At 39.9% G+C, this 144179-nt stretch overlaps 2 protein-coding genes across 5 annotated transcripts; one reads left to right on the top strand and one right to left on the bottom strand.

The window, feature by feature from the left end:
* Positions 1 to 632: 632 nt before the first annotated feature.
* Positions 633 to 54499, top strand: CUL1 (cullin 1). Of its 2 annotated transcripts, none has more exons than XM_068396516.1 (22): positions 633 to 689; positions 18474 to 18766; positions 30306 to 30480; positions 31186 to 31353; positions 32139 to 32189; positions 32569 to 32659; positions 33369 to 33532; positions 37374 to 37536; positions 41365 to 41495; positions 43676 to 43783; positions 43873 to 43979; positions 45142 to 45190; positions 45426 to 45557; positions 46109 to 46226; positions 47166 to 47242; positions 47927 to 48058; positions 49439 to 49531; positions 50382 to 50429; positions 50567 to 50649; positions 52377 to 52482; positions 52942 to 53055; positions 53943 to 54499. In XM_068396516.1, the coding sequence occupies exons 2-22, from the start codon at positions 18627 to 18629 to the stop codon at positions 54021 to 54023; spliced, it is 2331 nt and encodes a 776-aa protein (XP_068252617.1). In that variant the 5' UTR covers positions 633 to 689; positions 18474 to 18626; the 3' UTR covers positions 54024 to 54499. The 2 variants fall into 2 exon arrangements, with proteins under 2 accessions (XP_068252617.1, XP_068252618.1); XM_068396517.1 differs by lacking the exon at positions 633 to 689 and adding an exon at positions 4676 to 4746.
* A 2494-nt stretch (positions 54500 to 56993) lies between these two features.
* EZH2 (enhancer of zeste 2 polycomb repressive complex 2 subunit) lies at positions 56994 to 107869 on the bottom strand. 3 transcript variants are annotated; one of them, XM_068395948.1, is made up of 21 exons: positions 107814 to 107869; positions 106154 to 106219; positions 85518 to 85641; positions 84892 to 84993; positions 81876 to 81992; positions 80768 to 80888; positions 78593 to 78736; positions 77934 to 78036; positions 77211 to 77374; positions 70936 to 71027; positions 69740 to 69980; positions 69201 to 69370; positions 68727 to 68821; positions 62415 to 62455; positions 61177 to 61302; positions 60068 to 60246; positions 59538 to 59633; positions 58852 to 58933; positions 57915 to 57995; positions 57715 to 57799; positions 56994 to 57338 (listed from the first exon to the last, which is right to left on the bottom strand). In XM_068395948.1, the coding sequence occupies exons 2-21, from the start codon at positions 106189 to 106191 to the stop codon at positions 57278 to 57280; spliced, it is 2262 nt and encodes a 753-aa protein (XP_068252049.1). In that variant the 5' UTR covers positions 106192 to 106219; positions 107814 to 107869; the 3' UTR covers positions 56994 to 57277. The 3 variants fall into 3 exon arrangements, with proteins under 3 accessions (XP_068252049.1, XP_068252048.1, XP_068252047.1); XM_068395947.1 differs by having other exon boundaries at positions 78605 to 78736; positions 84865 to 84993; XM_068395946.1 differs by having other exon boundaries at positions 84865 to 84993.
* Positions 107870 to 144179: the final 36310 nt, after the last annotated feature.

The following is a 144179-nucleotide window of genomic DNA, read 5'->3' on the forward strand; positions in this document are numbered from 1 at the left end:
AGAAACCCACGTTTTTCATAAATACAAAAGCGGCTGCTTAGTTATGGTTGGATGAAAGTCTGATCACGTCTAATGGTGTCATCCCAAAACACATCAGACAGCTCTTCTGGCACTAGACTAACTTTGGGGGGATCGGTGCGATGACCCCTGGGGCAGGGCAGGGGCCATGGCAGTCGGCTGGCCACCGCCCGCGCCACTGTCCTCCGGGCCCCGGCGGGCTCATGCCGGCGGGCAGGCCCTGCGAAGGGGCCCGCTAACCTCTGCCGGGAGCCGGCGGCCAGGGTAGCCCCAGCGCGGCTGACGGCTGGGCCAGGCCCCGGCCTGCCCCAGCTCTTCTCCTGAGGGGCGAGGGATGGAGCGGCCGAGAAGGCGGCCGGGCTCAGGTCACCCCGAGCTCTGCCGGCCCCCTCCCTCGCAGCGACCCCAGCCCGCCTTCACCGGAGAGGAGGGAGCGGCCGGTACCTCCCGGCGCTGTCAGCCGCAGCCCTCAGCTCCTCCCCGCCGGTGGCAGGGCCACCCCGCCCCGTGGGCCAGGGCGGGCCGAGACGGGCCGGGGCGGGGCGGGCGGCGAGGGGCGGCGCCTCCGCGCTCTCGGGGCCGCGCTGGGGGGAGGCGGCGGCAGATCCGGGCCTGGCGGAGGCGGAAGGGGCGGGCGGACGCGGCCTGACTCTGCGGGACGCGCGATGCTGGTGAGTGCGCGGAGGCCGCGGCGTTGTGTCGCAGCGAGGCCGGGCCGGGCCCGTGCCGGGAGGAGGCGGCCGCCCCGCTAGGCCGAGGCGGCGCGGGCCTGGCGGAGCGGGGCCCGGCACTGAGTCACGCCGCGGGGAGCGGGAGCGGGGGAAGGGGAGGCCGGGCCCGGCCTGCCCGGCCTGCGCGCCCGCCCGCCCGCCTTTCTTCTCCGGGGCGCGCACCTGCTCCGGAGCGACGGAGGTGGCGGGAGCTGTTGTCCGGCCCGCTCGCAGCTCCGGCCCCAGGAGCCGCGGGCCGGGCCGGGGCGGGGAGGCCGCTAACTGCGCACTCCGAATGCATCGCCCCCGTTGGGACGCCGGAGCCCGCCCCGCCGGCTGCCGCGGCCCCGCTGGATCTGTCGCTGCCGGCCTGCCCGCGCCCTCCCTCCCCGCGCAGACCCGGCCGGGCCCGGCACTCCCTTCCGCCTCCCTGCCCTCCCTCCGTGACCGCGGCCCCGTTGCGGCCGGGGTCGTCTCGGTGGCTGCCCCTCTCTTTCCTCCCTCCTTCCCCGCGGGCTCTTAGACCTCGGGCCTGTCCTCCCGCAGCCCCGTGCCCTCGCTCTGCTCCCCGGTCTGCCCACCCCAGCCATCCCAGTCCCTGCTCGTCCCAGGCCTCTGCTCTCTTCTCATGAGCTTTTCGCCCATAACCTCCTCACTGGGCACTGGTTTGGGATGTTCATCTGCGTTCCGTCCTCCCTGCCCTTCTCTGTGCCATTTTCTTGCACCCTCTCGTATCCCAGCCATCCCCTGAGCCTAGTGACACTGAGGTCTATCTAGGAGCTGTGTGGTTATACCTAGAGAAATTCTCCTGTGTCCCCAGCACCGTCGTGGCTGCTGGGGGATATTTTCTGCTCCTCCTTGTCACCTTCTCCACGTTTCTCTCGCTGGCAAGGACTGTGCACGAGGCTTCCCCTTGTTGCCACCTACTGTTGCGGCCTTACCAGAGAAGGTGCCCCCTGTAACCTTTTATCTGTCTGTTCGTGCATTTATTGCCTCAATCCAGATGACTAGTCCTGTAGTTTTTTGTCGTTGCAAATAATCACCTCGTTTGTTTCCCCAGTAACTTTGCCACTGAAAGCTAACGGTGTCCTTACTGGGATCCTTTTCCCATCCTTCTTATTTCCTCTTCAAGTTATACTGCATCACCATCGTTATCCCCCCAATTACCTTTCTCCTTTCAGTTTTCTTCCTCACAATAATTATTTCCTTCACCATGTTTTTTTGCCCTTTTGATCTTATTTTCCTGTCGTTAAAACCTTCCTTGTGATCTCACCTAATACTCTTTCCTTTCCACATACTCTTTTCCTTTGTAGACTCACATGGTGTCTCCCCCACTTGGTATTTAAATCCTCCAGCTGTGCCTTCGAGGAGAAGGAAATTTAACCCTAGGTTATCTGTGTACTTGTCAGTCAGCACTAAGAGGACACAAATTATTTACTTGTTTTACCTTATTTAGTTTTCATTTGTTTTGTTACTGACTTCCTCAACAACCTTTCCCCCAATATACGTGTTCATATATAATCATATACCTCTCCCTTAATACACGCACATACCCTGATGCTAGTCTGGGAAGAAAAAGTCTGTCTTGGAAATCCTTCTGGCAGGAGTAGGAGGAATGGTCTGTGGGGACCAGAAATACCTAGTGGCCATGTAACTGAAATTAGGCCAAGTATTGTTTGTAATACCATATTGTGAGTTGGTTGATATGGAGTGTGTTTGGGATGCATCCTCTTTGGGGAAGTAGTAAGATACTTCATAGGTACTATGGTGCATAGCTTTTACTCCAGAGATGCTCACAGTGAATGCTGTAATGTTGTGTCTTGATGGTTGTCTGTGTTGTACTGACACTTCATGTCTCAGCTGGTGACTCTACTAGAAAGAAGCCTTTTCCCTCTGCTTTGTGACTCTTGTTTCTCAGTATTTGTTGCCCAGCTTCTTATTTTACCTGTTTCTTAGTTGCTTTGGTTCTTAAGATTGGTTACATTTCACAGTCATATCATCACTATATATTTGAGGTGCAATTGAAACACTGGACGTAGTTGTCCCATGGAGGCACGGGGAGCACATTTGATCTCAGCAGTAATTCATACACCTAACTCTAGAATCTAGGTTCGATGCCTGGCATTAACAGCTTCTTATTTTCTCAGCTGGGTACACACAGATCCTAGTAATTCCACAGCAGCTCAGAGCAACTGAACTAGGCTCCTGATCTGAATTACCCCTCTGGAGGAACCTATCCAGGTATCATGTAGAGGACAGTTTCTTAGTTTAGGCACCTAAATCAGGCATCTGCACCTCACTCCTTGGCTGACAGAACAGTTGTGCTGGCTTAACTCAATGATTCTTCTTCCACCTTAGTCCTTTTTACACTGGTTTGAACTTGCCTTATGACTTGGGCCTGTTACTTAGACTGTCAGCATGAGAAAATCACATTGCTTTAATTTAAATAATTTAAATTAATTGAAACTAAATTTATGCACACCCTTGTTTGGATATGGATTTGGGGGTGGCTTTTTTGAATTTCTCTTAGTCTTGGTGTAAGGTTTTACATTCTAGTTGTATTGTTATAAGAACAATACTGAGTCCTTTGAGAAAGTTATCTCAGATATTCAGCTTAAAAAGTGTTTTCTTACAACTGGTATGTTAAGATCTCAGAGTACTGCTTTTCATCTGTTGAGTTTCTCAACTAGCGTCTAGTTTTGTGTAGTCACAATTATTTCAGGAGGGCCTAGCTTAACGATGAGTCACATCCTGGGTGTCAGTGGTTGTGTGAGTTGGATATACCTGGAATCTTCTCTCTTGGCATTGAGGTTTGGTTTTTTTTTTAAAAAAAAAACCCAACCTCGTGGATGAAACAGCTTTAAAGATGTCCCACTTGCGCTTACACCGCTTATACCATTTGTATCGTGAATGTGAAGTGAGGGGCTTGTTCTAACAAGAGCTTGTTGGTGTGTTGCAGGTGGATACCGATGTCATGCATACTACGCTTTTCAACCAGGATTTTCTGACTTGCTGAGGGCAGAATCAGATTAAAGTGTAGGGTGGCTGGATGAGTGCTGCTTTGCGACAACATGGCTGTGCTGTTGTCCTTGCCATGCTGGCCGATAGGGTCTGTCTGGGTGCATCAGGAGGAAAACAGGGTGGGTGTCCCACTTGGATGGTCGTGCCAGGAGGCTGTATGCAGGCAGTGCCAGCAGCCTGCAGGTCGATACAGTCTTTCTGCTGCACAGAGCCAGAAGAGTGGAAAATTTGGTCTTGGAAGTTCTGCATGTGCTTTAGGAATGCATGAACTTGCTTTAAACCAACTACTTAGGTGCTAGCATTGTTTTTTGTGGCAAGAGTAAACTAATAACTTTTTAATTACTGTATTTTTCAAGATAATCTCCATGTAAAGGAACAGTTGTTGGAACCAACGTGTAGAGGCCTGGGTAAAAGTTGTAACCTGTACAGCATGCAAACTTAAACTACCATTTTTTTAAAAAAATTGTCACAGAGACCATTGGGTTTCTCTTGTTAAGGGAGAATTTTCAGTAAGGAAAAGGCAAGAAAACGGCTGGAAAATTAGAGCGAGCTGTTGAGCTTGTCTACATAAGTAACTAGCTATTTTATTATAGGAGTTGTAGGCTTTTCAATGGAAGAACTACTACAGGTTGACTATTGATGTTTCTACAACACTGCTGTTCAGACCTGTTACAGACATGACTAAATGACTTGGTAATAAAATTGTCCTGAGCTGATGTGCCCTGCTGTAATGCTACAACTTGTAGTTAACGTAACTACAGAGATGGAATCTTGTCAGATCTGAACACTTGTTGCATTATCCGACATGAGTAAGTTACATGAGGTTAAATCAGGGAACGGTTGCAGTACAGCTACTGGGAAAAGCACTGGTTTAGGAGATAATGTGTGTCCCAGTGGGTAATTTTCTGACAGTTTTCTTTTTACCCACAGAACCTCTGACGCCACAACAGTGAACTGCTTCATGTTGCTACCTCACCTCTTCTTATAAATGATACAGGTCAAAATCAAATATATTTTTTTTAAATAAACCAAACACACATTACATTCCACTTTATTTAATGTAACATTTTTCAAATACCTCTTCATCTGTGAGCCTTGAAAAAAATGAATGAAAGCTACTGTGAAAATAGGAAAATATTGATTCCTTTTTGCACTTCAGGAAACTGGTATAGAGTGAATGTAAATTTTTTGCCACAGTTGGGATCTCCTGTACTTTATCCTCAAGACTGCCCGACCTTCTTTGCCAATTGTATCCTGGACAACCAGCAGGTTGAGGGAGGTGATTCTCACCCTCTGTTCTGCTCTCATGAGACCCCATCTGGAGTACTGCATCCAGCTCTGGGGCCTGTAGCACAAGACAGACGTGGACCTGTTAGAGCAGGTCCAGAGGAGGGCCACAAAAATGATCAGAGGGCTGGAACACCTCACCTATGGAGAGAGTTGGGGTTGTTCAGCCTGGAGAAGAGAAGGCTTCAGGGAGACCTTATTGAGGCCTTTCAGTACTTGAAGGGGGCTTATAAGAAAGATGGTGAGAGACTTTTTAGCAGGTGACAGGACAAGGGGAAAAGGTTTTAAACTGAAAGAGGGTAGATTTAGATTGGACATAAGACCTTCTTTACTATGAGGGTGATGAGACACTAGACCAGGTTGCCCAGAGAAGTTGTGGATGCCCCCTCCCTGGAAGTGTTTAAGGCCAGGTTGGATGGGGCTTGGAGCAACCTGGTCTAGTGAAAGATGTCCCTACCTGTGGTGGGGGGTTGGAACTAGATGATATTTAATGGTCACTTGCAACCCAAACCATTCTGTGATTCCTGAATAAACAGTATAACTTTGATGTGATGTTCTTCCAAAAACTCGTGAAAAATTAATGTTACTTCCTTTTCTTCCTCTTTTGATTGTTCTGGTCTTGGAGTCAGAAGGTTCCCTGCTGTAGCTTGGTCTAGTAGGTACGAGGCATTGCTTGACATCAGTACTAAGAATAAAGGATCAAATACATTTTCTCTGAATCCAGTTATGTGCTAGATTCGAATATCAGTTCAATACCATCGACTTCTGTTTTTCTTTAAATTAGAAGTACATAAAGGTGATATAAAATGTTCCTTGTCTTTGGATTTCATTAGATTTGCTCTAGTTAATGTTGCTATGTGTCTCAAACTTGGTGTTACTGTGAAGGAGGAATGGAAACTTTTTCTTCACACATGGGATGGTGAGGATCATGATGATCAAAAGTTTTTGCAGTGTGAGCAGCTTCTCACTCTGCTCTGGTAATGTGCTGATCTTTTGAAGACACGCACATGCTTCTCTTCTCCCATTTTTATGGAGATACTGGTGGTTTTGCTACTGGGACCCAGATGTATTTGATTCATTAATATACAAGGTAGACAAAAGTTAATTTTTTAAATTCAAAGCAGAGAGCTACAAGAATTTGGGTTATTAGGAATGCAATTTCATCCATAGCTGAACTCAGAAACTTCTTGTTTATATTTTTAATTTGCATCTGATGTAACTTGGCTTTTTGTTGCTTTGTGTGTTTAAGGTTGGACAATATCTTAATGTGGATTAGAGTTCAGAAGTAAGGCTGCTGGGGTGACCTTAGTTCACCCTGTTTTGCTCTGTAATTTAAACTTAATTTCATATTTAAATTTGCAAGCTCCTCTAGTCTCACAGCAGTGGAGACTGTCATCTGGAAGTTTTATCTAAAGTTTGGAGGACTGAATTGAGGGGAAAAAAGAGGGTTATAGAAATAGCTCTTGTTTTGTTAGCTACTAGTCTTTCCATCTTGCTTTTCCTGGTAATAATGTCATGGGCAAAGTTCTGCTTGCTTCTGCGTAGCCAAAGGAGAAAATTTTCACTGCAAAATTGAAAACACTTTTTAAAAATTTCTACATTTTCTTAAGAAAACAGACCATTCTTACTGTGCTTTTTTGAAAGATAACTTGGGAAGTTTTGTTATTGCTAAAGTGTGCCTTTGCTAGAGTGCCATCACTAATAGGAGTAGTATAAAATCAAAACGTGTATGATTAAATAATTAAATTGATTTTGTAAGGTTCTAATGCAGGCTTAGCTTTAAAACTTAATGGTGCAAGCTAAAGCAACAAGAAGCAGGATTTAAGGGTGGCAGGTAGGGACGTGCATCAGTTTTCACTTTTACAACGTTAAGTTAAACTTCTGTACCAGACTTGCCTGTTGCAGTCATTGGAGGTCAAAACTGGTTTAAAAACTGCTGAAAATGATAATGAATTTGTGCGGAACTAACTTTTTGTGAGATGTAAATTCTTTGCTATGAGTTAAGGCTGTTATAGTTCAGATTTCGCAGTTGAACGAGAAAAATAATGTATGAATCCCTTTCTAGACTTTAATGAGAAAGTTCTCGTTCTTGCTGGCTGTGGAAGTAAGTGTGTCTTGTCAATATTTAGGCATCTGGATGAAATATGTAGGAGCTGTACTGTTGATTGCTAATGGTGTTTGCAGCATTATACCATAGCAGGGATCTGGATTGCTAGCAGATATGTCTGTGCACTCAATGTAGACCTGATTTAAAAAAAAAAGGTAGAAGGGGGCAGCTTTGGCAGGGTAGTGATTTTGTCACACGCAGGAAATGAATGTGAGTAACTGCAACAGACAGAATCACAGAATCAACCAGGTTGGAAGAGCCCTCTGGGATCATCGAGTCCAACCGTTCCCCTGACACCACCATGTCAACTAGACCAGGGCACTAAGTGCCATGTCCAGTCTTTTCTTAAACACATCCAGAGACGGTGACTCCACCACCTCCCTGGGCAGCCCGTTCCAATGGCTAATGACCCTTTCTGAGAAGAAATTCTTCCTCATGTCCAACCTGAACCTCCCCTGGCCAAGCTTGAGGCTGTGTCCTCTTGTCCTATCGCTAGTTGCCCAGGAGAAGAGGCTGACTCCCACTTCACTACAACCTCCCTTCAGGTAGTTGTAGACTGCACTAAGGTCACCTCTGAGCCTCCTCTTCTCCAGGCTAAACAACCCCAGCTCCCTCAACTGTTTCTTGTAGGTCAGACCCTTCACCAGCTTGGTCGCCCTCCTCTGGACTCGCTCCAACACCTCAACATCTTTCCTGAAGTGCGGGGCCCAGAACTGGACACAGGATTCAAGGTGCGGCCTCACCAGTGCCGAGTAGAGAGGGATGATCACTTCCCTAGCCCGGCTGGCTACACTATTCCTAATAGGGGCCAGGATGCCACTGGCCTTCTTGGCCACCTGGGCACACTGCTGGCTCATGTTTAGCCAGCTGTCGATCAGCACCCCCAGGTCTCTTTCCACCGGGCCGCTTTCTAACCACTCTTCCCCCAGCCTGTTGCACTGCAGGGGGTTGTTGTGGCCGAAAACACCTTGATTTGTAGACTGTTTTTACTATATGATGGTTGCAATTGTCCTTGCTTCTGAATGAAACATTAGCATGAAGGTGATTATAGGAGGAAGCTCTTCAGAATTTAAGCCATGCTCTTGTGGTATATTTGAACATCTGAAAATGTCAGACTGTTTGCAAGACGAATCGGTGTGACCGTAATCTTTATTTATAAATTGAAGTGGCAAACTGCATTGCCTTGGTCAGTTGAGCTCTTGCAAAAGTAGCAAGATGGAAGATGCTGTAAAATTAGCAAGCTGCTGGGAAGAGATTCCAGCCAGGATTGTTTTACGCTTGTTAACGTTAGTACTTTTTAAAGTTACTGATAAGAATTGCCACCTTCCAAGGGCATGAGAAAACCTTGTACGGAAACATGAAACAGGTGAAAACTCCTGGTTGTGTCTAACAGGTCAGTATAAAAGTGTATGTTGTGGTGCACTAAGTGCTGTTATAGTGGAGGGGGATTTGTGTCAGGGTTCAGAGGCTTGCCCTGCAGATTCTGGTGGAGATCGTAGAATCCTAGAATGGTTTGGGTTGGAAGGGACCTTAAAGATCATCTAGTTCCAACCCCCCTGCCACAGGCAGGGACACCTTCCACTAGACCAGGTTGCTCAAAGCCTCATCCAGCCTGGCCTTGAACACTGCCAGGGAGGGGGCAGCCACAACTTCTCTGGGCAACCTGTGCCAGTGTCTCACCACCCTCACAGTAAGGAATTTCTTCCTGAGATCTAATCTAAATCTACCCTATTTCAGTTTAAAACCATTCCCCCTCGTCCTGTTACTACTTATCCTTGTAAAAAGCCCCTCTCCTGCTTTCCTGTAGGCCCCCTTCAGGTACTGGAAGGCTGCTGTGAGGTCTCCCCGGAGCCTTCTCTTCTCCATCATACTGTGTCTGAAGTGGACTGTAAGACCATACCAAGATTTTCTTGGTGGAGATCAGTAGGATCGCGGTGTTTTAGCTTATTAAGTTGGTTTTAGTTAAAGTTTTGATGGCTGGTAAGAGCTTTTAGGAAAACAGTTATGTGTAAGAATTGTCCTTGCAAGATCATTGGGGTCTCTAAACTCACCTAAGATATTTCAGAGTTTCCAGAGTCTTCTGTGTTTGTTCTTGCTAAATTGCATTTGATACGACTCCCCACTGCTGCCTTTATTTTCCTTTTTTTTTTTTTCATTCTAAGAAAAACAAGGTGTATTGTTCTATCTTCTGCTTGGCATGTTGAGTATCTAGCATCATGTTTCCATGACTTGTCCTCCCTCATTTTCCTTTTCTGCATCTTCCTGGCCGATTCAAGAACTCAGTCTTCATGCACGTTGTCCTTCAAGGCTTGTGTATATTTGGTTTTTGTTGTTGGGTTTTGTTGTTGTTGGGGTTTATTTGATTGTTCTTGTTTTTTAATGCAGGTTATATCTATATATGATTTAAGCCAGAGAGAGTGATAACGCTCAAGGCCCTTTGTCTTGAGTATACTGAAGAGGAGGAAGAAAGGTTTACACATGTCGTAGCTTGATTCTCTCTGCACAGAGCGTTGCTCTTTGCCTAGTCTGCAGTCTTCCTTTTTCCAAGATATAAGAGCTGAGCATAGTCAGTGTTTTAAGAAGTGGTGAAAGTTATCACTGCAGGCTCAGTTAAAAAACACTGTAGGGTCTGCATCCTGTTTGTAGCAGAGGAAAACCTGAGCCTTCAGGTTAGAAAGGACATGTTCATTTTAGTTTTGCTTTATTTTTTTCAGCTGGCAACTGTATCCCTGGCACATGAAGTAATGTAGGGGTGTATTCCTTATAGTGCTTTAGATATCATTGATCAGAGCTGTAACACATAGAGGGGAGGGGATGTGGGAAGAACACTGAAGTCCTGAATGAAGACATTGTCATGGAGGTAAAGTAGCAACTGCTCAAACTTTACACCAAGTTTACACAACTTGGTATTAAACTAAACTGCTTTTTTAAAAAAAAATGCTGCACAGTATGCTTTTACCACCCAAAGTCAGCTTTTGGAAGGGAGGAGTGTATGCATGTGTGTATCTATCTGCCTTTTTCTCATAATGAATGAACTGAATTAAACTCTCTTGAAAATAAGGTGAGCTAAAGCTTTTCAGACCTCGTATACTCAATATTTTGTAATAATACAGAGGAACTGAACATTGTAATTTGCATAATTTGTCCCTTAAATATCTTTGATATTGAAAAGGGAGAAAAGATTCTAATATTTCTTTTCTGGTACTGATATGATTTCTGGAGTAACAGTTTTTTACAGTAATTGTGGCTTCATTTTGCTGGGGCACAGTGGAAGTGTCTGCTCTAGACAGATTCTCCAGATTTTGATAAATTGCACGTTTGTAGCATTTAAAGTGCTAAGGACATTATGCTTGCTCCTAGTCTTGCTTTAAGGATTGGGTCACTTTACATGCATAAACTGCCTGCCTAGTTTATAGTCTTTATATTTAGTGACCTAAAATACCTCTGGACAGAAATATCAGTGCTATAAAATGTTGCATGCAGGACCATGACTCAACTAAGCTATGTTACATTATACTTTTGAGCTCATAATGGTAACCTCAACTGCAGTGAAGTAAACACAAAATAATTAATTTGCAGGTACATGGATTAACAAGTGTCTTTGAAATCATAAATTGTGAGTGTAAGTGTTTATAGGGACAAAATAGAATTGTTACTCTTGTCTCTTTCCACTCCATCAAACATAAATGTGTGCAAGAATGGAGGTCTTGTCCTTTAGAATTCAAGAGACATTTTTTAGTCTGAAAAAAAAATTCCAAGGAATAGCTGATAAATTGTAAAGGCAAAGAAGTAAAAAGTAAAAGCAAAGACAGTTTTTAAGTGTCTCCCCACCGTGCCCCAGTGCTTATATCTGATTAATCATGTAGATTGTATCTTCCAGGCTAACCAGCACTGGAGGGAGGTATGTTCTCAGCTCTGTACTTTGCATTTACAAGCCTTTTGAAAAGGTGTGTGTTTGCATGACTTCAAGTGGAATCTTGAGCCTGGTTTGTAGGATGGTTGGTTTGTAGGTTTGCAGCATCCTATTTGTGAAACTGTCCATGTTTGGTAAGAGAGGATATATGAATAATAAATTGACTTCTTTGGTTGAGAAGGGTTTGGTTTGTTTTTTTGGTATGTTTTGTATGACACCTAACACTGAAAACAATACATGTGCCTTTGGATGCTTATTGTAAGGCAAAAACTTGCCAAACATTTTGATCTGACCTACGAGGAACGGCTGAGGGAGCTGGGGTTGTTTAGCCTGGAGAAGAGGAGGCTCAGAGGTGACCTTATTGCAGTCTACAACTACCTGAAGGGAGGTTGTAGTGAAGTGGGAGTCGGCCTCTTCTCCCAGGCAACCAGCGATAGGACAAGAGGACACAGCCCCAAGCTTCGCCAGGGGAGGTTCAGGTTGGACATTAGGAAGAATTTCTTTTCAGAAAGGGTCATTAGACATTGGAAGGGGCTGCCCAGGGAGGTGGTGGAGTCCCCATCTCTGGATGTGTTTAAGAAAAGACTGGACATGGCACTTAGTGCCATGGTCTAGTTGACAGGGTGGTGTCAGGGCAATGGTTGGACTCGATGATCCCAAAGGTCTCTTCCAACCTGGTTGATTCTGTGATTCTGATATGGTAATACTTTAGCGTGACTTCAACTGTAGCAATTTTGAAATTTATGTGAGCTAGAGTATAAACCAGCATCCAATATCTTAAGTTGTTTTTAAAATAAGAACAAGCAAACCATTTGTGTTAGAATAAAGGTAGTGTTGGATGTGCTTCTGTTTTAGTTTTTTGAAAATACTTTTTGTCTGCTTGTGTCATATGGCGTTGGTTCAATCAGTGTTGCGTATCTTGGGTAAATAACCTAGTTGCCTTGGCTCAGGGTGGAGGTAGCAGAGACTTTGAGGGAGTACAACTGGTTGGGAACCTTTTTGAGTGTTGCTGTTTGCTGAATACAAGAGCACCTGTGAAATTTCTGTATCAGACTTGCTGAAATACAGCATCAGGAGAGCAGGATCGAGTAAGTTAGAGGAGTCAAGCTGGAAAAATGGAGAGGAAAGAGTTTGGCAAGAGGAATTTCATATTTTATTTTTAAGTGTGTGGCTGTATTAAACTTACTCTTATCCTTGGCTTCAAAAAGACAAGAAATAAATGTTTATTATGCTTTATCCTTTCAGCACAGAGAGCTGATATTTTGCTTTGAGTGAACATGGTCACTGCACCAATTTTTACAAAAGATGTCAAACTGTAGCCGGCGTCCAAATGAACTTGTACTTTTGTTACTGGGAAACTTGGATTCAGTTTTAGAAAATGGATTTGAGGCAGTGTACAGAGGTGAAATTCTGACTTTTAATACACGTGTAAAGTTTAAAAACCTCATAACACTAAAGGTCTTTGAACTTGTTTTTAATGGCATTCATTCTGCCGTAGCTTATTAGTGAAACTTGCTTCTCTTCCGTAATGTGTTTCATTTTAGTATGATTAAATCTGGTCACCTTAGCTCATGGTATTGGGCATGACAAGAATGTTCTCGTGTTTGAAATTAGACAAGGGATAAAATACTTAGAAATTACTAAGTCTAGGTCCTGTGCCTCTCTGCTATGTCTTTAAAAAAGTGCTGTCTGGGCTCTTGGGTCAGCTGGAAGACCTGGCTCTGGACCTGTAAGTTCTTACTGGGCCAAGAAGCTGACAACTTCAGTTTCCATCTGTAATTATTGAAGTAAGCGATCTTGCAATCTGTAGTTTAGAAATAAGCAATTGTGGGAGAAAAGCAGGTGATGCATAGGCCTTGTAGCTGTGAAGCTGAAAGTTATGTTGCATTGGGACGTAAAAATGAGGTAGTCGCTTGAGCAGATGGCTTGAGATGCTGTAAATGCTTCGCTAGGGGAGGTTCAGGTTGGACATTAGGAAGACTTTCTTCTCAGAAAGGGTCATTAGCCATTGGAAGGGGCTGCCCAGGGAGGTGGTGGAGTCACAATCTCTGGAGGTGTTTAAGAAAAGCCTGGAGATGGCACTTAGTGCCATGGTCTAGTTGACAGGGTGGTGTCAGGGCAACGGTTGGACTCGATGATCCCAGAGGTCTCTTCCAACCTGGTTGATTCTGTGATTCTGTGAAATCTGGTGTTTTTTATTATGTGTTTTAGAAAAAAGTAGGGTTGACTTTCAGATTTTCTTACAGGCATCATTCGGCATAAACGTCATTTTCATCAGATGAGATATCTAAAAAATACTGTATATTATTAGACGATCAGTAAAAACAAACCCACTGTTTTCCAGTGTGATGTGTTTCCTTGCATATAAGATGTGTCTTGTCCCCCAGTAATGAAAAGGAGGGAATAGCATTTCCTTCTGTCCTTCAAGGAGGCTGTTCTAAAGTTTTGGCAGAAATATTACGTCCTTTTGACAATCGGCATGGGCAGAAATGACAGTTTTGTTTGACAGTGTTTTAATTGCAGTGCTTGAATGCAGGATTGAAAGATAGAATGGCTTTGGACACTCATAGTGCTGCATCAGATTGTGTATATATTAGCTGGAAGCTGCAGGGGTAATTTTTTTTCATGTCAGTATAGCTGGTCCTGAAGATATAATGAAGTCTGGGTTCTCTGGTCCGGAGGTACAGAGCGGGTGTTGCAACTCGGGCAGGTGGTCCTGTCCATGAAGCCGGTCACAAGTAAGTTTGATCTGTTTGGGTTAGAAACCACGGTGATGGTCAGTTCAAGACTGAGTTGTGCATAGTCCTGCCAGCAGCGCTTTGGAAGGTGAGAGATCTCACTGATGTGAAGGTTATGACTTAATGTTGAGGTTTTAATTCACCTGTAGCAATTCATGGTTCTTGGGAGGGCACCTTGCTCTCGCAGTTGCACACAGCCTGGGAACTGAGGAATGACAGACTTCTAAACTCCCTTTCCTCCCTCTTTATAAGCTTAAAAATTGGGACGTTGGGTAAAGAGGTGCAGTGTAACTACTGTGGACCAGATTTGACCTTCCAGAAAAGTTTGCCTAGCAAAGTTTTTCTGTGTGTGAATCACAACTATAATTTTGAAAACTACACTTACACTTTTCGTGTGAAATAGAACTTCGTATTTTCACTGGGTGTGTGTAACAACTCTGCTGAGTAACAAAGGCTCGTTTTACCCCTCCTCTCTCTATACATGTAACACCATAGCTTAGTTTAACCACTAAGTACAAATGGTTGCTTTCCTAAAGACGCTTCTGTAGTTGAAGTATCCTTATGTAGTGAAGCTTTACTCCTGTTAAGGTAATATATTAATAATTACCTTCCTGGTTTTCTGCACGTGAATGAATCTGCAAAAAAATTAGTTTATAGCATTATTCATCTATTGCTTTATTTCCTGTGTTAACTAGTAACTAACTAGTAGTAGTAGTAAATCATTTGAGTCTAGGAAGTTAGTGACATGATGCTATCATTCTGTATTCATGTCTTTAATTGTGAAATTCAAATTGGAAGCCAGTCAAGGGATGGTGAGGTAATGTTGTCAAATGCAGTGGAATTTATTGCTTGTAAAGAAAAGATATTTACATGTAACGGACTCCACGAGAAAATAAAAATCAAAATTAAGTTCTTTCTCATGGCATTGTTTTTAGTGGCTACATCCTGACTTAAATACAGAGGGTTACTTTGGGGAGAGAGGAGTGAAAATTAGTACAGTGTGAAGGAGGAACACTTTGACTTTAAAAGGTTGTGGGAGAAGGTAGTATTTGTAGGTGCACCAGGGTACATAAAAACTAGGACATGCTTAGAGAAGGAAGTTAAATATTTCCATCGTCATAGAGGGGAAACTCTGCATCCACTGGGCAGCTGGATGGAATGGAAGAGTGGCTGCCTGCCTCGTATCGGCACCTGCGGAGATGTGTGGGTAAGAGCCCCAGCTGTTGCTCCTCTCTGCGGGCTGCCTGGAAGGGACCTTGGCCCAGTTGTGGACTGGTGTAACGGTTATTATGCTTTCTGCTGGCTAGTAAGGGGTTGGCCTTTTGTTATGAACTTTTAGAGTGAAGTGTTTTATATTAGTTACACCAAAACTACCTGAAGGGAGATTGTAGTGAAGTGGGAGTCGGCTTCTTCTCCCAGGCAACTAGCGATCACAGAATGTTAGGGATTGGAAGGGACCTCGAAAGATCATCTAGTCCAATCCCCCTGCCGGGGCAGGATTACCTAGACCATATCACACAGGAATGCTTCCAGGCGGGTTTTGAATGTCTCCAGAGAAGGAGACTCCACAACCTCTCTGGGCAGCCTGTGCCAGTGTTCGGTCACCCTCACCGTAAAGAAGTTTTTCCTCATATTTATGTGGAACCTCCTGTGTTCCAGCTTGCACCCATTGCCCCTTGTCCTGTCAAGGGATGTCACTGAGAAGAGCCTGGCTCCATCCTCATGACACTTGCCCTTTACATATTTATAAACATTAATGAGGTCACCCCTCAGTCTCCTCTCCTCCAAGCTAAAGAGACCCAGCTGCCTCAGCCTCTCCTCATAAGGGAGATGTTCCACTCCCTTAAGGGAGATGTTCCACTCCTATCTCTTGTCCTAGCGATAGGACAAGAGGACACAGCCTCAAGCTTCGACAAGGGAGGTTCAGGTTGGACATTAGGAAGCATTTCTTCTCAGCAAGGGTCATTAGCCATTGGAAGGGGCTGCCCAGGGAGGTGGTGGAGTCACCATCTCTGGAGGTGTTTAAGAAAAGCCTGGAGATGGCACTTAGTGCCATGGTCTAGTTGACAGGGTGGTGTCAGGGCAATGGTTGGACTCGATGATCCCAGAGGTCTCTTCCAACCTGGTTGATTCTGTGAAAATATTTTTACTAAAATGCACTCTAATTCTAGGCTACTTGCTTTTTGCAGATTAATAAGAGGGTAATGGTCAGTTACTTTGTACACATATTGCAGTCGTAGTAGAGTTGTAGATTCATAACCATGACTTCTCTTGCTTGTGTCGAGAGTTCAAACAGTACCTAGTTTAAGGAACCAAAAAGTTTCTTCTCTCCTGGATTGTAAACATCGAATTAATTTTCTTGCTTCGTATTGTGATACTGACTTAGGATCATAGTCCAAGGTCATGGGTGTGTAATGTGCACAGAGTGTTTCCCACAGCAGAGGCAAATGGCCACTCGTGGACCTTTGCTCTTTCTGGCTTTCATTGCTCAGTCGTGACAGTCCCTTGTTACTAGTACTGCAGCAGGTTTGATTTCCAGAAATTAAAGAAGTTAAATACAAGCAAGGTATGATTTGTATTACACTTCAGCATGATGACGCGTTATTCCCATGTGTCTTTAATAACCAGTTTGCTGTAATTATAGGAACAGAAGGGCAAGGTTAGATTTTAAGTGTATGGTTTATAAGATATATATTGATTAAATTCTTGGGTTTCCATCTAATCGAAGATTAATTGTTGCTCGTGTAAAAAGAAAAATTAGCTACAGAAGCAGTTTATGTCTGACTGAAATGAGACAGTACTTGTTGCTCAGGTTGACATAATGAAAATACTACCCTGTTTTTTCCTTAGAGCTTGAGATTAAAATACTTAGGGGTGATGGATAGTAAAGGACTATGAGGAGTGACAACTTCTGCGTTACTGCAGTAAGACACAGTAATTGACTAAAAATGGAAGAAACGTCTCAATCTTAACTGGTCTTTTTAGAGTCAAGGAGAAAAGGCTGAAGAGAAGTCCTACAAATAATCGGGCAGGGTTCAGGGAGGGTGTAACAGAATACTTAGTCTTTGAAACAGTGTGAAACCTGGAGTAGAACATGCAGTAGCCTAGAAGTGGCTGTGACAAAGCACCTATGACATACTGTAGATCCTGAGGAATATCGTTATTTTCTGCTGCTCAAAGGTCAAAAACAAATAATAGGATTTATCAGCTCTCGGCCTATACTATCCTTGAAATTATGGAAGGGTTCATATGAGCCTTGTCCGGCAGGCTCCATTACAGGAGAAGTTTGTCATAAAGCTGTATTATTGACTATAGAAGTTCATGTGTTTTACTGTGTTTTGAGTATTTTGGTGAATGGGCTCTAGGGTACGGAATCACAGAATGATTTGGGCTGGAGGGGACCTTTAAAGATCATCTAGTCCAGCCTCCCTGCCTTGTGTAGGGACACCTTCCACTAAACCAGGTTGCTCAAAGCCCCATCCAACCTGGCCTTGAACACTGCCAGGGAGGGGGCAGCCACAGCTTCTCTGGGCAACCTGTTCCAGTGACTCAGCACCCTCATGGAACAAAATTTCTTCTTATATCCAGTCTAAATCTACCCTCTTTCAATTTAAAACCATTGACCCTTGTCCTGTCACCACAGTCCCTGGTAAAAATACCTTTCTCCATCTTTCTTATAAGCCTGCTTTTTATATTGAAAGGCTGCCGTAAGAGTAAGTTGGTTCTCACTTATTACAACTGTTATTTGTGGTTTATTTTTTTAAAATTGTGTTACCTCCTTTGTCATTTTCGGATATCTTCTTAATCTTTTTAAGGACTTGTGTAAAAATGGATCTTCTCTGCTTGATATTCTCAGTAGTCCTTTCTAGGTGTCTGTTTTACGAGTCTGATGAACTGATAACAATCTTTTTACTACCTCCCAAACTTTTGTGCACTTAAGCACTCATGAGACTAGTGCATTTTCTTAGTTTCTTATGCTTTCATTCACAATTCATGCGATCTTTATTTTGTGCACCCCGTTAGTTGTTTTTTCTTCCCACCATTATTGGCTGCATATTCTCTTGCTGGTAAGATGACATTGATAGAAGTGGTGTTCATTTACTTATCAAGGAAATTAATGTAAGCATGTGTTTACCAGATTAAAAAAATGCTCTGCTCCCAAAATACCTTGGACTTACAGGTTACCTGTAATAGAATCTCAAAGTCTGGAAGAGTTACTGAGAACCAGAGAAAAATAGTTACTTTTAGTATGTTCTGGATAATCTTGGATATCCATCAGGATTCTTGTTAAACAATGAGTTACCACAGAGCCCTGAGTTGTTTGGAAATACTGGGGTTTTGCTGTTGTATAGGGAGGAAACATTTAGTAGGGTAGTGTCTGCTGCTTGTAAAGATTTTTACTGTTACTTTTTCTTATTAGCATTAGGGTTTTGTTGTCAGCAGCACTGACCTAAGTCCATACAGGTTTTGGACAGATCGGGGCACTAGCAGTCACGTTTTGTAGTGGATTGCTGAATTGCAAAAGATGTTCCTTGGTTCTGCTACTTCAGATCCCATCGTGGATTTCTCATCTGTGTAAATGAAAACGTTTCAATGAAATCATTAATTTTGTATCTTTTTGTTTAGTGTGAATGAATTTGGACTTGGTATAATGTGTGTATTTTCTTTTTCTTTTGCAGATTATCTTCCTGGGAAACATCACTCTTTGTATATAAAGAATATCTCACTGAGCTGCTGCAACTGGGTTTAGAATGTTACTTGACTTGTGATTCTGATGGAGGAATAACCAGATCTCAGGCTGCTGCACTGGAAGACTTTACAGGAATTACAAAATGTCGTCTAATAGGAGTCAGAACCCGCATGGACTTAAACAGATCGGTCTTGACCAGATATGGGATGACCTAAGAGCTGGAATTCAACAGGTTTACACCAGACAAAGTATGGCAAAATCCAGATACATGGAACTCTACACGTATCCTAATGCCTAAGCCAGTTAGTACTTTTACTGTTAGTAGATTGGAGATAGCTTTTTACTTTTCTAAACTCAAAATTGCTTCATAACTAGTTGACTTAGTGGCTTTTAAGAATATATTTTTATTTTGAAGATTAGCCTTTTCTATTTAATCTTACTGGCAAATAAGCAGGAACATTCTGTTGTCTGGAAAACTGCCTTCAGAATTATGGCTACCTCTGAATTTCAGGTTTGATTACTATTATCTTTGACAGAGCAGACATTTAAAGTGATTTTATTAATAGGTCTAATTTTGAGTCCACAATACACCAAAAGAAAACAGAAATTTTTTCCTTTATATGTTAGTCTCTGGCATTATGCTGCAGGTCTTACTGGTAATAATGTCTGGCTACCTGGAAAATTTTTATCCTGTCAACCTCAGAGTAGTACTTTACTCTTGAATTGGTTTTACAATTTTCCAGCTGGAGTGAGAACACACCCAGTGGATTTCTCTTGAATTCCTGCCTTGCATCAGAGAGCTATTGAAATTTTCCAGCATCTCCCCATTCTGTGGGATGTTATAAGGTGCTAAAACAGTGTTGTGCTCATCCTTGTATGTGTGTGCTGTGGTACTATTTGGAAGATTGTAGCAAACTTGTTTCTGTCAGGTAGTGCGTAAGTATCTTTTATAACTAATTTGAGGGAGAGATGTGCCTCTTGCTTTGGAAGGTGAGAAATCCTTCTTTTATGTTCCACCTATAAAGTGGCATGTAAATGGGTTTGATGAGGAGCCACCTCTGTTTTGCACCTGTGTTCAATCTTGTAACCTTGTATTGCTCAGTAGAGTAAGCACTGCTTAAGAAGATGGTGGTACAGCAGTGTAGACATATGATAGAAGAAATGACGACTGAATACATTTCCTATCTTTAAGTAGTTCTATTTTCCTTATCAATTTTTAGAGTTTTTTTTATAAAGGTTATTGTTCTGATACATAAATTAACGTCTAAAGCTGCTGTTGGCACTGATTTGGAATTGCATGTCAAATTTTAGTCTGTGTTATTTTTTTTGAAAGGACGGAGCTTTTATAAAAGAAAGAGGAGCTTGAAGGCTGTAAAGAAATTAATTCTACAATTCTCCTGACTTTCTAAGGAGATGGAAAAGTTTGGTTTCTTTACATCTAATCTCAGAGTCGATGTGTGATCTTACCTGTGCCTGCAGAATCCATGCTCCTAGGGGTGTGGGAAAAACCCTGAGCAGTCTGCTGAGTGTTTCTAGGATACTACTTTAATAGTGATGGGAAAATGAAATGACATTTGGTTTAGGGTCAGAACTTTTTCTAAGACTTAGTGACTGATTTCTTGCAGCGCTAGGTTCAGTATAGTTCTTCATTGAATGAAACAAGTCTGCAAAAGTTAAATCTCTGATAAAAATCTGATATGTAGTAGAACCTCTGAGAAAGTTTTTTCTTCTGAGTACCTTTAATGTATTCCTGTTTGTGAGTTCTGTCAAGCAGGGCAGCTGAAGACTAAATACTTTTTATAATGGTAATGTTAAAATACTTGCTTTTTTCCCCCTCTCCTTCTGATGTTCTTGAATGTTCTTGGGATGAAGCTGTGAAAGGGGTATGTTGTCTATTAACTACTCATTTCCTTCATGTTGCTGCTTCAAGGAGTTGTTGGGTCCGAAACTAAGGACGGTTTTTGTTACTTTCACAAGTGAATTCATTTAGTGGATAATTTTGGTGGTTGACTTTCATTTGTGGATTAATTTAATAGTCTGATAACTCAGAATATTTCACACTGGTTAGGCTAAGAGCTTTTAATCTACCGTGAAGCCAGCAATGCGCTTTGCATCCTATAACAAGTGCACATGTTCAAAAGTTGTGCTTAAAAGATTACTCCCCTTTCAGATGCAGCATCTGTAACACATTTGCTCAGTCTTTGCATACAGCAGGTCTGGTAGATTGATGGGCTTTTGTTTTGGGAGGCTCAGCCTATCAAACAGCTTGGTTTGGAAAGCAAAACAGACACAGATGGATTTCAGCTGCAGCTGTAATTGGTCTGAAGATCAGCCCTACGTACAAGGTTGCTGGGTATGACAGTAGTTTGGAAATCTGGTGCAGTGGGCAGTTTAGTCATTTACTCATCCTCTTTTGTCCTTTTTTTTTCCCCTCTTTCTTTTTTTTTCTTTTTGTTTTCTTTTTTGTCAGGGTATTGCTCCTGAAGTGGATTCCATTTAATTCCTCTAATTTATGAGAGGAGGAGGAGAACCATACATACAAGCAAAACTGCCTTTACTGTATCAAATTTTCAGTCAGAATTGATTGGAGATGTGGAAGTTTTTGTTGTGCCTTGTTCAAGTTAATCAGGGACAGAACTGGAACAGTTACACAGCTCAGATTGTTTGGACCTCCATCCTACCTCCGCTCATTTTCTTTGCTTGGAGTGTCTTTTTGTGAGACACTAGATTCAGTCTCTGAGTACAGGCCAGAGCTTGTACTTAAGGTGGGTTTTTTTTCTTCATTCTGAGAATGCTGAAGAGATGAACCAAGACATCTTGTTTCTGAATGGTGGTTCTCAGGATCTTCATACTTACTTTTCCTAATTTAGATTGATTTGTGCTTCTGATTGCAGGGTGTATTTTTTGTCAGATCAGATGATCACCGTGTGTTTTTCAGTACTGTGTGTGCTTTTGTGATTCCTTTTGCCCTGCCCATGCCAAAGCACCTAACCAGAAGAGCAGTCCTTTATAGAAATTGTGATATTTTTATTTACCACACACAGAATCACAGAATCAATCAGGTTGGAAGAGACCTCAGGGATCATCGAGTCCAACCGTTGCCCTGACACCATTATGTCAACTAGACCATGGCACTAAGTGCCATGTCCAGTCTTTTCTTAAACACCTCCAGAGATGGTGACTCCACCACCTCCCTGGGCAGCCCATTCCAATGTCTAATAACCCTTTCTGAAAAGAAATTCTTCCTAATGTCCAACCTGAACCTCCCCTGGCGAAGCTTGAGGCTGTGTCCTCTTGTCCTATCACTAGTTGCCCAGGAGAAGAGGCCGACTCCCACTCCACTACAACCTCCCTTCAGGTAGTTGTAGACGGCAATAAGGTCACCTCTGAGCCTCCTCTTCTCCAGGCTAAACAGCCCCAGCTCCCTCAGCTGTTCCTATAGGTCAGACCCTCCAGACCTTTCACCAGCTTGGTCGCCCTCCTCTGCACTCGCTCCAACACCTCAACATCTTTCTTGAAGTGCAGGGCCCAGAACTGGACACAGGATTCAAGGTGCGGCCTCACCAGTGCCAAGTAGAGAGGGACGATCACTTCCCCAGACCGGCTGGCTACACTATTCCTAATAGAGGCCAGGATGTGATTATGCAGATAATGTACTTTAATTACTTTCTGACATATGTTCTTTGTATTTCCTATTGAGAATTTACAACTTCCGTATAGAAACAGAATTCCTTTAGAATGGTGCTTGCTGGGGAAGGTGAGACTTTTTTTGTTGTGTGGTTTGGCTTGGGGTTTTTTTCCCATGTGTGTGATGTAATGAAATTGTAGTATCAATGTATAAAGAATATCTCTCTGTGGCATTTAGTCTATTTGAAGGAAACTGCCAGTTAGTCTGTCCAAGAGAAAGCTGTGCTTGGGTGTAGCAAGGTGCGAGCTTCTGTTTTGAATTGTTAGTGGGAGACCTATTACTTTGTTTACTAGAGTTATTCCTACTCAGCTTACTCGTATTTATGTTGCTATAAGTCACTTGTCTTTATGGCCACCTCTTCTTAACCTCCATTTGGCAATGATAAAATATTCATACATCTTGTGCTAGTTTTCTTTTCTTTTTTTGGCAGAAGGTGATGCCTGTTTTTTAAACTAATCATATGGTGAGTCTGCAGTTTATTTTTCTCAGGCCTCATGGTGTGAGAGCATGAATGGGATTTACATACATTTGAATTTAAACTCTACAATGGAGAGAACGAAAGGATTTTGTTACTCTTGTTTTATTTCTGTTGGGTTTTTTGGTTCTTCTTGGGTTTTTTGCTTCTCTCTTTTTTTTTTTTTCCCTTTACTCTTGCTTGTCTTAAGCAGATTCTCAGACCAGGTATTAAACTATCAGAAACTTTCCTGCACTATATTAAACCAGCATAAATTTTCATAGTGGCTTGCACAAAAAGCTGAATAACTTTCTGAGAGTCATATTTTCTTCCTTCTAGCACACATCAACTTCTCAATTCCAGATATGATTGAACGGAAAGCTTAGTGGTGGGCTTTTATTTAGTATGTGCATATTTTTTATTTGAAATGTCAAAATGGCTTTTTTTGGCATAAACTCATGCTTTCACTGTCTTGATTTACAAAATATAATCTGAGAAGCATCTTTAAGGAAATCTTTAGACATTGTAGTTAATTTATGCCCATAAGGAACAGAGGAACCGTTTTGTCCAGTTTCAATATTTAAAGAAAATCCAATTGGGAAAAATAAGACTGTTTAAAGATTCCAAGTACCATTAATTTGTAACAAATAAGGTTTTTATCTACATTAAGATATCTTAAAATCTTTTCATTGATAAGAAGAATATACAGTACTATGGAAGGTGGTGGTGTTGTAATAAAAAAGTAAATCTGCAATGTCCAGATTTGGTTTCAGAGTCTCTTACGGGAAACTTTGAAATAAAATGGCTGAATTTGCTATGACTTAAAATTTGCTCATATTACACCCGTAAATTGGATTTTACAGATGTGTTTTATATTATTGTTCCATTATTAGTCACAGTAACTCTTTTCAAAAGTAATTGCTTTAAATATTTTAAAGTAAGGTTAGGTAAAGGTTAGGTGCTGTCACATTTCATTATTTTATGAAAAATCTTTTCCTTGTTTCTGAATTTACTTATTGTGATTCAATTTTGTTAACTTTTTTAAAAGCAGTGGTAGTTACCCATGATCCATTGAACTAAATGTAAGTAATTGTACTGACAAAAGGTTACTCTTAATCTGTTTTATAAGCTGGGAATTTTTTTTTCTCAGATATTAGCAAGTAGTAAAGGAAAAGATTGTGTTAAATATTAAATACTTTAGTGTAGTATGCTTACATTTTAAATATACCAGATGTCTCAGGATAATTTGTCTGTTCATAAAATAGAAGGTATAAATACATTTAAATTTTTTTTTCCCATTGGATAGTTTCAGCACCAGTAGTACATGTTGCCCAAGCTAAACCATGAAGCCCTTCTCTTGCCATCCATTTGCCAAGGTCTTTTGTGGTTGCTTCTATTGCAATCCTCCTTCTAGTGGCTTTCACTGGAATTCCTGTATTTTAGTAGGATTTTAGATCAGCATGATGTATATTAGAACTGTGTGAATATTTTATTTTCTGATCACATGAATCTGTTGTTACCAGGCAGCACAGTGTGCTGTTTTTTTTTCCTGAACAGATTATGCTTTTTCTGTACAGAAAAGATCCAGGGTGTTAGGGCATGCACTTTTTAAACCTCAGGAGCTGTTCCACTTTCTCTTGAGATTCTCTCACTCTAAGCTATCCTTTCATTTAAATGTCAGATTGTTTAAGATTGCTCTGGATACCTCAAAGAAGCCTCTGATGTCTGCTAGTATTAATCCCGCTTATATTCAATATGATATTTCATAGCATTTCTCATGTACCAGTTAGTGCTTGTGTGGAATGTGAAGGTAGAACTAAATGTATTTATTTATGTATTCAAAGGGTACATAATTGTGTGGAAAGGTAGGTATGATTGCATCATTTTGTGTATATTTATAAAAATTGCTGCTTCAGTTTGAAAGAAGCGGAGAATATGTTTATATTAGTGTGATCAATTCTTTTTTTTATGTTGTTCTCCATAACGATCTCTTCCTGTTGTACTTGATATTTATAGTAACCAGGAATATTCTGTACAAACTTCTGTCAATGCAAAGAACTTTAAACTTAAAAGCAACCTCAGTTATGGTGGTTCTTAAACTTCCTGGCATAAAACTGTACGCTTTATGTGTGCATTTGGCTTTGAAAATTTGTGTTTTCCTTGTAACTCGGTGCTTCTGTGATTCTTTTGAGTTTATGCCATGAAGAGGGAAACAAGTGGTTATCTGTTAGTCTTCAGATGGCTTTTGCTAGAAGTTTCTCACATCTCAGGCTTGCAGAAACTTGTCTGAGCTTGGTTATGCCTGGATTTTCATAGCAGCTGCGTGGCTGATGCCGTAATAGCTCCTTCAGTCTCTGCCTCAGTCCTTCCCTGACTAAAATGGGGATGGTTTAACAGTGCGGTGGTATCTGATCTAAAGACTGAAATGTGTAATTGATCTTAGGATCAAGTGTATCGAAACACAAAAGGAGAATTTGTGGGACTGGGAGAAAGGGCTTGATATTTTTTTTTTATTTGTTTGTTTTCTTTGAACTGCTTTGTGGGGTTATCTGTAACCCTTCCTTACTGGATGACAAACAGAACATACTTAAAATAGGCTCTTGCTGATACCTCCCTGAAAAGAATGACTGTTTCTGATTTGTTTTTTTTTGTTTTACTGCTGCTCCTCACAAAGCCGAAGTGGGTGTTTAAAGCACTTGTTCTGAAAAGTGATTGATTTTTGGCAACCTCATTGTTTCAAAAACTTGTGCAAAATTCCTTCATCTGTTTGGCTTATGAAATGTTAAACTCACTTAGGCATGTCCACTTCTCTTAGCAGCTTTACTTATGCACGAGGTGGTTTCGTGAGGTTTGCACAGCGTGATCTTCTGGACACACAGGATCTAGGAAAATACAAATTTTTGACAAAAGCAAAACTAATCTGAATTTATTTCTGTAGGCCAGCTGTTGAGATGACAAAGGACTCAGCATACTTACTGCTTTAGGTCTGTGAAGTAGCAAATTTATGCCTAAAATTGATCTTTATTATAAAGAGACTAGAAGTAATGAGACAGAAATTCTGGTTAGGGAGTTGTTCAGCTTTAGTTATTGTTGTTTTATGCTTCCTCCTTTTCAAAAAGCTTTGTTGTTGTTTCTTTCTGCCCTGTAGTTTTATGCTGCGTTGTGTTAATTCTGCTTCCCTTTCTGTTCCTTTTAATTTTACATATCTGTTCCTCAAGCAGACTTATTCCAGTTATGTTAATTTTTCATAGCAAAATGGAAAAAACTCTGGAGACCTGGCTGTGCTGCTGAAAGAGGAATCGGTTATTACCTCAGCAGAACTGTTTTCTTCATAAAAAAATTAAGATTAGGGACTTGTGCAAAACTGAGGAATTTGCACCCATCAGTTTAAAATCTGAGTGTTTGAATTACAAAACTGAGACTTGTCTCACATGATTTCTGTTTGCATTTACTCCTGGAGGAAAAAAATGCTGTATGGAATATTTTGATATTTTTCTGAGTGGAGGGTAGATTACAGGTGACCGTGGCATGCTCAACCTCGTGTTTTCATGGCATACTTGCTCAAAAACTGTGTGCACTGCTACTGCAAGAGTCTGTCTCACTTCCCCTGTGTGGACACAGCAGTTCAGATCTGCTCAGCAGAGGATCTGGGAACAGGGACAGCAGTTAGTTGTAGCAGCTTTCACTTCCCCAGTCCAAATCACTGGTTGCCTGCTACTTGCCTACTCCTGCTACTGGAAAAGCAGGTGGCAAGTAAGCCCTCCAGGTGGGTTGTGTGTCAGGATCATGTCCTTTAATGGGAATGATCTCCTACAAGGCCATAAATTCATTGTGACTTGGCAGCATGGGATTTTTTTTTTTTCCTTTGCACTGCCCAGCTTTAGAAACTGATTCAAGGCAGTGTAAATTATATTGAAGACAAAGGTGGTACAATTAATTTGTCTTTGGCTGCTTCTTGTATGCCATTTTGAAGACTTTCAGAAAAGAATAAAGCTCTGAGCAAGATTTTTGATCTTAAACAGCACAATGCTGAATCGCTTTATAAACTTCTTCGCAGTCTTCTACCTCAAATTTTAATTTAGATAAATAATTTCTCCTTCGTTGTAAGGAAGGTGTAGAAGTTAGAGGAGATGCATCTTGATCTGTTCCTCCTGTAGATGGTTTGTCTGTTTGCTGGGCCAAATCTGAGGATCAGCAGCCAGAAGCTTGGGGAGCAGTGCAGCTTCACTGCGGTGCAAACTATTCTATTGATGAATCGACTTCTCCGCTTGTTGTAGTATGGAAATTGCTATGCAGAATTGTGCAAAAACCCACAGAAATGTTTCCTAGTGGCTGCTTGGATTTGTACGTGGCTTCCAGCGTATGAAGCAGTTGAGGGGATTAGTTTGCCTTCTCCAACCAAGGATTCTTTTCATAGCGTTCCCCTTGTGATTCTCAGATGGGCTGTCATGGACTTCGTTGTAAGCAGCACATGTCTGATTTTGTTTTGAACATGTCAGTCTTTCTATCAGTGGTTGGCTTTAGCAGATGGGGACACAGATTGTAAACAAAGTGTGAGAGAGCATTCTTTTACGTATGATATGTCAAAGTTATTTACCCTTACAGACTGCACAGGCAAGCCAACTTCAGTTTGACTTGCATAGAACAACTAAATGAGAGCTTTTCAAAAGTGCTGTCTTGGAAGACTTTGGCTAGCAAGGCTCAAGCCAGAATAATAAGTAAGGATGGGCATTACTGGTGTATTTTTACTCCAGCTCTGAGGTGATTACTGTCAGACAGGGACAAAAGGTCTCAGTCTCTCTCAGTGTTTACAAGGAAACCTGGTTTCAATAGTAAAATGTATGGGGTTAGAAAAAGGCTTATGTCTTCTAACCTTGGTCTTTTATTTTTCTGAAGGCTGTTGTGATTATTCTTGGAGAAGTACAGAAAGAATATTTTTATCAGGCAGTATTCACAAAAGCTGCAAGAATCACCTGTCATCTGGACAATCCTCATATTTTTAGGCTTGCTCAAAGCCACTTGGGTTAGGAGATTTAGGGGAAGAAGGAGGCAAGACTGCCAACTGGGTATTTATGAATCAGCCCTAAATTCCTTGTATCATGATGGAGAGACCTCCCATACACAATTCAGAGGACCTTATATTAACTATTTTAAAGTTAAACTGTGAGGTAAGCCCTTTTCTTGTTTGTGAAAAGAAAGTTAATTTTGTATCTAGACAAAAAATTGTTATGCTGTGGCGTTCATCACTTCAACAGGTAATTCTGAAATCTAAGTGTAGATGGTAAAAGTAGCAGCAGTGCCAGGAAAGTTGAACAAATACATGACTAGGAGCTGGAAGAAATTATTAATGTCCGGGAAATTAGTGGCTGATAGAGAGAAGAGGCTGATAAAGCCTTCATTTATACTTAGGAACTGAACTCTTATGTTACTGGTTGATATCATGGGAAATCTCATTATTTGGCACCTGGATGAAGCAACAGGTAAGAAATAAATGTATGCTGTATGTTTTCAAAAGGGTTAATCTTAGCAAAGAGCATTTTGGACAGAATGCGATGACTTTCTGAACAAGTACATGAGTATAGGCCGAGAACAGGCTTTCCTTTCAGTTTGACACAAAGACCATGAGCCTTGTTCCTGGTGTCGTGCAGGATACTGTAATCCTTAAACCCAGTGTAAGGATATGATTTGTCTGTGGAGCTTTTTTTTAGAAGTAATTGCAAGGGAGTTAACTGGATATTTTAAGGGATTTTTGAGCTTGAGCTTTACTGTTTAAATACTACAAGTAAGTTTGTTCATAGTAACTGTAATACATCATATATTTGGGGTTTATAATTCCCTTGGTATTTGATTGTTCTGATGTCTTCTATTATATTGTGCTGGTCACAGAATCACAGAATCAACCAGGTTGGAAGAGCCCTCTGGGATCATCAAGTCCAACTGTTGCCCTGACACCACCATGTCAACTAGACCAGGGCACTAAGTGCCATGTCCAGTCTTTCCTTAAACACATCCAGAGATGGTGACTCCACCACCTCCCTGGGCAGCCCCTTCCAATGTCTAATGACCCTTTCTGAGAAGAAACTCTTCCTAATGTCCAACCTGAACCTTCCCTGGCGAAGCTTGAGGCTGTGTCCTCTTGTCCTATCGCTAGTTGCCTGGGAGAAGAGGCCGACTCCCACTTCACTACAACCTCCCTTCAGGTAGTTGTAGACTGCACTAAGGTCACCTCTGAGCCTCCTCTTCTCCAGCCTAAACACCCCCAGCTCCCTCAGCCGTTCCTTGTAGGTCAGACCCTCCAGACCCTTCACCAGCTTGGTCGCCCTCCTCTGGACTCGCTCCAACACCTCAACATCTTTCTTGAAGTGCGGGGCCCAGAACTGGACACAGGATTCAAGGTGCGGCCTCACCAGTGCCGAGTACAGAGGGACAATCACTCCTCTAGACTGGCTGGCTACACTATTCCTAATAGAGGCCAGGATGCCATTGGCCTTCTTGGCCACCTGGGCACACTGCTGGCTCATGTTCAGCCGGCTGGGAAAGATAAAAGGCAAATCTCGGCAACGTGTTAATTTTCTGATATGTGGCGTACTGTGGAGGAAGCGTGTCTAGTGGTTAAAGCTTGGCCCATTAGTTAAAACACAAGTTAAAACCAAATTAGACCTTCTGGACTGCTTAATAAGGTGTTCTCTAACAAGGATGTGACTCAAAAGCCTGCCCTCAGACTGTCAGTAGAAGCGTGAGTGCTCAGTAGCTTCATTCCTGTTGGCTAATCCTTTGCTGAGTGAGTCATTAGGGTAATTTTTGTCATCAGATCTGAGTCCTCATCAAGTTCAATTTGAGTGCTACCAAGCTAGTTTATTTTCCTGATTTGTGGAGTGTAATTTCTTTCAGCATGCTTTCTTGTTAGCAGTGTTTTGAGCAATGTGACTTCCACTTACTACTTTGGGAGAATTCTGAAAATTTGCATGTTTCAGATCAGAAAACAGAATGTTTTCTTAGAATGGTAACAGATACAGCAAGTCTTCGAGGCTGTATTAGTATGAGAGGAAAAATTATTGCTACTACATACTTAAATGCTGGGATTGTACTTGTAGCCTAAAATTGGATTTCAGTGAATCTCATCTTACAATGTGTATTTGAGTGTGTGTGTCTCACCATTACTGCTTTCTGGATTTGTCCCCTGTCTGCCAGTGTTAAAAATCTTTTATAAAGGATTGTGTTTGAAAGGAGGCAAAAATATTATCCTCTGTTTTCAACTACTGAATGTTTCTTGAGGCTAGTGTTGAAATTTCTTCCTGTTCAAATGATAGCTTATGTATTTGTAGAAGGCCAATATAATACATCAAATAAATCCTATTTAAACCTTGAAAATAATTTTGTTGGAAAACTCCACTGCTTCTGTTTTCTTGATGGTCGTGTTAAATAAGTAAAGTTAATGTTGATGTCAGTATTTGCAGTGCACTCGGCAGCCTACACATCTCTGCTGCAGATAATTCTGCTGAAAATTACTTAATTTCTTAGCTTTGGTTTGATTTTATGCAGGCTAATGCATCTTGTAATGTGTTATGGTTAAGTTATTTACAGTCATATAAAAATAGCTTATTGAAATTAACATTGTTTTTCATTGTATTGTTAATATCTCATGCTGGCACATATGTATTCCTTAACTTTCCTGTCAGTCACGTTTATAACTACTGTACTAGCGTACACCAGTCTAATCAAGCACGGGGAGCTGGAGTACCTCCTTCGAAATCAAAAAAGGGGCAGACATCTGGAGGTGCTCAGTTTGTTGGCTTGGAATTGTACAAACGGCTAAAAGAATTTCTGAAGAACTACTTGACAAATCTCCTGAAGGTAAGATGGGACATCAGATCAGCCTGCATCTGTAGGAGTAATATGGGCTGGGTTGAGGAAAGCTTGTGTAAACAAACCTAGAGGTGTGTGCAGCCACCTGAAGTAAATTGAATGTAGCCATTAATGTAGTTTAATAAATAAACTACTAATACAGCTGAATGTTGGGCTGCTTTGTAAGAGAATGGTTCCTAGTTATTTTTGGAAAGGAACCATGCTTTTAACTTTGGGGATTTTAGTTTTCAGCAATAATAAAAGAATTCTTGGTGTCCTGTCAAGTCTACTGTGTAATTAATTTATGAAGCTGCATAAAGGTGTCTGAGGTCTTATCTAGAACGCACTCCTGGTTTTATTCCCTTGTCCATTCAAGCTGTAGTGGTCCAGTTTGGAAAGATACTTGAATTTCCGTGTGTTACAAATTTATCTTCTTTTTTTTCTGTTCCAAGAACAAATACGATGCCATGCCCAATTCCAAGAATACAGGGCTCCATTTACTAGCTGACAGGGTCCTAGAGAAGACCCCATCCATGCTCACTTGTTTCAGCTCTTGTGCTTTATTAATGTAGAAGTAAATGTATTAGGACTGTGTTTCCTGTAAATACATTCCATGGTGGATTTATTACACAGTCAATTTGTACACCCTTATATATCTTGTACACCCTGTAACCTTAAAATTACACAACAGTACTGGCAAACTTGTGATTTCAGGATGGTGAAGATTTGATGGATGAGAGCGTGCTGAAATTCTACACTCAACAGTGGGAAGATTATAGGTTTTCAAGCAAAGTATTGAATGGGATATGTGCCTACCTCAATCGACATTGGGTTCGTCGTGAGTGCGATGAAGGTCGTAAAGGAATATATGAAATTTATTCAGTAAGTAGCTTTTCATAGGGAGTGATTTATCCATTCCATCTGTCATGTTTGCATTATTGTCCTGCAGGTGGCTCCTTGAAACTTGTAGGAAGTTCATGATCTTGGTAATTTTTTTATAATGTAAATGATATAAACAAGGGAAGAACATAGAATTTCTGTATCTCAGATAACTAAAAGTACCTTTTTTTTTTTTTAATAAAGGATAATTCTTGTCCTTGCTGGTGAAGCGTTAGGAAAGTGATGTGTTACTTTACTGCTTCACTAAAATAACTTTGCATATGGTAGAAAAACAGTTGGTATCCTTACTTTCCTCCCTCTTAACTTCACTAGCCTAATGCTAAGGGACTGTGTCAGCCCAAAAATCGCCAACAAAAAAAGCTGTATGTTGTCAGAGTGACTTGCAGGGTATGTTATTTTTCAGAGTTGGCAGTGGATCACTGCCAGAAAAGGAGACATCTTAGTTAGAGTTAATAATAAAGAAAATGGTAATTTTATTGTGAAACAGTTTTGTTGCATGAGAAATGTGTGCCAAAATACAGTAACTTTAAAAGTTCTGATTATTTAGCATACTATATCAGCTTTCCTTGAGGAGTTATCCTGCAGGTATATGTGTGTATATACATATATAAAAATATATATGTCTATAAAAATATATATTATAATATATATAATATATAATAATAATATATAAATATATATAATAATATATGTCTAAAAATATATATATGTCTATATAAAAAATATTTTCTTTATTCCATCTTTCATCTCCCTTCCTTTGCTTCTAGCTTGCCTTGGTGACCTGGAGAGACTGCTTATTCAGGCCATTAAATAAGCAGGTATATATATATGTTATAACTCTAGTGTTATATAAAAATAACCCCATAAAATATTGTTAGTAACTGTTCCAAGGAGAATTTGGAGGGGCGAGGGGGAAACCCAGGAAATAAAAGGGAGCCTCTGCCTTCCCCTTTGTGATGTTAAAAAGGAATATTTGGGGGGAATGTGCCTTTCTCTGTGTGTGTGGTTGAACCTTGATACCAAGACTGTTCTGGTACCTCTTTGCTGAGAGGACCCTTGGCTTTTCTTTTTAAAAATATTGTTCTCAAGGGGCTTGACTTGCCTTGAGTATAGGAATACCCTCCTGATTAAATACTGTGCTTGAACTATCAGCTGCTTTCTCTGTGCTTGACTTACTTTTAATCCCTCTTTTCTAAGGTAACAAATGCTGTGTTGAAATTGATTGAAAAGGAAAGAAATGGTGAAACTATCAATACAAGGCTGATCAGTGGAGTTGTACAATCTTACGGTAAATGAAATTTAAGGTTTTATTACTCTCCTAAAAATAAATAAATATATATCCCCTATCAGAGCCCAGAAGTAGCATCCCACCTCCTTGGATGTCCAGTAAAGATTTTTACAGTAAACTGAGGACACTTCTATATTGTTTAACTTCATGTTTGTAGAGACACTTGACACAATTACAGTTGATTATACTATATTTGTAAAGCTTGAAAGCACAACTGATAGACAAGAGTGTTCATTGTTTATGAATTAGTTATTTAGGAGCTAAATCTGGAAGGGGGGAAGCACAGTAGTTTACAAAGCAGAGTGGGATTATTTTTTCTTATTTGCATGAAATTGAGAGTTTTACCATGCAGACTAATGACCAGTTTCATTAATAAAAAAATATACGCATATAATCTGGAACTCAAGAGGGAAAAATGGAAGGGGAATTTGAACTAGCTTTTGAGATAGTGAAGTTTCCAAATCCTATCATCAATTTAGTACTGCATCAAAAAGTGCAGTTTGCATGAGTAATCTCTTGTGCTGCCTGTTTTTTAAGTGCAAAATAAATGTATCCTTAAAAGAGTTTTTAAAAGTGGTGCTGATACTGTCCCAATTTATTACCTTCATTAAAGTTAGAAAGGGAGGATACCTGTTTATTTGCAAGAGACCACTTCATAAAAGACATTTTTGTCATTACTTGCTCTTTTTTTTTCTTTTTTTTTTTGTAGTGGAGCTGGGGCTGAATGAAGATGATGCATTTGCAAAAGGACCCACACTAACTGTCTATAAAGAATCCTTTGAATCTCAGTTTCTTGCTGACACGGAGAGATTTTATACACGAGAAAGTACTGAATTCTTGCAACAGAACCCAGTCACAGAGTACATGAAGAAGGTAAGTTATTTAATAAACTTTGTGATTATTTTCTGGATACAGATATTTTTTAGGATTAAAGTAATATAAATTCTTGGATTTTATGATCAGTTTCTTAAAATGCTGATTATTTTATGGAAACAATTAGCTCTTTTTCCCTGTTGGGATTTGCTTCTATGTTTATCTGGTCTGAAGTTTGTCTCCTTAGTGTATTTCAGTAAGTACAATGAAAGTTTGAAACTTTCTTGATGGGCAAAATGGAAGAGAATGTTAAAATCAATTAAGATTTTGTATAGACTTCCAGACACCAAAAGAGTCATTCTGCTTTAGATCTACAAGTTTACTGTTCCTATATAAGGAACTGTGTGTTGGCATGTTTATTGAAATCCCTGCCTGAGCAAGCAGGGCAAGGAGGTAGATCATTAATTAGCTTTAATTCTCTTTGAATATTTTAATGTAATGAACCCTACACAATACTCTGATCAACAGAGGCCAGATTTAAATTCTTACATAGTCTCTGGATTGGGGAGATCCCAGAAAGAGCAATTAAGAGCAAGCTGGGTAAACATTGACTATTTCTAGCCTGATTATTGGGTCAGTCTTACTGAATGTGAAATAGGTCATCTTCCATCTTGGACAAGTGCTGCTTTATATATTTTTCTCAGCACCTTTCCTCACTTTATGAATTGCTGCTTGTTTTTTCCCTTTCAGTTTAATTTAAAAAAGAGAGCTTTTTGAGTGTGTAATATGCAGATACACTTCGGTATCTTCGTGTTTCTTTTGTGTAACTCTTTTTGCCACAGAACATATCCTGAGTCCTGGCATTAAAGTCAATGATTTACCCCCCAAAAAAAGGGCGGGGAGGGGTGGGGGGAAGTACTAGAAATAACAAAATAACACAGTAAAATGAGTCCTTCTTTTAGTGCACTGGGATAGTGGCCCGTAGTTCTCAGACCTACCTATGTTTGCTTTTCTGTTGTTGAATTCACAGTTTTTGCTACTTACCTTTCAATTTCTTGTCTTTACTTTCCTCCTAAAATATATATAAAAACAGAGTAAGGGCACTGCCGTCATTCATAACTTGAATGACTGCCTCATACAGGCTCCCTTGGTACAGGACAGTAGAAAGCTGTCTGAAGGTCATTGCTATTTCAAGAACTAGAGATTAGTGGCAAGTAGAAAGAACTTATTAGTACCCCAAACAATCTTCAAGACTTCAAAAATCCACAGGAGAGTAACTTGCTTTGCTTGAAGCTAATGTTGAAGCTGAAAACACATACAAAGCTAGCAGAAGGCAGGGGAAATCTTCAGCAAGAAAGTGTGTAGCCTTAAGTTTCTGCTCATATAGTAGAAATGTATACAAGCTATTTGGGCTGTCTTGGCATCTCCTTACAGATAACGTGCCTAGACTGAAATCAAACTGAACAAGAAACTTTTAATTACTCATTTCCTGGGATTTAACTGATGACACTGAAGAAGATGTGTATTAGACTCTCCAGTAAATATGATCAGAGCTTGCAAAATGATGCTAACTAAGGGATGTGACCTAATGGAAAGGGGAAGCTAAAATCTAGTTCACTGGAACAAATTGTCTGATCTCTGTGATTTGCATTCTCTGCTTGAGAGATCAAGAGTGGTCGTGCAAGTTTTCAGAACTATTAATTTAAAATTCAGATAGGTTTTTCCTTCAGTTTTATCTTACTTCATTATGCATAAGGAATTCTTAACATTTTTTAATTAAACATGACAAGGCAGTTTTGTAAACTTAATTTTTTTTTTTCAGTTTGGATATTGTAGTCTTGCATGCCACTTACATGCCTGGAACAGAGCAGTACTTGATTATTACTCAGGTATTGCTAGAAGTAGGGTTCTTTTCTCTTATGAAACACCTTAAATGAGACTGATGTGAAAAGCTGCAAGTTGTCACACGGCACACTAGTGGTAAGAAGGTCTTAAAAGTCATCTGTTGGAAGTACGACCTACGAATGAAGTAGTAGACTGTTAGTATGCTTACTTGACTTTCTCACTGGAGCACTGTACATTGAGTTCTACTTGGGCATAAATAGCATTGCAAAATAAAACCAAAAAGAAACCTGTTGGAGCACCTTAGTGCACACCAGCATAAGACCAATGTTACCATGATATAGTACAATTCTGTTTGTTTCTTGTAGAATACTCACTGAAATCGTAATTAGAATTAGGATATGTGTATGCAGTTATACAGGCAGACTTCCTGAGTTTAGAAGGATTGTGAATTTTTCTTCTCAGGCCAGAACTCATGAGTAAAGCTGGCATGGCCTGATGTGCTGTAGGGAAAAAGGTCAGTATTTCTTCAGACTGTCCCTTGAAATAAAGTCTCAAACTGAACTTTTGATCTTTATAGTTAAAACAGCTAAAGATACTGTTGTGTGAACTAATTATTTTTCCCTTGTTTCTGAAATATGACTTTAAAAGGAAAATGGAGTTGTAAGAACACAAAAAGTAAGAGAGTATAAGCAAATATGAAGTCAGAGTGAAGGTTTGTTTTCATAAAGGAGCTCAAAGTGAGAGTTGACTATTAACATTAAAAGTGAAGGTCTAAGGGTGTTTTAAGAAGAGGCATTTGAAGTGGCGGAATTTCCTGAACTACAGAAATACAGAATTGGTTAAACGTAAGATAAACAGTCCTACCAGTCTGATCCCAGTTTCCAGCATTCATCAGAAAGATTTGCTGCTATTTGCTGTCATTAAGGAAGTCAATTGTTATTACTTACTGGTGAGAAACTGGCAAGTACTTTGAAGCATGAGCTTATATCTTTTCCCAAAGTGTTGATTTTGTTTCCCATATTTTAATCTGTGCTGGTTTAACTCTAGGAGACAGTAATGCCAGACCGTTCCACAAGAGCTAAGTGCAAAATTATTATAGAAGTGAGTGAAGCTCACAGTGACAGAGATTATTTAAAGCCATCTGTGTATAACGCAGTGTACTTGAAGTGAAATTGCTCTTTTGGGGGTTTTTTGGTCCATAATATGATCTTGCATGCTTAGTCAATATTCTGAAATACTAGGAAAATGCATTAATTTAACTTGTTCTTTTGATGACATTATTAATTTAAATAATTTGGACTGGTAAGGGGATATATGCACTTTATCCCTAATCACGTGCTGCAATTACAGATGGCTTGTAAAGCGAATCTTTAACACTTTTGCAAACAAAAATAGAGGTAATTGTTACAACTTCAGTTTTACATTTTGGTGTAAGTACTGTTCCTCGAGTGACATTTAGAATTTTGGTTTGCTGGGAAGATACACATATGTAGCATTTCATATGCCAAATTAAATGCTAGTATAATTTAAATGACTGTAGATTATTGGGAAGGTTTTCTGTGTAAGAATGGAGATGAGAACATTCAAATAAATCTGTCATGGGCATACTGTTAAATTGTAGTTTTCTACCTTTTAGTTTTGTGGGGCATGAAATATATTCATGTTTGTCTTAAACAAAACTACCTCTGTAGCTTGAAAGTTCGCTGATGCTAAAACTGCCAGCATCTCATGTCAGCAGCTTTCTCTTTTCCTGACAGGAGATTTCCATCTGCAAACTTCTTATTCAGAAGCAATGGGAAAACAACCTTGCTGTGATTTTTCCCCCCCATTTAAACAGTATATAATATTATCATTAACGTAGACATCAATTCCATGTGTCTATTATGATTCCCAGAAAAGTAACTGCTTAAGTAGGCAGACCATAACACCACATTAGTGAGAGGTTTGATTTTTTGTTGTTTTCTAGATGAATTTACTAAATAGTCATCTGTTTTCTGCTGCTGGATTTCTGTTCTGCCTTCCACACAGGTTTCATGATTCTCTCTCTGTTCTGTAGGCTGAAGCTCGCCTTCTTGAGGAACAGCGTAGAGTTCAGGTATATCTCCATGAGAGCACACAAGATGAGTTAGCACGAAAATGTGAGCAAGTACTTATTGAAAAACACCTGGAGATATTTCATACAGAGTTTCAGAATTTGTTGGATGCTGACAAAAATGAAGGTAAAGAGATTCAAACATTGGTTTTAGGCTTAGAGCTCCTCCCTGATGATTTGTGAATAATGTAAATTCTGCTAAGTGTGATTTGTTCAGGAATTAGATTGACAGAAGATAAACACTGAACTGATTGACAAGCAGCTTTTGATTAAATTAGGATGGCTGAAGATATTGCCTAAAGAACCCTATTCCGATCCCAAATATTAAGGCAAAACAGCACTAATTTTGATTTCTGGAAGAGCTTCGAGAGCCCTTGAGCCATCCTTCCAGCAGTAGCTGAAGGTTGCATGAGAGAGATGTGAGATGAAGAACAGACCAGTGGTCTTACCAGCTGTTTCAGTTTAATCCATGGATCTTTGAGTCAGCAGAGAGAATTTTAAAACCCAGAACAGTAAATAAGGAGCTTCTAAAATATACTATATAAAATATATAAAACTGCATATAGAGCACAAGGGAAGGGTGGAAATTATTAATTGGTGAGATAATTTTAGCTGTGAAGATGGGTCTTAAGTGCCACTAATGGATCAAGTTTATACCCTCATAGAGAACACATAGAATAAAGACTTCTTCAGCTGTTCCTCTAAAATAAGTAAAGATTATCAAAGAGTTTAGGTATCTTTAAGGAATTGTAAGTTCTGTTGGGTTTTATGAGTTTCTTCAGGAGTTAGTGCTTAGCAGAAAATAACAATACTAGGGCCAAATAATTCCTGTGCATCATGCAGACGATAAGGATAAATGGTGTTTCTGATTTTTCCAGTTGGGGAATTAATTAAATCTCTATAGGAAGTCAAGGTAAGTCTCTATAGCTGAAATACTGCTTTTCAGAAAGTGACAGAATTTAAGAGATACCATCATTAAGTTGCTATTGATGATACTGTTTGGGAGTTGTGAATCGCAACCATGACTCTGTCTCTTTAGATATCAACCTTAAAAGAGGTTATTATTCATATCAACTATGAGTAATTATTCATATCAACTATGAATAATTACTATAATCATTTTGATAACTAAGAGATGCTTCAAAACAGAAAAGGGCAATTCAGCATGACTAGTAGGTCAGAAGTTACCTGTTTCAAATTTAAATAGAAGATTTTTATCCTGTACTAGTATTAAGAGTCAGATGTTTATGTTTGTAAATAAATGTATTTACTCTGTAATTGGAAGAGATTTTTATACAGATGGGTGTTGACTAGTAAAATGACTTTATAAATGACTTCTGACAATAGAAATAGTAACAGCACAAACAAGAAATTTTTTCTGGACTCGGGAGACCCTCCAGGCTTTTCTTTTTTTCACTTTATCAAGCTTATGGGTTATGTGAGTCTTTAATACAGTCAATCACTATATTTAATATAGTGATGCAATTCCCTAAGTTTGTCTGGGTAAAAGGAAAAGAATTACCTTGTGTCTTGGGCACCATCTTGTTATATGTCTTTGGTTTTACTTTCATTTGGGTTATTTCTAAGATTAATTAGACATTTTAAAATGCCTGTTTCTTTCTTCTTTTTCCAAATATTTTCTTTTTTTCTTATCAGGCTTGTACAAATTACAGTAGTTCCCTGGCCCTTTTTAAGTTTCATGATTAGAAACATTTATTTTGAAAGATTCTTTGAGATTTCATTCTTTAATCACTATAATCAGTTCACTGTCAAATTTGGAATATACTAAAATAGCCTATTGTAGACTGTCCTAAACTTACAATAAAATCTTGCTCTCGATTAAAATCTTTATTGCTTTGCACTTGAAATTACACCGGTTTTGAGGTCCTCCCATGTGAAGTATGTGAAGCGTATCTTATTACAGGCCACTCCTGTTGGTGTTCTGTAACTTTTTAATCACATTGTGCAACTAGCTATAAAGGGTAGGGCACATTTGTCATGTGTTACCCATCCACATCAGTATGATACACCTATAGGAAATAATTATGTTTATTGGGAGTAATGATTTAGCTGGAGTTATCGTGTAAGTCTTCCTTGAGGCTTTGTAGCATCACACAGAATCAATGAGGTTGGAAGAGACCTCTGGGATCATCGAGTCCAACTGTTGCCCTGACACCACCCTGTCAACTAGACCATGGCACTAAGTGCCATGTCCAGTCTTTTCTTAAACACATCCAGAGATGGTGACTCCACCACCTCCCTGGGCAGCCCCTTCCAATGTCTAATGACCCTTGCTGAGAAGAAATGCTTCCTAATGTCCAACCTGAACCTCCCCTGGCGAAGCTTGAGGCTGTGTCCTCTTGTCCTATCGCTAGTTGCCCGGGAGAAGAGGCCGATCTCTTCCATATTTCACCAAATACAGGCGTTGTGATAGACCAACCCGTGAGCCCTTATTTGTGGGTAGGTCTAGCGGCAGCTTATGATGTCTATGCATGGCATTATTTTCCTACCTTTTTTTCTAAAATTCTGTAGGTAAAAAACCCAGCATTCTTACGTTGTCATAAAAGTTTAACATCAGGTTGCAAATGTGGTTTTCAGAGAGAAAAAAAGTTTGCTTTTCAAATCCAAAACTTTAAGCTTGTGGAAGTTCTAAGGAATGGAAACAGGTCTGAACAGAGGTGTCACTGCTTCAGTATTAAAGGCATCAAGTCCTTTGTGTTGTATTTCAGCATTAGGTAGTGATGCAGCTGCTTGATTGCTCTGTTTTATTTAATCTGATAATCCTCAGATGGTAATAAATTGCTCATAAGCCCTTCGGAGAAGTCCTTTGGAAGGACTTCCACTTTAAAAGTGCTAGATGCAGCTGACAGCCTTAAGATGGATTCAGCAAGGTGAAATATCCTCGTTAGTTAACGGTAACTAACTTGGTTATTTGCTGTTTCACTTGAGTGCCTGTTCAGTGAGGGCAAGATTACAAGAGGTAACTAGTGGGTTTGTGTACCTGGTTTGTGACCATATTAACGTGTGCTTTTCTTTAAAAAAATTAAAAAAAAAGAGTTCTGCACTCAGAAAGTACGAAGCATCTGCCCTGTTGAAAATGAATAATAAAACCAAAACCCTCTTCAATATTAGACTTTCCAAAGTTACTAACTGATTTTGAAAAGTCTTGGCTGAAAAATGCTGAGATTTTAATATGAAGCTTTAACATACGTGAAATGACGTCCAATTTATTTTTACCTTTGTTAGTTTTGTTCCTTGGTAATGCTTTTCAGAACCTTTTCTTTCCTTGAGATGCAATTATCTCTACTGGTAATCAGTTACTTAAAAAAAATGCTTAAGTGATGGCTTTATTGATGGTGCTTTATTGGAGGACACCTGGTTTATAATGTTTCATTTTTATTTACTAAGGTCATATCAGTACATCACATTTTGCCTTGGATTTCCAACCATTACCACTGATGCTGCCCCAAGAAGTGTTAATAAACAAAAGGCTACAGGTGGTGTTAGATCTCTGACAACTGTCCTGCTCAGAGTAAGTTCTAAAGGACAGTGGTCAGTGGAGAATATCGTACTCTTAGCACAGCTGGCAGGAACACTAATGACAGTCCTAATCATGATAACACTTCAACTTTAAATTTACAAAAACTAGAGATTGTAAGTAAATACATTTTATAATTTAAGTCATTTTTTTTTTCTTCCTGAGATTTATGTAGCATTGTGCAGGTAAAACAGATCTTAATATTTAACAGACTGTTTTCTATGTAACTATTTGCTATGCTGTTTATTTTTTTTCTGTAGTTTTTTCTGGCTTGTTACAGGAGCAATTGCACGTATATTTTTTGTTGATGATCGACGTTTAACTCCTATTGGCAACGTGTAAATGAGAAATTGGAGTCATAGCTAGTACAAATGGGAGGTGTTGGCTTTCCTCTTTTTTTTTTTTTTCCCCCCCCAGACTTGGGACGCATGTATAACCTTGTATCTCGAATCCAGGATGGCCTTGGAGAGCTGAAAAAACTTTTGGAAACCCACATTCATAATCAGGGGCTAGCTGCAATTGAGAAATGTGGAGAAGCTGCTCTAAATGCAAGTATCTCATCAAAATAAGTCTGCGTGTGGTTTCTGTCAATTTTACATTAGAGGAGGGTGAATGCTTCCTGCTATAATTCCCAGTTTGCTTATGTTTTCCCTCACTGATTTAATTTGTGAGGACTAGGCAATTCTCAATTTTATTTAAAATGGGATTTAACTTTGATTTTTCAGAGAGTTCATCTTAACCTGTTACTGGCCTCACATATTCTTGAAACAGCTTCATACTAGTGATCATTAAAGCAGTAATCTGTAATGACTGCATGGAGAACAGTAAAAACTTTAGTTTTTAGCATGGTTTAAAGTGGTTTACATGTGTAGCGTCTTTTGTTCTCTTCTATAGTTTTAAGTGTTGATCTTTTATGAATCTTGAAGTAAGTTCAGGAATCTTACTTTGCAGTCACCTTAAATTTTGAAATCAGATGTGCTCCATGGCTGCCACATCCCCCTACTGGTCATCACTCTTGAGTGTCTTTGTTCTTAGGCCTTGAAGAATTTCCCAGAAAAAGAAAAGCTCTTTCCCAGGAATTAGCTCATCTTTGAGAGAGGGGAAGCCTGAGATTTGTGTGTGTTAGTTCTTTTGACTCCAGCCATTTACAAAACTCTTCCTGCTCATGACACTTCTTCTTGTTTCTTCATCTTTCTCTTTCATTCCTTTTCTTTTTCCACACACTTGTTCTTCATTTTCATAACAATATCTCTGTCTGTCTCCGTCTTGCCTCTTCTTCCACTATCCTTCACACCAGTGTATTGCTGTTCATCACAGCCCTCTATCACAGGATTGATTCTACCTAACTTCATTTATCTGTACATGTCTAAACAGATAATCAGCTGAGCAAATGCTTCTCGGTTTATCCGTAGTCAGTGGAGAGAAATAGTCATATAGCTTGACTCATCTGACCTATTGTAGATTTGTACTGCAGAATGAGTTGTGCTCTAGACTCCATTAACTGTATTAAAAAGACTGCTCTTCAGTCAGAAGATTACTGCTTTTTGTGCCTTTGGGTAATTTTTTTGGAGTCCTTGTAATCAGTAAACACCTTTCTGAATGTCCTTCAAGTCCATTTAAATTTCTTGTCTGGGAGGTTCTCAGTAATCTCAGTTCTTCACCTTAAGCACAGCGTTAGATGGGTGGTCCATGTAGTCTGTGTCTGTCTTCAGTGGCAACGGGAAATGTTTTTCAAGATCTGGATAGACCCTGTCCATCTTTTCCATTTGTTGCCAGCATCCAGAGCTCTTACCATAGGAATGTTACAGGAGTACCTCCACGCCCAGTCCTTTTAGTTTTTATTTACACAGAATCAACCAGGTTGGAAGAGACCTCTGGGATCATCGAGTCCAACCGTGGCCCCGACACCACCATGTCAACTAGACTATTTATGGACCTGTTGTCCATGAGTTTGTCTAATGTGTTCTTGAACCTGCTGATATTACCTACTTCCAACAACATCCTGTGGCAGCAAGTTCTGGAAGTCCACTACCTTATATGTGAAGACCTTCTTTATCTGTCTTAAACTTGTTTCCTATCACTTTCATCAAGTGTCTGATAGTCATAAAATATGTTTATTTTTAACATGTTTTAGTTGCCCGTCGCTGTTCCTACTCCAACTCTGCTCCATCTTTGTTGAGATGCAGAGATCACATAGGGCTCAGTCTGAGTGCCATGAACTTGATGTTTATTGGCATTTGGCTGCCACTGGGTGTTGAGCAGATAATTTTTAAGAACTCTCAACAATGACTGAGGTCTCTGCCCTAAGCTGGACCTACTGGGGATACACCTGTTACATTCTTACTACAGAGATTTATGTCAAGGGTTTTCTTCTCTAGCAAGTGCCATTTTATGATTGTCCACCTCTCTCGAGTCTTAATTCGAATTAAGTTTGTCTTTGGAAATGTCCTTTTTGGAAATGTTCGCAATAGTTGAGTAAGTGGGTTTGTCTTCTGTACTATAGGTTGTAGTACATTCTGCACTCTGGTTGCTATAAACAAAAGCTTGTGCTAATGTAAGTCAGTCCTAGGACCTAAACTAGCTTGGATACTGTTTTACCTTTAAAATATTTCTAATACTTTGTAGACTTTCCCAATAAAAATTTGCTTAGGCCAGGGAGTAGCTCCATTTGGAGGAAGCAGAAAGCAGAAAGTCAACAGGTTACAAAAAACAAATCTCTTTATTGCAGGATCCAAAAATGTATGTACAGACAGTGTTGGATGTCCATAAGAAATATAATGCTTTAGTCATGTCTGCATTCAACAACGATGCTGGCTTTGTGGCTGCACTAGACAAAGTAAGTACATGTAGTGGCGTAAAGTGAACATTTTTTTTTCTTTTCAGTGTTTTGTCTCCCAAAATTTCACTGTCTTTTATGATTTATAGGCTTGTGGTCGATTTATAAATAATAATGCAGTGACAAAAATGGCTCAATCATCCAGTAAATCCCCAGAGCTACTGGCACGATACTGTGACTCTTTACTAAAGAAAAGGTACGTCTTCAAAGACAAATTGTTATTTCAGGTTGGCTTTTGTTTTAGAAGGTTTAAGCATATGAAGTTTTATATTGTGTCTTCAGAAACAGAACTTGGCATTTCAAGAAAAAGTAATTATACCAAATTCTGAATACAAAAAAATCAATAGGACTGTTCCTAAAGATTATATGGAGTTTACTTTTCTTTTTTAAAGAAGAGGGGGGAAATAATAAGAGATCTAAGACCTTTGTTTCCTTGTGGGAAACTAAGTTCTATTTTTTTAATAAAACAGAAGATGTTTTTTAGGGTTTTTTTCCCCCCCCCAAGTTTGAGTTGTGTTATATGTTGTAAAGAAGAGATGCACATTCCCTTTTTCCATTACAACTGTTGCTTTCGTCCTGTTGTTCTCTCCGTGTCTTCTTCCATCTGGGCAGAAATTAAAGAGGACAAAAACTGCTTTCTGACCTCTCGTGTTTCATAGTTTAATTAAGGTATTTGGCTTCAAATGATTCAGCAGCTCATACATTGAGTTGGTATCAGTTCAGTTCGTACTGGATTGGTGTCAGTTTTGTCACTGGCATCTTCTCTAGCTGTTTTGGGAGAGGAAAAAAACCACCACCAAACAACACAAAACCAGAAGAACTTGCTCACTTTTCCCTTCCCCATTCCCTCCTTCCTTCAGCAAAGGATTTATTCTCCCCTTTTTAAATACTAGTTTACTGCAGGGTTCATTTGGGGTATGCCTGATGGATAAGCACGATATGGAGGAAAACAATGTGGTGCCACCTGAGCTCTCACCCAGTCAAGACCCAGCTCTCTGAGCTGTTTCCTTTTCACTGTACTAAGATAAGAAATGAAGATAGCATTTAGCAGCAGAAAAAAGGCAGGAAGAGAGAGATCCATGTTTAAGCCCATAAATCCTGAGAAGTATCAGGCTATCAGGAAGTCCCGAGCAATTCATGGTCCCAGGACTTCAACCTGTTTAAGAATCCCTCACTTCAGAATTGCTTACGTGTGGAGTAGTGAAGTGTTCTTTTCACTACAGTTTCCTCTCTAAAGAGTCTTTGATACCAGAACTACTCAATCTGCGTTCCTTTATTTATGAAATTTCCATATACGTCCATATGTTGTTTTTAATTCAGCAGTTTTGGGACTCATTAAAAATGTACTTCATTTGCAGCTCCAAGAATCCAGAAGAAGCAGAACTGGAAGATACACTCAATCAAGTGGTAAGGTGTCTATAGACACAGCTCTCTTCGGTGTAAACGTTTGACAAGTTGGTGATACTCGATTGTCACACAAGTTAGATGAGAGGAAACCCTTTATTTTATATGTTATTTATATTTTATTTTATTTTACCCTACCCTTAAAAATGTATGGGCAAATGAAGCAGCTACTGCTACAGCTTTTTCGAGACGAATGCTTAAATATGTGTTTTCTTACCAATGATCTTGGCTTTTCCAGATGGTTGTCTTCAAGTACATTGAGGATAAAGATGTGTTTCAAAAATTCTATGCTAAAATGCTGGCAAAAAGACTTGTACATCAAAACAGTGCTAGTGATGATGCTGAGGCAAGCATGATCTCGAAACTAAAAGTGAGTATTCTGTGACTGTCCCATGATCTACCATATTGTGGGTCTTCAGGCTGCCTTGGAAAGCAGTGATGTACGTCCTTTCATTTCATTATTTTATGTACAATATTAAAATATACAGCCTAGGGCTTTTCCTTTTTCTTTTTTTATTTACCTCCTAGGAGCTTGTAGTGCCTGTCTGCCTGATGGAGTTAAGGTGGAGTTAAGCTTAATTATTCTTATCCAAATGAATGACATGGATATAATTATCCAAGGGAATGACTGCTGAAAAGTTGCTTAATTCCATTAACCCTTGTTAATTCAGGTCAAGCAAAATATGATCTAATACCCTTTGAGTAGTCTGTTTCATTGTGTGTTTTGCTTCATTTTTAAACAAAAATTTGTCAGTTTTTGATGCCAGTTAAAGAGAATGTTTAGTTGGGATCAGTACCTTTGAGTAAGGGAAATACTGAATTTGTACATCTTTTAAGAAAATAGGCTCCAATATTTTCTTCTTCTCATTCTCCAATGTCAAAACTGTGTCTTGATGACATATCTGTGCTTTTAAACTACAGCAAGCTTGTGGTTTTGAGTACACCTCCAAGCTGCAGCGGATGTTCCAAGATATTGGTGTAAGCAAGGACTTGAATGAGCAATTCAAAAAGCACCTGACCAATTCAGAACCGTTAGATTGTAAGTAATACATTTACCTAAGTTACTGTTGAGTAGTTTAGCTTCCTATTATTTCTATAGAGCTAACTATATGAGGGAAATACTTGATTTAGACATCATACCCCCAGAAGTTAGAGTTAGTATTATTTTGACCAAGATAGCTAGGATTTTTAAATTAATCTTTTAGGTCTATACTTTGTCTTCTAGTAGCACTTTATGGGTAGCCTCCTCTTGATTTTGCAGCTCGTGTTTAGGTATGTAATTAAATTAAGTTGAATTGTGTCTTTTTTATTATTATTATTGGAAAGGTGGTTTTCTTTAAAAAGTTTTGGTTTTGAGCATGACATACTTGTGTAAAAGTATTAAGGAAAAAAGGATGTTGCATTTTAGGTTGTTACAGCCCTATCACTTTTTTATAAAGAAATTTTTTTTTTCATTGAAGCACGTTGAAACAATTTCTTTAAAGAATTGGTAATTATTTGTTGGATTACATTTAGAGTTGTGCATTGTCAGGTTTAAATTTTGTATTATTCTTACTGACTTGCCCAAAATGCCTTACAAGTATAAATGTGAAATGTTTATGCTTGCAGTTGTGTGCTGTGGAGTGATGAGTTGTAGTTACACATAAAAACGAACGCTTACAGTTTTTACACTTGTATGTTAAAAGAGAATTCTGTTATGGGGATAGAAACAGGACAATAACTTCTACAAATGAGAGAAAATTGAGTGACTGTCACAGTAAATCTAAAGCTCTCCAACTGCAGCAACATCTTACTGAATTCCTTTGCTTTTATGGTCTGAATAAAAAAAAAAAACATATTGCTTCATGATTTTTCACCACGTTAGTTTGAGCAAAAGGTAGAATAGTTTCTTTTTTGTGTTAGAACTGGGACTGCATGTTTGAAGAGGGGGTGGGAGCAAGGGGGATAACGCAGCTCAGCCTCTTCACCTCTCTTCCAGTGGATTTCAGCATCCAGGTGCTGAGTTCTGGGTCGTGGCCGTTCCAGCAGTCCTGCACCTTTGCTCTGCCCTCTGAGGTGAGAGAAATTTGGTGTCTCCTGTTTTGTTGTGTGTCAGAGAGGTCTGGAAGTGTCTCTGGCGTTTGGCTGGAGGATATTTGCAACAAGATAAGTAAGGTAGTAGGAGGGAACTGTGAAATATATAACTTTTCTCCTGTGGAAGGACCCTGGTTAGTGAATCTTTCTTCAAAACGTTCAGCAGTAACTGAAGCAAATCTTTGTTAGTGTGTTTTTCTCTGTATACCTTTATTTAAGGAACTTTTTCTTGCCTTGCTTTGGCTCTGTCCAGTGAAATCTTTAGATACTATAATCATTAGTTTTCTGTTGAGTGCTTATCCAGAATAGACATGAATACTTAACATGAGAAGTAAGTTTAACTGCTGTTACCTGGAGGTCAAAGGTGATTAAAAGAAATCGCCTTTCTAGCCTTGCTTAATATATCATAAAAGGAAGAATGGACCTTAAATGCTTGTTGAGGTTTGTATTGTTAATGACACTTTAAAGGAGAAACTCGTAACAAAGGGAAATTTCCATCCAGTCTGAAGAATTTGAATACTTTGGGTTTCTGTTTGTCTTATTCAGACAACATGGCAGTGGAGGGTGATGAGATTTGATTCTCCTTTGGTTCCAGAGCATGTTCTAGTAATGGTAAATGAAGGTAAATAATATAATTTATGTATTTGTTGTTGTGTTTTTATACAGTTAGAGCGGAGCTATCAAAGATTTACTGCATTTTATGCCAGTCGCCATAGTGGAAGAAAATTAACGTGGTTGTATCAGCTGTCCAAAGGGGAACTGGTTACCAACTGCTTCAAAAATAGGTACACATTACAGGTAAGGGTGACATCATGCCAGTAGAAACACTTGGTGGTGATTGCATCCAGAGGACTGGATGCAGCTGATCATTTAAAAGACACACGTTCACACTCTGCTCCACTGCTCTGGTGTTATCTGGATGAGCTGCTCAGCCTCTTTACTCCTCATATGGACATAATTGCTTTTTCTTACTTTAAAGGACCTTACTTTAAAGGAACACAGATAAATGTGTTTAAAACAGTGAAGTGTGTAGATGTTGAAGGAGCGGAGTTCATGTGAATGCCTGTGCCTGCACACAAACTGATTTTAATAGATAACACGGTGAATTGAGCTGTGTGTTATTTGAATGTCAGAATATTCATTAACAGTATGTAATGATGTATCACAATTAAGTATTTTAAATCATTCAGTTCCTTAATTGGGGGGGTGTGTGTGTACATGTTGTATGTATACATACACATATATGTTTAGCTACTATTTACTACGCTCACATGCATTCATTAGCTTTATTCCTGTGAATAATGCTGCTGTCTTTAAATTAAGCAAAGCACAGATGCAAGACCTGATGGCTACGGGTCTGTGTGTTACTGAAGTGAACGTAAATATTAGCCCTCCCCGGATGGTTGTTGGGGTTGTGATTAATAGAACCATTATTATACGTTTGATTTATTTCCTGTACTGATAATTAAGATCTATGTTTAAAAGTAAATAGGCTTAGAACAGGGAATCATTACTTGTGATTTAAACAGGTGTTGAACTGTGTGTGACAACTGCAATCTCTTTGCATAAGATCTCATGTTTCTTACACTTTCCTGTCTGCTTTCTCTCAAAAAGTAGAGGAGGGGAGTTCACAACTGTGAGAAGAAACAAGATAGTCTTAGACTTTGAACTTGTCATCAACATATATTAACTCTGTGGTGATAGATGTGATGAAGCCACTGATAGCTGCCTTGTTTATAAACGTGGTTTCACTATTCTGCTGGAGTTGGGAGGGTTGTGAGGATGAATTCAGTAGTCTGTGTTGGTTTTAATGAAGATTAAATGGGGAAGAGTCAGGGAGTGACAGAGGAATATAATTTTAAATTATATTAGCAAGTAGAAAGATAAGACTCTGACACCATAATAGAAGACTTGATGAAGTGTCTGCAGGTAGTTAAATGATCATAATTGTAGGGTTTGTGTGTAGGTAATGCTGGAAGGTAGAGTTCTGGCTGTATAAGTAACATCAGATTTTCCAGTATTGTGTAATGATTAGCACTAGTTGGCTGTTCTCTGTTGCCCAAATAGGTGTTTAACTGATGAATTTCAGGCTGTTCAAATTCAGAAAGTATGTTTGTTCATTCTCAATTTTCTCATTTTCCCCCTCTACCCTTCATTCTCTTTTTTTGGATCTGTTAGGCATCCACATTCCAGATGGCAATTTTACTGCAGTACAACACAGAAGATGCCTACACCGTGCAGCAGCTGACAGACAGCACTCAAATCAAAATGGTAGTGACTTTGCACATTTTACCACACTCTTGTGAACAAGTCTTTTGGTCTTCAGGGCTCTTCCTGCTATCGTAAGAAACTGGGATTAGACATGCTTGAAAACAGAGTCAGTTTTTGTCCTGCAGGAGACAGACTGTTCTGTTCTTGGTCAACTTACTTTCCTGTAATCGTAACTGCCTAGTCTTCTGATGAATTTTGAGTGTGTTTATACTCCTGCTATGACTAGAGTGAATTGTTTAGCTTCCTGCTGAGCTCTGGTAGTAAGTTTTCAGTGTTTCACTACATACGTTTTAATATTAAAAGAACATTCTCGTAAAAAGAAGATTTCCACTCTGGTAAAATAGCAGCTTTGCAAGCCTGCACAGGACATGGACAGTAGTGTAGCCATCTGGGTGACCCACCAGTGACAGGAACCAGACCAGATCCCTGGTGGATGCAAGGAAAGGAAAATACATTAATCAGCAAGCAGAGGGTGCTTGCTTTCTGAGGTTTAAGCTTGCCATGGTACCTATATTTGCATGGTTTGGGAAGAATTATTTCTTACACTTAGAAATCTGCTTGCAAAATAGCTCCTAAAACAGCATCTGGAAAGATCTGTTGTTTGGAATTAGTCTTTCTAAAGAATTCGATGTTAAAGAACAGACTGCAAGGGGAATATATCCTTACACCCAAAAAGGGCCTTATTACACTTTAATTGTGAACTACAATTCTACTGCTTTTTTTCCCCCCACTCATTTTGAAGTGTTCTGCACTCAGTAGTTCTTAGCCTAAATGTGTATTTTTCGAAGTATTTTAAGTTAGAGAAAGGTGCTGTCTGTCTGCGCTGATAATATTTTCTCTGATTTTGTAGGATATCTTGGCACAAGTTCTGCAGATACTGTTGAAATCAAAATTGCTTGTGAGTACTCTTGCTTTTTTATGACCTGCTTAACAGGTAATAAATATTATATGTATTAATGTATTAATATGTATTAATGTATTATTCATGTATTAATGAATATTTATTTATTTGTTTATTTTACTTCTTTCTTGCAGGTTTTGGAAGATGAAAATGCGAATGTCGATGAGGTGGAGTTAAAACCAGATACCTTAATAAAACTGTATCTTGGTTACAAAAAGTAAGGAAAAGCTTCAGCAGCATACATCACTTGTGTGTAATGGGTAGCATCCTCCTCCTCTGCTTTCAAAATTTGGGTAAAACCTAATGTATCTGGGGTGAAAGCTCCAGGTTTCAAGTGCCAATTCAAATATAGATCCAGCATGTAGCAGCTTTAGAGGAGAGGGATGGCTAGTAGGGGCGTGGGTAAGATTTTTAGCTATCTGACTATGTCATAAAGTCTGTCAAGGCCTGGACATGTTTTCATGTCCTTTTTCTTCCTTGATTCTTGTCTAATTCTTGTATAATTTATTTCTGGTAAAAAATTGCGCTGGTTTTTACTGACTTGCATGCACTTATCAAAATATATTCTATTTGGTAAGGTTACAGCAGTGTACAGTGACCAGCAAAGGTCCGCTAGAGAGAACAGGAGATCAGCAGGCTCATTTTAGAACTTCAGAGTGTACAGGGATTTAAAAACTTAATCAACACGGTTTTCAGTAGTTTTTATTACCTGTTTTAATCAGTGTTGCTTTCAACATGCATATTCAACATGAGGTGTTGGAGCGAGTCCAGAGGAGGGTGACCAAGCTGGTGAAGGGTCTGGAGGGTCTGACCTACGAGGAACGGCTGAGGGAGCTGGGGGTGTTTAGCCTGGAGAAGAGGAGGCTCAGAGGTGACCTTAGTGCAGTCTACAACTACCTGAAGGGAGGTTGTAGTGAAGTGGGAGTCGGCCTCTTCTCCCAGGCAACTAGCGATAGGACAAGAGGACACAGCCTCAAGCTTCACCAGGGGAGGTTCAGGTTGGACATTAGGAAGAATTTCTTTTCAGAAAGGGTTATTAGCCATTGGAAGGGGCTGCCCAGGGAGGTGGTGGAGTCACCATCTCTGGATGTGTTTAAGAAAAGCCTGGACATGGCACTTAGTGCCATGGTCTAGTTGCCATGGTGGTGTCAGGGCAACGGTTGGACTCGATGATCCCTGAGGTCTCTTCCAACCTGGTTGATTCTGTGATTCTGTATATTTTAAGCTGTTCTCAGTACTGTGGTGACTTCTTATCGTGCTTACCAGAGCATAGATGTAACCACACATAAATTCAATGAGTTCAGTACTTCCCGAAGATAAGATCTCAAGTGAAAGAAACACTTTAAAACCTTTCCTCATACCTCACTCTTTATCTGCTTTCTTTCCTCCTTGACCAATAATTAAAGGTTTGAGAATTCATGGTCAGTTACGTTAATGCAGTGATGGAAACAGTGGTAGTGGGCTCATCCCAGCACAGCCGCAGGCACTGGGGAGCGTGTGGAAGGCAGGCAGAGGTCAGTTTGACAGAACAAACGGATATCTCTGCGTTACGGTCAGAATCCCATCTGTAAATCAAAAAGGTGATTCTGGTTCTGCTGACTTTGTCCCATTCCCTGACTGGGAGCTTCTTACTAAACGTAGGAATGTTTCAGATATAGTGTAATTGTACAGCGCTGATTTGACCTAACGGATCACTAGGTTGGATTCAGTAAGTCATGAAGTACCAACAACCACCAAAAAGGTATTTTAGTTTTTTGGTTGGTTGCAGTTTTCTGGGGTTTAATTTTTTGAGTAAAATTTTCAGAAGTGCCCAAGTCCCCTTTTGTTGTAATTGTGGTGGTGGGGCTTGTTTTGGAGTTGGGTTTGGTTTGGGGTCTTGGGCGGGGGCGTGTGTGTGCTTGGTTTTTAAACAGGCTGATTGTTAACTTCTGTTTTTCTTTACAGCAAAAAATTAAGGGTAAATATCAATGTGCCAATGAAGACTGAACAGAAGCAGGAGCAAGAAACGACACACAAAAACATAGAGGAAGATAGGAAACTACTGATTCAGGTGAGTTGTACTGCAGAATGCTGCCATGCTCTGAACTTAGAATTACAGCTGTGTAACCCTTTAATGAAGCTTACTGTGGGGTTTTCTTAATTAAAAGACAACAGGCCATTGCAGTGCACTGTGGTGGAGCTAAAAATGGATTTACAATACTCTTAAAGGCGATTGGAGTCTGTTGTAGAGAAATGTAGAAAGGTGTGATAGGACACTGTTCTTCATGTTCGTTGTACCATCATGTTGATGAGTGTGTGGGTTCCATCAAAACCACTTCTGATGACTGTATGCTGTGGAGAAGTAGCCTCAAGCTTTGCCAGGGGAGGTTCAGGTTGGACATTTGGTGCTCAAGTTTGCTGTGGTGATGCTTCTGGGCTAGCAGACATGATGGGCTAGGGAAGTAGAAGGGCTTTATCCAGAAGGACAATAGCTTGCTCCTAAGTGCACCTTTCCAACTTTACTGTGCAGGCTGCTATCGTGAGAATCATGAAAATGAGGAAGGTTCTAAAGCACCAGCAACTGCTAGGAGAAGTGCTAACACAGCTGTCCTCGAGGTTCAAGCCACGAGTTCCAGTAATTAAGGTATGTGAGAACCACATCTCTGAACCTGTATTCCAGGAGGTGAGGAGGATATATCCAGACAAAATACATGCTTCTGAATTAAAAAGGGAAGCTGAGGAGATGGGGTGGGTAAGGACAGATTTTCGCAGTTGTAAATAAGTAGGAAATATTTTAACCAGAAATACTATATTCCCCTTATGGTAATGTGTGTGTTTCATTTTGTTGGTAGTGGTAAAATAGCATGATTGTGTCATCAGTTCCAGCTTAGAGCAGCCCCTGCTCCAGACTTACCTCTTGTTCCTGCTCTCCCAGTTGTGGGAGAACCACTGCTGGTGGGCTGGCTCAATAGGACAGTTTCCTGATCTCTTCTAGAGTAAAAATGTTGGGGAGGGGGGCACTGTATTTAATTATAGTCTCTTCATCAGTTTGTTTCGTGGTCCCACCGATGGTGGGACACAAGGACCACAACCATGGGGATAGGTGGGGCAAAAACCAGGCAGCGGAGAGCAGTTGCATCAACTGGCACCAGCACTGGAAGATGCACCCAGTCCAGTTGTGAAACAGGCAGCTGGTGCCTGCAGCTGCTATCTTTAGTAACATTGCAGTAAGCACTCCCCTTCTTGGTTTAACTCTTTAGTTGCTGTCTTACTATGAAGTTGCTCAGTGTACTGATGATCAGTTGATCTCCCTGGAATGGCATCAAGTAAGCGTAGTTCAGTTTAGTGGATTAGGGAAGTCTTCTGCTGGATGTGGTCAGGAATGGGCGAGTGAATCGCCACGGTTTGTGCCCTTTGCCTGTGCCCCTCCTCTGCTTGGCATGAGACTCAGTGGCCAAACCGAAGTTAGTAGCAACCACAGAGAGGGCTTTTCTGCCAGCGTCCCACCGCTCGTGTTGGTTTCTCCCACAGAAATGCATTGACATTCTGATTGAGAAGGAGTACTTGGAACGCGTAGACGGTGAGAAGGACACCTACAGTTACTTGGCTTAACGTTTTTATTAGCAATTACTTGACTGTGTGACACTCGGCGAATAATTATGTGATGGAAAGAATGAAAGCAACGGAACTTCATAGCAGCCACCCTGCTGCCATTTGGACCTCCCTTTTTAATGACTGAGACCAGGACTCCCATCAGCCAGTCTCAGATTTACATCAGAACTGCTCAGGATTGATACATTTCAAGTATGTAAATATGGACACCAATGCCATTTAACCTAATTTAAGAAGAGAAAGGAATCAAACCCTTCTCCTTTAAGGGTTGCATGCTACTGCATTTAAATCAATACATTGGCTAGATGATCAACAGCTGCCATTGCAGGCAGCACTTATAAATGTTGGCAGCACTTTGAGAGCGAGTCTGAATGGACCCATGTGTAATCTGCTATGAAAACCCATTTGTATAGTGTGTTTCATTTTTTAATGTGTGATAAATAAAAAAAAAAAAAAATTAAAAGATTTCTGTACAAGTTGCATTTGGTTTTATTGTTTTAAGTTTCATGACTTATCTTTCTAAATGTAAATAAAAGGTATAATGGTTATGAAAGCTATAGAAATTCGTTTTGCTTTTCCTCCTTTTCTGGTGATTTAAGCACATTTTGTTCTCTGAAGAAATTGTCATCTGTCATCAAATGTGCATGTTATTTCTTTTTTTCATGTTATTTCTTTTTTAAGAGGAAATGTCTGTGCTTTGAAAAGAAGTTGTGATGATTTCACAAGAGATGCAGAATAGAAAATACTTAGAATATATGTGGCAATACTTGGTCATCTGAAATTGGAGCTGGTTTTAATATTGTTCAGTAAAATGCATCACAGTGGCCTAAATGCTGCCCTGAATAACTAAGGTTTAGGCTACCCATTTCTCTGACTAGAACAGAAAATTGAATGTGTTCCTAAAGATTAATTCCCATTAAATGCAACCTTTGATGGGAATTAATTTGAGTGTTACTACATATATATTGATTGACCAGGCTCCATCCCATTCTTCTCACAATGTTTTGTGCTCATTATATACATGTGAAATGAGTATTAGCTTTCCTCATTACAAGCAAAACGCTGCCATCCTCACAGGTCTGTTGTGGTGATTTATATTTTTTATTCTTGATGGTGAAAAGAACATAACTTCTGTAGCCAAACCCTTTTTTCCCCCCTTAGAATTTGTGATTTGTTCAGTGTTTGTTCTGGCATGAAGAGAAGGGAGCCAAGTTTTGTGTTGATACTGTTTTTCTCCGAGGGAAACCAATTTTTCATTGTTACAATTGAGCTCTGACCTACAAAAATGTCAGGGTTTAAAAAAAAATTAACCAAACTTACAGAGCTGTATTAGATGTGATCCAAACTGGTTTGGAAAATGGGGGAAAAGTCTCATCCTCACTTGAGATTTTGCCTGGTTGTTGTTGCTATTCTGAAAGAACTTGAGTTGCACTAAAGCCAGCGTGGGTCAGAGAAGCATCTTGCTGTTCAATTTTCAAATTGCATTTTGAAATGTAGAACGGAGCCTGCCCTATTCTGTGGTTTGTTTTTTTTAAGATGCTGTTTTCTGTTTTGTTCTTGTAAAACCTTCTTGCAAGAAGTTTGCTGCTAGCAGCTTGTTGTAGCGGGATGTACGAGTGGTGCAGTGACAGAGAAGCGGGCTGAGCGATGTTCGTAGGCAGAGGGCTAGAAATAACGTGCTCAGAGCCCAGCCTTAACGCAGGGCTGGTTAAAGCAGCGCTGCTTTGTCTCCTTTGTCTGCTGCCTCTTGCAGAGCTCTATTTTTAAAACCCATCTGCTGTCGTTCCAGCTTCAGACAAGAGCCATGCAGGGAGAAAATAAGTTTTGACTTTTTTTTTTCCCCCTCATCTTACTCATGAATTCTTAGTTCTTACTCAGGCCACCACAGCGCAAGAGGGCATCTGCCAGCTGACTGCTGTACTTGAGCCTGAACAGAGCCAGGGAGTTGGAGCCTCCTCAGAAGGTACAGTGTCATTGACAGGACTTCCTGAGGTTGGTTTTGCAGGAGTGTGTCCCTGTGCCTGCCCACCCACCCCAGCTCTTTGGACTAGAGCATCATGTTCTACTGAGCAGTAGGATGCAGAGTTTATGCTCAGCTGGCAAATGAGAAATAAATGGGGTAGCCCTGTACAAGATGCAGAGGACTAGCTGCAATCTAAACAATTCTGGATAAAAACATGTATATAAAAAATTTGTAGTAAGAGACACTTAACTGTACCAATAAGCAAAATCATGGTTGCTTACGGATGAGATGCAGAAGAGAAATGTATGTGTAATTACTGTCCCAATAATTATTCAGTTTGTGGCTTCAGAGAAGCCATAGTTGAGGGTTCCAGGTTAGTGGAGTGCCACTGCTGGTTCCCATATCAAATGATGGAGATGTGTCCTCACTGGTGTTATTTCCACACCAAGTGAAGAGATTCATGGCACCTGCTTGGGCAGCTGGGTTGCCATTAAGCTAATAGAATGTGTACACCACACATTTGTCTTGAAAGGAGGGTTTGTCCTAGAAATCACAGCTCTTCTGTGGGTTTTTTTTGAGGGAGACTCCTTCCCCCTCCCATTAAATGCACCTACTGCTACTAGACAAAGCCCTTGTTAGGGGTAAAGACTGATGAGACTTAGCAGAAGTAGAGAAAAACTTTAAAAATAAATTAAGTGCAGTATTACTGTGACAATTAAGAGTTTCTAAATTGCAACCATCACTTTAGAGAACATGAGTGTAGCTTCATGCCAAGGGTGCATGAAGACTGCAAGGCCACGACTATTTTACTTAGGTTCCTAGATGCTGAAGCTCCACAATCAGCCTGATTGATGTCTCCTACCGTGTTTACATCTTCACATTAATCTTAACTGTGACCTGAAGTAACAGAAGCAGACACATATGGAGTTGCCTTTGCTCCAAAGTTGAAAGTAAGTATTCCCCTTGCATCCTCAACTGGCTGACACAAAATTCCAACACAGTTGCAGTAAAAATGAAGAAGTTCAAGTATCCTTTATTCAAGGTTGAAAAATGTACCACGCCACATTATTGCAAAAGTTCATAGGTACAAAACACTTTGCAGCTGGTGAGAAGGCAATAAAAAGTTGTTTGTTTTTTTTTTTTCAATTTGTTACTATAAATTACTGTTACAGTACTTTGCAAATACAGAATTTCAAATTGCATCTTTTTTTTATTTTTCTAAAATTGCCCACAGTACTAGAGATTCCTGAAGATAAGGCAGCTGTTTGTTTAAAAGAAGAGGTAGCTGGTGTCAAGGGATTTCCATTTCTCTTTCAATGCCCACATACTTAAGGGCATCAGCTTGGCTATATCTGAAATTTAAAAATAAAACCAAAAATAAAAACCAGTAACACTGAACATTCCAGCTTCATTGTTCTGACATAACAGCAGAAATGAGAATAGTCTCATACTTTGTTTCCTCACCAGCTGGGGCCTTTATTCCTTGTGTGAATTTGCAGATGCACAACAATGCTGACAACTCCAGAAAGTGCATTTAGAGTTTGACCAAAAGGAAACAAAACGCTAAAATTCCACTTTTTCACCTTGAATCTCACAATGCTAAAGTTCATTTTAGCTAGTGGAAAGCAACTGCATTTCTGAAGGTTCCCTTGCACAGTATCATCACAGAAATACTGACAGCTAATCCAGTCTAGGACAGAAAGAAATGACAAAAATCTGTCTACCAACCTGTAGTCAAAGAACAGTTCTTCACCAGTCTGAATGGCTCGTTTAGCAAATATTCCTATTCTGTGATCACCATTAACCATCATAACTGTGCAAAAGAAATTTAAACTTCTATTAGCACAAATACAGACAAAATGTGCATTCTCAATAAGTATCCCACCAAATTTCACACGTTGCTAAAAGCGAGTAAATTTAACACTTACCTTTTGCATAGCAGTTAGGATTTACTGAATGGTTTGCAAATCTAATTTTGTTGCCCTTGCGTGTTGCATCAACCACAAAATCTAGGAGGGGAAAAAAACCAAAACCCACAAATGATGGATAGGTCACCTACAAACAAATTTGTGTGTTTAATACCTGGTGTGCTTGGATTTTTAGCAGCTGGGAAAGACAACCAACTGCTCAGCTGGCCACATGGAAGAGCTGGCACATCACCCTACGATAGCTTTATTGTTCTGCAAGACTCCCAAATATTCCTGCTGCCCCACACTGTGCTTTCCATTGATCTCCTGCCACAGTGGCACTACCTTAAGTTCCTCATTTGAAGCTTCTCTACCTTTATTCCCCAAGAACAAGCTCCATAAATATGCTAAATCAACATGATGTAAAGCAGCTTTTTTTTTTTCCTCCTTTCAAGTATTTTCTACTATTTCATGCTTGACACAGTGCAGTCTGTACTTTTGTCTTCACATGCCACTTCTCTGTGTGGCTTTTTTCCCCCAGACACAAAATTACCATCATAACTTACTGCTAATTTAAGTCACAGTAACATTATTTCAGACAATACCTAGCAAGCCTTTTAAATTCTTTAGGCTACTTAATGCTTGCACGTAATTTTACTCCATGAAATTCTACTTCTACTCAACTCATCTTGTACAGTTGGCTTGTGTAATAGGCTCCATTGCTATTATCTAATCTAGTTGAAAACAAACACACACTAGCTCTCAATATTATCAATATATATCAATATTATCAATATATATCAATGTTATCAATATCAAAATCCACACATTGCTAGGAAATGATGTGTGGAAGAAAAAAATTTCTCACTGTTACCTGCTGCCTGCAAAAGAACAGGGCTGAACAAGATGGTGAGCACATGTATTTATGCTGCAAGGGTTGTGGCTAGTAGGTACGTACCGTTATTCAAGTTAAACAGAAAGCTGCACATGTATTTGTCATATACTTTTCCTCTTCTGTCTGCCTCATCCTGAGAAATAATCTGAAAGAAATAGTACTTGTAAGAGACCACCTCTTCTGTGTAACCATAGCAGCTTAAGGGCAGAAACCCCAGACATTCTGAAAGAAAGGTGGGGTGTTTTATTCCCTGGGGCTGAAAATATTCCCAAACATAGAATACTGTTTTCAGCGAGCGTTCTGCGCTTATCCAACAACCATGGTTTGCTCTTAGCACAAATAAGTTCTTTTAGAGCAGAAGGAAAGCAAGAATTGCTTCTCATCTCAAAATCCAGACTGCATACCTGATTCCGGGGTTTATTACTGTCAAATATAGTTTAGTGAAAGCACCTACTGAGTTTTAGTACTATACTAAATGATTTTGCACAAAATTTCAGGCATGTCCGAATTGAAATTACATCGAAGATAAAATGACATTCCAGCCTCTCATTCTCCCAAGAACCTATGTCAATTTTTTTGGTGCTATTTCAACTGTCTAGCTCCTGGGTTTGGGGCCTCTGACAGCAGTAGCTGTATACTTCGTTAACCACATTTCTCTGTCTAAACACAATACCAAGTTAGAGACAATCTCTTGGTCCCCAGCCAACACACAATTAAGCTCACACATAACCAGTGTTCTCCATCCTTACCTCACCACAGTATTCAGAGATGAATTCATTCTTCTGGACAGGATCTTTGATGAAAATTCCCCAGCCTGCCACGTCTGAAGGTGCCAATAGCAAGTGCTATGGGAGAGAAAAACCAACAAGTTTAGACATGCCTGGCTTGGATTTGGTTTTTGGTTTGGTTTTGTTTTGTTTTTAATTGTATCACTTAATGAAATGTATGTTGGGACTCCAGGAGAGAAGACAAACACGGATTCTTCTAATTATCAAATGCACACTAAAATTACAGCTTGTGGATGAGTTGCATGTGAAAGAAAAACCAGGTGAAGTACTTGAAAACCAAGAAAAAATTTAGTTTAACCTTGAAATGAGGTTGTTTGTTACATAAAAACATACACCGAGGACTTCAAACTAGAAAGGTCTGCAGACAGGAGCCCACCACTGATTAGCTCAGCATTCGACCAAACTAGTTTGTGAGATGTTCTACTCTCTAGCATGAAAATATTAACACCTCAAAACCAAGGCAATAGCCATGCAGTTGTGTAACTACCTACTTTTTTGGATCCTCTCTGAATGCTGCAGTTCTTGCAAGAAACATTTTTGCTGTCCCAGTGGTCGGCGGCTCCGCACGTTAAGCAGAGGTCAGGATCGCATTCGCGTACGGCGAGGTAACACGGACACTGCTTAGTGTTGCATTGTGCTTTACAGCGACAGCCAGGAAACCTGTTTTGGCCTACAAAGGAATAGATGGAGAACAAAAAGAGTGAGTATGAAAAAAAGTACGTTGTAAAATTAAGACAGTGCAGATTATAGCATAGCATTTTGGCACTGGTGAGGCCACACCTCGAGTACTGTGTCCAGTTCTGGGCCCCGCACTTCAAGAAAGACATTGAGGTGCTGGAGCGAGTCCAGAGGAGGGCAACGCAGGTGGTGAAGGGTCTAGAGGGTATGTGCTATGAGGAGTGGCTGGGGGAACTGGGATTGTTTAGCCTGGAGAAAAGGAGGCTGAGGGGAGACCTTATCACTCTCTACAACTACCTGAAGGGAGGTTGTAGTGAGGTGGGAGTCGGCCTCTTCTCCCAGGCAACTAGCGACAGGACAAGAGGACACAGCCTCAAGCTTCGCCAGGGGAGGTTCAGGTTGGACATTAGGAAGCATTTCTTCACAGAAAAGGTTATTAGGCATTGGAATGGGCTACCCAGGGACGTGGTGGAGTCACCATCTCTGGAGGTGTTTAAGAAAAGACTGGACATGGCACTTAGTGCCCTGGTCTAATTGACATGGTGGTGTCAGGGCAACGGTTGGACTCGACGATCCCAGAGGGCTCTTCCAACCTGGTTGATTCTGTGATCAGAATATTAAAAAAAAAAACCAACATAGCCACTGATGTCTGTAGAGGACATTTGGAAGTACAGTAAATTCTTTCCACCCCTGATTTCACTTTAGTCTTCCCTAATTTTAAGTCCAAAGACTGTTTCTGACTTCATTCAATGGCTAATTAAGAGGGCCAAATTAAACGGAACACGTGCTACCTTCTCACACCATATGACACCGTTTGCTGTTCCTGCAAACACTGTCTGCAGCACGAACAGCCTGCTAGGACAGAGTTAGATGTTGGGACAGTCAAAGAAATTTATAGATGGCTTTTAAATGTTGTACTTACATTCTGAGCTGCACTGACAAAACTTCTCACAGAAGTTTTGAGCAATTACACACGGGCATGAGCTATCACAAGGCTGCCGTGGATGATCACATGGCTGATAGTTGTAAACATGATTCGATGACCCATCTGAATAAAAATAGCAACATTTTGTAAAGGTGAAAGGTGCAAACCAACAACATGCACTTCACTTCGCTCTTTTAAGCAGAAAAATCCCTTTTTAGGCTTTTAACTAAGAAAACCCCCCAAAATGAACAAAAAACCCAAACTGATGATGAGTGGGGTTAAAAAACCAAAAGACACCAAACCAGAACTGTAATTAGTTAGGTGTTTGTCACCATTAGTTGCCTGCTTCCTAGGGCACTTCATGCTTCCCGTCACCCAGCTACTTTGAGTATTCAGAGCTGAAAACTGTTTATTGTGGAAAACTGAAAAATAAAACTACAATGGTATAATTTCCTGTGTGAGCATGTTCTAGAGTAACACTGATATTATTCAGCAAAGTAAATTTGCTCAAATACCCAAAGTAATTTTTACTCTGGAGCAACAGACAACTTGCAGATACACGGGCAAAATAATACCTGGTCATTATACCACTGTGCTTTCCCAAGTCAATTTTCCAGTACAGACAACGGTAACATCTTACAGGCAAGGAGGGACTATCAGGGACAAGTCTAGAACTTGACTTAGAGAGCAGCTAGGAGAATTTGGTGCTGTATAAATTATATTTGCTGTTAATACTCCTGAGCTTGTGTTGGGTTTATGTGTATTCATAAAAATGCTCAAGTTCACAATCAGAAACCAAAAAGGAGAGAGACACAAACTGATCAATTATGCTGCTACAAGTCCCAACCACTCTCAAGAAATTTTCAGGTAACTATTTCTAAAATAAGTTGGTTTTTTTTTAAAAAAAATGCCACTTTTTACTGCAGCTCCTATTATTAATACCCTTTTTATCTGTACTTCAGTGAGGCCGTACTAAAAAGACTGTAAATTCAGCCTCCTCCCCTTTTTATTGAATTATACAGAGCTCTTCCAGTTACATAAACCAAATGGTACCTTTTGTCCCTACATCATCTGTAATGAGAGCTTTTATTCCCCCTATTATCTCTTGCTCCCCATGGAATGTATATAATGGCCTAACATTAAGGAAAAACCCCAAAACCCCCAAAAACAAGACCAAAAAAGCAATAGCAAAATCTTAAAAGTTCAGGACATAAATTGAATGGAAAGATGCTAACCCTTTTTCAGCTGTATCTTTCTGCAATGAGCAGCCCACAACCTGCAAAAACACAAAACAAACACAAGAAGGTTGACAGGAACTCCTCCTGCAGCGGGCTGGGAAAGGTAGCTGCATCTTGCACCCACACTTGACTTAAAATGGGAAAGTTTCAGGTAACGTGAACATCTGCTAACTGCACCCAAGTCAGAGGTGGTTGCAGCAGAACCACCCTGTCCCAGTCTCTTGGAGCTGCCACGATCAATGCTCTGTAGGCTGCTCCCTCCCCCTCCCAGCACCATTCCTCTAGTCCCAGGGTTGTACAGACAAGCAGCCCCCACTCAGCCCAGGCTGGAGAGATGCTTAAATTCAGATGGTCTTGAAGGAAAACCTGCAAAGAGGAGGCTGCTGGAGCTGCTGCTAGCAGACAGAAGCAGCAGCAGAAGGAAGGATACAGAACTGCAGATACGGAGGGACATGTCTAAATAGGGGAGTGAAGGTCTGTCAGCTGTTTGCTTCACTGGACTTGGCCCCAGCACCACACTGGTAGTCTCCTACAGATCACAGCCACTTATTCCCCTTCATGCTGATCTCCCAGGATACGACAGCAGGAGATCACATCTGTCTGGCACAGCCACACTGATGTGACCTCAGCATTTCTTGTGGTCGGACAGACTTTGCCCCAGTTTGTTCTGACTGGTGGTGCTGTGCTAAGCCTTTTGCCTTCTACTTCAAACTCTAGACACCTTTCTCTTACATCCTTACAGTTTTCCTTCAGTGTCCTCTTTCTCCATTAGCTTAGCTAAGCATTCCCTTTGGAAGAAGTGGTGGGTTTGGTTTGTGGGTTTTTTTGGGTTTTTTTGTTTCTTTTGTTGTTGGTGGTTTTTTTTTCCCCAAGAATAACATGCTTTTGGTTATCATAACATAGCTCACTACACTTTAACAAGTTACAATTACCCATTTTATTTTGTATCCATTTCAGATTGCAAGCTCCTTGAGCAGTAAATATCTAGTAGTCCATGAACAGCTGTGTCAGACACCATTGAGCAAACACACCTGTCTGGACCTTAGGCACCAAAAGGAAAACCAGACTTAAATTTCAACAGCCTTAAAATTCAAGGAGAAATCAATGTTTTTAGTTTTCTTTCAATTCTATGCATTTTAGTTTGTACTTGAATTTCAGTGAACAAACATAATGAAAAATTTAGATTAAGGATTTTCAAAGTTTAGACTTCTTGGACTTTCTTAGTAGGTCATATAGCAACGTTAAGAGTATATGGGAGAAGCCTTGTACTTTAACCAAAGGTGTGCTGGCCCCCCGCCACACACAACAGCTTTAGACAAACAACATTCTCTACGCAATTGCCCTTTCAAGGCTTTACCATGAGACTTAACATTAAATCCTCGACAGCCAACTGTCTTACAAGCATTTGAATGAACCCATACAAGTTAGAAACCCACAGAGGGAGACTTGTCCAAGTAACTGAGGTTGAGGGGAAGGAACAAACCCAAAGGCTATCAGTATTACAGAGCACTATAATAAATAGATGATATTCCTATTAAGAGTGACTCACTCTAGAAAAAAAGGCTACTAACAATATATTTATGAATTATGAGACGCTGATTCTTTGTAAGAAGATAGTTCCCATATATAATTGAAAGAAGGAGAGCAATTTTGGCTTAAATTACTCTAATGCACATCAAACTACTTTTCTTTTTTGTCTGGCTGGTATAATATATACTGTATTTTTGAACAATTCCTTCACAGAAGCTTGTCTCTCAGCCCAAGATAATAAGGACCTACTAGCATACCAAACCCTTAAAAGTTTTCTGTGGATAGACTTCTTAAAACACCATTTCATTACTAACACGTTAAAAGTAAAATGCCACTTGTTGACTAGTTGCCACCTGAGACTTTTGGGTTTCTATGGGAAAGTGTAGACTGTATGGACAGGGTCACCTGAATATGACAAAGGTTGCCACCATCAACAAAGCATTAATACTAACAACTCAAAATGGATAGAAAATTAAATACGTCAATCACAATGGCAACAGCATCAGCTCTCGTAACAGAGTGGTGTCACAGGAGGTGTCAGAGGTGACCTTATTGCAGTCTACAACTACCTGAAGGGAGGTTGTAGTGAAGTGGGAGTCGGCCTCTTCTCCCAGGCAACTAGCGATAGGACAAGAGGACACAGCCTCAAGCTTCGCCAGGGGAGGTTCAGGTTGGACATCAGGAAGAATTTCTTTTCAGAAAGGGTCATTAGCCATTGGAAGGGGCTGCCCAGGGAGGTGGTGGAGTCACCATCTCTGGAGGGGCTTAAGAAAAGACTGGACATGGCACTTAGTGCCATGGTCTAGTTGCCATGGTGGTGTCAGGGCAATGGTTGGACTCGATGATCCCAGAGGTCTCTTCCAACCTGGTTGATTCTGTGATTCTGTGGGAGGAAGAGAGCCTAGCAAGAAAGGAGCTGGAGACATACAGTGTGAGCGTGAATCATGGGGAATGACAGAAGACAACATTAAGTAAGGTGCCAACACTGACCAATTCGACAGGAGGTTTGATTAGCACGATCAAACAGTACATCCATTGGCTTGTAACTTCCAAAAACTGCGAGGAAGCACTGCAAGTTCCCCTGGTGAGTGCACAAAGCTGAAGGCCGAATGAGTACTGTACTAAAGGTGGACTAATTTATCTATCTGCCCTATAATCTGCTCTCTCGACCAGAAACAAAGGGCAAGATCTGGTCCATCGCACCAGGAAGCAAAGGCAAGGAAAAGACAGAGGTTGAGAAAGCACTCACGACTTAAAGCTTCGTAAAAAAAGGCAAATTGGAAACTCAGTGGCAGATTTCCAAGCAAGCAGGTGGATTGGTACCTCTGGTTGCCGACACCTGCAGGATAGCCAGCTTAGAAAACAAGTGTTTCCAGAAGCGTTATGACAGAAGCTGTCAAAAATATTGTTCTCTGCTAACAACCTACTAGATTTTTGCCAGTGGTTTTAGCAGGCTCTGGTACCAGCTAATCAGGCAATAGAAACGCATAAGAATATCTGTGCCAATATAACACTGAGACTTTAAATCCCTATAAAAAGGCACCCTGAACACCACATAAGCTGTTCAAACCTCTGCAGTGAACGGCAGTCCAGCAGAAGGTAGGGACAGAAGGAGGAAAAGGAGAAAATGGGAAAAAAGAAAATACTTTCAAACAAAGTTTATTAAGTAAACTTGCATTGGCACAGGGGATGAGGGAGGGGAGAAAACCAAAAATAATCAAGCAGCAGCATTACATGGCCCTACAATCAATACTCATCCAGAGGAAGGAGTGCTGATTAGTTAAAGCAAATACAATGCAGCTCCCAGCAATGGAAAAAAACGTACACGTAAGAGAATGAACAGTACTCAAGTACTCTCCCTCCAGCACACACTCATGCTTTTCTGAATTCCTTCTTCATTCAGGTTTTCTGTTGGCTGCTACACAAAGTAATTCCGTCTCCAGCAAAGCGGAGTTTTCACAAACCGCCAGGTTAATCTCTGATATAGAGGCCAGGCTCTGACACTGGCTCTCCAAAAAATAACTATATAAAAGTGCCGGGTCTTACACTTGGGCCACAACAACCCCCTGCAGCGCTATAGGCTGGGGGAAGAGTGGTTAGAGAGCGGCCCGGCGGAAAGAGCCCTGGGGGTGCTGATAGACAGCCGGCTAAACATGAGCCAGCAGTGTGCCCAGGTGGCCAAGAAGGCCAATGGCATCCTGGCCTCTATTAGGAATAGTGTAGCCAGCCGGTCTGGGGAAGTGATCGTCCCTCTGTACTCGGCACTGGTGAGGCCGCACCTTGAATCCTGTGTCCAGTTCTGGGCCCCGCACTTCAAGAAAGATGTTGAGGTGTTGGAGCGAGTCCAGAGGAGGGCGACCAAGCTGGTGAAGGGTCTGGAGAGTCTGACCTCCGAGGAACGGCTGAGGGAGCTGGGGGTGTTTAGCCTGGAGAAGAGGAGGCTCAGAGGTGACCTTAGTGCAGTCTACAGCTACCTGAAGGGAGGTTGTAGTGGAGTGGAGGCAACTAGCGATAGGACAAGAGGACACAGCCTCAAGCTTCACCAGGGGAGCTTCAGGTTGGACATCAGGAAGAACTTCTCAGAAAGGGTTATTAGACATTGGAAGGGGCTGCCCAGGGAGGTGGTGGAGTCACCATCTCTGGATGTGTTTAAGAAAAGACTGGACATGGCACTTAGTGCCATGGTCTAGTTGACAGGGTGGTGTCAGGGCAATGGTTGGACTCGATGGTCCCAGAGGGCTCTTCCAACCTGATCGATTCTGTGATTCTGTGAAAAAGCCTTCTCCTCTCATTGATCAGCCTTATTATCACTATCTAACAAAAATGGCACTGGAAGGAGGGAGAGAATATCTTTTACTATCCGTGAGGGGTGTAGTCTTGCCAACTATTTGCTCAGTATGCCCATACGGGCACCAAGATCACATGGGAAATAGGTGAGTCTTGTAAGAAAATCTGCCATCAAATCAGTCACAAGAGACCATCGAAAGCAGCCTTCTGCTGCTGCCTCTCTCTTTGGTGAAGGCTGCTTTTGCTCAAAGGCTGTCCACCACACGTACACGTGGAAAACCTGCAGACCAGCAAGTCCCTTGCAATGGAAAAGTACAAACAGGACAGAAGGGCCTTCCTGGCTCTACAACTGGATTTACTCTAGGAGTGAGTAAACTCAAAGAAACATGAGAAACAGAAAGACTTCCAGATGGTTTCCCCAATTGCTAGTTGTGCGACATCTTTAGAGAGTGCTCAGATTACAGTAGTATGTAAGCAGGCTAAAAGGTTTTCCTTTTTAAAAAGACTACTGCACACAGAAGAATGGAGACAGCTTGATTGCCACATGTTCTGTGAAATTAAATAAAAAAAATTATCTCCTTCCTTCAATGATAGTTAAAAGAATTAAAAGGCATTTCAAAACTAAATTGCTAGCATAAAAGCTTTGATATTGGCAACTAATAAGAACAAATAGCATCAAGAAAACCCACATAATGGTATGTGCTTTTATGTATTTGGAAAAAAAAAACCCCAACCAAAAAAAGCCTCAAAACTCCTCTAAAACAATGTCAACCTGGTACCCATACAATCCATTTCAGCTTCAAAATACATTTGAGCCTTTTAGTTGCTCTTTTCAAATCGATGCAGTGGCATTTTTTTATAGCAATTTGTGTAAATCTGAAAGCAAGCTAATTCCCAGCTGCATATTCCAAACTTGCACTACGGCTAATAACTCCAGATTTAAACAGCCAAGCCCACCAAATGCCCAAAACCTTGAAAACTGTGCCAAAAGCATTAAATTAATAGTTTATGCTGAGAACAGAATCTCTTCCAGATGCTCACTGAATCTTTTCCTAGCTCACATCAGCTGCCTCTATGCTACAAAGCAGAAACATTCTGCTCCACGTCAACAGCACCTTTGAGCCAGTATCAGGCGTTTCTCTAAGTCTGAAAATAATAAATATACTTAGACAAGCTAAGACAGAAGAAGAAGAACTGATGGGAGAAAAACTGGAAAAACAAACTTGGGGGAAAACAAGAAAAGTTAAAGGGAGAAATAGGAAACTTTATGGAAGAAAGTGTACTTATTGCTTGCAGAAAGAAACCTTTTGCTAATTTTCAGTCAGCTTTTTATCTCCTATGTTCTTATCCCTGGGAATAATCAACGCAGTTGCATTTTTCAAACCTCAGGATTCACTGACAGACAGTAGCCACCAAGTTTACAACTTCAACAGAAATTGTTTCAGATGGTCTTTGTGGCTCCAGCAAAGAGCTTGATTTTGTTCTTCATTGCAGCTTCACTTCAAATAGTTACTTGTTAACCTGGTTCTTTAATTGAAGTTCTAGTTGATAACGAAACTGGGGTGCTACAAAGGAATAGTCTCTCAAGAAAAAAAAAGTCAATCCTACTAGTTTGCTACAAAATTTTTGCTTACTGATCATCTGAGTCTTAATTGAATACAGTTCATCATAAAAAACAATTAATTTACAAAATACCATATAATCATTATTGAATTCCATTATAATACTTATAAATTTAATATTTATTGCTGCAAACAAAATTATACCACAATATCTTGAATGTTATAACAAGCTGCGTAGAGTATTTCTAATCTAAAGGTAGTTTGACTACTTGCAGCAATACACCTACAAGAATTGTTTCATTGCTGCAAATTTTGTTTTGGGGAGCAAAACGAGCAGAGTTGCATGACTTTTCCTCCAAAATACTTTCTGTTCTGATCCCCTGTATCTCCAATTTATTGTTATGCTAAGGTTATTTAGTAACAGATTTACCTGTGTTTCCTTTTCTTCTTTCTGGGAGGAGTATCAACATCTTCAGCAGGGACTGGAGCAATAATACTAGATTCCTTTACTCTAAACTCATACACCTAACAAGAGATACCATAATACATCCACGATAAATCTCTCACTAGTAGAAAGTTGCTCATTTTCTAAGTTACTATGATTTCCTCCAACCAACAACTTACAGATTATATCCAGTCATAGTCTCTTTTCAATACATTTAAAGTTGATTATTTTTCTCATTTAAGAACAGACAGTCTAATTTAAACCTCCTGTAAATTTAATTTAAAAACAGTTTTAAAACTAACTTTTATATATTTGTGGCATGAACTCTGGATCATAGCATTCTTGGGAAAACCAAGAAAATTAATTAATTTTCTCATTTAGTAATCAATACTAGTATTTCTATACTTCAGTTTTAAAAGTAAAATGATAACATCCTTAGTAAGCAGCTTCCCTTCTTACCTGCCTGCATGTTTTGGTCCCAATCAGTCTGGCAATTGCACAGAAGTTGTCATAGTAGGTGCCAATAAGAACTCTAAACATGGAGGCTTCTGCACCACTCCATTCCACATTCTCTGGAGGCTCAATATTTGGCTTCATCTTTATCGGCGTTTGACACCTAGAATTTGCTTCTGTAATAAATAATTGAGAGTAGAGGTGAAGGTATGTTTCAAAATTTTACACAGCCCTTAAAAATGCCAAATTATTAACTGTAGTTAAAAATATCTCAGCTTTTTGTTGTTATTGTTTCCTGATCTAAGTGCCACAACAAAACAGCACTTTTCACATTCCTCTTAAAGAAGTTAAAAATTAGGTACCAGTAGCTATTGAAATTACAGGATCTCATCTCTACACATAAATCGAGACAATCAGGAAACTTTCTTACAGGGTTCCATTTGATTCAACTCATTATTACTCTGTCTTTTCACTCAGTTCCATACATTCCAAATACATGGTTTCCAGGATCATGTGGCTCAACTTGGGGTTTTTTTTGTCCTTACCAGAGGAACTGGATGTTTCATCTTTCTTTTCTTCTTCTTCTTTATCATTGTTTTCTCCTCCAGTTTCAGTTCCAGCTTCTCTGTCACTATCTGTGTCTTTTGATTCCAATACATTTATTGTCGGCGTGCTGGGTCTGCTGGTGTTGTTTGGAAGTCTTCCCCTTCGGCGGCCACCCGGGCGCTTTGGTGGTGTCTTTATACGTTCAGCAGTCAAGGCAGCTGCAAACTCCTTTGCACCTTCCTAAACACCAAATGTTGCCATTTTCAGTAAAAGAATTAATAAGTGTTTTCACCTGTGGTCAGGGATTGGGGGAGAACACATTCTGCTTGCCCTTTACATGTTTATAAACATTAATGAGGTCACCCCTCAGTCTCCTCTTCTCTAAGCTAAAGAGACCCAGCTCCCTCAGGCTCTCCTCATAAGGGAGATGTTCCACTCCCTTAATCATCTTTGTGGCTCTGCGCTGGACTCTCTCTAGCAGTTCCCTGTCCTTCTTGAACTGAGGGGCCCACAACTGGACACAATATTCCAGATGCAGCCTCACCAGGGCAGAGTAGAAGGGGGAGGAGAACCTCTCTTGACCTACTAACCTGATGCTATCCTGAAAAAAAATCTACATTTACAAAGTACTTATGTCAGTATTTCAGTTCCACTTTCATTTTGGCTGGCAAGTGAAAAATAATTCAGTAGTAAATTTCTATTTTCCTAGAAATTTCCCACAGAGAACACCCTTCAAAATACAACAACTCTTCTTGCACATGGCACTTACACAATATGCATTCTGCATTTTTTAAAATGCAAACACTGGTAATTTGTTTTCTAGTGGAAAGGGGTATGGCAATGCACAGCAAGTTTTTAGATTGGAAAATTACATGGTTTCTCATAGTAAAAAATTTAGGGGAAGTATGAGAGAGATTTGAAATTATATTACTAGGGATTTTGCCTTTGATTTTGACTACATTGGACAAAATAGCAGCAACACATTATTAGGATGTCATAATCTTTCTTCCCTATAAATATCTCAGGCTACATCTAAGAGAGCTAAAAATTATTCCTACTTAGACTTTCATTTGATGAAAGTACCCACAAGTACATGCACTATCATAGATCCAGCATGTCCTTACACTAAGTGTAGCTTGCTCTACTACAGCTAGCACTAGCACTTAGTGAATTCTAACATATGAAATTATCTTACCAGATGTTGGTAACAGTGCGGTCCACAAGGCTTATTATCTAATGCTGTTTCTGTGTTCTTTCGTTTATAAGTATTAGGAGTTGCGTGGAATGCTGTTGAATCAAAACATCACATTGGTAAGTTTTAATATAAAAAAATACATTAAATATCTAACCTCAAACTGTAGCCAAAGCACGAGGTTTACCAAGACTTTACTAAAACCAGAATAAAAATTGATAACAAATGGAAAAAAAAACAAACCACAAAATAAACCCCATCTAGTGACATTTGACTTACCAGTTAAACACAGAGACAGCACGTGGGTAAGTTTTGCATATGCCCGTTTCACAGAATCAACCAGGTTGGAAGAGACCTCTGGGATCATCGAGTCCAACCGTTGCCCTGACACCACCATGGCAACTAGACCATGGCACTAAGTGCCATGTCCAGGCTTTTCTTAAACCCCTCCAGAGATGGTGACTCCACCACCTCCCTGGGCAGCCCCTTCCAATGGCTAATGACCCTTGCTGAGACGCAATGCTTCCTAATGTCCAACCTGAACCTCCCCTGGCGAAGCTTGAGGCTGTGTCCTCTTGTCCTATCGCTAGTTGCCCGGGAGAAGAAGCCAACTCCCACTTCAGCAGAGAAGTGTCTGCTCACATATCTGACAGACTCTGCATAGCTCTGTGTAAGCTGCAGAAAAGTGACTCGGAATGGAGCAGAACTGGGTACGTTAGAGGTGCAACATGAGCACCTTTGTAACGGGATGGCAGAGTTTCTTACCCATTCCCTTTGCCAGAGCTCATCTCTACCAGCTCTCCCCCCATGCAAGATGTTTTCAGAGAGACTGACTACCCTGGTTTTGCTGGAAGTCTTGGGAACTCTTCCATATCCCTTACTTAACTGAAGCCTGGAAAACCTGCAGCTAGACTCTCACCAGAACTCATATACTCATGTTCCCAGATTATATTAGGAGCTTTTTGAAATACCATCCTTAGTTTTCTGCAATTCTCTCTTTTTAAAAAATTCCTCCCTGCTCAAGGAACAGATTCTTTGGGTTTTACAAATATATATATAGATACCACGAAATACATTTTCCCCTTAAACGTGCTAACAGTGGCATACACAACTGTGAGGAACAAAAATGGAGAATGCACTCAAGTTAAAAAAAGACTCCTCGGTGCTAGCTGTCTGCTTTGTAACGCTCCAAGAGGGCCTACAAAAGCCACCCCTCTGAAAATGCACTGTAAAAGCACTTATGCTGCAGTTTTCCCACAGTTGCAGTTAGGCAACTCTAACTTACAGTGAAGTTTTTCAACACTCAGTGAATAAAAAGCGCTAATATTCAAACTGAAAGAAGAATCCCCTCCCCTCTTACCCATATTAATCCATAATACAACACCACACACATCCTTCTCCTTCAATAAGCCACCACCACAGGCTTTCCAACTCATCTTATTCCTAGATTGTGCATGAGGCTTCTCTTTATAACAGTCCTCTATGCTTTCAAGATTGAGCTTTTAAAATGCAGTTCCTTCCCTTTTAAAGAATGTAGCCAGAGCTCATATATGTCTTCACAGACAAAGGTTTTAAAAGCAAATCTCATTTCAGTGATCTGGTTTGCAGCGTGGCTCCACAAGCACTTCTTTTGGCACCAGTGGGGAGGGTGACCAGTGGTGGAGAGCACTTCTTAAGAGAGCTTCTCTGATGAAACCACTCCATCTTGTAACCATCACCTCATGCTCCCCTCCCATAAGGGAAGGTGTGCTGGAAATCAAATCATAAATTCTATAATGTTATGCCTGTATTAATGACAGCAGCACATGGGAACCTCAGGGAAGCAATGTATTCTTCCAAGGCTTTCTTAATAAGGTATAAACAACATAAAAGTATCACTAATTAAATATTGCATCACTTTCTCCAGAGAAATATATTACATTTTATAACTCTGGAAACACAAAAAAGCTTCAATTTTCCACATACTGACATATATAAATATGTAAAAATTATTTACAAGCAAGTATAGGAATGTAATTTATGCATATTGTTGCTCTTAGCACTCTTTCTTCCCCCAGATTCCAGTTAAAAGCTTTTGTGGTACGACACTTCTCATGTTTCACATATCCTTCATACAGTCTGTAAGTAAAATATGTTAAATAACACAGAAACCTTGCAAATTAATGCCAAGTTATTCCACATTTTTCCAGCTTTTAAGAAACAATGAGATGGTGGGAGCCCCACACCCAAACATGGAGGAGAAAACCCCCACATTTTTCAACCCTGCATCTTTAAATTTGCACAGTACACATTTCATTCCTTCAGGGGTTGGTTTTTTTTTTTACATAACCATTTTACTCTCTTCATTCCACAAGGAAAATTGTTTTGCAACAACGCAAAAGAACAGTAAAACATTTGCAAGTCGTGATCCATATCAGACTGCTGCAATGTGCAGAAATCAAAACTATTCTTTTTACATGCCACTTGCAGGTGCAAACATTTCTCTCACAAGTTCATTTGTGCAGGTCCTAAAATGAGTGTTTATTTTTAAAAACATTGTTTTCCTTTAGACAATGAAGAAATGTTTAGTTTGTAATGCAGTGAAACAAATCAATGTTTGACTTTTTAAACCAGCGAGACCTCAAAAATAATCTATATCTGATGCTTAATATTAGAATCCTATCTTGTATTCCACTATTTCAAACACACCCAACATGTACTGACAACTACAGCCAGAATCTACCACCGCTGTTGCGAGGTATTGTTTTGGAGGCTTGTCACAAAGAAAGGACCCAGGACAAGAATAAAACTGTTTGTACAGCTGTATTATGAATCTTGCAAATATCAGTAGTCATTTTTTTTTTCCAAAATCAAAGACGACTCCGCAGAATTTCCTAAATAACTAAATTCCATATTTCTTTAATAATTTCCTTATGGGAGTCACTCTAAAACTGCTTCACTAAGCATGCTTTCTGTCTTTGAGATTTATTACCTGTCTCAATTCTCGTGTTTTTCATAATGTGAAAGTACACAGGCAACAGTTTAGCCTGAAATGTACATTTGCTTCACAGTCAAGCTATTTGGGAAATTCTCCCTACCTGATATTTTTTCCTTCTTCTAAATTCTTTCTTAGTCCAGACATTTAGGCATAATTCCTTGCTGTCAGCAAATGAAGTCGGTACACAAGTTTTTTCAGTAATGTCATCACCTGCATATAAAGGGATCGCCAGGTCGTCAAGGGGACTTGACACGTTAAAAATCTAATGATAATTTTTCCAATATTTAACTCAAATGTTCTAGAACAAAGATTTGAAACTCCATAAAATAAGGCTGATCTTAACAAAAACGGAATCTAAGAGGGGGAATTACAAATATCAAAACCAGACCCAATAGAATTCCTGTATTTTTTTTCAATTCTCTATGCCTTCTCCAGAGATTTGCACCTTTCAGAGTACAAATCTGATCACTGTAGCCCACCACGTTACCAAAGTAATTCATCAAAAATGTCACCTGCAGAAGTCAGGGCATCATCCTGTAGTGCTTGGCAATTGTATGAAGTAGAACATAGGGGCAACTGATTAGGGTGCTAGTAGAAATGTTATCAACTCTTTAAAAAAGTTAGATTGTTGCAGAGACACTAAAAATTGCTGATGCAGCCTTCCAATAACCAGAGTAGTCTTTTTTTTTTAATGAGTTACTTATTCCCAGCAATTAATCTGGTGGATTGTGACCAACAGTCTTAAAATTTCACAAAAAGCAAAGAGGTCACACAACTGACTCAGTTTTTAACAGATAAATTCCCAGGTCTAGACAGACACACAGACAGACAGAAAACAATCCTCTTTCTTTGATGTTACTACAGACAAAAGCAGAAGGAAGCAATGCATCCAAAGCAGTGACTAGTCATTGTAGAGGTGGGATTTGGGTATGTCTTCAGGGGATGGTGACTGAAGCATCAGTTTACTACGTTCAGTGTCCAGTGTGGAGGTTACATAGTGAATGTGTAAATCAAGCTTCAGGAGATCTCTTTGCAATGATCAAGTATCAAATATATTTTAATCAGTGACAATGTGTGTGCTGCATAAACTGTCACATTACCATAACCAGTAATTTCACACTCCATCTTGACACAAAGGTACATCCTGAATGCCTCCACAGTGGAAGTGTTAATCTTCCCTCCTTCTACTGTGGCCCTGAAAACCTGAAAAGATGACTTAAAGTTCAGGCCTTTTAAAGTATGTTGCATGTTTTAAAATGAAGCTTTGGAAACAGACCACTTCTGACTTGTTTAAGGGACCTATCAAAAATCACCAGCAACAAGAACTGAGGCAATCTTTTAGCATAAGCACTTTGTCTTCCATCTGAAGGTTATGAACACAGAGAAAGGAGGCACAACGCTTTTGGCTTAAAGGATGCTGCTAGTGTGAGAACTGAGGTCCTTCAGCCTATCAGTGACATGACTCTGGACTTTGTCATTGACTTAAGAACATGTCAAAATGGACAACACTATGAACTCATCCTTCACAGCACTAAAAGAAAAGAAGCCTCAGAGCTGGTGCCTCAAAACCGTGGACTGGTAATACCAGGCTTCCCAGAGTAGTAAGGTACCAAAATGTGGTCTGTGGATCCTTTCAGTTCTATTTCTAACAATCTGCAAAAACGACTATGAAAGGCAATCTATATAAACCATATAAGTAATCAAATATATGTGTATTTTAGAGGAGCCCATATCTTCACTGGAAAACTCCTACAAGTTTATGTAAAAACAGCCTAAAACCACTGCTGCAGAAGGACCTAAAATCTTCTGGGGTGCTACTGGAAAAAGTTTGTTCTCACTATGTCTGGACAATGCTTTCTTGTTGACTTTAAAACCAAAACCCTCTTGAAGAAGTAAAACTAGACTGGCACTCAATCCCCTGCTAGACTATTGAGAGTGTCAAGAACTCATAAAACCACTGCCAGACAAATGGGTTTGCCAAGAGGTAGCACACAGCTTCACTTCCCTGTCCTACAGACTAAGGCTGCACACAGCACTTCTTGGAATGAGTCACCCAGGCAACTAAGATACTTTTAACCGAAACCTAAAGCTTCACAGAACACACCGTGTGAAGCTGGCTGGACAAGGCAGCAGCTATACCTCCAGAAACCTATTGTTCTCCAACATCATTCAGAGGTAAGAGCTTCTCTCTTTGTGTTTTCAAGCAAGGCCTGCGAACAGAATGCAAGGAGAAAGTGAAACTAACAGACCTAACTCCAAAAGCCACAAATACTAAAGAAACCAGGCACAGGAAAAGCTTCCCCCACCTCCACCGTCTGAGAACAACTCCAGTTCCTCCTCAAGCTGAAAGGCAACTAAGGGATACTAAAAAGCAGCAGCACTGTGTAAAGCCTTCCGTGTGAAGTGTAAATACAGGCAGTTTGCACGCGTGCTGGATGGGGAGCTGCTGACAAAGCACAAAGATTTCCAAATGAACATGCATGCACACTCACAGTGGAACAATGTGCAAATGAACAGTCAAGTCAAAAGAGAAAATTAATTTGAAATAGGGCATCATAGTATTCAACTACAAGTTGAAAGCACTTTGTATTTGACTGTTAGGTTCCCCTTTACATTTGACTCTGTTCTCAGAGAAAGAATTGTCTCAAGTAGCACTTCAGATTCTCTCTTATTTAAAAGGAAACTAACATCATTGCTAACGGCCTTGTTAAATCCTTCCCCCAAAAGAACGGGGCAACATGAATGCAATCCAGTGGAAAGGATATCACAGTGTCTAAAACTCAACTGTCTGAAACAATTCTTCTTCAAATCACCAAGTACAAGTGGCTAGAAAGTAACCTGAGAGAATAAAAGACAAAACTGTTCATGCATATTCATTCTCCCTGCTGGAAAATGAAGCAAGTCTGAGGAATAACCAGGTATTTTTATGGAGAAATATATTCCATTCTCCATGCACAAACTGAGAAAGTGTAACAGAAACAGTAGTAGAAAACAATGTTGTTTTCTTGAAGACTATAAAAAGAGAAGTAACATTACAGGTTGGTCCAAGCCAGGAATTCTATATGAACTCCTAAATGCAAAAAGGACAACAAACTACCCCAAACAGGTGTATTCAATTTTTTGAAGTATAGTTTTCACTGCAAAATGATGTCAACATGGACAAGTTGGTTTCGTAAACTTTAGCAATATTAGTGTCTTTACATTTTCTTCTCTGTCCTTCCTTCTGTATTGCATCTTACAGTAGTTTTAAGTTCCCTCATTTGCAAAAAATAATATACAAGCGCACTCTAATTGTACTTACGATGTAAGAAGCAATCATATTTAAAACAGCGTCTACAGAAGAGTGTGTGAAAAGAGTGCAGGCTTTGCTCCCTTTGAACAGATTTAGCATTTGGTCCATCTATGTTTGGTGTGCATTCAGGAGGAAGAGCGCCGGGAAGCTGCTGCTCAGTAAGTTCTTTGTATCTTAAAGAAAAGAAATAGGAGTTATTTCTTTAGTATAATTTAAAAAAAAAGTAATTTTTGATTCCAGTACCACTCTGCATTTTCAGTGACAAATTAAAAAAAAAAATAAATTAAAGAAATATGTGCCAGCTAGAAAGGTCAATCTATCAGGGATGTGACAAGTTATTAATTCCATACTCATTAACACAAATATAAAATTGGCTAGGAAAGAATGCATTTATTTTCTGGACCATCAACTCCTCATATATTACTCGGTATTACTCACTAACTCCAAAAAGACGACTTGTTTTTTAACAGAAGCTTTTATTTTACCACTGCAAAAAGTAATATAGATTATTAAACACATGCAAGCACCCACTTTTCAATAGTTTGAAAGGAAGGCTCATAAACACCTCTGGTGGGAACAGCCAATTCCCTTCAAGTATCACTTGCAGAAATTACACAACTGCCACAGAACATAGCTGCAAGGGGGACCATTCCTAATCAACGAATATTTAACAAAGTTAAGGAATCTTTATTTCATAAAGCAACACAGCAATATGTCCTAAGAAATTCTTACTTCTCTTTCAATTCTTCTGCTGTACCCTTGTCCGGAAACATTGAGGAAATGGCTTCAAATATCTTGTCAGAAGGAAATCTTCGAGGTGGGTGGCTTTCTTTCTCTGTCAAAGAAGCAAAAAATTTGGAAAACAAAAAAGTTATATTTCTGCTCCTTTGCTGCTTCAACGAGGTGTTCAGAGAAGGGGGGACTTTGCCAAAATCCTAATTAAAAAAAAGAAGCAAAGGTTTTTATTTCTAAATTACAGACAACTTAAACTGCATTAAGTGATCTTTCCTGCTGAGAGAACTCTACTAATAACATTTGGAGAAATCATTATTTCACCAGCAGATGGAGATGGCAATTCAGAACTCTGCCTACTTTAGAAAAAAAATGATATTTCATTTTCTGAGGGGTGTCAAAGCATTTATTAGACAGATATTTGACTGATTTTTCGTGCATTTGACTGTCTCAGCATGCAGATAAACAAAAATCAGCAAAAGTGCCTTCCGTAGCAGTCTCTGTACAACTCTTGAACTGAATGGCAAAGGAAATGATGAAGAAAATGATGCTACTTTAGACATGAATACTATCAAGTAAAAGGGTTTGAACAAATTTACCAAGTGATTAAAGAACAGAGGTTTTTGGTTTTAATTTTTGAAGTCTGCAGACAGACATACCCATCCTGTTACCTTCCCGATCTTTTTGCTTGTCATCTCTTTCGTCAGGATTGTCATCTCCATCATCATCATCTTCATCATCACTATATTGACCAAGTGCATTGACCAGCTCAACAAATATTTCATCATTGATAAATCCACATTCTGAAATTCAGCAAAATTGGGAGTGAACAGAAAAGCACAAGGTGTATGTGAAGTATTTTTAATCCTCCCTACACTTGAATTAAATGCTGTAATTTACAAAAAATAATTTTGTATTTTTTCCCCTCTTAGCTTCAATGGATGAACTGAGAAGAGTTAAAAATATTCAGTATTTATTTCTTAGACTGACAACTGGGAAGGGGAGAAGGCAACTTGTTGAAACTTTTCTTTTCCCAACTCCCTGTGCTTCACACCAATACACATAAATAAATCTCTCTTCCTTGGAAGACAAAAAATGTACTTACTAGCTAGACTATTTAAGAGATTTTATGCCAGAATCCCAATTCTGGTTGGCTTAAGCCAGCCTGGAAATGCATGCAAACAGCCTATGAAGCCATTCTTGGACAGCTGGGGAATCTCCAGAGAGATTTTTTGTTGGTAGTTCCATAGTATTCACTTCCCCACTATAGACCCCACTGGCAAAGTGATAAAATAATAGTTATATACAAAAAATTCAAGAGAAAACTGAAGGATACAATGCTGCATATATCTGCTTATTAGCTTATATTCTGCTGGGAAATTCAGAGGGCAGCACAGATAAACAATAATGCATTTCTGCAGAGAGGAAAATTGTAGTTAGTGTTGACAGAGACTGCTGTTATTTTTCAAAAAATAACCGTGAACTGTGTGGGAACTGTAGTGCTTGTCACCATCTTTTTGAACCTGGACTGGGGTTAAATGTCAAACTATAACTTGAAGGAAACTAAGTTTTAATCCTATGTAGACAAACAGGCAGGTACTTTGGGTGTTTTAAACAGAACTCTTAAAATACACACACAGGTTAGTATGAATTTCTCTCCCAAAAGTGCAATTACAGAGTTAGTTTACAATTCTGACTCCTACATGGGAATGTCTCTGGATTGCAGGTTCCCACAGCATTGACATTTAATTACAGTCACACAAGAATACTAGTTATTGGGAGACTAAAAAACCATCTTTCTACTTTCAATATATAGTTTTGAAGGACCCATAATAAGAGTAATTGCCATCATAAACTTGAGACTCAAGAGGGTGAAACGAGATTAATTTTAAAGCTAGACTCGTTTAATAATAAATTAAATCAATAATAGAAGACATTTACTAGTAATGTCACCATTTTGACATAATCAGTTCTCTGACAAGGATGTCAGCTATCAGTAAATCTGTAAAAATATCCAAAGGCAAAATGCCATGAAACATTTCATGTTCCTCATGAAATATAAAGGCACCAGCTATCCTGAGGATATAACAAGACTGGTGTAGGACTGAGTAGCATTTATTATTGAATTGCAGGCTTAACCTTCATGAGTGGCACACAATGTACTCAAAAATGTACAGTCACTCCAGCATTAACAGGAATATAATCAATTTTAAGAAACAATACCCCATTTGGAGGGTGGGGTGGGTAATGTTTCTGTGAAGGGGGAAGCAGAGTTGTCAGAGAAACCTTTACAACTGTAAAGTTCAGGCTTGTATAAGCCAGTTCTGAGTGGGCACATAGAGCAAGTAAAAGGTTGCTACTCCACTGAGACTTTAGCAAATTAAGAGAGAGATGACATCGCTCCCACACAGAATAAGAGGTAAACTACACCTAAGAATACATGTGTATAGTGTACCAACAGAAGGATACAACTTTGCTCTACAAGCTGACTTGAAGAAAGGAGGTTCTTAAATAGCTAACAATTTTCTTAAAGGAAAAAAAAAACCCACATAGGGACATTACACTACTACATTCCAAAGCTCTGAGCACAAAATTTAAGACCGAGAACTTCTCCAGGTTGCACCTAGGCATTATGATGAATCACTGTATGGTCTAGGGAGAAAGTCAGTGTGTTTAATTTCTCCGTACTACTACTGTTATATCCAACGTTTACACAATGTAGGGATTCTAGAGATACTACTGTAACAATCAAGCATCAGGATTTAACAAGCAACACTGACAGGAATTATTTATGTAGGAAGGAGGGATTAGTATACCTGAGTGTTTGGGCTCACCTCTGTCTCCATGCACTTTCCCATCATAGTTCTTGATCAGTTCTTCAATAAAGGTACCATCCTGGTCAAGCACTTCATCTCCCATGTATGGAATGTTATGTAAAACAGTTTCATCCTCTACCTAGTAACAACAGTTATACGCAAACAATTTAAAATTGCCTTTTCAATTGATCATTTCTGCATTGCTATCTTCACAACCTACAAGTGTTTAGCTATCACAGTTAACTAACTGGCTTCACTGCTTCAGTACATTTACCATTAACTAGATAAATAAACCAAACCCCTCATCCTTGTTCAACAATTTTTTGCACAAGTTCATTCTCCCTTCTTTGGCTCTCTTCCACAGTAATGTGCAATGGAAACCACCCCTTCATTGCTTTGCCAGAGATAAGAAAATATGATACAAAAAGACTCTAAATTCAAGTTGTCTGAACAGCAAACACAGCAACATGTCTCACAATTTAATCTGAACTCCACTGTTATTTTTTTTTGTCTGTGTATAGACTAAATGCATTACTATGCCCATGTTTTATCAGTAGAACTTACAGACCCTGATACTCAGCTGTATCTTCCAATACTACAGAAGAACCTTCTATTGTTAAGAAAATAAACGTAAACTTTCCTGCTGATCATGATTCTGCAGCAGTGCAAAATATCCAAACACTGATGAATTGAAAGCAAGTAGAAAAATGTGTGGAAGAACTCTGCACATATACTGATAAAACTGGTTATTTAAATCACTTTGCTACGATTATTATCATAATAACCAGTCAGCAAAGGTGATCATATACAAAATGATGTGACAAAGATTGGTAATAATTTGTTAAATGCCATATAAGACAATTAGTCACCTGAATTAAATTAACTTAGGGTCTCTTTATAGCAAGGTTTTAGAGATACTGAGATTCACTGAGGATTAGTTTGCAATCAAAGTTACTCTTTTTTTTCATTTTATTTGGGGGAGCCTATTTCTGATTATTACTGCCTTATTACCAATACCAAAAAGACAGGGAGGGTAACTGGCAACAGATTTTTGCTGGTTTATTTCTAAAATTAACCCCTCCCTTTCCTCCATACATTTCTCTTCCTAGCACTTTTTTAAACTTACCATAAAATTCTGTTGAAGGGGAGACCAAGAATACATTATAGGCACAGAAGCAACAGCATTTAGAGTCTTCAGTGGGATGACTTGTTTTGGAAAATCTATGTCACTGGTAACAGAGCACTGAAATAAGAGGTTGAAATTACACTTATATAGCAACATCAGAAACAAAAAGAAAAAAAAAATCATAGAACATTCTACAATGTACAAAATTCAAAGTGTTTGTCAAAATTAGCCGTATCAGTCTTTGAAAAATGCATCAGATTTTTAGGGCATAATGGTAGGAATGGGTTTAGCAGGAAAAAAGACGCAAGAATTATTTCTATGTCAATACCTTTGCTAATAGATGGGTTTTTTCCACTTCATATAAGTGGCTGTGATAGTATTTTACTCAGACAATTCAATCTACAATACAAATTATGTTTGGTGTCTCAAAACAGATTTAGTACCTGTTGCTGCTACACTGAAATTAGAGTGTTTACTCAAGCCATCAGAGAGGCAACTGAATTTCCCTGGCTTCAGATCAATGCGCTGCAGAAATCATGCATTATTTATATTTAAAAACCCAAAACTTTAATGCCAGCAAGACATCTTATGGAAATAAATCCTCCATATGTCTTGTTAATTCATGCCCTGTTTCCCCGTTATTGTCTGTGTATCTTTATCCTATCCTCAAGCCTTTGATTGTGTTACTGTTTACAACAGAAAAATGAAAATTAACTCTTAATATGCAACTCTGAACATGTCAATGAGTTTTTCATCTACAGGACTTTTCTTTTTTTGAGATTCAGAGGTTTATGTAGCCTTCAAAAGATAAACATGCCATAGAAATACAGACAACCTCTAGGTTATTCTTGCATCTATTCCACAGTTAACAGACACAGATCAACTTTTCTCAAATACTTGGACAGTAGTTTGAAGACCTCTGAAAAAAAAAGTTACAAACAAAAGCTGACAGGAACATAAAAAGCTAGGGAAAGTACAACAAAGAGGAGTTGGAGGTAGGGAAACAAAGTTTAGAACAGCTATCATAGCTACCTGAAAGGAAAAAAGGAAGTGGAGACAAAAGATCTTTCTCCTTTCCAGAAGGGAAAGATGAACAGAGCTTCACATTTCTAAAGAAATACACAAAGTAATGTAACAAACAGCATACAGAGACAGTACCCCGTCAGAATGACACAAGCCAGATTTATTTATTTTCTTTTTAATCTGCAGCAAATGAAATTAGATTTCTGCTGTGTATATCAATACTCAAGACACCATCCTATGCTAGTGCTTTATTCCCATTTCAGGTTAATGTTTAATATTCTAGCTAGCAGCCACCTAGCGTATTTTTCGTGTGTTTTTAAAGAAAAATACAAAAGTAAAAAAATAATTACTTTTATCTTTAGAACTGGAAGTCTCAAGCTGACAAATGAGCTATGTCAAAATGACTCACTCTTTGCTACCAGGTCTCAGCTATGTTGCCACACTGTTTTGGCACAGAACTCAGCTTAATGTTTATTAGGTTAGCCTAGGACATGTCCTGGTCTCTGGTTGATGCTGGCTGGACTAGCCATTGGAGAATGTCACCAGCCATGCCCTGCAGTCTTCACCAAACACAAGAAGGCTCTCACAACCTTTCCATCATGTCACTAAACTTCTAGCCAGTGTCCTATGCATCTCTGAAGAAATTCAGCTTATTAAGAAAAAAAGACTCTAGAGTGATCTTTTAAAGCCCCCACCATTTCTTTGTCTTGCTTCTCTCACTATAAATTATGGCAATCTTAAATCAAGCATTAGAGTTCTGATTCATGAGACAGAGACTGGATTTGAATGCAGTAATTAGCGTGCTCTATCAATTCAGGCAGGAAATCAATTCAGGCAGGAAATTAACATAAAAGAATAGTGAATCAAGCTAAAAAAAAAAAAGGAAGAAAAAAGAAAGAGGAATGGTGAGGAATGATCTTTTACTAACAAAAATAAAAGTGAAAATTGGAAGTGTACCTATGTCAATTATTATCAGAAGTTCTGATCCTACAGTGCCATAGAATACGTACAGAGCAATTGCATATTCAATCATGTTTAAAAGAAAACACCCAGGCAAAGGTCCTTGCCTGTTTGCATTTGAACATGCATGCACACAAATGCACTTCTGTGACACACATGCTCCCAGTTCCCCATTAAAATTTTAGGAAAAGGAAAATCTGACAAATTTCCTTGAAGAGAAAGTGTGTTTGGTTTTTTTTAACCTATTCACAGGGAAGTCTTTTCATTCTCATCCTACTGAAAAGAGTTAGCTTTTCAGATTAATACACATGAAACATATTCAAACTGGCTTAGTTTGGAGAAGTGCCTAAAGAGCAACGGAGAAAGAAGATAAATTAATCTGGGCTGAATACAGAAAGTTGGAGTAGGCTTAAACCATTCGAGCTACCAACACGAAAGCCAGTTTAGATGCTCAAATTGCATCACAGTCATGGAAGTGTTTTCACAAATTTAGCATCCAGTCTGCTTGTGCAACACTGGCGCATCAACTCAAGTAACTCCTTTTAGAACCTCTGTGGTTAAATTACTTTAATTAATATAAAGAAGGCTTTGTCAAGTTTTGTTTGTTCACAGCTTTCACGTGCTTTAACTTGGTAAGAACCAAACTACTCATTTGTATCACTGGGGGTAAACTCCAATAGGAGCAAGATTAAACTCCCAGTATCAGTGAGACAAAACTGTCTGATTAAAGGATGCTGAGGTGTGATCCAGGTATTATTAGAAATAAAGAAGTTTCACTTTTGTGTGTCATTCAAAGCTAGGTCGCCTGCTACGTATTTATTGCTTTCCAGAAGTCATATGATCAAAGTAAACAATAAATAAATTCAAGAGACTCGTACGAAAAATATTTAGTTGCCAGTCATGTCATGCTGGAAAAAAAAATAAAGAACAGCCAACTTTCCAGGAATAAAACAAAAATGTGGTAACAACCTTGTAAGTGGAATTACCACAACACATGTTAACCAACCTCCCTGGTCCCGCGCAATGAGCTCACAGAAGTCATGATGTGAACAGGCTGTATCCTACGTTGTTTCCACTCTTGGTTTAAGATTTCAGTTCTTTCCAGTATCTTCTGACGATTAGAATTAAACATACTCTAAAAATTAATCACAATTGTAAACATCACAAATAAATCAAAGGCTCTAAATTCACCTGCTAGCATCTTATGGCATTATAATATTTAATAAAAAAAAAATTTAAAAAAACAGACAGGATTAATAAAAAGTGCTCAAAACTCAACCCCCCAAATCTTGTTTAAATGTCAGTGAGGCTCAATATGGTTCATTACCCCTTTCCTTGACTCAAACCATGTTCTCATGTTTAGAGACTCAGAGGTTTAGCATGGAATTAAATTCTAAATGGAATTAGAATGAGTATGTGGCCAAAGAAGCTGCCATACTTGCTCTCCACAGTCTCTTCTGATACTTAGCATGCCTGATTGAATCATATATAAACGTATCATACCTGTTTATAAGATCACAGTGTCAAGGCAAGTTTTCAGTATGTTAACAAAGTATTTAATGAAATTGTTATTGCAGGTCTTAACTGCAGTACAACTCATACTTCAGAAAATAAATTTTTATATCATTTTTTAAGCAATAGAACCAAAAGATGACATACCTTTACTTCATCTGCACGGCGGAACCTCTTGAGCTGCCTCAGTCTCATATATTCTGATTTCACACGTTTTCGCCAACAAATTGGTCCCTTCTCAGACTTTTTTCCGGTTTGACCCATGATTATCCTACAAGAGACAATGTCACGTTAATACCACCAAAGCTGACACTGCTGCTTACAGAGGAAGTTAGAGTGAAGTCAGGTAGGACAGAGACATTCCTTTAACACCTTTCATATCTAATTCCTTTAATTCCTTTCAATCAGACACTCAATACCATCCCATTCCAACAAGAAAAAAAAAGAAAATATACTTAAGTGGTAGACACCAGAAAACAGTAATTTTAATTACAAATCAGTGGGACCATTCACATTTGCTTTAAGCACTTTTAATGCCTCTATAGAGAAAGGTACCTAATGGATTTAAAGGGGTGAAAGGGAAAAAAAAAAATCACAATTCTCACTGCAAAGATACACATTGAAATCCTTGCAAGCAGTCTTGTAAATTAACTTCTGGACAGCTATGTTCATGGCAGACAAACCCTTCCCTCCTCAGGAGTGCTCCTCTTCAGTAAGATACCAACTATTAGAATAGGCTTCTGGAGTTGATTTCAAGTGTAGAGAGGTACCCCAAGCACAGTCCTCCTACCCAGCCACTCAGGTGTCAAAAAGTTCTAGAAATTCAGACATAAAGAGCTTTGAAACAGCCCGAATAAGAGACCGTGCTCTTTTCTCAAGTATTCTACAGAAAGCCAAACTGTCCAGCTGACTGCGAACAGGACACTAATTCCACTTTTACTGATCACCCTCCTAGTATCAAGTGCTTCTTTTTTATGTTACAGGACTGCTGGCAATGAAGTTGTATTGCAAGAATATGCCCATCTGCTCAGCATTTTTCAAAACCAAGGACTGTACGCTGTGACTATGCTGGCAACGACTATTTTGACGGCATCCTGAAACAAAACCACTACGCTGAAGACTGGCTTCCTCTCAAGAGTTGTGTTGTAACAGTCTACAGTGTTTCACTGAATAGCTCAAAACAGCAGTCACAATAGCCATCACGGACTGAAAGGCTGAAATGCCCAGTTGCCCAAGGTTAGCACATTCTCAAAAAAGCATAATCAATTTGAATGGAAACAATTCACAGAATCAATCAGGTTGGAAGAGACCTCTGGAATCATCGAGTCCAACCACTGCCCTGACACCACCATGTCAACTAGACCGTGGCACTAAGTGCCATGTCCAGGATTTTCTTAAACACATCCAGAGATGGTGACTCCACCACCTCCCTGGGCAGCCACTTCCAATGTCTAATGACCCTTTCTGAGAAGAAATGCTTCCTAATGTCCAACCTGAACTTCCCCTGGCGAAGCTTGAGGCTGTGTCCTCTTGTCCTAACACTAGTTGCCTGGGAGAAGAGGCCGACTCCCACTTCACTACAACCTCCCTTCAGGTAGTTGTAGACTGCACTAAGGTCACCTCTGAGCCTCCTCTTGTCCAGGCTAAACACCCCCAGCTCCCTCAGCCATTCCTCATAGGTCAGACCCTCCAGACCCTTCACCAGCTTGGTCGCCCTCCTCTGGACTCGCTCCAACACCTCAACCACACCTCAACCCCCACACCACAGTCCTCCTTACAGTTATTGAAAGGTCTTTGCTGCTGTAGGGTCAGCTCTATTTTCAGCAGGTTTGTACAGGCTGGACTTGAGTTCTGTCATACTTTATGATATCAGGAGGAGGAATCAATATAGAACCTATTTATTCTCAATACTACACCTTCATTTACACTGAATACATTTACACTGAACAAAAGGTAATAGTTTATGAGAGTCTGACACTCATTTTTATGCAAGACATTAAATCATATTTTGTAAGAAAAATTATTGGGTTTTTAGATTTAGAATGAAAACGAATCAACACAGCAGAATTTTCAACCCAAATCATGGGAAGAATCCTTTGAAGAAAAAAAGGTAAAGCGTATAAATAAGTTTCACATAATGCCCGAAGCACTGACTAGACAGAGGGGGAGGACAGAGAGCAGGGGGAGGTAAATCTAGAGGAAAGCATCACAGTTGCTCTGCTTCCATGCCTCAAGGCAGCAAGTAGAATCCACCTGTGTCTCATGTGCCACAACACCAGTGGTTACAAGAGAAAGAGATGAAAAATGAAATAATTTTTTAAAAATCCTGGACCATTCATGTTACAGCATCAGTGATTCAAAGAGCACCACGATACTGATTAGAGGACAGCATAAAAGCATTATGAAGTACAGAAAATGCACTGTATTATATGCTAAACTAAGCAAAGCAAAAGCATGGAAAAACATCCCATTAACTGGAAATAAATTAGACCTAGAATAAGTATCATTAAACAACAGAAAGAGAATCTCAATTTGTAAGTAATACAGAACAACAAACCACCTCAGTTAAGGTTCAGTCAAAAGACATGGAAAAAGTACCAATGAATTCAAAAGATAAATGAAAGCTCAGTTGACAATACTGAAGTAGTACATCCCATAAAAATAAAACACAGATTATGTTTACTTACTCTAACACTGCGTCAACCACAGCCCTTCTTATTCTAGTTTCCTGGAGAATAACAAATTACTCAGGCTTAAAAAAAGCTTTCTTAACTAAAATTAAATTGCCAGATAAGCCCTGCTCATCAAAAGCAGATCTATATGGAAATCATATATAATTAGATTAAAAACAACAATAACACAAAAAAAAACACCAAAAAACCCAAAATTCCCATCTTTCTTTCATACAACTGAAATACAGCCCCCAGAAGACACCACAAACAAGGATATAAGACCTGAGAGAAATATATACCCATTGAATAAACAAATCCAATCTCTTCAATTTGTCAATATTGACCATCATTGTTACCTGTTGGATTAAAATGGTCAGAAAAATAATACTTCACAAGATGAATACTTCTTTTTAAAACAGCATAACTTAAGCACACTCAGGTCATTAAGCTGCAAACAAATGGGACTTAGAAGAACACTCTCCTCTTGCACTAGTTTCAAGCTCCTATCTGGGGCACAACATAGATGACAATTTAATGTTCAAGGCACCAAATAACAAATAGAAAATTAAAAAATGCACGTTTGCTTATGTCAAATTATAGCAAGAAGTAGTTCTTCTAGTAATAATGTGCAACAGTCAGTGGGATACACATAGTGCATCAAGTCAAATATGTATAAATAAATTAGAAACAGCCTCTTAAATGGCAAGTCCATATTCAGATAAAATTGGAAAGGAAGCATATGCATGCATAGTTTATAGAAAAATTACAGCTAAGAAAAAAGCAAAGTGTCCTGGACATGTTTCTAAAAACATTAATTTTGAAAATCCCTAGAAATTCATTAATGAATTCTGATTTTGAACAGCAGTTTTTCAATGAAGTGAACTATATTTGTATGTTTCTGGGCAGCTGGACATCACTGAAGTAGAATTACAGCGTCGTTAACACATGTACTGTGGTAAGATGTAATCATTTTTCTGTCCCTAATCTCAGAAGAAAGTATAGGGGAAAAAAATACAAGGCACAGGGAGAGAAGAGCGTATTCATAGCAGACAGAATTAATTCTTACAGTGCAATTGATCCATCATCTTCACATTAGGACTATAGCCAAATGCCACTGACAATTTCTAATGTCAATTTAAAGGTTGCTCAAAAAAACTATACATTTAAGAAACTAAACCTGAGGAACTGGGATAAGAAGTTTCACAGACAACGACAGCCCATGCTGGGTCAGGGCTGAGGGAGCAAAAAAATGAGACAGAAAGATGAACTCTTATAGAAGGTGCTGGACACTACTTCCATCCCTGAAAGGAAAATTAATTTGGAGAAGTACAAGACTTCAGGGAAACATCAACATAAACTCAATCTCTGGGGCAAATTCAGCATTGTAGATGCTGTCTCAGGCCTACTACTGGTCCACTTGCACCTATGTGTAAGAAAAACCTTTTCCAAATCACTTTATTCCATCATTTCTGCTGTTCACATTCATAAGTACTCTGAGGTGTAACAAACTACACAGTTTTCACTCTGCTAGATAAGAAAAAAGCCTATGCATTTTCATTAAATTATGTTGTATGGGATTTGCAGCTAGGATTGCAGAGCAGAAAAGCCACTGAATTTTAAGATCAATTTGTCAGAACTAGTGAACTTTTCAGCTAAAGTTGCACAATATTCCCCACAGTAGCACAAGTGGCACAAGCTAAATCCCATCTAAGAATAGTTAAGCCTGTCTTCAGAAGACAGCATAATGTTAAACAGTTTCCATTTAATAAATCAAAACATGATACTGGATTGTCTGAGTGCAATGGTCTGATTCCGAGAGCCCCCAGGCTACGTCCCTCTTCTTTGTCCCCTTTTCCCCTTCTGAATCCTGCGAGCTGCTTCTATTGTTTGAAAATCTTTTCCTTTCCCATTTTTTCATCCTCTTCCTATGGAAACCATCTATTAAAGATCCTGAGAACTTTTATAAAAAATAAAGAAACTATGTAGCAGTCAACTCAGTTGTTTAATCTTAGCTCCAAAATTGATACAAAAAAGCAAGCGTAACTCTAAAGCAGTTACACTGTTTCTAGAGAAAACTCATCTGCCAAAGCGCAGAATGACTTCCATGCAGAACCTGACCTACCCGTGCCAGATCCTACCTGGCATCACACTAAGGAGAGAAACCTTGCCATAACTCCCTGAACCCTCTTTGCGGGAGAGGGAACACCGGGAAATGTGGTGAGACATCCCATGGGATTCTAGTGTCAGCCTGGTACAGCCACGGACAGTCTCATTGCCACACTTATCATAGAATCATAGAATGGTTTGGGTTGGAAGGGACCTTAAAGATCATCTAGTTCCAACCCCCTGCCATGGGCAGGGAGACCTTCCACTAGACCAGGTTGCTCAGAGCCTCATCCAACCTGGCCTTGAACACTGCCAGGGAGGGGGCAGCCACAGCTTCTCTGGGCAACCTGGGCCAGTGTCTCACCACCCTCACAGGAAAGAATTTCTTCCTAAAATCTAATCTAAATCTCCCCTCTCTCAGTTTAAAACCATTCCCCCTTGTCCTGTCACTACTTGCCCTTGTAAAAAGTCCCTCTCCTGCTTTCCTGTAGGTCCCCTTCAGGTACTGGAAGGCTGCTAGAAGGTCTCCCTGGAGCCTTCTCTTCTCCAGGCTGAACAGCCCCAACTCTCTCAGCCTGTGTTCATAGCAGAGGTGCTCCAGCCCTCTGAGCATCTTCGTGGCCCTCCTCTGGACTCGCTCCAACAGCTCCATGTCCTTCTTATGTTGGGGGCCACAGAGCTGGACATAATACTCCAGATGGGGTCTCACCAGAGCAGAGTAGAGGGGCAGAATCACCTCCCTCAACCCGCTGGCCACGCTGCTGGGGATGCAGCCCAGGATACGGTTGGCCTTCTGGGCTGCAAGCTCGCACTGCCGGCTCATGTTGAGCTTCTTGTCAACCATCACCCCCAAGTCCTTCTCCTCAGGGCTGCTCTCAATCCACTCTCCACCCAGCCTGTATTTGTATATACAAATACAGCTGAGCGTTCCTACACTCCACTCACCACCTCTCGTACCACCCGTGTTTTTTCCATTACTTGCAATATTACAGCTAATTCCCCGAGCTGTAGAGATTTCACAATGTACCTAAGTGCACGGGCAGAACTGGACATTAGATTTATATTGGTCCTTTCATTAGTGTAATTATCTAAACTGACCACCATCAAATAGAAGAAAAATAACAGAACTAATGCCTCTCTCTGACCAATAAGGACTTTGAACGATGGTATTAGGAGTGAGGCATACTGAACCCACCTAAACACTGATTTTTAGAAAAACCCCACAAGAAAACAAAAAACAAACCTATAGCTTTCAGCTTCTACTCACGCTTGTGTAGCTGAAAATTAAAAACAACAAAAAATGATGCTGTCCTGGAGCATGTACACTTGCATTTAATTAAATTCTGCTAAACATTTCATAACGAAGTTATATACAAGATCTGCGTTCTTTACAATAATTTTTAAAGAAACTTCATGCCTATAAGCTTAAATCAGCCAATACTTACTTTCAGCTACCAAAGGGTGTACAATACATCTAGCATTCACGAGAGACAATAAGGTGTAGAAAAATTTCAGCTCAAATTGCTCCTGTTTTGCCTAGAGAACCTAGAAATAGCCTTATTTAAAGCAAACATCCTATTTTTCTTCGATCATTTTGGCAATATCCATCAGTGACAGACAAGCACACAGATAATTCTCTAAATTAGGCAGTCTATTCAAGCAGTCATACTGCTGTTAAAGACTATATTTAAGTTTCTCTGGCTACCCTGCCAAATTTCAGGAAAAAAAATTATGCAAATTTTTGAAGTGGAAAGCATGGGAGAGCAAATGAGGGGGTTTGTCCTTTTAAAAGAATGTTATTAGTTTGTAATTGTGCTTAATATTGCACAATATTTAAAAATGTAACAATATTGCATTATCTTCCCTCTAGTCAGGATTTCTGTTTGGAGATATTTATGAATTAAAACTTCTCAGTTCTTTTTTGTGAATTAATCTACACTCAAAAGGTTACTCCTATACTTTAAATATATGCATACACTGATACAATACTGCACTTAAGAGTGCCCTTAATTATCAATGTGAGGTGGGGGGGGCGGGGAGGGTGAGGATGGGGGAGAATATAAAACCCAACAGAGAAACTCCATATGCAAGTTGATGAGAACTGAACAATAAGTCATCATGGTTTTTGTTGCCTAGGTTAATGAAAGAGTAATGAAGGAATAAAATAATTCAGATGGGGCAGGGACAGGTAGGGGGGAAGTACTACTTCTACCTCCTGTAAAGCCAAATGCAAATGCTTTCACACTTGTTTCTCAGAACCTTGAGATCTGAAGGAATGTATTTAACTCCACAGCCCTGCTCCACGAACTACACCACACTGCTGCTCAACCTCTTCTTCTACCTCACTGCTACAATGCCCACAGCCCTGTCAACAGTGACGTACTTCCACTAAGTTCTCTGGACTGGATGCGCTTGTAAGCTCAAAGCATGCATCTGAGCTGGCTTCACAAATTGTCGCTCCAGATACCATAAACTTACTAATTTAGATTCAATACTGCATAATGAAGGTACTCAGCCAAGTAATTTCTTCAGCAGCAATGGCATCTTACAATCATCCCACCCTTCCCAACTCTTTATTCTCACCCCAATACTGCTCACTGAGCTGCAGCCACTCTTCTCTGGAGGTGTTTAAGAAAAGACTGGACATGGCACTTAGTGTTATGGTCTAGTTGACATGGTGGTGTCAGGGCAACGGTTGGACTCGATGATCCCAGAGGTCTCTTCCAACCTGGTTGAGAAGAGGAGGCTCAGAGGTGACCTTATTGCAGTCTACAACTACCTGAAGGGAGGCTGTAGTAAAGTGGGAGTCGGCCTCTTCTCCTGGACAGCTAGCAATAGGACAAGAGGACACAGCCTCAAGCTTCACCAGGGGAGGTTCAGGTTGGACATTAAGAAGAATTTCTTTTCAGAAAGGGTCATTAGCCATTGGAAGGGGCTGCCCAGGGAGGTGGTGGAGTCACCATCTCTGGAGGTGTTTAAGAAAAGACTGGACATGGCACTTAGTGCCATGGTCTAGTTGACAGGGTGGTGTCAGGGCAATAGTTGGACTCCATGATCCCAGAGGTCTCTTCCAACCTGGTTGATTCTGTGATTCTCGAAGGGATGTATGGTAAACTGGATTAAACTGACCAACAATAAATAAAAGCTCACTTTTGTGATCACTTGGTTTTCTGAAACACAGATCAGTTTGATGATCCCATGCACAACTGTGGCTTCCTGTGCACAACTATAGAGCAGGAAAGAATTGTTAAGAACCCAGAGGAATAACTAGTGCAGGCAATTAGACCACAAACAGCCACTGGTTTTATCCATGTTTGCTCTGGAGTGGCAGGCACGCTCTTTAACTGTAGGCTGTTATCAGATCCAGACAGCATACAGGTCTCTCAGCCTCAGCACACTCAATCTTTCTAATGGAGAAATTATTATATATTAAACCCTATCTGAAGTCATCACTGAACTTCAAGCATCTACAATACCTGGGGTTTAGTTAAAAAAAAAAAAAACAAAACAAAACCAAAAAAACGCCAAACACACCCCACCACACCCTTCTATGCTTTTCCTCAAGCTAAAAAAATTTTTGCTCTGGCAGCAGAATTTAGGACAGCTTTCATGTTCAACTCAAAAAGCAGAATTTTAGCAACAGAAGGGATTAACAAGATTTTTCCAAAAGCCTGAAAAAAAATGCAGTACTTGCTAGAAAACAAACAAAAGATAATACATTGAGTATCAAAAATCAATGCATTAAGCTTAGAACTAAAGTTGTTAACTTTTCAAAACCACCTCATAAAAAACCCCTCAAATAATCTTTTATGTTATAGGGCTCTACACAGCACAATACAATGAAATGATTGTTCAACTGCAGCTAAGTATTTTTCAGTGACGTTAAACTAAACTTTATTACTTAGAAACTCTTGGAAATTTACTTCTAGTATTTTACTTCATACACCCTAAATGCAAAACAAGGCAATACTCTCTATGAACCTATCCTAAACCTTTCCAGACTAAGCAGTAAGTAACTCTTACTACAACTATCAAGCACCTGAAAATAAACTATCAATAAAACACATACATATTGCCAGACTTCAAAAAAACTGACTTGAAAGTTAATTATAAATTAATGCTGTAATCTTCCACATCTGTCTCCTTCATTTATATCAAACTTCTGTTAACAGCACAGAGATATTAATGAAAAAACTATGGTCAAGAAATAATATTACTCTCTCGGGCCAAGTAAAAAAAAAAAATGCCTAGAAGTTTTGTAGTTGCTTGCTACTCTACTTTCTGGATTTTCTAAAGCAAAACAAAACATGGTTTTCTTTCAAACTTATCTATGTAAAATAGCACATTCTCTTTTCCATGGGAAGAAAAATATTCCCAAGGCCACTGTCAGTTTGGGTATTTCAGATACCAAACCAGTCCTACTAATGAAAATCTCTAGCTCTGAAATAGAACAACATAGGAAAGATTAACATCGTTTATTAATTATATTTCACTACAAAAACAACTACAGCACATTTACTCTTTTACAGAATTAGTCACGGAGAAATAAACGGGGGTAAACTGTAGTGTGTTTTTTACTGTTCTCTATTATAGAAATATGGTATTTTAAGTTTACAGTGCAGTTCAACCTATTTTAATCAAGAAATACCTAAAGATATTTATCTATGCTTTAAAATTTGCATCACGTTATTATTCCATATGTTGAAGTTCTGTATCATTAAAAGATGTTTAAATTTAGAGATAGAACTTAAATCAAATGCTACCATCAGTTCAACCACCTTCCTCAAATGCTGCTTGGTGTCAGTTTTACCTGGACAATACATCATCAGTCCACTGTATCAGTGGCCCCTGGTCACTCATTTCTACTCAGCCTTCTCTACTGTGAGAGCTTAAGTGCTTATGATTCTGTTAATCAAACTAGGTCAGGAAAAAAAAAAAAAAATCTGTCTGAACAGCCCAGAAAATAAACACACTTAGTTTTTAAATACAATTTTTCAACAAAGTCAGCTCCGCAAGCTGGTTTGTTCAGCAGCCACATGAATTCTTGAATCAACACAAGTGAAGGGGGGGCAACACTGGGGCAGGAACAAGAGGTAAAGACCTGAAATTGGAGAGAGCAGCAGTTTAGGCTTCAACAGAAGCGTCTGTCAAGCCATGTCATCTCTCTGCCACTCGGTTTTACCAGTACAGAAAAATTATTCTTAACAACCAGAAACAGGAAACATTTACTAAGCCATCCATGCCACCTGTGCCACTCTTGGGCAGATAAATGCCAACAGGCTTGTGTTGGCCTACAAAGGCTTAACCTCTGTTGGGCTGTTTGGCATTATCTCAATTAAATTGATCAGTTCACAAACTGATCTAAGTAGGTAACTCCAAACAGCTTATCCGTCCACTCTGACAGGCTTGAGTGGTTGTGGATGATGTAGGTTAATAAAATACTCATGATCAACTCTAACGAGATTCCATGTTCTGCAAGAATGTTCTTGATTACTTAAGAGATGGAAACTGTTATACAAGCTATTGTCAAAGACAAAACTATTAATCTTAACAAACTTGAGGTAAGTAGGAGAACCATCAACAGCCTCACATGTACCGATGCCATAATCCCAGACTGAGGAGTTTGGGAAAACCGTGTGTGAAAGCAAATGTCCAAATCCCAGAATACTTCCTCTTCATCCCCCTCAAGTTAGCAGAACAACCTTGGCTTGCAAGTAGAATTAAAAGCCTCTGTTTCAATTGCAATGTGGGTAACAACCACATCCAAGACATAACAGACTGATGATGGCTGTAGGCTTTCCAGGTAATATGGCAGTGCCAAAAGCAGAAGGTCTGCTGCTATCAACAGGCATGCTTTTATTATGAGCAGTCTCATCACAATTAAGCTCCTATTATTGCGATACAGTTAGTTACTTGCAATTATTATTTGCAACACTAAAAAACATCTCAGCGTAATCCCTTCCAAAGTAGCAGTCTGTCACTACAATATTGTGGGGGTTTTTATGTACCAACAACTTAAAACTTTTGCCTCCACTGGAACAGTTGTCAAATTCAAGGCCAGTGCACTCTCTCCTCCCTGATATAATTAATTGTTACTAGCATATTAACAGTTACCTAACAGAATTTAACTTTGAAGAACAACATTTCAACTTCAGCAAAACTAAGCAGTACATTCACTTACCTGTTTTTTCTTTACAAGGCTTTGCACAATCAAAGCAGTTAATGTGTCAAACTACTTCTGCACGAGTAGCTCTAAAGAAGCATGTTTCCTCCTATCTAGAGAGGAAACTAATGTAGACTTGTCTACATCAGTTGCTGGTGCAAAACAAGTATAGAAGATGTCTGTAACAGATGAAAAGCTAGTGTAGGTTTGTTCAATTCAGTTCTGCCTCATACATCCCACTACAGCCATTCACAACAGCATATATTCAAATCAATGGTTAACAATGGTTATTTTCCATTTCCTATTATTAGTAGAAGCATAAGGCTCCAAGGCATGTTCTATTTATTCTTAACAAAATTATTTTAGAATATAACAACATGCAGGCTCCCAAACTCCTAAACAGACTCTTTAAAACATGTGTCATGTTTTTCCCTGTTTCTGGGGCCTTATCAAAATTGGACAAGTCACTTCAAGAATTTCAACCAATACATAAAAGAATTAATTCCCTAAACAGAATGCTTCCTTACACAAATCAGAGCTAAATCCAGACCATCACAGGAGTACTATTCTAGCCCTTCTACTGTGACATGCTAATTTATGCTAAATGAAAGTACAAGAGGCAACAGACAAGACTCAGCAAGGGATTTCATTTCAATATAGGGAGAAAATTCTTCACAGTGGGTGCAGGCCAGCACAGGAATGCATTAAGCAGAGAGATGCTAGAATCTCCATTCTTGAAAACATTTTAAAAGTGCTCTGGAAAAGACAATTTCAATGTTGGCCTTGCCTGAGCGAGAGACTGGATCAGATGACCTCTAGATGTACCTGCCAACCTACACTTTTCTACACGCCAATACCACTCTGAACTGGGCCCACCATCTCAAAACGAAGGGCCACGCTGTTGTTAAAGCTGACACTACGGAGTTTGCTTGCCTTTTGAATTCCAGTTTAATAGTTCAGAAGATGAAAACAATCACCACTGCATTCTAAAACTCTTGGAATTTCATTCAGCTACAGGTACAATTTGGAAAAATTGTAGTGGAAAAACCATCACTGCTATTATGGGAACAATAATTTGTGAATTGAAATGCTTAAGAGCTTAATCAGACTGACCTCTTCAGTTTGGTGTGTAATCACTGATTGTTCTAATCAGTAGAAACATTTGTTATGCTACAGTCGCCTTTAACAACTCCATCAACTAGTTAGTTCACCTACTCCTTCCCACTACTATCCAGTGTGTTCAATTGAAAGAGGCCTTCTCGACTTAGCAGTCCAGGTGGAGCCTTCAGTTCTACCTCTTAGAAATCATAACTAAAAAAGACAGATCAGCAAGCTCTTCACTAATTAAGAATATAGTCTAACTAGAGTGCTACATACTCTCCACAAACTTACCATTATGTTTAAAATAAAAAAACATAAAAGGGCTGTTTTTTTCAAATTAGTTGTCTCCTTATCCTAACAGGGTTCTGCTTCTCTTATAGCCTTTGAAGCGTCACTCTTTACAGACCTTTTACTTTCTGTCATTTAAGTGACTACAGCTTTACTTTGCACTTGGTGTACTAAAGATCAGGAGCCTGATCTCTACCCTGGAACATTAAATGGTTGGTTGTTTTTTGGGTTGTTTTTTTTTTTTCCCCTCCTAGACTTCAATTGCACTTTTTTTTTTTTCATTTTTAAGTAAACTTAAACACCTTCTAGAAGATATCAATAAGCAAGTCAAGCAGTACACATGTTCACAATAAGCAACTACTCTATGACCTGCTTCCCCACAACTCAAAGACATGCCTCCTCAATTATTTCTTCCCAAGCACAGTGTTTTTGGGGCTTTGTTACTCTCCCAGCAGCTCCTTAAGTTAATAGCTCCCAATTAATCCTTCAGGATATTCAAGATCGATGAGATCAGCCTCAAGCTTCGCCAGGGAAGGTTCAGGTTGGACATTAGGAAGAATTTATTTTCAGAAAGGGTCATTAGACATTGGAATGGGCTGCCCAGGGAGGTGGTGGAGTCACCATCTCTGGAGGGGTTTAAGAAAAGACTGGACATGGCACTTAGTGCCATGGTCTAGTTGACATGGTGGTGTCAGGGCAATGGTTGGACTCGATGATCCCAGAGGTCTCTTCCAACCTGGTTGATTCTGTGATTCTGTGAGATGCTTTTCTGTATCTTTTGAGTAAGAATTTCAGCTTCTTTCAAAACAGACTTAAAAAAAAAAAAAAAAAATCACCATTTTGCAGCTAATTCACACTTGGTCACCCCGTGCTACCTTCATCAAGATGTCTCTCATAACCAAAATAACTGCACACACCCTTTTCTCTTACAGCTGTAGTAACAACTATCAGTGAACTAAAAGTAGTTTCATGACATACTTAATCAAATAAAACTACTTATTTGTAGTAGTACTACTACCAAACTAACTTATTAACTGTAATGACTATGCTTTTATTTGCAGTATTATTCCCCAAGCTAAAACTAGTTGGAGTGGTTACTAAATTACTACAACATAGGCAATACCTTGTATCTGACCTAATCAATGTGATGAGAATTTCCTCTAAATGGCTGATTTTTACCTTTCCTATGATAACAAGGCTGATGTATCCTTCTGCATACACCCTCTACAGTAACTTCCGATGCAAATGGCAAACATAAATCAAATGTGACATGGCTTACAGTTAACTAAGTTGTGTACGTTTTCTGCAACAGATTCATGAAGGACTGCAAGTGCTCTGGCATTATGAAAAGCTGCAGGGTGAACTCATATTAAAAAAAAAAAAAAAATCAGGGAAGTCATGAAAAATAAAAACAATTATTAGGGAGAAATACCACTTAGTACTGCAGACACTGATGTATCAACAAATAGCAGCAGATCCCTACCCAAGCAATGTCATTGCAGCTAACTTACAGTTCAGAAGACTCACTGCCATACCTGCTCTCTGTTCCAGTCTGTAATGTAATTATACACACTAATTTACAGTAGCTACAATCCTGCATTGCACCCCTAAATGTTGCTAGGGAATGCTCCTGTCTCAGATATTAGGAATTCTAACCTTCAGTCCAATTTCCAGATTTGGCAGGACTCCCTGCTTACCCTCCCCATACTTAACTCCTGACTTTTGCTTGCCTTGATCACATCTACCTTCCTCCATCAATTATTGTTTCTAGTCTGTTTTTAACAGTCAAATGAAAATTTTCAAACACAGTTTCTCGTTCCTGTCCAAACATACCACACAAAAACTGTATGGAGGACCAGACAGCTTTGACTTCAAGCATCACCTCTACTTTATCCTGGCATTGCTACAAAAAGACACACTTTTACCTGCCACCTGTGGTACCATTTCCCTCCTGACAGCATGAGTGTTTTTTGCAGCCAGACACTACCAGAAGCGAGGAAATCCTCTGGTTGAAAAATACCTTGCTGCTTTTGACTGAAGAAAAGTGAGCAACCAGCCACTCCGTCCCCACCTAAAGACACTGTGAACCTGTGGCCTTAGGCATTCAATTTTCAGCTCCTTGTGAGAGTACGGAATGCCTAAGCCTGCAGATCAATTTCTGGATGTGCTCCATTCATACCGAAACCCACACCACTTATTATTTGAAATGCTGACCTCCATACAGTAAGTCAGAGCAGTTCAGTTACTGACACACAAGACAGGAGGGAAACAAGTCAACTCTAGAGCTCACAGAATTCACATTTTCTTCAATCATGCTCCCCATATGATTAATTTTTTTTTTTAATTTGCCTCCCAGGGTATTTTATTTCATGCTTTCTCCCCTAACAGTTCAATCATATAGATAGTTTAACACCGTGTTGCTTGAATATTCTTTTCAGGAGGCAGATATTGGAAACTCTGTCCAGGCAGATATTAGAAACTAACTCTTTAGCAAGGACAAGGAGGAAAGAAAGGGAAGAATGAGGGGTCAAGAAGCTCTTAGATATTAAAGAGAAGGAAATGTTCCTCCACTCCCTTTTCCTTCCTGGAAAAAACATGAGGAATCTTAATTTATCTTCTTGCTGTTTTTACATTAGAATTTTTTATTTTTCTGGGTTAGAAAACTATCAAAGCAAAGCAACTACCAGGTATTCAATATCCCTTACCCTATCTACCAACATGTTAAAAACTTTGCAACTCAGATTTCATAAGTCAGACCTTCCAGAAATATTTCAAAAAACACAACCAAAATTGTCTGTGGTTCTTAATATCTAAAATAATTGTAATCAATCTGGTTCAAAAATTTAAATAATAAAAAAAAGGAGGGAAAAAAGAAGCAAGAACTCACCTGGTCTTGACAAAATCCCCCAATCATTTTAAAAGTTTACTAACTATAGGTTGATTAAACATGAAGTACCTGAGTAAAATCCAACAACAGAACTGTTCTAGAAAACAAGCTTATTTCAGATTTTCTACCAGCCATAAAGAAGAAGGAGGGCATCAGTTTGATTACTTTTTTTTTTTCTAATAGTACACTGCCTTTGGATTTATTTTGACATTATCTCATTTTGTGGGAGGCCTCCATTTAGAACATTCACTCGTCAAGAAACAATGGTACGGGTACTTCTCAGTTTCATTCTCTTCAGTAGAGAAAAATAGAAAAGTTATGTCTGTTAATAACAAAATAAGATTTCAATATAAATAATTAGATTTTCAATACATTTCCTTAAACAAGAGTATAACAAAAAAGTAATGTAGTATAATTTGTTTTCAGATAGCCCTTAAAAGGAAAATATAAATCCTTGCTAGAGTGTTCAATCAGTCTGTATAGGCAACTTTTAAAGGTATTCTTCCCTTCAAAAATGACCTTCTTTCTCTGTATCCCTACAGCTTCAGGATTTAGGGAAACAAAACCAGACATGAAATAATTACTGAATACCATATAAGGAGCAGGAGTAACTATTTCAAAGAAAAATTTTCTAAATCCCCTATATTATTGCTTTCTTCCAGAACATTTCAACATTTCATACTTTTAGAAAAATGCTGTTTTGGAAATAAAAATAACGAGTTCAAGCACTCATCCACTTGGGTGGGGGAAGGGGAAGAGAGAGAACGGGGAGATCATAACCAAGTATTATATTAAAGATCAAACCAAAATTGGCACTAACTGAAAGCAACTGACATCTCACTTCAGTTTGGGTAACATCAGCAAAACACTGTGCAGCAGGTAATGCAGCTATTTACTTTTTACTTAGATATCTGCATGTATAAATACTTTTAACTATTTGCATGCGTGAGTAAGACTATTTGGATCAAAAAACAAATAAAACATTTTAAAACTCCAAACAGCAGAACAGCAACAAACAGTTTCAAGCCCGATTTTGATCGTGCTTTTTACAAGTCACCGTTAAAACCATCCCACATTTCTTACATAAGACCAAGCCTGGCTATTTGTCAGGAGAAAAAGTTTTTACGCATAAAACTTGAATTTACCTTTGAGTTGTTCAAATGCATAACTTTGAATTTCTCCCTTCACACTCATCCACAGATGCCCAGAGGAGTGACATGACTCCCACACACATTCCAAATAACCTCTGCTGCCTAACACCTCCATCTCTTAAAATTTAGCTTTTTGATACCCTGGATAAATCTGGCAGAAAAAGTAACACTTGCTGGGAACACTTAAGGCATGTCTCCACAGGCAAAATAATTTAGGGTGTGAATCTGAAGTACACTGACTATTCTACCCGAACTTGTTTTGTGGACACACCTTTTTTACTCTAAAAACTCTAAAAACTCTAAAATAGCCACAGGTTCTTCAGCTCAGTCCATACACACAAAATAACCCACAATCCATACTGGAAAAACCCTGCCACACAACAATTAGGCGGTTCAATAGCTATTCCATACTTCTTCCCCTGCATAGGCAAATAGCCAAAACTTCCAAAGAAATTACGCTTTCATGTATGCAGGATTTATTGTAGAATAAGGCTGATGAATTTTGGAGCTGAACTGGTATTTGCCAATTGTCTGCAAATTTCCAAAATGAACTTCAAATGATGAAAGCAACCGTAAGGGTTATTTACACAACTCTTATGTTAAAGCCCTCAAAATAACTGGGCATCCCTCTTCTATAAGGTATATGGGGATCAATCCATGAGCACATTAGATCAAATGTTGTTTGGAAAGGGGAGAAAGCAGAGAGACTATTTTTCCAGAAGCTTGATTTAGTGGAGAAAATTAATGAGAAACAATTTATCTTAAAAGCAACATAAAAACCAAGCCAAAATAAAAAAAAAAAACACAAAAACAACGAACCCAAAAAACTCCACCATCCTCCTGTGAAAAAAAAAACCTCAAGCTGTGGAAGAGAATTACAAATAGTAAGGCTTTGGGATCAATTACATCTCACAGTTTCAAAGCAATGATGGAGTGAACACCAGTAATGGTTAAACTATTTGAAGAATAAAACAACATATGTCAATCTCTTCTTCCAATAGTTGAACAGTGGGTTTAACTTCACACTAAACACATCAGTAATAAATACTCACTAGAAACATGGCACAAAGTAGTGGACATACAGCTGGAAGAAGTCACCACAAAGGACAGATTTTATGCTGTCCTTGGTTTTAAATTGTATCATTAAAAAAAAGAGACAATAATAACTTAATGACTTTAACCCATTTGCCACAGTATAGTTTCGCAGGTAAATCAAGCATCTGTAACACACATCTGCCTGATTTCTGACAGAAGCAGCAAACTGAATTTCACCTCTAGAGTTTATCTTACTAGTAAAAAATGAAACAGACAACTACACACCAAAAATATAAAGCTTGCCAGATCTGGTCACGCTAAGAAACATGGAAAGGAAACCAGCTCACATTAAAAAAAAAAATAAAAATTACATATGAGTCGTAAGGTTTGAGTTTCCTTCCTTTCAAATACTTTGTTTCTTTAAATTACATCTGATGGCTTTGGGATTTAAACCGAACATGCAGGCTGTGAAAAAGAGAATGCATGGCAGGAAAAACTGAACCAACCACGTAAAAGGCAGAATGGGAAGGAGCCAGATACAACAAAAACTGACAAGGGAAATAGGCCTGGCTCTAGATTAAAAAAATAATTTAAAAGTATAAAGAAATCATACCCTTCTATAAAGATTTATTTTCAGTTCACTGCTTAGAAAGCCCAGGACGTGGACTGCAATTTGTACTACTTTGCTTGTATAATTACACATACAACGTCATTTAAGCAGTCACCATGTGCGTATATAAAAGAAGAAAACTAGTAGCAAATTCAGAAGTTCTTCTGCAATTGCGTATCGAGGAAGTTTTGTTTGCACACAGTAAGGTGTCAGTTTTACCTCATTTGTTAATGAAATCATATATATCCACATCAGAAGCTTTGGAAGTACTACATCACGTTTTTAAGCAAATGACAGTACTGCACTGATCAACTCACATCATTACACTGTTATTTTTACACATATATAAATGTTTATAAACATATATATGTTTATTATATTTTAGAACATGCACAGTATCTATCTAGATTTCCAAATGGCCTTCTCACCTGAAAAGTACTACTGATTTTACCACTAGAAAGGAAGCACCACAGATCTTTCCAAGACAACAGTATTTTTCAAAAATTGAGCAGAGGCACAATTACTGAGAAATCCTACACGCAGACTTCAGCCAGGTAGCCAAAAGATTCCTAAAATAAAGCTTTATTTATGCTCAAGAGCATCTACTCCCTCCTCCAACAAATTTCACTCTTTAGTTTCACCTCATCCATAAAAAGACACACACGGCATCTTCCCAAAGTCTTTAACTGACTGCTGTGAGAACAGATGGAACACCTATTTGATAATTCTTTTAATCTTTAGCTCAACAAAACTCTTGGGCACGTACTCAAGAGCTAAAAAACAAACCCAAGCACTCTGCTAACTTTCAACCAATGTTTTTATCGTTCCCCTGTGAAACACCTCTCCCTGTTTTGCATCCACTTTATACAAGGTTTTTGTTTGTCTCACCTTTTTTCCTTGCAGACACAGCCACTTAACTGAAGTTATCACTTAAACTGTGTCAGTACTGGAGTAACTCATCCATTTAAAGACTGACTTGGCCATTCTAGAACAGTGGTACAAGTCATATACATAGATGCTGAATGTATAGATACATGTACAGATACACTTACAGATACAGACAGCACAGATGCTGTCTTCAGACAACGTTTCAACACGCCCAGCACTGCTCTCCATGGACCTTGCTGAGAGTATGATCAGAAGGTTGGTAGCAGCTTTAACATTAAAGTAAACCTCCTGTTACTGTCCTACAGCTGCTGTTCACAAGGGTCTTGTTTTCTAATGTAAATACGATTCAAACACCTCATCAAATTATTAAGAATATTTACAGTCTGTAGTCCATTTCCTCCACTTTTTAAAAAATCTGGTAAACTGAATTTTGCTTGGATAGGTAATTCTGTAAAGATGACTCGACTCAGCGAACTTCCTTGCTTAGCAAAGGCCAGGTCCTGTTCACGAGATTATCAGCATCCCTGACAGGGAAAACTTTATTCCCCTCCCTTCAGTTTCACAGATACTTCTCCTCAAGTCAGCTAAGACACATCTACAAGCACTAACTGTAGAATTACAGAACTTTCAGATTACAGCCAACACTAAAGTTTCCCACAGCACTTTTGCTGAAACACAACGTAAAGCAAACATTTATTAAACATGCCTTCTGTCAGCATTTTTAAATTTTTAATTATTTTTAAAAATAACTCTCACTGTTCAATCACAGGAACGCAGTACTGTTGTCTAAAATCATTCAATTTTAACAATATATCTGTGAATTTATTAAAATATATACACGATATATACAGCTAAAGAAGCTGAATGTTCTTGTGAATAGTGACAAGAACAGATTTTTTTTTTTTTTTTGGCTAATTTTGAAAGGAATTTTAGAGTGCATCAACTTTTCTGGGAACATTGTTGGAGTGCACTAGATGCTAGACATAGCTTATTCTGACAGAAGCCACTCCACAGACAGCGGCAGTTAGCTTGCACCCTCTCATATATATAATACAATAATATAGTACAAAAATTCCCTTCTCACTAAGCCAAAGTTTCTTTGTAGGTAAGCAGAAGTGCAGGAATACATTTACATTTCACCTATGAATGTTGCAATGTTACAGAACAAATAAAAATCCATTTGAATGCATATCTTCAACGAAATCACCGTATTTCAGCTCGTTAGAAATTCTAGCAAGAGAGGAAAAAAATGCAGCAAGGAAAAAAGAAAAACTGAGCTTGAATTTCAAGTCTCTGGCCTAAATTTACACACTACTGCTTTAGCTCATTTTAAACTGAGCAGAGACATTTTATGACCTTTTGAGATGCAGTTTTTCAGTGTCTGTTGCTTTTCAGGGTGAAATTACATATTAAAATAATCTCTGAAAAAAAGTTTTTCCACAATTTTTGTTCTAAATTAATTAGAATCTTTAATTCTTCCAAAGTTCCAGATGAAAATAGCTGTTGGCATCTCAGGGAACATTTTACTGTCACAGATTTCTCCACAGGTTGTTTAACTTTAATTGTTACTTTCATTCCTCATGTAGACCGAGGAAGAAAGCAAACAAAAAAAATGTATTTTCCTCTCTTTTTTTTTTTCATAAAGGAAAGTTCACAACAAGAAATGTAACATTTTTGATGTAACAACTTAAAGCCAGCACTTGATAAAGCACTAGCTCTCAAACTTAAAAACCCTTCAACACATTGCACAAAACTTTTGAGTCCTATCTCCTAAAATACTGGAAGCATGAATACATGAAAGGCTCTGTAGATCTTAAATATTCACATTTTAATAATCTAAAGTGAGAGTAGTTATAGTACACTATGTACAAGTAATACTCACCCTTCTGAAGATGCTTTATTGTTACCACAAATAAACATTCCCCGGACTCTCAATTTGATATAGACACTGGGGACAAACAAAGAACGACTTTTTAATTTTTATAAATCGACATAAAGAAACTGAATGTGCCAACCCCTAAAAAAATGAACCTATCTATGAGGAAATCCCAATTTAGAAGTGAAAATTACACTGAAAATGCTGGTAGAACTCTTCACTGAAATCTGTGTTAGTAAGAAACAAACTCATAATAGCTGAAACTAGTTGCTAGACTTAAACAAAGACCAACCTACCCTGCAACAATTAAACAACCTTGTTCAAACCATTACAAGCTTCTTAGTAGAGAGATCAAGAATCTGAACTTCCAGCTCCATAGTAAAAAAAAAAACCCACCTTTTCTCTAGCTCCAATAAAATTAAGGATAGTGCTTCGTAAGTTAGAAATAAGTATCCTGAGTAACGTACAAGTTTACTACCCCATTCCTGCTGCATCTAAGCAGACAAAAGAAAAGCAGCCTGTGCAAACAACTATTCCTGAATCACCACGAATATCAGTTAATGTCAAACACACACGCGTGATGCCACCAGACACCGATTTCTTCTTCTTTCCCCCATCACACATCTGTTGCTCAGGGACAGCTCTGCCCAGTACCCTCCCTCACACCTCCCCAGACACCCTAGTTTTCGAGAGCATTCTGTATACCCATGCTTGGCGATATTAAATCCAAAAAAAACCCAGAATTTCCAGCTCGCTACGAACTTTCTCGCGGCGCTCTGGAAGCCCGGGATCGCACGGTGCCCTCAACGATTGGGAAGTTCGCCGGAGCCGCCGCCGGACTGATTCACCCCCTCGCCCTCTCCAGGTCCCCCCCCTGAACCAGGAGCCCTCCCAGGGCAGGGGCAGGAGCCCACCAACCCAGAGCAGGTTTCTGGGGCGCGGGGGGTGCGCGCTCAGCCTCCCCGCCCGGAGCCAGCTTCCGGGAGGCTGCGAGCTCCCGAGCCCGGAGCGGACCTGTCCGAGCCCCCCGGGAGCCCGTGGCGGCGGGGCAGAGCTGTGTGCCGCTCTCCACGCCGGGGCTACCCGGGTTTCTCCGTCGGGCGCTCCGAGACCTGACCCGCCGAACCTCCCCTCTGCCCCTTCAGTCACGCCGTGCCTGAAGCAGCCGCCGCCGCCGCCGCATGCAGCCGGCAGGAACGGGGAGGAGGGGAAGGAAACCGCCGGGTCTTCCCCGTGCTCCCTCCCCCCACACACAGCTCCCCGCCCGCTGCCCCCCACCCTTAGACGGGGGGGACGACGAGGTCGCCCCCAGCCCGGCGCTGCGCTCCGCCGGTCGGAACGGGAACCACCGGCCGGGCTGGACGGAGCCAACTTAGACAAAGGGCACTTCAGACTCCATGTCTCTCCCCCTCCAGCTGTCACCGGCCGGGAGCGCGCGTGTCTCGCCGCCGGCGCCCCCCCCCCGCCGCCGGGCGCCCGCCCCTCCGCGCCACCCGCCGCGCCCGCGGGAAGGCGGCGGCTGCTCCCCGGGAGCCGTCGCCCCCCTCCCGCCCCCTCCCCTCCTCCCGCGCCCGCCTCCCCTCCCCCATTACAAAGGGAGCCGGTTATAAATAGCCGCTCCCGGCGCCAACGCCTCAAGCCCGCGAGGTGTCGCTCGCTCGCTCACCCGCCCCGGCCTCGGGCCGCCGCCGCCGCTGCCGCCCCGCCGCTGCCGCCGCCAGCTCCGCTCCGCTCCGCGCCGCGCCGCTCGCTCTCCCTCCCCTCAGCCTCCGGCTGCCGGATTCACCCTCCCGGACCGAGCGCCAAACGCGGCGGCCCAATCGGCATCGCGCTCATTGGCGAGCGCCGAGCGCCGCCTCGATTGGATGGACGCGGACAGGGCCCCCCGCGCCAATCAGGGGCGGCGAGGGGCGGGGCGAGGGGCGGGAGCTCGCTCCCCACGTGCGGGGCGGGGGGGGGGGAAAGGGAGGGATGGGAGAGTTCTTTGTTCTCGCGCTGCCCGCGGGGGACCGGGGGGCTCGCGCTTCCCCCGCCCGTCCCCCCCCCCCGCCCCACGCGCTTTCCGTGCCCCGGCTCCCCCCTCACCTGAGCGGGGCCGGGGCCGGGCCGGGCCGGGGAGGCTCGAAACTCTCCGCCGCCTCACGTGGAGGGAGGGAGGGAGGGAGGGAGGGAGGGAGGGAGGGAGGGGGGAGAGGGAGGAGAAAGGAGGGAGGCGAGAGGATTGGCGGGCACCGGGAGGGAGCGCGGCGCGGCCCGGGGAGGGCCCGCCCTGCTCGGCGCTGCCGAGTTTGAATCAGTTCGAAAGTGGGAGCTGTAACGGTTTTAACAGTCCCGCCGCTGCGCGCGCGGGAGCGGCAGCGCTGTGGGAGCGGCGCGGGGCTCCCCTAGGCGGGAGGGAGGGAGCGGCGGGGGCCGGGCAGCCGCTCCCCTCGGCTGCCACCGCTCCTCGCCTGTTGCTGCCCGGGCGGGCAGGGCGGCTCTCCCCGCCGGTTCTCCCTCCGCCGGTGTCTCACGGCGCCGCATCGGAAAGCCCCGCGGCCGGCTCCGGGCCGAGGCGAGGGCGGCCTGCGGCAGCCTGCAACACACCCCCCGCCCCAATGCACACCCCCGCCGGGCGCCCGCTCCGCTCGCCGGGGCCCCGGCGGATGTCGGCTGCCTGAGTCACCTTCCAGAGTTGCGTGATGCGCCCTCGTGTCGTTTGACCTTTGCCTACCCAAACTTTACCGGCATCTGCCCTTCTTTTGTGCACCATGCGGTTCCCCTTGGCTTTCTCTGCCTCCTGCTCTGCATCCAGAGTGGCTTCTCCGCTGTCAAAACCCTCCCTTACCCTGTCGTGGGAGTCGTAATAAATCACAGCAGCAGCAAGGTGTCCACTCCACGTCAGGCCTGGATCGTCTTGCTTGTTGTGTGCTGCCTCCAGCCTCTGAGGTTGCTATCGTTTTCCCTCGTTTCTAATCTGTGAGCCGTGCTCGTCAATCTTGTTGACGAGGTTGTGTTTAAACCTTGAAGATTCACGCTCCTTTAATCTGCTGTCACCTCACTCGTTGGTCGCTCCAGCCTTTCTTCGTTTTCAGAGGTGAAAAATAAAATTGCGAAGATAAATTTCTTAACGCAGTACTTTGGCCTTCCCTTGTGACCATATCCCTTTCCTGCGCATCCCGCAATGAGCACCGCTTCTGAGGTGTGCTGGAACACGAACCACATCCTCGCTTCCACAGCCTCTTCCCGTCATCCTTCCTCACCAAATATCAGCTCCCTTCTCCCTTGCGAGTGCTGTGGTACATCTTCAGGGTTGAAGCTCCAAAAACAAGCAGCAACCAACACAATGAGGTCCTGAGTGATAGAAGTCTCTTAGGGGGGAAATAAATCACAAGCGCAACCTCATTCCCAAATCATGCAGTTGGCTTACATGTCTAATGAGGCTCGGTGTTCTTCTACTTAAAGGTGATATGCTTGTGTGCTTTTATAGTCTCTGTCTTTCTATGTATAAATACTTAAAATTTCCAAACTTCATCACACATTAAACTTGTAATGAGATCTTAAGAGTGAGCATTCCTACACTGTATGTTCTTGATTTACCTCATGGCCTTGAAAAAGGGTTTCTACTAGTAGCTTATTTTTATTTTTAAATCTCTGGGGTTTTGCGAGTTAAGAGCAAAAAAATGTACAGCAGAAATTATTTCCTCTTATGGTTACGTGCCATAGAGTGGTAGATTGCCATACCCTTCCTCTAATTCTAATGGAGTGGCTGACAATTTGAAAGATTATCTTAAAATTATCACATTTTCAAAATGTCATTTCTGGAAATTCAGCTATTTGAATCTATTCTGCCCCAAAATGGCTGCCATCACCAAAATGGCTACCCAGTCCCTTCACAATTTAGAATTTGTAATTAATTTGGATTGGTAGAGTTGCACTTCATGGGATCTGGGTTTAGTGAGCAAGTATAAATAATAATCACTAAGCACGGGGTAACTTAATATGAGTGGTACAATCAGTTCACAGTTCTACGCTGTGAACTAGACCTCAGCGCAGATCGCTTTGTTTTTGTCTCTTGCACAGAAGATTATTCATCTGTTATACCTGAAACTAATGCTTATTAGAAAATTAACCACGTTTTGGATGGAGTTACTCTTTCTCCTTTGCACTGTTGCAAAACAACTTTTCCACCAAGGCTCCGTTCTAGGCTCTTAAAGCGCTGAACTCCTCAGCTAGGAACTCGTTAGGCACCAATTTTCTGATCAGTCCTTCAGGCTGTCTCAAACAACCAGGAGAATTTTAGCAGCTCTTTTTTTTCTGCACACGGCGGTTTAACGTTGCAATGAGCTCTGTACAGGCTTTCTGTTTTCACAGAGTAAACCACCCAAGCGGTTTTCTGTTTCTGCTGTATTTTCGTGATTAAAGAACACCTATTTGAACAAGGATCTGCTTTACACAGAGACATGCAGACAAGACCTTTAGGCAAAAAATAGTACAAAAAATCTTGAAAGAATTACGAAATCTGGTATTTTGAGGCGTCATTCTGAAAGGAGTGAATTCTGATGGCAACATGTAATAGTGCTTTTGAGAAAAGTAGCTAACGTTGAAGAAATATCTCTGTGTTACATGACAATGAAAATAGATTCGGGAAAAAAGTATCAGATTTGGTTTGGACCCTTCTGGAATGGTTGAAAGCTTTTGTCTTTTTTTATAGCTAGCACATTTTAGAAGAGCGTCTCCCCTGTTCCCAACATGTGAATGAAACACATACTTTTGTATGTATGACTAAAATAGTAGAATAAGGATTTGTCAGTGCTAGATCAGTAACATCAATTAGACATAAAAATAATTGCTTAGCAGTGTCACGGGATATTCCTAACTATGATTGCTTACATTGGGGTGTACTTATGTACCTCTTTTCACCATTTAAAAAAATGGCATTTGAATGCAGGAAAAAAAAGAGGTTACAGCTCTACAAAGCAAAATTAAGAGTTGAGTGGTTTCTTTTAAAGATTTTGGCATCTCAAATGCGGTGGTATGTCCAAAGCATGGATTATTCTTTATGCATTATCATCACAATGATTTCCTTGCGGTCAGAATCATATGGTATTTCTACCATCTGGCTGGGGGAATGAAGCAAGACCAGTGAGGGAACCACCTTAGCCTGAAATAACCACAAATGTTGGCCAGTTTTCCCCTTGTCCGCCCGGCTTCGTTAAGAAGCACAGCTAGGTCGCCCCCGCCATTAGCAGCCCCAAGCAGACATGCCAGTAGCTGCATCTCTAATTCTTGTAGATAAGCTTGTGGCTCGCTGATCACAGCATCGCTTTCCTTTGTGCTTCAAGATCTGTGTGCAGCTTTTGGGTGGGTCTCCTCTGGGGCGCGGGCTGGTGGACTTCACGTATTAGTCACACAGCCTCGAAAGGTTCAGTCTGGGTGCTTGTGAGCTCAGTTGCTCGTTGGTGGGGAGAGAAGGAGGATGCACACCCTGTCCTTGTTACACCTGCCCTTACAAGCAAAGCCTGTAGCCCTGCAAATAATATTTCATCCAGTTTAGGAGCATGAGCTTTGTTTCTTTCTTTGGTTTGTTTTTTTTTTTTTTAATTTATTTTATTTATTTTTTTTAAATGCATTCCATGTCTCTTTTGGCAGATGTGGCTTCCATACACTGCTCGTTTAGCTCCTAACGCTAACCTGTACTTTTCCTGATACCTTGGCTTGTTGTGTGGCTTAAATGACGCATTTTAGTCCATGTGAATTTGGTAAGATTTTACAAAATGTTTACAAAATGGAAGTGTACGTACAGCTTAAAACAGTAAATCTGTAACAGCATTAAACTGTTATTCACTGCAATGATTACACAGCAGTTAGCATTTACCCTTTTTAAAGAGTTGGCCTCTTGTTACATTATTATAAAAAAAGCAGTTCTCTGTGTTAACTTTTTAGGAACAATTAATGACTGTGTTTTGTAACTAGCCATTTTGAGATCAACTATGTTTTTAAATGCTTTTTCCATTAATATCTTAATGGTACTTACGGGTCAATTTCCCCGAAAGAAACGCAACCTTAGGTCCTGTTTCGCAAACCCTTTCTGGCCTCTTTTTTTCCATTTGCTATATGCTTCTCTGTAGAATTGAATTTAATAACCAGGTGATCAGCCAACGTAGCTTTGGACTCAGTGGCCATTAGGCTAGATTAAGAGAACACGGAGCTGAGCCACTGCAAGACGTAACATACACGTGTTGTTTTTCACACCTGCCAGCTCTCACTCCTCCTGCTCTGCCCTCCCCTGCTTCTCTCTCATTTGCAGTGCAGCGCAGGGGTCTGGCACCCCACGTGCCGAAGGTGTAGGATCTGGGGCTGGAAAGCACCGTGCTCAAAGGGTCCCTGCTAGCAGAAGTTACTCCTGCTCTACACTCTCTCCCTGTCGTGCAACCAGATGTGTTGTTGCTATTTGACTTGATGCGCTTGTCGCAAGACCCGGTACCTGGGAACACATATAACCAAAGAAGGTTGGGAGGTGTATGCAGTCAAGGTGCAAAACATGTACAGTGGCACGTGTAGGTGTAGTTATTGTCTCAAAGTACTAATACCAGAGCACCATGAAAATTAGATAGACTGTAGGCATGAAAAAAGGTGTAGCAGTAAGTACATTGCTAAACACGACCAAGATTTCATGAAGTGCTGTTACAGGAACATGCACAGATTTCTGTGCCCTTTAGGGGCTGTCTGCGTCCGATGCTGTGAATGGTAACACGTGCAGCTGGTTCTTAGCTCTGCAAAAGCATCAGTTCCCCCCTGCAAGTAACTGAAAGCTGCCTGACCTTTCACTGAATGTTTGCCTCGTGTATCTTGATAAAGGTATGTGATATATTTTATACTAAGTGCTCTAAGCATGCTGGGCCGCCTCAGCTCTGTCATACTGAGTTCACGGAGATCTTTATAACGTCAAAATATCCTGTTTGAGGGAAAGGGATGTGAGAGAAATAAAAGTGGAAGTGAGAGTGACGCAAACAATTAACTCAAGCTATGGCTCTGTATCAAATACAGGATAGTGTCTTTTTGGCTAAGGTGAAATATTGCCAAAAGGAAAACTCCAGTGATGTTTTTATACAACAACAGAAGCAATGGGATTTTCTATTAATTTTTTTAACACGCAGAGATAAAGCTTGTTGCATGTGATCATCCATTTCAATTTGTGAAAGGGATTAATTGACTTCCCTTGGCTTCTGTTAGAAATTCATTTAACTTTAAAAACTATCTGTAAGTAATGGTTTCACTTTAAAGAATCTACTTTTGTTTGGTTTGTGGTCACAGAAGCTGCTTAAGTTGTGTAAGAAAAGTACCCTCTCATCGTTGTCTGCTTGTTTTTCTCTTTTTATTCTTTACCTGACCCGCATTTGCTGTTATGTTCAAACCACTTAGAGGTCTAAATGGTCTCTTGTAACAAAATTGCCATGAAAGCATATGCTTGAGAACTTAAATCCCAGAGCCCTGTCCCCGTTTCCAGGAGTATTTGGAAGTGTAGCTGTATGATACTGCTGGGTGTGCCGCTCACAGGGGAGGATTTTGCTGCAGATTTACAGGTTCAAGTGGGCATTCAATCAACGTTGATGGATGGTCTCCCCTCGAGCCAAATCCATGATGAAAAGCTCTGAATATTCTGTTTCTGAGGTGTCAAAATTGTGCAATGGCAACGGCTAAATTACCCTAGCAGATGGACAGAGTTCACTGACTAGAATCAAATCTTTTTGTTCGGCTGCAGAAGGTGCTTCTTCAGACAGCAAAGCGCAATACACGTGTAGTGATAAGTCAGACTGTTTGCAAAAGTAAATGCAGTTGTGAGATCTCTTTCCTTCTGTTCATCATTTCACTTCTCAGCAGTATTACCTCCAAATGTAGCCACCCTTCCATCTGTGTGGGAGTTTGCTGTGTGTAGGCCTCCATTTCTAGCATCATTTGCTCCTCCTCAATCTCTCTGATATTTATGGTATGCCTGCTTTCAGCTCTTCCTTTGTGAAGGTGCAGTCCTGTCCTCTCCTAGAATTACCTGATCCTGACATCTGACATAATAGAAGGTATTTGCAGTTGCACTGACCCTACTTACCTTTTTCAAAAAGATAATAACACATATTGTTATGTGTATATACAGAATCACAGAATCAATCAGGTTGGAAGAGACCTCAGGGATCATCGAGTCCAACCGTTGCCCTGACACCACCCTGTCAACTAGACCATGGCACTAAGTGCCATGTCCAGTCTTTTCTTAAACACATCCAGAGATGGTGACTCCACCACCTCCCTGGGCAGCCCCTTCCAATGTCTAATGACCCTTTCTGAAAAGAAATTCTTCCTGATGTCCAACCTAAATCTGAGATACTCAAGGTTAGTAAATTCATAAAGGTAAAAATGAGAATATAGTTTAGCAACGTGAACTTGATTAAACTGAAAAAAATTCCCGGTCTTCTCGCCTTTATGGAGAGAAAACATTATGGGAGAAGACTGGGAATACCTACACCTCGAAAGTGAATTTGATAATTTGTTAAATCTTGCCAGGACTAGTAAATTATATTGTCAAAAAAAGTCAGTTTAAGAAGATGTACAGTAAAGACTTTAGAGTGAAAGTAAAAAGATAATTATACTCATCCACACATTAAGTAAACTCCATCTAATGCAAGTCATAAAAATAAGATATCCTTCACAAAGGTTTATGGAGATGTACAAAGTATGTATGCTATTTGAATATGCTTCTGGATTGTGTTAGCATTTCTCATGATTCAGGAGCCTTTTCAAATTATGGTTTATTCCAAATTCCATCCCTTGGGCAGGGGTTACAAAAAGCTTCTGTCAAGCCCAGGACCATATCAAGTTGCTGCCCCGTTCCTCTTCCTCGTTCGCATGTTTGTGAAAAGCCTGTAGTGAGTTGAGATGCTGGTCCCTTCCAACAGAAGGCAAAGCCTTCCAGCACCCCTGGCTTTTTCTCTTCCAGTCTTTGCCTTCAATGAAACCATACACATCTACCTGAAGGGAGGTTGTAGTGAAGTGGGAGTCGGCCTCTTCTCCCAGGCAACTAGCAATAGGACAAGAGGACACAGCCTCAAGCTTCGCCAGGGGAGGTTCAGGTTGGACATTAGGAAGAATTTCTTTTCAGAAAGGGTCATTAGACATTGGAATGGGCTGCCCAGGGAGGTGGTGGAGTCCCCATCTCTGGAGGTGTTTAAGAAAAGCCTGGACATGGCACTTAGTGCCATGGTCTAGTTGACGTGGTGGTGTCAGGGCAACGGTTGGACTCGATGATCCCAGAGGGCTCTTCCAACCTGGTTGATTCTGTAAAAATAAATGCTAATTTAAAAAAAGGATTACAGAGACCCATTCACTGCTGTGATGTGTCAATGAGTCTACTTCCTAGCTGTAAGGATTGCCAGTTATTTGGCAGTCTTCAGCCGAATATGTGGTTCTTTATCATATACATATCTCTGAAGATCAAAACGGTAAACCCAAAAATCACTCTACTGCTGGTCTGAGAAAGCTATTACTGGGAAAATAATGTTCTGTGTCTAAAATGAGAGGATGGTAACAGTTCTTTGTGCTTTATGACAGAAAGGATCACCATTGCAATGATTTATGTGCGTGTACAAATACAGACAGACCTGTACGTTAAAGTCTGTCATGCAGTGATGCAGGACTTGGTCATGAGATGGGCAGACAACATCACATTTTAGGTGTCAGCTGCATATGCTGGTCAGATACGTAATGGAAAGAATCACCAATCTGAATTTGTATCAAACTCATATCATAGAATAAAAAGGTCATTGGTTTAACACTTTAAAAATGTTACATATCACTTTCCTCTCTGAAGTCTTCGTGCTGGATATGAAACATACAATTAAGAGAAATTAAGGGAACTGGACTTTAGCCAAGAAGATTTTGAAATAAATGAGTGCACAGACTGATGCTGAGAAATGCTTTATGAAGGATAAATTGCTCACAACTACGTATGTGTTAAAACCTTGCCTATAATTTAAGTGCAAAAGGCCACATTTTTCTCTCAGTAATGCTTACTTAAATAAATAATATCAAGGGCAGAATCACATTGTTTGCTTTCAAAGCAAGCGAGGTAAAAAAGAGAAAAAGAGAAGGCTAAGCAAGGCCCATGAGGCACTAAATTCTGCTTAAGACCTTAAAATAATTCCAAGTCACATTGAGAGGTTGTTTCATGAAGTTTAGTATCTGTCAGACTGAGGGTGTAATTCTGATTTTCTCAATCTATGTGGGTCTTAAGTGAATTTTAATTGGTATTACTCACTGGGAAAGTGAGATGAGATTCTAAGGCTGTAAGTACGAAGGACTGAGTCAACCAAGTGAGTGAAACAGTGACTAACTAATTAAGTGAATGAGTGAGCACAGCATTGTTTGCTTTTGTGATCATTTCTATGCATGAGTGAACGGCAGAGCTATTACATGTGTGTGAATGAGTGGGGTCAGGGCTGCTGAACAACCCATACATTTGTGTGGTCTTTCCATGCTTTTATTAGACTAATGAGCCAAGTGGTTGGAATATTAATGCATGTAGACTAGAGCTAAACTTGTTATGGAGTTTGCAGACAAATTAAAAAAGATGAACGATAACGTGCCCAAGTCTGTTTTTGGTTGCATACGTATAACTCTGGGTTGGGTAATCAGCTGTTCCACGGCAGGTTGCTTTCAGCCCGTTGGCGTTAGGGAGCTGAAAGGGTACACTACTACTACTGCTTCTTCTAGGTTTAGTGTTATAAGTGACATTACCAAATCTGTTTGTAGTTTATTGCAAATCTAATTGTGTAATATAAGCCGAAGCATTACGTGACAATGGAATGATTTTCTGTCTTATTGCACTTTCACAAAGGAACAGATTTGGCTTTCCTTATGTCAGCTATTTTGCTTCCAAAGTAGTTAACAAGGCCAGCAATAATTTTGGCACCCTAAAAAGCTTATTCCTTCAAATAGCATAAACAGAAGCAGAATAAAACCTTGTTCTATTATGTCATATATAAATCATGTTCTATTGTCACTTTTCATTTCATAGCTGCATGCAATTATGAGAACAGGAGTCAACACTATGCTGCTAAAATCCAATCAAATCATAGGTGTGATGCGTGTATATAAAGAAATAATTGAGAATCTTGGAAAACCTGGGTTTTTCCTCCCTGTGGATTATTTTTTCTGAAGACCCACTGGCCTTCATTGCCCTGCCCTTTTTCTCAAATGAATAAATAAAAAAATAAAAATGTGTAACTTCCAGTAGTAGGAAAGGTCAAAGAAAATATATCAAGCATTAGTAGTTACCAGCATTTCAACAACCCTGATGTCTTGACCTGAGCTTGGGAATGCTTTTAATTATTGTAAATTATTCTGAATTTGAAAATTGAGGTTATGGGAAACATGTATATTGTGTAATTAATCCTACAGTTTTTCAGGCTTTTTCTCGCATGTCGGCTGATTGTTCCAGTAGAAGATACTTCCTGATTCTAAGCCAACATCTGCCCTCTCATCTGCACTGCACTCTCTCAGAATGTTTCAGTAAATTGAGCAGCTGGCAGTATTTTTTCATATATCTTATGATCTGACAACATTTTGCCATTCTTTAAAAAGCAGGAATCCTTTGCTTTTTACATCCTCCAGGTTTGGGATGGCAGTCCTCCAGAGAAGGACATGATTTGGCAAACAAACTGATTTAGCAAAATGCTGATGTTCTGCATATGCTGCCATCTTTCCAAGTGTATTTGATCTTGATTTGCATGCCTTAAACTATGCGGCTAGCTTGAAAGAGAGTAACAATTTGGGGATTTTTGTGGGTTTACCTGGCTAAAAGAGCTATCTGACTTTATAAGCAAAATTTGTCACTGATGTATGTGCAAGCCCACTGCCAAAGGTAAATTTGTGACTTCTGCTCTGATGGAAGTCACATAGATGTGTTCTAGTTATCCGTGAAGTGGTAAAACTAGGGTGGGATTCCATTCAAGTCTCGTGACTAAAATGGTCAAACCCAGAGATAAACAAAGGCAAAAAATATTGAAAAAGTTTTAAAAGGCAAAATTGTTTTATAGAAAACTGAGAATTATCAGTCTATGTTTTAAACTGATTGGTAAATGGCAAAAATCTTCTAGTCAATCTCTTCAATCAAAACACGTGTTCCTGCCCAAGGCTACGGTTAGCAGCCGTCTTATAAAGAGCTGAAAGTTGGCCGATGTTCTTCTGAGACACTGAGTCTCCGACTACCAGTTCCAACAAGTGCTACTGAATAGAGAAGGCTGAACAACATTTCTATGAGATGGATCGTGTTTCAAAGAAGAGGGTTTGGGGGTTATTTCAGTCTAGTTCTTCAGTTTAGGATTACTTGCTGGGAACTTGAGGTGTGAGAAGTAGGTGGTCTAGGATAAGGGAACAGATGTGATTTAGTCTTCCTTTGATTTGCTTTGTGGTTTTTGGCAACTGCACTTCCACGTGCCTAATTCTCGCATTTTTCAAAATGAGGATAGGATTAATGAATGTTTATAAAGTGCTTCTGATGCCTAGAGAAAAGGAGGCTTTATCATCTCAGGATGTCACTATTAGAGTGGAAACTTACCATAGTAAGTTGTCACTGATACTCATATTTGTGCAATTTTTAAATTATTTTCAAAGTACATTCTGGATCGGAAGATGTGAACACAATGTTGAAGTACAGTATCAGAAGATAAGTAGGAGTTAAATCATGTCATATTTGCTTTGGGTCGCCAAATATGCAGAGGGAGGAACCTTGCCCACAGCTGGATCAACTTTTCAGATAAGAAAGGGCAACGTGCCATGTTAGTTACACCGTACAGCAAGCAAATGCTTGTCTGCGTGTAGTTCTTGCAGATCTTCAAAAGGTCACAGTCTGGCTGTGGCTCGACGTCTACCACGGATCATGGAGCTTAGCTGAAGAGCATCTGCTGCATGCAGCTATCAGATTGCACTCTCTTTCTTAAACTAGACTAATAGACAAAACTAAGTCAAAATCTGAATTACTCATGTCATATTTGATCTTTAGCCTTATAGTGATGCCTGCACAAAAGCAGGACCTCATGAACACTTTTGTGCACAGGCTCATTAAGGATAAAGGACTGCCCTCTGGGAGTGCTGCACTTTTCCACCTTCTTAGCCCATACTTTATGTAACCGATTCAGAATTCTCCCCGTGCTTCCTCAGTCAAATGTGTGTGCTTTGCACATCACGTGCTCTTTTGTAGTGCCTCTTTCGCAAAGTGTCTCCTGCAGGTTGAGAAGTTCACGTTAGTGTGAAGATAGAGAGGATCAATAATAAAGAACTGCTGCCATTTGACAGCTGCTCATTGACACACATTATCAGTATCCAAATTTATTTCACCAGCTTTTGCTGCCATCCTCTGCGTACAGACTCAAGGGACCAGAAGACTGTTACAAAAGCAGCATCTTTAAAACCAGTTTGTACAATGCTGCAGGAATGTCCAGCATGAACAGCTTCAGATTCATGCTTTGAGTAAATTTTACACCTTCTCAGAGCTGTAGCTCAGTTATTTATAGTATGTACGGTGTTTTCCTGAGAAACCATGTGAAGGCAGGTAAAAAGAAACTTTATTAATCCTGAGATTCAAGCTGTATGCAAAGGACAGTTGCAGTTCGGAGGGCTCTTCTAAACTGCACAGTTGAGAAACACTTATCCCTGTGTGCCTTATCCAGCATACGGAGAATACAACATCAAAAGCACTGAATCAACTTCATTAGACTGGATAAAAAAACACTAAACTTAGGAAATTAAATTAAAAAATAAATAAATGAAACCCTACATTCATAGACACATACAGTTAGCCTGTTAAAATGTAAGAAGTCAGGAAATGCAGAAGATAATGTCCTTATGTCAGCTCTGCCACACTGAAGGGAGACAGTCTTTCTCGTCCTGTTTTCCTTGTTACATCTCTTCAGGTTTATGGCCCCTCTCTCAAACTGCAGAAGCTTCTCAATTTTTTGAGATTAAGATATTATCATCTGGAACAAACCAAGTAAACTGCCCACACTTATTTGGAAAAATATAATTAGACCCTTGCCTAATAATAAAATACAACTCAGTAATAAAATTAACTGAATACATTGATGGCTATACTTTTGCCATTTAGTGTGTGCTGTAAAATAAACCAGATGTACATTGTGACCAAATTAATATTGCTGTAGAAGCTTAATATTTGCATTTTGGGGTTGCTAACATCCTGCATTAGTGAAGCAGAGAACAATTCTGTGCTGTGGGATTGGTTTTTTAAAATTATCTTCTTCTTGTAGCCCAAAGTGAACAACACCCAAGAAGTTACTAACCAAGAGAGGATTCCCAGCACCTCTCTGCTAAAGGAGCTTTGAAACTTATACTGTTCTAAGGACTACTGAAAGATCTGTATTAATTAGCATGTTCTTCATTAAATAGTGTGTGATATTTGGCCATTTATTATCTGAATAATTTTGACACACAATAATAAATAAACAAAAGTTTGAGGCCTGAGAGAAGCGGTTAGCAATCTTTCTAAAGCATTTTTATAATATGATTGATCACTAATATTTTATACTCTGCTGAAGATATGAAGAATTTGTCTTGAACTGGTTTTGTCCGTTGTATACTCATAAAAAAATCTTTTGGGGGGTTTTCCTCGTTTTGTTTAACTTTTTTTTTAAGGAAGGAAACATCTGAACCTTTACTATTTACTATTATTCTGAATTTAATACTGGATCCTAAATTTGACTGAAAAGACCAATAGAAATAGCACATACAGAAAATCTCCAATTATATTGGAAGGATAAACACTGTGCTGCTGCCTCTGAAGTCTACTTATAGTCATGTCTTCTAGTTGAAATCAAGTCTGCCAAGAAACACATAATTTTGGTCTGTTTAGTAGAAACAGTCTTATATTTTAGAGCTGGATTTGGAACCTAACTTGCAAATAAGCGTGCCTTGAGAATGGGAATGTTTCAAATTAACAGCTAGTCCCAAATTTCTGTAAGTCTGAAGTAGCTGCTGAGTAAAGAAAACCACAGCTTGCAGAAGCAAGTAGAGACCTTGAGTAGCTGTTACTTGGCCATTCAGTATTTGCTGTCCATAACCAATGGCAGTAAAAACGTTTGTGAACCCTGACCATTGCCTGACCATGGGATTAGCAATGTAAGGATTGGTACAACAGCACTTTATTCTCCATTTATGCATCGTACTATATTTTCTAAGGTTTTAATCGTATATGTGTTTCAAAACATGACGTGTGTGTAAAGGAGTCAATTCTTTATAATGTATCTAGACTATGGAATACCCCGATTTAACAACTACCATAAAATTTATTCTGTTTCATCTCAGAAATCTGACCCTTTTTTAATCTTGTATTCCCTGAAGAAAAACATTGAGAATTTACAACAACATTTACTTAAAGAAAAGAAAAACAAAGCGTATGCATACGCCATCCGTAGAGTAAGAGAAGAGGGGACCAGAAGAGGATTTAGTCCCATTTGGACTCGATGATCCCAGAGGTCTCTTCCAACCTGGTTGATTCTGTGATTCTGTGATTTGTTGAACAACCAAAATTTTGACAGTGATCTCATCATCAGGAGAGGCTGCTTTGGCACCAGGTTTGAAAAACGTTCAGACTTAGTCCCAGGACCATACAAATTGAATAATATATATACAATACTAAATACTAGTGTAAAACTGGATAGTTAGGTATAATTACAGAATCACAGAATCATAGAGTCAACCAGGTTGGAAGAGCCCTCTGGGATCATCAAGTCCAACCGTTGCCCTGACACCACCATGTCAACTAGACCATGGCACTAAGTGCCACGTCCAGTCTTTTCTTAAACACATCCAGAGATGGTGACTCCACCACCTCCCTGGGCAGCCCCTTCCAATGGCTAATGACCCTTACTGAGAAGAAATTCTTCCTAATGTCCAACCTGAACCTCCCCTGGCGGAGCTTGAGGCTATGTCCTCTTGTCCTGTCGCTAGTTGCCTGGGAGAAGAGGCCGACTCCCACTTCACTACAACTGCCCTTCAGGTAGTTGTAGACTGCAATAAGGAGTTAATTGAGTTTTCAATAATTGAAAAATTAGAGGGCGCTGTTGTGGCTCCTCTATGAATAACTGTACTACCACATTAGATGTGCAATATAAAGATACTGTAGGTCTGGAGAATGAAGTCTGCAGTTTTACAGACTTTTCTGTTTTTCTGTTACATTAAAATTCTGTTTGTCATATGCGTGAAAGCTGGGGAGAACAGATAAACATCTGTTCTGCAAAATTTCTCTCAAGACTAATTGCGTTTGTCTGGCCTTAATTTTTCCCCTCTACACGTAAAATAATTATATACATATATATTTTTTCCCCTTGGTGCTGCAATCTTTCGACAGGGACTGCACAAAGACTTGCAAACACTTCAGACAGCAATCCTATCTTCAGAAAAGCAGCTGTTGAGCTGATTATTTTTCATGAAGCGGTGCTTCCTCGGCCATCACTGTCGCATCAGGGCACTGTGAGGTCCCCATGAGTGCATGTTCCATCCAGATGAATGGGCCTGTGGTCACGTTGCTGTTGAGTTACTTAGAGCACGCGCTTATGTGGATGGTGTGTTTTCCATGCAGGCTTTGCATCAGACGTGGTAAAATGAAGGGTCCACAAGGCATTTCAAGGTCAGAGTAGCTCAGAGAGAGCGAGCCTGCCACTGCAAAGTTCTTCTTCGGAGACCATAAACACATTTGAAACAGCTGGGAGAGTTTATATTGGGTCAGTGTTTCAAATGATGTGGCCACAGTGGTTTTTGTCCAGTGCTGGTGTAAGTGTTAAATTCAAGTTTATGGTACCATGAAATCGCAGTCTGGCTTTAAACTCATTTAGCATTGCATGGGGCAGTGAGATGTGATCATACCTCATAAGCTACCAGTGTCCTAATTTAGGAAATAATGTCTGCCAGAGGTCTAAAATGGATTAGACCAAAATGTTAACGCTGCGAAGAACCAAAAATAATGCATGTTTTCTTTCCTTCATGTCAAGAACATTTTCTGTAACCATACATACCTTCTGTTTTACTGTTAATGGAAATAATTTTCAGCGATAAATGAAAGGGGGAGCTTATTTCTAATTACAGGATTTTTTTTTTTTTAAAAAGAGAAAGCAGTACATTTGAATCCTGTGTCTAGTTCTGGGCCCCGCACTTCAAGAAAGATGTTGAGGTGTTGGAGCGAGTCCAGAGGAGGGCGACCAAGCTGGTGAAGGGTCTGGAGGGTCTGACCTACGAGGAACGGCTGAGGGAGCTGGGGTTGTTTAGCCTGGAGAAGAGGAGGCTCAGAGGTGACCTTAGTGCAGTCTACAACTACCTGAAGGGAGGTTGTAGTGAAGTGGGAGTCGGCCTCTTCTCCCAGGCAACTAGCGATAGGACAAGAGGACACAGCCTCAAGCTTTGCCAGGGGAGGTTCAGGTTGGACATTAGGAAGAATTTCTTCTCAGAAAGGGTCATTAGCCATTGGAAGGGGCTGCCCAGGGAGGTGGTGGAGTCACCATCTCTGGATGTGTTTAAGAAAAGACTGGCCATGGCACTTAGTGCCATGGTCTAGTTGACAGGGTGGTGTCAGGGCAACGGTTGGACTCGATGATCCCAGAGGGCTCTTCCAACCTCGTTGATTCTGTGATTCTGTGATTCTGTGTAAGTCAACGATACTGAGACAAACTCTGGGAAGGACTGTGCACCTGCCTTGTTGCTGGAAAGCAATAGCAGATGCAGCAGTTTAGTTCAGCACCTTTCAAAATTTAACCCACTATTAGTATCTGTCTTGCTTCAATAAAACCTTGGTGTCATGTAAATAGAACAATCCTAATAATTTTCTGGATCATTTCCAAATGCCTCGTTTTTTGAAAGAGATCAGGCAACTGAAATGTCAAAATTTGGAAACAAACAAACATACTATATCCATTGTAAAACATTTGTTTGATACTTTGTAGGAATTTTTATATCATAATATGACAGTTCATTTCATCCAAATGCTTCAGGGGTTTATTGGCTAAGTGGTTTGTACTACTACCTACATCTCCTTTGTAAGTATAAACTCATTTAAGATATTTGGATGGCACGCAATAATGTCTTCCAAGTTATGAAGAAAAATATTTTTAGTAACATTTACCATTTGACAATTTTGCTTTATATACTAATAATTTCATGTGCTTTTGGACTGTTAGACCTATTCCCTGACAGGGTTATCATACCTGTTTTGTACCAGAGGAAGAGCATAGAGGAACAGCATCTATCATTAAAAAGAAGTAAAAATTACAAATACCACTCTGGTCTAAAACTTTGGAAGCTGTGGTTTTGTCAGATTACATGATGCTGTCATGGTGTACTTCATTCTACAATTTAATAAGGATGATAGATACAGTTTTAGAATTACTGACATTTTCACTGGGTTCTTATTGTATTATTATTCTTTCTAATCATGATTTTTCAGCTACTTCTCCCTGTTTTTGCTTTCTGCTGTGCTTTACTTAAGCTTTTTACCCATGCATAGATGAATCCACACATTATCCTTTTGGTCTTGCCTTACAATCGGCTCTTGAGAACTGCAGTTCAGGCCCAACAAGTAAATGAGATGCTTCAAGACTACAATTATGTGATTATATTATGGACTGAAACAGCCAACAAGGAACCAACACCTATTATCTTGTTACCACATATTGTATACAATTCAAAATACGAGATGAAATGTATAATAGACTGGAAAGGGTTGAAGATGTTTGGAGTACAGCTGGTCAACCTTTCTGGTGTTTTACGAAGTGTAATACTGTAAAGAAAAATCGCAGCAACGTTTGCTGTGCAGCTGATTAAAAACAATTATAGACTGTCAGATTTTGTTGAAAGATGAAAGAGGTATTTGCTACAGCTTTCAAGTTTCCTATGGATTGCAGCTGTCTGAAACAGTTCAATTGCTGAAGTGACACCTTTAAAAGAGATGTGGAGCACGTATGCTTTAACCTGCAGGTAGGATTGTTCTAGCAAATGTAGTTTTAAACCTTTTTCAGGTATTTCAGTTGGAAATACCAAGATTTTTCAATACAATATGGAAAATTATAAGGCAAAGGCTATTTCTAATGTTCTTTTCCTTCACGGTTATGTGGATAGAAAAGGACATTTATCGTAAGCCCTTATGTGTGTGTTGTCAACGTCAGCCTACTGAATGACCCCAAATTTTGGCAAATGCCATGTCACGTAACTAGACCCCAAGCAAGAATTTTATGGAAAGGGAAATGTATAAAGGAAAGTTTACAGCTGGGAAATGTATTATTATCATAGGTGAAGGCCAGAAGAAAGCATGTTCGTATGTGTCCATGGCTTCTGGAGTTTTGCCACTCACATCAGGGCATACAGCCTGGAGTGGCTGAATTATCTGATCAAGAGTTGATCTGCTATGGACTTCCCTGCTGGAGAAATCTGTGTCTCCAAGTAAGTAATTGAAAATCTTCTTTACCCATAGACATCTATGGAGACATAAAATCATCCACAACATGTTATGAGAATGGCTAGGAACAGACTAAGCATGAATAAGTGGAACCCAGGATACTGTAGACACAGCTACTAGACTGAAAGATGTACCTGTGTTTATGTACATACGCAAGGCTGGTGATAATGTATTGTTTAACTGATGACTGAAACAGGTCAATTATACGTAAAATTATTAAAACAGTGGCACAAATACACATACATATGTTTTATTTTTATAGTTAATAAATACATTAGCAGTCCAGTTTCTAATTTAGTATGAATGCAAATAAATTTTAAATAAAGTCTATCTTTAACTGATGGAATAAATCTTACTTACTTACATTAGTAGTAAATTAATTCATTTAATAAATCAGAAGACTCTTTTCTGAGGTAAATGTGGAATTACCCTTAGTCTAGAGAGCGCACGGATAGCCAACACCAGCTATGAGGTGCAAAAGGCGGGCCACCTAAGGTAAATTTTGTCTAGGATAAATAGACATTTAAGAATTAATTAGGTAGCTGGGGGTTTCCAAGGTTTCATTTTGTTGGAGCATATTTAAATGACTCTAATATTTTTCAAATACATTGAAGGGTTAAATGTTCTGCCTACAGCAGGGATTTCCCTGAAATGGAGCTGCCCTGGTGCAACCCTTAAGGACTAAGGAAGAAAGAGAGAGGAAAGCAGCAGGAGGGAGGGAGGGATTTCTCTTCCTCAGTGTTCCCAGTGTGGAAAAGAAGAAGGAAATACAAACATTTCAGTGTAAATGAGGGAAAAGCAGAGAAAAGGGGGGGAATGCACGGAACGGGGAGGGGAAGGCACTGAGATGTTGAGTAGGTTGTAAATAGGCAAAAGGAGAGTTATGGACCCAGCTAGGGTTGTAACGTGAATTACAGGATCCAGTGCTTGTGATAACCAGAGTGTTAGACACGATGAGCTAGAAAACAACCTTTAAGAATTCTGTCCTAAACATAGCATCTTAGTAGTGCTTCAGTCTTTGGTGGATTCCTTTGTGGGGTATAACACCAATTTCTCTTTGCTTTTGGTCTCATTTTCTTTAGTTGCTAATATGTCTGTTTATAGCAAACATCTCCTGCAAGAGGCTGCTGGGTTTTGTGAAGACCACCAGCTCATCTACCAACCATAAGAAAATAAGTACCAGCACTGGTTCACTATTTTACTTTTTACTGGGTTTTTTTTTTTATGTCACTTTTTACTGTTGTTTAATTTCAATAATTTTTCTTATCAAAGTAAAATTTCATTAGACGTCAGAATACAAATGCTCAGATGTTGGCTTCATGTAAGTTTTTTTTTACTGCTTTATGCAGGAAAATCAAGTAGTGTATTATAATATATTCCTTCTGGATTAAGTAGTATTTTTATCATATACAATAAATTACTGCAAGTTACGCAGTGGTAATAATGACAATGGATTAAACTAATAATGGTGTATTTTCTGGTTTGAGTTCTGCTAGTACAGGTGAGAAAACAATGTAAAAATATTGATTTGGAAGCAGGTTTCTAGATAGAAAAATAATACATTCATAAAAAGCTGCAGTTAAAATGTTTGTATTCATAATTAAAGTATTATTTCCAGAACACTATACTTATGATATATTGATGTTTAGACAATATAAAGGATTTTAAGTCTTTATTTTCAACATTTTAAAAAATGTTATTTCACTACATGGTGTATCTCTCCTCTCCCTGACTTTTACATGCTTGCACTGCAGACAAAACTAGACCCTTAACTACTGGTAGCATTACAGAGCTGCACAGCTGGTGGAAAGTCAGCTGGGTTTTATTGGGACTTGTGAATTCCTAATGAAATTATCATTTGTAAAAAGACCACCCAGCATCCTGGGGTCATGGAAATCCTGGCCAGCTGCTTTCTTGACTGAGAAAAAAAAACAGTCATTGTCTTGACAGACATTAAGAAAATCTGCTTGCTGTGGACGCAGGAGAACTGAGAGGTGACAGAATCCATGTTTATCCAAATGTGTTGCATGAGTAAATGCAATCGTATAAAATCCAACCCCCTTCATACTCAAAACTATAGATTTTTCTACAGTTCTTTGGGTAGCTTGCACTTAATATCTACTTATACATTCAAATGCTAATTATAAATGTCCACTGAGACTACTCACTTAACATCTTGATTTATATTCAGGCTTAACCGTCACTTCTAATTAATATTCTGTTTAAGCCTGTATAAATAGTATATGCCATGATTTAAAGCAAAACAGTTAAAACAGGAATAAAATAAGCAGATAAAATTTCCACAGGACACGTACCTTTTACACACACAAAACAAACTCTTGTAATCCAATACGTTTCCCATTTTTTATTATCTTTTCCTGCTTCCTACAGAGCAGGAATAGATAATTCTACATGCAAGAATATGTGACTCTAGGTTAATAATTTATTTTTATTTTTTTTCTTTTGACATTTGTTGTTTCATTTTTTTTTATTGTGCTTTTGATGTTTTGCTGTTTTTAAGAGAATATATTCTCCCTCTTTGAGTCACTGTTTCTTGTAATTATCCTTTCCAATATCTCTGCATTCATCTGCGGAGGAAGTTGAGCGCTGCCTTGTTTCTTACACACAGAATGACCCGAAGAAATGACTCTGCAGTGTGGCTTATCACTCTCAGATCATTTCTAGTTTACCATATTCAAAGGAAAGCCTACATTTAGAATTGTTTTTCAAAAAATTGAGAGCATTTAGATTATTAATTTGACTCAGATACCTCTTTTAATAGAATTGGTTTGGGGTTCTGAGAAAGCATCATGTAATATTCCTCATAAAAATAAAAAATAGGCCATAAAAAGACACTCAAATAAAGTGGCAGGCATAGCTTGAAACTAAAATCCACAAAATATAGAACATTTTCTCTTAACACAGGTGTACCTAAGCATTAAACCAGCAGTAGCAGATCATACTCTATATGCCTCGTTGGCTGGGAAAAATGGGAAGATTAAATTTTATGTTAAGGACATAGCCAAGATAATTGAGGTTATGCTGGAAATCTTGATATCTTCTCTGTGTTTGATACATATAGCGTAGTAACATCTTCCTTTTAAAGGCTAAAGAGCTGCTGTTGTAGTTACTGTGAAACCTGTAGATGATTTTCCATAAATGCGTAGATATTCATGCTAATAGAGTTCAGAACAAGACAGGTTTTTACATTATTTGAATTAATTTATTTTACAGCTGGTGGTATTCGTTTACATCCATCACAGTACTGATGGAAAATAGAGTTTTGCTTTCTCTCTGAGTGGCAATAACATTACAATATACTTTTTAAGCAAATAACCCCCTAAGAATAAAAGGTATCATATAAAGTAATTAGATGGGATGCCAACAGGCTGACCTCCAGGTTATTGTTAAAGTCATGAAATAATTCATTTCCTTTTCATTGACTAGATTTGTTCCAGAATATGTTTTTCATGAGGGAAAACACCAGGTATGTAGATATATGGAAAGTGTGAATCATTTTAAGAACACCATCTTTTCATTATGAAAACAAAGCGTCACAGTCCACAATGACCTGAAGTGTCAGCGATCTGAGCTGATGCCAGCCAGACAGAAAAGATACCTGGTTTTCTGGGTTGAAGTTTCTGGGTTGAAATAGTCATACTATCCTTTGGTTCCCTTCTGAAAGTCAACGGTTACAGTCTGGTGGCACGAATTCTGCAAGACGCTTGCTGGATAAGCTTCTCTTTATCAAAATGGTTTTGCTTAGACTTGATCCTAAGTATCTCACCTACTAGTGGAAATGGGCTCTATATCCATAAGTTTTATCTGCAACATAGTTCCTATGAGCATGTCTTTGTCACCACTGGCTTTCAGTACATGAGTGTTGTTATTATCATCTAATGATGATCATTTATATTGCAATGGGGTTGCCTGTGGCAGTGATTTTGTGGGGAAAAACGGGTAGAGGTAATTATAAAAAAAGAAAGAGAACCTTTTTCCTGTGAAAAAAAGATGATGATTAGGCTACTCATTTACTTTATTGGTCACTGATAAAGGAGAAGGAAGCATTACTGTTCCTTCAAAAAAATACTTCTCAAGAAAGCCAGTATCCGATATTGTCTTCAGTTCTATGTCTTAAAGATCTTTACCCAAACACAGGTCACTCATGGCATTCCCAAGAGAGAGGACAGTGTAAGCAAACCCTGCAGTTGGGCCACAAGAATGCTGAAGAGAGACAGGGACTAAAAATGAACTCTTTATGCTCTTTTTTTAATGAGAGTCGTGATTAACAGTGAATCTCATATGCCTTTTCTTTTAAAGCACATTTCTTGCCCTCACGGTTAAAATCAAGGGCACATTCATTGGGGAGAAACAAGGAGCTTTTGTACCCTCCATTAGCTGCTGCCTGGGCTTTGCCAGCTCACAACAGTTTGTTTCCATCCTTAACATACATAAAATCATGGGGCCAAAGAGGTCAGAAAACCAAAGTATATACAATTAACCTGCCTCCTTCCTAAATCCTAATCTCAAAGCCACGCTCACAGTTCTTTTGGAGATGGATTGATGATGGCTGCATTCTTGGGACTGGCCATGAGGACGTCTCTATAGGGGATTTCAGCCACTGCTGCAGCTGAAAGCACATGCCTCAATGCACACCAAGATCATATTGGTTGTGTGAAACTTGTGGGAGTGTAAATTGTGTGTGCTCCAAAAGGCAGCTCTGGGAGGCTGAAATCTGAGTATACATGAGCCCATGATACATGATTTATGACAACTCATGTCCAAGCTACCTTGCAGCTCATCACCTCTGGCAGTGCTGGCTCTTACCACCCCACAGCCAAATCACCAGGGTTGCCACAACCCACTTGCCACAAGTGACAGCCCAAGGTATTAATGCAAAGCATCACTGCTTTCAGGTTTGATACATATTTCAGCAGTGGCTGCACATCAGATGCAGCACCGTTCAGCTAATTCTCCCAAATCTGTCTAGAACATAAAGCTGGATCTTGCACTGCTCCAGCACAAACCCCACAGGCTGTGAGTTGGAGCCCAGAGTTATTAATCTGACAGAAAAGAGAATGAGCAGGGGCATCGTGGAAGCTGGGAGTGAGAAGGACTCAGGAGACCTCCCTCCTAAGGGTCTTCTGAGCAGCATCAAACAGAGCATTTTTTTTCCCTTCATTTTTAGTGAAGTATTCTTGGGATGCTAAAAATTATATTATCGCTCTTGAAACGTGTCAATAATACTTAATGTTTCTCAGGAAGACGCGCCCTATTTTAGCTGAAAGTTTTTACACTTTTTGCAGGAAATATGGGATGAAATTCTGTAACCGATAGCCTTCAGGAGAGTTGTACTGCTCTATCTTTTTCAAATAGGCATGAATCCATGAAATACTGCTTTTTAAAAGCCACAAAATTCACAGAATCAACCAGGTTGGAAGAGACCTCTGGGATCATCGAGTCCAACCGTTGCCCTGACACCACCCTGTCAACTAGACCATGGCACTAAGTGCCATGTCCAGGCTTTTCTTAAACACCTCCAGAGATGGTGACTCCACCACCTCCCTGGGCAGCCCCTTCCAATGTCTAATGACCCTTTCTGAGAAGAAATTCTTCCTAATGTCCAACCTGAACCTCCCCTGGCGAAGCTTGAGGCTATGTCCTCTTGTCCTATTGCTAGTTGCCCGCGAGAAGAGGCCGACTCCCACTCCACTACAACCTCCCTTCAGGTAGTTGTAGACTGCACTAAGGTCACCTCTGAGCTTCCTCTTCTCCAGGCTAAACAACCCCAGCTCCCTCAGCCGTTCCTCGTAGGTCAGACCCTCCAGACCCTTCCCCAGCTTGGTCGCCCTCCTCTGGACTCGCTCCAACACCTCAACATCTTTCTTGAAGTGCGGGGCCCACAACTGGACACAGGATTCAAGGTGCAGCCACACCAGTGCTGAGTACAGAGGGAATTGGATTTACCTAAATCACCCTTTTAATTGCTGGCACAGGTGCTTTAAAAATATGGCTATAATGAAGTCAAGATGACATTCTTATTCCAAGTAGGTGTGTCTTAATATCAGCAGCTATTTCCTTTCAGGTTAGTTATTTATGCTGACAGCATCTCAGTGACGTTCTTTTGATCTTGTAAAGGCATTCAGCTTTGAATCATCCTGTCTGATTCATGATTTAAGACACTTGCTGACAAATAGACTAAAGTGAGTCAAAATCCAGATGAGTAAAATGGAGACATTTAGCAGCTCTAGGCCAGCCAGTCAGTGTGAGGAAGGGTGAAGTCCCTGTGCGCAGGGTAATCCTGAGATAAGCAAAGGATCATGTTTCCTTTGTACATTACTGCCATCTGCTGCATTTCATCAACAGGCTTGTGGAGTGGGGTTTTTTTTTCTTAATTATGATCGGAAAGAGCACAGAAAGTAGAACAAGTCCCACAAAACCCGTCTCTCCGCACCAGTTTCAAAGCGCCCGATATTATTTTTAATTCAGTAACTAAACACACCTCTCTCTCGATAGTTGCTCGACACAAACAATGTTTTCACAGCACAGAAAGGAGAGTTTACAACTCAGCCATTTGCTTACATTTCCCATCATGCAAATTTGTTGCAATCCAAGAAGTAGTTCTGCCATCTGAACTGCCGAAGAAGTGCGGCAAGGGGACAGGGAGATTGTTTACTGGTGCTCATGATACAAAATATATACTGTACATTGATCATCTTCTTTGCTTGGATTAGTTAAGTAAATCATCCTAATTAGGGTGGAACAGTAATTTGGGAGATTTATATAAAAGCTGAAGGAGCCCCACTGTTGGCTGGTCCGATGGCAGTGGGTAAACAGAAATTATTACTGTTAGTTAAACTAACCTTTCTATATTCCACCCCACTGCTAACTTTGACTGGTCTTTTTCACGCCTTTTAGGCACCTGCTTTTCCAAACAGGTTGACAGCTGCTGGCTGCATCTATTAGTCTGTAGTTAAAGTGACCCTGTATCTTCTGAGATCAACTCTTTGTGCTGTAACTGTCAGTTCTCATTACCTGGTGTACTTTTACAGGAGATAGTTCAGTATGTGGTACATTTGCCTCTGAAATAAAAGTGATAATTGTTCTACTTATGGTGTAAAGAGCACTGAATTTCCAAATTTCTGGAGTTTTTTGGCAGAAGTAATAAAGCCATGATTCTAGGGGCCATAATAGTTAACAAAGGAGACTACCTAAAAATACCATCCTCTACCATCCTCTGCCATTTGTTACAGGTAAGTACTTTTTTTTTTTTCCTTAAAGCTTAGCTTCTTATTAAGATTAGTTGACAGCATCCTGGTAAATTGTTACTTTGCCTATACTTTGTGATCTCCTTTGAAGTACAACTATTACGATTCACTCTTTTGAATACAAAAGGCTGCTGATGATGGCTTTAGATAAAAGCAACAGGAAAAAGTAGTACTTAAACCTGGGTAAGATTTAGGTGGTCAGTAAGTGTTACCTGGCCTGCAGAGAATAAAACAGAACCAGGGAAACAAAGACCTTTACTTTTAAGAAGCCAAGGAGAATTGGAAAGGAAATACTGCAGTAGAAAAATGCAAGTTACACCCAGATGGGAGATGGTGAAAGATGTGAAAGGGCATAGAGTGTAAAGAACTTGCAGAAGCATTGCTCTCTAATAAGACTTATTAGCATTCAAGAAAGATATTTTGTAGGGGAGGCCACACCTGTATGATTGTTTTAGAGACGGATTTCTTAGGACTGCAGACTGATTTCTCTATCTTTGCAAGGGTGACTAGAGAAAAAGTACATGACAGCTGATTTTAACAGAAAAAATGAATTCCAGAAAATAAAAAATTCTTGTCACTGAAAGCTGAACAGCAATATAAACCCTAGTCCTGAAGCGAGCAGAATCCAGAAAGGAAAGATGTACTTGCAGAAATCCAAGCTGACCAATTTAACCATTATGTCAAACATTTGTATGGTAATACCATGAATGTGTAAAAAATTCCCTTTCCTTTGATGCAATTCTCCCTGACATTGAGGGTAGTGAGGGTATGGATCTGTTATATGGGAAAGACATTAAAGAGGAGACTGTAAGTGCTACCATCTACTTGGTGAAAAAGGTAATGGGTTGTGTTCACTGGTACCTAAGTATTAAGCCTCAGAGAAAATCTGAGCAGTGCATGTAGATTCCATCCACAAGGAGCAGTTAGCAAAAGCATTCTTGTCTGACAGAAATAATTGTAAATATGTGGCTTTCCCAATGTGTTCACGAGGACAAATTATCCACTTTGTCATCTGCTGCCACGTGTTCTCTGGCTCTGTATCTCCGCTGCTGCGAAAAGCTCTGCTAGAGCAGGAGGATGGAAATGAAATGAAAATGGAGGGTTTATTTACATTTTCCCCCTACAGAAGAGTTTCTAGTGCCTGCCCCAAAAGCCACGCTTTAGATTTGTTTGTAACATTTATGTTATTTTTGATCTAGATTGTAAGGTAGATATACCTTTCTAGGATCAAACCACCACAGCTGCTCTATATAATTTCTAAGACAAACAAAAATACAACAAAAAAGCCTGTCCCTTTCATCATCTGGCTGCTTTTCGGGAAGTCTCAGGACTCAGGTCTGCCCCTCTGGCCAAGTTTCAGTCATATTGACAGTGGTGGTGAATCTACCAGTTGGACTTACAATTCCTCCTCACTTGTCCTCAGTAAGGTGAGTTAATTACTTCTCCTCATTTGTTTTCACCTTGCTAGATTTCTGGAGCAGCAAGCGAGGAAGACAGACCAAGGGTAAGCATCCTTACTGATGCTCAGGTGTATCATCAAGTGAGTGGTCCATTGGCTGGGGTCACAGTTTGAGCAAGACTCAACCAAGAAGGGGATATTGTGCCTGGTATTATAAGACTTCAAAGTGTGGCCGTGTCAAAAGTTAAAATCATACAAAAATGCAAATTATGCCTTCACAGTGACCTAATTGATAATTGCCCTATGAATGGCCTACAAAACACAAATGCAGACAGGATGAACCAGTGGAAGCCAAAAGAAATCATATGTATACTGTTTGGTGAAAAAAATGTAACAAAATAGGAAGCCTAAGAAATTTGGTGGCTAACTAAGTGGGAGTGTCTACTCCATCAACAGCAAGGAACTAAGCATGTGGATGAATCATTAGGACCTATAAAAATTGGAAATGGACTACTACATGATAGGGAAAGTAAACAATTTGTGGAAAAGATGGGCCTATTTAGAGAAAAGAGGAGATGAATAGATGGAGTTATGAGAGAGGGATGTAAAATTGTAGCACAGAGGAAGTAAATTTGGGACCCTACTTACACTTATTAAGATAAGAGGTGAGTCTTAACAGTGATGAAAGGCAATCAAGATATTGAAACATACCATATTTTACTTCAGGCAATGGTAAGTTGTGCAAATTCTTGCCATAATATATCAGGGGGACAAAACTGGTGTGGCATTTATGTGGGTAATGATCTTGCACAGAGGATCATTTTTTGTGCAACAACAAAAAGCTAAGGAGGATTAGAAAAAATCCTTCTCTTTTTTGCATCCTTCTGTAGAAAATGGTCTCTTGAGTATTGGCCTTGGTTATGAGTTATCATACCAGATAAATGTTCTCTGTAGACCTCTGAGAAAAATTTCACTTGTTTCTCAAAATCTTCCACTCCTCAGACACATTTTGATTTTTCCAGTGATTTTTAGTTTGAGAATTTCCTCTGTAGGGCATTACATTGTTCTCCAGAAGCCAGGATGGTTCAGGGACCACTATGTAAAATCAGAGAAAATTCCCAACTCAGCAGGAAAAATGGTCAGTAAAATGGGCTGAGTATATTTAATTAACCTGGCTCTCCTCACAGAAGTTGAGTGTCAGGTAGCATTTGCTTGGTAGTGGGGAAAATGGAATAGAAAGACCACAAAGACATAGGATTTTTGTACTGAAACCTGCCTAAATGCTGTGGTTTGAACCCAAACTCAGAAGGAACTTCAGTTTCTCATCCTAGTTTTAATGTAACTGATCTTAAAAAAGGTTTACAATACAAAGAAAGTCTAGAAGGAAAACCTTCGGAATGAAAATCTCTGGCTTGAACTTGGATAACAGCCTACATTACTACAAATGTAAACTGAATCCAAATGTGGCCCCCTTAGGTCATTCCTGACTGTTGTAGCAACATAAACATTACTTGTGCTTGAGTATACGCAGTAATGTGTGTGTATATGTGCTTGCCCAGCCCTCCTGAAGGCCTTGTTAAAGTACATTCTCAAGGATCACATAACTTTACTTCATCTCTCTCAGAGGACCTTCAACTGAGGTTAAGATTCCTCAGTAGCCTTGACCGACACCTTAGAATAAAAATTAAAAAAGGAAGCTGTTAGTGTAAGGGTAACATACTGATTATTATTTTCCCCTGATAAAAAAACCGATTAATATATTTTCAAACTTTGAATCCTTCCTTCCCAGTGCACCTCAGTCTTTCAAAAAAACCTGCTTTCATATTCCATAGTGCATTTTTGAAGTGTAGAAAGTAGCTGTTATTTAGGTTTCCAGCATACCAAATGCCTTATATTGGATGTGAACGTTAAACCTAGGCTTCAGGAGAGAGAAGAGGGCAGGGGAAATAAGAGTTTATTTTGTTTTGTTTGTTTTAAAGGCACTCAGCTAATCATTGAGACCCCCTTTTGCAGTTAGGCATAAAAAAGTTAGGAGGCACCTGCTTACCAAGGACTGAATTATCTTAATTTTCTTGTGTCTCTAAACCTTGTCCTTTTCTAACACTATATTTTGGGGGAAGGTTACTGAGAAAAGGACAAGAGGAGGACTGGTTTCCACTTGTAGCACAAATATGCAGCGTGCCAAAGCCTTTGCAGGAAAACATCTGTAACCGAGTCTAGACAACCAGCACAGATGAAACACTATATGGCCTCGATTCAGCATTAAACTCACGCTCAATATTTCCAACATCAAAAGAAATAACTGCGTGCTTACAGTACTGCCAATATTGAAATATTTTGCTAGATCAGGACACTGTTACTAAATGAGATTTGACGAAGCAGTGCTTTGCCATAAACCATTTAACTGGTCATAAACTGACTGTAGAGTAAAAGGTTGTAACCTTAATAAAAACATGTAGTATAAATAAAATCTTACGCAAAGAGGGATCCATTGTTTTATTTTTTTTACTTGAAGGCCAGCTAAGTGCTAAGTACTGATAGTGAAGATTATTTGAGACACTAAATTAAAACCATGATATGCTAAGAACTTCTCAGGGGCAGCCCTAAATCTTTATTAGTTGGAACAGAGATATTTTGGAACATGATTGTATTGGCATCCATGGCCATCATTTGTATTTGTATATTTAAATCCCTATTCTCATTATGACAAAGTGTTATTCCCAGATCAGGCCTAACAAAAGCAATTCAACACAGATGTTCCAAATAACAAATGTAATTGATATACCAGTTTATAGAGGGCATAACATTACTACTGTATTAAGATTTCATCATCCATGGGTTCCTGAATAAGATGACTTGTCATCATAAATTAGGAAATTGCAATTCAGCTTTGGAAGAACAAGTCAGATCAGAAAGATGAAGTACAGAGACTAGCAAGAGACTTATTGGCAGGCAATTTAAAATGAAATAAAAATTTCTGAGTGGAGATCGTTAGGGCTGTCAGAACAAAATAAACGGCAAGATAATTTTCTTGTTTGAAATTGATAGACATCAATTGTCAGGTGACTTTTCCTAAAGTTGTCTGAACAGGAGCAAATAAAATTAGCTTTAGTTTCTGAACAGATTATTTTCAAGTAAGCTAATAACTATGAACATTACAAGTCTCTAAGTATTTTGCTCGTGATCTCTTGCCTTTAGAGGTGGGAAAGCTTGTTGCTCTGAATTAATAATCTTAATAAATTGTAACATTTAGCTGATGCAGCATACTAAATGACGCTGTACCTTTAAACCAGAAAATGAGAAGTTAGAAAAACATTTTTCCCAATGTCTGGAAATGCTCAAAAGATGGTATTTCTGTTCAAATTTCCAATTACATAAATGCCATTTTACAGGCTTTCCCTTAGGTGAAACAACAAAGACCCCTCTGCCCAACTAGATTATGTCCTTGTCTGATCACTCCTTCAATCTCTGAAATATCCTGCTATTTATTGCTGCATTTATAGACAAAACCCAAAAAGCACCATTGTTGTTCTGCTGCTACACATGGTTTCTGATAGTTCTGAAGCATTATGGACTTATTAAAACTCCTGGGAATAAAGCAGAAGCAATCTATGCTAGCGAGAAATTTAGTTAGACTCATGACATCACTTTGTCTTCAGTGGACATTTGCAAGTCTGTAATGAATTAGAGAGCTTGCCAGCGTGCTACAGAGAACAAAAGGAAGTTATTTCAAAGAAAATGAATGCCACACTGTCATATTTAGTTGGTTGATTTTGACCAGGACGCTCAGCCATCAGTGGGAAATTTGCATCACCAAACACTGTTTGTACTACTGCTTCTTGGCCACAGTTGTGATGCTTTTTAAAACTGTATGAGTCCAGGGATGTTCAGGAAAACATTATAAAAAATAAACTATGGTTGCTTTTAGGAAATATAAGGTAAAGGAGAAAAGAGATGTCTTTGGGACCTTATCTCCACCCACTGCAATCCTATCGCCAGATTAGGTCACTTGGAAGGGCTGTTTGTTGGCTCCAGACTCTTATATTTTCTTTAGATAGATTAAGACTGTATGGAAATCAAGGAAGTTTTACTTCTCAGTGCTTTGAATGAATATCCTGACAAACAAAATTCCTTTCCAAGATATGAACTATACTATTGTTTGCTAAGATCAGCAATATTGATAAAATATTTCTTCTCCAGGAGAAGTTATTTTTCTTGAGGAGAACACTTTGACTAACATAAGTTACTTTTCCCTTCCTACACAATGGAAGGTCACACCTCTTATTCTTTACATTGGCAGACGTAAAGATGATGTGAACACGCTCACCGAATCGTGTGTTGTCTTGCATTCCTCAAGCACTCTTGGGAATGTGGTTTACAGTACGTGTTGAAGTGTCAAGTGAGGTCATTTGTTGTTTTTAGTGAATGCCTATACCCCCAGCGCTAATATTAGATGTTGAAATGCTGTGTAGCACACCATATTTGAAGCACACTGTAGAATCTTTGCTACCTTTTCCTCAGTCTGCCAAAATTAATTAAAAGTAACTACATGTAAGTAATAATAAAGGTTTCTGTAGTAACATTAACTCTCCCACTTAACATGTCAAATATTTTTATTGTAGGTTAAGTCTCTAAAGACACAGCTAAACACACAGTGGATAATGAGAGAGAAGTCAGCATTAAAATTAACAGGGCTAGTCAGAAGAGCAGCAGTTTGTAACAAACAAATTAACATAAGCTCTATAAAGAAATCCTCTTGTGTTCTCATAAAAACCAGTCCTATTACATTCAAAGTGGGTTTCTACTGTAGATGGGGTCCTCTGGAACAGATAACAAGGCTCCAGCCTGTATTATTAAATGTATATTGAAAAAGCTGGTATAGAAGTTGAACTATATCCCCTACTTCAGCTCTCAACCCCAGTTCATGCTGCAGGGTGTCTAATTAGTGTGCTAAAATAATATGGAATTTGAGGCCTGCGGAGATGTGGCTGGAACAAGGCCAAAGATGAAGCCAGGAGCAACGAGCATGGGACAAATCTTGATGTCTTCCTGTGGGCTGGCCCAAGATTCCCACTGTGAGCCAGGATTTACAAATATTTTGGGTCTCTGCCATGATAAGGGGTTGTTCTTTCAGGTCTAATCCTATCATCCCTTGAAAATCTGCAATAGGTAAAAGATGTATCTGTGAGTAGGCCCCTATTGAGGTGAGTAGGCCCCTATTGAGGCGAGTAGGCCCCTATTGTGAAACAATACACGTGAAAATAGGGGTATGAAAACTCAAGGAATATACAGAATCCCTTTTAAGGGTAAAAACAGAGATGACTTCCAATGCATATTTACTTGCTAGCATCTCTGAAATGGAGTGAGAAGGCCAGTGAAGGACCCTGCTGTAGCAATGGCATGAAAGCACTGAGGGACAGCTGGGTGGCCTGATCTTGCAGCCTTTTGAAGGAAAAAATTGAAGCAAAACAGATTTTGAAGCAGTAGCGAGTGAAATGGGTTCCAACTGTGATATAGTCCAAAATGATGTTGTTAGATTAGGAAGTAATCTGAAAAGCTTGAATGCAATATTACTGATGTAAAACATGTGCGAGTGAACTGTGTCGCATAAACAAATCCCTACCCAAACATATTTATACCATTATCAAGTTATTTGACAAAGAAGAGAGGTAGTAAATAATCTTAGGGATCATTCCAAATTCTGTGTGCATCTCTTGCATTGCATTTTAACTGATTTTATACAATGACATGCTCTCTTTTTTTTTCCTGCCTCCCTTTCTGCTTAGTAGGTTTACATAGCCAAAAGAAGTCTGCAGGAGAAAAAAAAAAATCACTTGTAATTTCCTGATAAATCAGGAAAGGTAAAAAGGTTTTCAGGTTGAGGAGGAAGACCAATGACAAGATCTGGCTGTTGTTGCTGGCTGGACACTACTTTCCCATGAAAAAGGCACTGCTTCGGTGCCCCTACTTGTGTCATACTAAGATTTCTCCAACCCAAGTTGAACCTGCTGGGTCTCAAGCACCGTGGACTGATGTGCCTTCAGAAAGGACAATTTGGATGAAGCTGTGACTCTTCATTTCCTGGTTTATCTGGTTTCCAAATGTAAAAATGCTGGCACAATCGGTATTCAAATGAAAGTGCAGCACTGTTCTGCAGAAATTATTGTTAATTGTGGTGCCATCAGGTTACCAGTATTCCTCTACAATAAAAGTGAAACATTTTCTTTTGGTTCCAACCTAGTAGTATAAATACAGAGGCCAAATTTGGCCAAACAGGCCAAATTTTGAAATTCAGACATTATTCCAAGTTTTAGAAAATAATTCCTTTTTCTACTCTGTCAGCCTGCTTGGTTTGAAAGCAAGGATTGTCTGTATTCTCACTTTTTATAGCCCAAAGAAGCCTGATAGATCACAGACATCAAGCTGAATTGAGCCTCTGGAATATTTTAAGCCAACCTCTCTGAAATCAGTAGGAGTGATATTTCCTTTCTTTAAGATTATTTAACCTACTGCTCAGATGAGACAGTGAGCTATTGCACACACAGCAATTTAAAGACAATCTAAAATCAGGCTCCTGAAGGTTTTCCAGGGCAATACCATCCTTCCCTTGTTTCCTCACTACCCCTGTACAATTGCACAGTGAACTTGTTGGGCTGAAAAGGTAACAATTGAAGTGTTACTTGCCACTGTACCACTGTCCTGGATTAGCTGTGTTGATGCAGGGGAGAGGGTGGGACTGTGCAACCAGGGCATCAGGGAGAAAAGGTGCGACCTCAGACTTAGGTTAGCAGAAAAGGCTGTAGGACTGCTCACAAGGTCTCTTTTGCTAGGTGACCAGAAAGGGGACAGTGAAAAGAACTGCAACACAAAGAAACAGCAGTGACTGAGATGAAGAGTTTGGAGGGTAGAAGAACTCCTGCCCCGGTGCTACAGTTCATTGCCTTTGCAGTTGTTCTCTTTGGGGAGCTGCACTGTGAACCGTACGGCTGAGCTGATCCGCACTAACCAGGGGTCTCCACGTATTACACGACTTTTTTATTTTTAAAAACTGAGGCCAGTGTCTCCCACGGATGTGGGGATTTGCTGTAAAAGCAGTTATCCCAGCACTGCTGAGGGGCAGGTGGATGTGGAAGTGGCTGAGGAGAGGAGGGAGATTCTCCTTCAGCCAATTTAATTTGCAAGCATAGCATTTCACTGAAACCCTACCTTTTGGATGCGTTCTTTCCTTGATGCACTTTGTCTCTAACATCGTCAGGAAAACAAAAAAAGACGTTATCGAGGCATTTATTTTATTCCTAACCGAAAAGTTCTGTTTTGCAAGAATAGTTTCTTAGTCCTATTGAGATCCACATCCCCTACTGAGCTCCGTGCCCGTTTGCTACTGGCCTCTCTCTCTCCTCAGCTGCAGCACTGATGTGCAGCATAGCACAGAACTGCCAACAGCGAGAGGCTTTACAGCCCCTCTCGAGGAGAGAAAGGGATCTGTGGGGTTACAAGCTACAGCAGACATAACTGAAAGAATGTATTTGTGGAGATATGTGCGTGCCCCTGCTTGTCTGTCGTAGAGGTGCGGGTGCAGAGCGTGGTACTCAACACGCGTGTAAATTCTGTGTGCTTCGCTTGTTAAAGATTATCTGAGAACAGTTTTTTTCTACTGTCAGAGATACCTCTAATGCCTGCTTCGCTGCTTGAAAAGGAACGAGACAACAGCACTCTTCTTCATCAACTTGCAATTTATGGCTTGAGGTTGCTGGTTTGCATATCACTTACCCATCATGCAACGGTGTCCGTGTTTGCTTAAAGGAAAAGATTCATGCGAAATGTATTAGACGTTGAGGTTTAAGAGAGATACAGCTGCATTATTTTAAAAGAGAAACCCTCAAGTATTTTGTTTTACCGAACAAAGATACCAGCAGTGTCATCATAACTACAACAGTGTGCAATTCTCAGAGAGATAAATACCATCCATAGAGGCTTTGCATCTTGGCTGGTCCGATGGCAGTGGTATTTATAATTAATTGATCACAGTCAGTTACAGATTTCTTTGTTCTTTCTCCACTCCCACTGCTGCACTTGACTAGTCTTTTGCTGCTGAAGTTCCGCATATTTTTTAATATAACTTCCAATTGAACATTAAAAAAATAACGTTTGTGTAGAGCTCCAACGGGCAGGACAAAGCAGTGATGCAGCTGCTTGTGTTCAGGAATATTTCCAACACTACACACGTGTAATTCAAGCTTCCTCAGCCTGCTTCTGCTTTTTCAAGTGCTTTAGTGACTTTAACATTTCCCTTTTCCCTTTAATTTGTAAGCTGACAGTCTTTTTTTTAGCCTTTGATTTTCTGGCATATTTTTTAATCTCAATCCCTCATGGAATATGCTTTCTTCCCCACTCTCTTTGAGAAGCCAGTGCCTGCTACTACCTGATTTTACCATTGTTAACAACACAGGCACAGTGTTTCAAAGGCTTTTGTGCAATGGCAGTTGAAAGTGTTACTCGCTGCTGGGGGCAGAGGAGGGAAGAGTCATCACTTACCTGAGATTCTGCTTTAACTATATGGTTTTCATTTCTAATACATCATGCTTACAACTTCAAGCACGCTTCTCACAGATTAACGAAATGGAATAGCCAAAAGGATAAATAGCAAAAATTAAGTGATGACTGCCTAAACCTTTCACATACAAGACACAAGAATTTCTGCTTTAGGTGCTTCAAGCAAATGTGCCATTTGATTACCAGAGAATACAGCAACTGAGCAAGGTGGAGGCCCTAGTTTTATGCAGAGAGGTATTTAATTTTTGGTCGTCATGAGTCTCAAATATTTCTTTGATGATCACTTCCCACAGGTGGCAGCTCAAAGCTCATAGCCTGGAGCCATCTCAGCCCCCTCTTTCTAGACTGGGGGGTTATGTGTTGTTTTGTTTTTTTAAAGACAGCTGTGAGATGTTAATTGTGCTGAAAGGAATATAACCTTAGCCACCACAGATTAATTTTCCTGTATGTTCTCCATATCAGCATTTCTCATCTATTTGAAATCTGCATTTATTGTTCAATTATTGAAGCCTCCTGGCTAAAATGCTATTGTTCCTGTTAACCTTTCTTTTCCATTACCCTTTGTGTTTTTTTTTTTCCACTCCCTTCCTTTCAGCTACGTCTACCTTACAAATGCCTCACAGCCCCACAAATACATAGCATACAAACAAAAGGTTCCTTCTGCGGACTGAGCTGCAGAGGCAAAGTTGCACTATATACTCGATCACCATCTCCACAACCTCCCTCTCGCTGTGACCACAGGCTGAGCACACAAAGGCAGTGAGAGCTCACTTGTGCTCACATGGTGCAACTGCAGGCAGAGCTCTGGAAATCAAACCCACGTACCTCTCCATAAACACAAATGACATGAATATACCGGTAGAAACCTGCATGCTCTCATAGATTTAAATCCAATATATATATTTTATATTTATATTTTTTCGCCTTCAAGATTTCTTTACCAGTTCCCAATTTTCCCCTGACAGGTATTTCGCTACTACTATCCCCTCTCAAAGGGTGTGCAAGCTTTTTCTTAACGAGGGCCGAAGATAGCCTTCCAGTAACTCTCCTTTGCCACATACTAATATTTAACTTAGCAGTGTTAATCAGCGTGATGATAATTGTGCTCCCTTTCCCCGGCGGTGGGTGTGGTGGTTGCAAACACTCAGCTCTGTCTCCATCACAGGGCCCTGGAAACTTCCCCAGCCGTATGCCCTCCCTCCCCACCACAGGGACACAGGCCTTCAAAATCCCAAGGGACAGGTGCCTCAGGGATAACTCTGAGAGCCAGATATTAATTATCGGAGTTAACACGCGAGGTGTACCTCTGCTGAGCTGCTGACCAGGCGC

The sequence above is a fragment of the Nyctibius grandis genome, chromosome 3, assembly GCF_013368605.1.
Source record: "Nyctibius grandis isolate bNycGra1 chromosome 3, bNycGra1.pri, whole genome shotgun sequence".
NCBI lineage: Eukaryota > Metazoa > Chordata > Aves > Nyctibiiformes > Nyctibiidae > Nyctibius > Nyctibius grandis.

What these genes read in the sequence shown, in the direction of transcription:
- CUL1 (XM_068396516.1), top strand. Translation starts at nt 18,627, where the DNA reads ATGTCGTCTAATAGGAGTCAGAACCCGCATGGACTTAAACAGATCGGT. An exon ending in GTGGAGAAGCTGCTCTAAAT is followed by an intron (nt 41,496 to 43,675) that starts GCAAGTATCTCA and finishes TCTTTATTGCAG; the next exon opens with GATCCAAAAATGTATGTACA. An exon ending in CTGTATCTTGGTTACAAAAA is followed by an intron (nt 50,650 to 52,376) that starts GTAAGGAAAAGC and finishes TTTTCTTTACAG; the next exon opens with CAAAAAATTAAGGGTAAATA.
- EZH2 (XM_068395946.1), bottom strand. Translation starts at nt 106,191, where the DNA reads ATGTTTATTTGTGGTAACAATAAAGCATCTTCAGAAGG. An exon ending in CCCTTCAACAGAATTTTATG is followed by an intron (nt 80,889 to 81,875) that starts GTAAGTTTAAAA and finishes TGTTGTTACTAG; the next exon opens with GTAGAGGATGAAACTGTTTT. An exon ending in ATATGATTGCTTCTTACATC is followed by an intron (nt 71,028 to 77,210) that starts GTAAGTACAATT and finishes TTGATTCAACAG; the next exon opens with CATTCCACGCAACTCCTAAT.